Genomic DNA, 107,564 nt, shown 5'->3' with positions numbered 1-107,564 from the left:
TTCATCTTTGCCTCATTATACACTTTATACTCAGCAGCAAAGAATCATGTAATATGCATTCTTATTCTAATAATTGAAAAATAGTTACCCCCAATGGATTTAGGGGGTTATAACCTAAAATCCATCCTTTTCCGAAAGATGATATTATTGGAGATTACATTATGATGATAAGATCACTTTTAAAATTACACACCGGGAAACTACAAAGAAAACACGTAATGAGATAGTTGCAAACTGGCTTAACCCGATACAAGGTCGCCAGCTCTCACGCATCCGGCGCGACACTGACGCTTACTGACTGCCACGCTCAAGCAAGAAATCTCACGGCAAATCTATATTATTCCATTATAAACCTAAAATTAGCTATATCAAGAGCGTTGGGGTAGTTTGCCAACCCTACAGACTATTTACAAGGTAATGCGTGCGCAGACTTGTCTCGAACTGAAATCTCACGCCAGTAATCTGACCAAAATTGGCGACTCTTCTGATAACTACTGTCAAGTCACCTGTGAATCATTAACCTCTCACTCTCTTATTTCAGGGCGAAGCAGTTCGCTCTCTAGGGAACGTCTATAAAGCAGTCATTGAGACCCTGTACTTTCTATAATTACTTTTATATTAACTGACTGATTGGATGATGGATGAATTGGTGGACTCACGTTTATACAGTCAGGTTTAAAACTCGGTTTATGTAACGTGGGGCGCACGCGGCGACTTCTGAAGGATTTACTGCGCATGCTCAGTACTCTCTGGCCCGAGTTTAAATCTCCTACTTCGCCGTTTTTACCAAGCGGTGCAACGTCAGTGGGGCCGAGTCAGCTAGATGGTTTAAATTTACAATTGTGAATTATTGTATAAAAGTTTACTTAAATTTGATAGTTTATGAACACAAGTTATGGCCGGCAGTGCTCGAGGTATGATATCTCAGTTCGTATTCATAAATTATAAGTTATAGTCCCTCTTTTTCCTACTCTCGTGGCTGCCACGTTTCCCGCTCGTAACTCGGTCGATGAAAGCAGTTCGGTATCTGGTTCCTCTGAATATAAACTATGAAATTATAAGACAACGCTATTGTTTGACACAGTATTTGCATAATTAAAGAGAGAGGTTATTAAAGTTTTTCCCGGTGCCGAAGGGGACTTGATATGTTTTTATTTCTAAAGACTAGTAATGGGTTTAAATAGTGCATTCATAACTGAATTACGCCATTATTTGGTGTCTGGTGATTATTTGGTGACTAGTGTTGGCGAAATTTGTAGGTTAGACTGAATTTACTTTTTAAGTGACTCCAGGTGAACCCGGGTTCTGTCTAAATCAGGACATTTTATATCGGTGCTGCAAAGCTAACACGCTAAGGGGATATTTAGCAAAACCAGACGTTACTATCCAGTCACGGCATAAATACCCTTTGTAAATAAAAGTTGCTTGTTAACAGCAGCTGTAGTTTACAGACATGACATAAGGCGACAAAAGGACAGCAGGGGGCATAGGGGTTATAAAAACTTGGTGTGCAACTTATCTAGAGATCAGGCCGGAAGGGAAATTGGAAATCAATTAAAATACAATAAAATGAATCGGAACAGTACAATAAATATGTATTTGAAGAGTACTTTCTGTCTTATGTGAGTATAAGCATTTGGTGTATAACCTCTAGAAAATCATCCCATTGTACAAAAATGTTGCATATATTCCTTTGAAATCACAACATTCTGTTCGTGTCATTTATTTGTGTATTTGTTACATGTGGCCCTTTTTTCTTGCCGTTTCACAGAGGCATTATTCTCATGATAATGCTTCACCTCATCAGATATTTGACATATAACTGGGAGCTGTGAAACCTACAGGAGATCAGCCGTGGGTGTCTTCTGTCCTCTTTCTGTAAAGCTTAATTCCTGGAGGACCACAGCCTAATGAATTTGGGAATAGCAAATAACAGTATTAGCATGTTTTTATCAGAAGACGTGTAGCAGCTGTACTGCTGTGTATTGGAGAATTACTGCATTTTATAACGGGGATAAACAGGACGGACGATTAGTAGCTATATGATGACGAAGAGAAATGAATGGCCAGTAACTCTTCAGGTACCCGGAAATGGAAGTTTCAGTGTGAGCTCAGCCATTGAAAACGTTTTGAGGTTTTTTTTTTGGACCAGTATTTGGATTGATATAGAGGTTTCTGCAGATCCTATGGGACTAAGGGCGTGAGGTCAGAGGCCAATGTCACCCCTCATCTGGCTGTGGATCATGGGCATTCCTACAACCATATCGACCACTGCATTCCATCACCTTCTTTGTGTGACATCACAATTTACCGAACAGGCGACTGACATGGCTGCCGCCCCCACCCCCCTTGTCTCCCAGGCGATGACTTTGACGAGTGTGACGAGCCAGGGGGCACGAGGTGGTGCGAATGGATGAGGGACGATGACAATTCGGGCAGGTATGGCTCACAGCTCAGTGCCAGGGAGAGGCGTGACGGGGACCTTAATCTCCTTCGCTGGCGTGTTAAATTTTCCCGCTGGCTGCGTGGATTAACCTCTGACACTTGTCCATTCTGTTTAAGAGCGTCAATTAGCAGTGTTAGCTTAGCTTAATTGCCGGTCTCGATTTAGTGAGGGTTCTTGGCGCAAGTTTGATTGAGAAATAATTATTTTTGGTTGATTTGCATCCCGAAGCAAGTAGAAAACGAAAGGGTGAGTGTTCAGGCATGTTTTGGGGTGTAATTTGCTCAATTTTGTTGCTGCTGGCTTAGTGGTATATCGTTTTAGGATACAAAAAAGTATCAAATTGTTTATTTTCATTGATTGACTTGAACATCTTATCTGTGAATAAAACAGCATAATCTGCAGCATGGGTATTGCATCTATTTGTACATATAAATATTTATAATTAAATTATTCAACATTTATTAATTTTATTGGTGACTTCTGTTTATGTTAATTCTTTTTTTTTATTTATGCCTAAATAGGACCTAAAATATTGTGGCACTCCCTTTATGTCCTAACAAATTGTCCTAACATCTATATAAATACTTCCCCAGTTTAATTGTCCCTCAGAGTGAGCTAGAGGGTGACTTCTTTGAAGACGAATGGCTTGCGCCCAAACAGGTGAGGTAGCCGTTTACCTGCCTGCGGGAGTGTGTGAGCCAAAACGGGGTCTGCAGGTCTTTCATCCTGGTCTCAGATAGTCCACGTGCCAGCCGGGTTCTCGTCTTACGAAACCGTCGAGCCGCTGGGATCCAAAATGTCAGACGAGGGTGACAACGGAGGGTGTCGGGTCCAGTGCAGGTCACGGGGGCTGCAGCGATGCCTTTGCGTGCTTGCTGCACTGTGGCTCCTGCCTATTTTTGGCTGGCCGGGCGTCTCGGCCTAATTAAACAGCCAGGTGGGCGGACAGAAAGACCGCTGGTCATGCCGGTTCCAGCAGAGAGGCGTGCAGGTCAGTCGACGGCCCATTGGTGTCCTGCGGCTCAGCGACAGCTCAGCATTACTGCCGTGTCGTTTCCGTTTGCTGCTGCTGTTTGCATTTTTTTTTTTTTTTTTACTTTCTCTTGTATGGTGCCGCCCTGGGCATCGGTGGTAGACGCGAGACACGTAGGGGTGGGGGCCCCCTACATACAGGCTCCCGTCTGCAAACCCGTGACAGGTTGTTCCTCCACGGGGGAATCGGCCCCGATTCAGATGCCAGAAGAATCTCGGCGCTTCCCCCTCGGCCAATGACGAGCCGTGTAGACGGAGCCCGCCAGGTTCTGCGTGACAAATGCTGTGTTAACCTCTTCGTTGCCGCATGGACATTGGCGTGTAATCAACACAGTATACGTGGCAAGCTACACTTAACATGAGGAGGGTTGTATATAGCGTGTTCCATACTCCCTTCCTGTAGGAAGGAATCCTGTGGTAGGAATTGCTTAGGCCTTCAGACTCCAAACATGGCTCTTCTCCTTTAATAATGATTGCTTTACCTTCTCAGGCCTACCCTGTCACAACATTACGGAAATCAAGGAAATCACAAATATATTCATATTGTTTTCAATCTATTGGAAAAAAAAATTCAATTACATATATATGGTTCTGGCAATTAATGCTTAATGAATTGAGCCATACATCAGTCATCTCAACAATTAACATGCTATCGGGAAGCCTTAAGACACACAGAAGACAGGGCATTATGGGATGCCATGTCTGGTTGCCTGGAGACCGTGTTGTCATGGGGGTAATAAACCTCATTTGAATGTATGCAGGTGTGTTGACTTTGAGTTTGGCTTACTGAGTGTGTTATTTATATATGGTACACATGGGAAGCTTTCATTCTGCAAGAATTTTGTGGCTGGTCCGGCATGCGACTTTTCCTACAGGGCATGCTCTTTCCATAGACCCTCTCCGACATGCAGGACGAAGAGCTGGATGATGACCTTCTGCACAGTGACAACGATAGCCCAAGGTGAGGGGTTTGGCTCTGAATGCCAGGCCTGTCACCCATAAATGGCTGTTGGATTTTCCCCACTGCCATCCATAACAGGGTGGCTGATAATTATCTCGCCCTGATCCCGGTGATGGCAACTTACAATCTGGTAACCTTAGGTTTCGGATGAATTGCTACTACTAAGCTGGCAAAGGGTGGATTTGTACTGATTTTCGCTTATCTGACAGATAAAAGGTGCAGTAACCAGTTGTCAGCAGTCTGGGATCTCCAGTGCTTTAACTGGATAACCATTATGGATAGAAAGCTGGATTTTTGCTTATCGGCTCTGCTTCCTTGGAATATTTCAGTGCTTGTGTATGAGTGTTGTGTATATTTGCTTGCGGTTTGTGTCATCCCATAGTCCTGGTGTCACTGCCGGCCTGGACTCGACATTTGACCCCAACTCGCAGACCTCGACCAAAGTAGGACGACCCGGGGGTGATGAGGGCCCGGGTGTCGTCAGGGAGGACGACCGGGCCGGCACCCCTACTGATGGGGGGGTCAGCGCTGAAGATGTGGTGGACATCGGAATTGGTGGCTCATTGGACAATGAATTTCAAGTACGTCCTCTCCATTGTATAGCCAGAGATAATGCGTACCCCCCCCCCACACGCACACCCCCTGCTTTGGTTTGGGACGGATTTCAAATCTATTTCTGTCCCCGGGGAGCTGGGGGAGGGGCAGGGGAATTAGATCCATTATCTCTGTCTGCCAGCATGTTTATCTGTTTCCTGACAAAGTTCGTGTTGACAGCTTGTTTGGCGGTAGGTAATTCTCTGTCCGTGCAGTGCTGTGACCTTGTGGGGGTGCTTTGTGTCGTGGTGATGCGCTGCCAGTTGGCAGAGGTGGCTGATGGGATGCTCTTTCTGAGGGTTTCAGAGAGGGATCTGATAATCTGCTGCTTAGAGAACATTATTGACCTTTTAAAACATACCTGTAGGGTTTGAATGCCGTGGAAGGGATTGATCCTTCTTGTCTGTTTATTCCTTTATTTTTTTCTTTTGTGTTGTTGACCTTGTAGGAAACTGAAGAAAGAGATTGACCTATAGGTGTAAGAAGGGTGACTGCTGTGCTCTCTGTGACCTTATTATTTAGCAAAATTGTGCTTTTCCTTCTTGTCTTTTGGCCTTACTGTCAGTGCCGTGCTATGGCGCATAAACGTAATTCCTAGAACTCCATTCCTGTTTGCGTGTACAGGGTGAGGCGGGATGCTGCTGCGAATTTCCAGGGCTTTCCCACTTTCATTTGCTGATGGTTAGGTCTGCCGAATGAAACCTTTAAAGGGGATTTAGCCGTGTTTTCCCACGGGATCGATGTGCAGTGTCATGTCTTTGTCTTTAAGTTGATACTGATTAAATGGGTGTATTATCTCTCTGTCATGTGGGCCACCGGATTGCTCTTCGTAATGTGAAATCTTTATTCTTAACTTGATGTTGAAGCTTTTCCAAATATTTTTTGCAATACGTCTTGATAACTTTAGGGAAAGTGAATATCGAAAGAGATTCACTTGGTTTTCAGTTTTTATGCCCTCTGATACAGCTGGATGTTCTTAAGATGGCTTTATGAATTGACAGAACATCAGGGTTTGAACCTATAAACTTTAAACTTTAAGTAAATACTAGTGTTGTCATTTTAGAAGCTTTTTTACAAGTTACTCTGTGCCACTTGTCTTAAATCACTTCAACATCTTATGAATGTAAATAGTTTGATAATCTGAATTACCCTTCAATTACATTTGCTTTTCGAAATGCTGTTCAGAACATTGTCACTGTTTAAGTTGAAAGCCATTTGGCAACCCTTGTTTATTTTTGGGTTTCCAGGTGGATGATGGTTTTTCTGGAGTTATCAGGAGTGTGCCAATAGCCGTCAAGGTCCAAGAGACTGTAGAGGATGAGGCTGACAGAGGGGAGACTTCAGAAGCGGTTAGCGAGGAGGAAGAGGTGTGTTTAGGGAAGTGAACTCTGCCTTCCTGAACTGGCTTCTCATTAGGGTCTGACAGTATCGTTCTTGCAGACTGAAACCGCCGCTGTGTCCTTGAGTGAGGCACTTAACCAGCTTTAAAGGGTGCTTTAATCGCCACAGAAAGAATGCCATTCAGTCCCATTAAATTCGAGAGACGAATGACATTTCTGCGACCCAAATATCTGTAAAACTAGGCAACTCCTCTAATGATCTAGATGAATAAAAAGCACTGCAGCCTACCTGGGAATTTTTTTTTTGATTTTGGGATCAACTAAGTAAATAGCTTTGATATCTCCTTTTAAGTAAATAATCCATCCATCCACCTTCCAAGCTCCTGAGCAGAGTCATGGGGTTAGTAAATAATGGGTAACAGAAATAAGTAAACGTCTCTAGTCTGTAAGGCCCGATAAAATAGTGGACAATCTCAGAGTGTTTCTCGTACTTGAGCTGGTTTCAGACTGCATTTTTCTGTGGCAGAATGAAAGGTGGATAGAGGAGCTCAAGGGGAAGCCAGAGCTGTCGGAGGAGGAGGATGAAGAGGAAGACCAGGAATCCCATCGGCTCCGCTTCAAGACGGAACGAAAAGACGCTTCCGCAGTTCCTCTCTCAGCCGTGGCAGACAAACGGAGGAACATTCCGGAAACCTTAGGTATACCAGCTCTCCTCAAGAAATAACACTTTCTTTGTGCCACAATTTGTTGTATGTGAGAATGCGTGTTCCGTTATTTTAAGAAACGACAAGAAGGCAAACTGGAAACTGGTCAATAACTAGACATGACTAATGAGTAATGCTGTCAGGGTAAAGGTAACAGTCATGGTTACGTGTTATGTATAATAAAAGTGCAAAATAATATCTCATGAAAGTGTATAAAGTACTCTTTTGATGTACGGAGTGACTCATGATCTGTGGATACACTAGTTCTGATTTGTGTAATACAAAGCCGTTTTAAAGTATTGCTTTTTTGTCTTTAATCATCAGTTGAGAGCGCAAAGTGTTAATGTTAGTTTGTTTCAAAACAGAAGGAACTGTCTGGACACTTGTGAAAGAAAACTCCAGAACATCTCCTGCATTTCAAATCGTATAAGGGCTAACGGGGGAAAAAAAACATTTAACAAGCCAATTGACATTTCAGCTAAAGTTACAAATGCAATTTCCATTGTGTCGACATTTGGTGACCTTATGTGACAGCTTATTTCCAGCGGAGGAGACCTCCCTTTCTCACTGATTGAAGATGTCGTCCGAAACCATGCTGTTATGGAGCGCGGTGAAATTAATCTTGACACTCAGCGCGGAGAGAGTAATTGGTGGTTCAGGGGTACCACGGTGTGCAGAAAGGATTTGTTTATGTTTGGAGCAAAAAAATGGAAAAAGACTTTTTTTTTATGATATAGACCCACCCCCCCACCCCCCTTACTCCACGAAGGGGTAGGGTGTTAATGTTTCAGTTAAAATATTTTTATTCTTTATTTTCCCAGGTCAGACTGTCTTGTTAAATGGTCTTCACTGCCCTCTGTAGCACGCTGTGCCCCCCCTTACGCCTTTACTTGACCTGCCCCTCCCCCCCACAGAGCTTTCAGAGGAGGCTGCAGCCGCCCTGTATTTCCAGGCGACAGCGCGGACACGCGGCAGGCTCGGTGGGAGGGGGAGAGGAGGCAGGACTGGCTGCTGTACGGCCAGGCTGCAGGATGTCGGTCACAGAGGACAGGTGACGGCCTTCCTGGACGTCCAGTGTCTGCTGCTCTTTTACTGTTACACTCCAGGCAGGTTAACGGGGGCAGTCAGCGCTTACAAGCGTGCTAGCGTTAGCGATGGTGGGCAGCTGGTATTAGCATTTGTAAGTTCACACACTGATAGTGTTAGCGCGATTATCCAGAGCTGCTGTTAGCATTAGTGAGGTCGTCTACCATCAGCGTTAGCGAGGTCATCCACCGTTAGTATTAACAAGGTCACCCGCCATTGTTGTTACTTGGATTATCCATCGTTACCGAAGTCATACACCATTAGCGTTAGCACTCTGAGTTTAACCTTTCACTACGGCCCTCCTCAGGATGCACAACCTGGGACTGTCTGCCGTCATCAAACGGAAATAATTCAATATTCGCCCTTTTTAATAGGTAGCAGGGATGAAAGCATAATCCTTGCTGATATTTACCTTTGATATTAGCTGCCCTGTGCCTACAATCCTGCCAAGCTTGTGACATGCTGTGAATTTATGCATGTTTATCTGTCTCCCTCTGTACTGTGCCTGGCGGTGTGGCCCCTGTTTGCTTTGCAAAATGTCAATTAAGCAGCCTATTTTGACGCTCGCACCCATGTTGATACATGGATTATACTAAATAACTTGGCCGTGGTCCATTCAGAAAGCTGTAAGTTGGATTTAATTCACACTTTACTTAGGACTTAGTGTAATATACTTTTAAAAAGGGAAAATAAAAAATTTCTCTATTGGACCATGTAATCGCTTCGTTTAGCTCATTGGGATGCTCTTGGGATGTCTTTTGAGTTCAGACTATCCCTTTTAAAGCCTTTTCAGGTCATATTCTGTCTATTGTGAACTTGCAGTAATTTAGGATAACAGAACCGAATAATGAAATTTGTGCGAGTTAATCTCTGAGAAGATACAGCCTGGAATATAAACACCTGTCTAATTGAATTTAAAAGTCCCTGATTCTCGTTATCGCGCCTGACTTAATTACCCACCGAACAGGACAGGAGCCGAGTGTAATTATCCACAGCCGTCATGCGCCTCCCACATAAAGCACCAGGTGCTTTTTTTTTTCTCTACAATGCGAAAAAACCGGCACTTAAATGAAATGGCATATTATTCCATTAACTGCAGACAGCCTAGACACTGGCGTGAGCTTGGACAGTTACCAGCGGCAGCCCTGGATTGCTTTATCCTCATTTTGATAGCAGGGGGCATAGTGGTTAAGGTGCTAAATTTAATGAAGGGGTAATTCCAAGTTTAATTCCCAGATATTATGATTGAGCGAACACTTGTTTTCTCTGGAAGGCATTTTTTTTTTTTTTTAGATTAGCTCTGCTATACAAATGAAACTCTTGTTAACAATGTTAACTAGTTATGAGCTGTGTAATGTGCTGGGACACAAACATGCCCACGTATGCTCTGGCCTCTCTGGGATCCTATATCCCGGCCAACAACGATCAGGTGATCGTTGTAGGTGTTGCGGGGCGACCCCACGTCCGCGGTATGTTGGCGTCGGCCTTGTCTCACCGCAAACAGTAATGCACCTAGACAGCTGAGGAAGAAGCCAGCGGGAGGTGAAGCCCCAATCGACATCTCCTTAACTGGGGGGGGGGGGGGCTTGGGTGGACTATTCACAGGTCCTAGGTGCTGTCCGTGACCCTGAATTTTCTCTAAACTCACTCCAGGAGGTCCCCCCCCCCCAGACAATCCAGTATTCCATCCCCGTCTGCCTGAGTACTGAATTGAAAGTTCCAGTTGAATCCAGTATCGATGGCGCTGTTTTACTTTCGGCTAATGTGTTAACGAGGTTAACGATTTTCACTTGGATTAATTCACCTGCCAGGCTGATTCTATTCTTGAGTTTTGCTTGTTTCATACTCATCAGGGGGAGGGTGACACCCCCCCCCCCCCCTTTATATTTTCGAGGGTTATTCATGTCTGCCATTAAGGACCCAGTGCCTATATGCGTTCCTGTCTGTGGGGTGGGGGATGCCTTAGTTCAGATGCCATCGTGCCCCCAGGCTCCAGCCGAGATTAATGGAGGACGGGGGAGGGGGGCATGTCCCCCCGATTTTATTTGGTTGCAGATGAATTTCTAGATTATTACTTTAGGCTGTATGTCATTAGCGTATAAATGTGTTAATACAAAAAATGAAGTCCTAGGAATAGTAGAAGACATAATTAAGGGTGTCCTTTAATTTAGCGGGCCAGAAACTTTGATGTAGCACGGGGAAACTCGGTTGTCAAGGATGCCAAGCCTTCTGCCCCCCCCCCCCCCCCCCCCCTTTGGCTGGCTTCCTCTTCCTGTGAGATTTAATGGTGTCATGAACGGGGCTCTGTGCATTTTTGGCCTTTTTTTGTGGCCCTGTCCTGTCTGTTGTAACCACACTTGCCACTTCTATTCTGCGTGAAATTGGGTTGTGTGTGTGTGCGTGTGTCAGCACGTGTAGACACATGCTTGTGCCTTATGCTGGTGTGCCTTCCTTTTCGCGGGGCCCAGCGTGGTCACGCATCGGTGTCCCCGTGCTGGTGTGGCTGCGAGATGGCCCGCTTTCCGCCTGGTTACCAGCCTCTCCCCTCCTATTGTGTTGCCCTTGGTACCCGCTGTGCCTCCCAAAGGCTCTCAGTGAGCTGCAGCTGCTCCCCGCGGCCCCCCCCCACCCCCCCCACATAGGCCAAGCCAAAGAGAGGCTGCCTGTCTGTGGGAAAAATGTTTTCATAGCAATTAGCTGGCGGCCCTGGCTAAACACGGCAGGGGAATCTGTCAACACTGATAGGAGGCAGCGCAACTGGGGATGTTTGATAGGGGAATACGATGCCGGCGGGTGCAGCTCTGTGTGCAGGCATACGTGCACATCCAGCATCACGTGGAGCAACCAGGCCGGTAAACATTGTGGCTGTCCTGGGGGTCTGGCCAGCTGATGTTTCCTTAGGGCGGAGTGAAGTGGGATGGTGAGTCAGCGTCCATCGCAAGAACATCAGTACCTCATTTAAAAGTGCCTCCAGACCCACTGGGTGGGGGTGGTCGGTTTGCCAGACTGAAGACTGGTGATGTGGGGGGGTGGACATGACCATTGTGGCCACAGCGGCTGGGTAAAGTCTTCACCCCGCCAGTGACATTCACCCAAATGCAGTTGCTGTGCTTCCCTGCCGGTTAATGACGGGCATCAGGTGCAGCTGATTGACGGGGGCCAGCAGAGAGCCCTTGATTTATGCAAATCATGCCCCAAGCTTTCGGGGGGGGGGGATAATAGGTCTCCATTCAGGGGATCGAAATGAGGCCTGTGCTGAGTCTGGTGGTTGAAGTGACAGCAACGGTGATGACTCCTTCCTTTCCGGCTGAAGCGGGGGTGGGGGCTCCTTCCGAGCCCGCCGCATTCCCCGAACGCCCCTGCACAGCTCGCTAATCGCTAACTGCTAGTCGCCCGAGCGTCATAATCACAGAGGAGCGGGGAGAGCCGTCGTCCTATTGGATTGGCTGGGCAGAGGAGGGCTAATGTGCGCAGACACATACAGCTCCTGGCTGTCAGGCACCATCCGCCTGCCGCGGCGATGCCACCATCTCCGGCGAAGGTGACAAAAGCGGCCCGTACTTCCTGTTGCCAGCAGGCATCTGGTTAGCCATGATTACCATACATTATCATACAGTCGCGTTTAATGGCACGCAGAGGTGCCCAGCTGCCTTGCCGCTATATTGAATATTTTCTGACGCGTTCCACTGGTAATACTTCTTGACGTTTTAAAACTTAATTTGGGGGGGGGGGGGGTGTACCTCTCAGTGACACATGGGCAGAACTGCATAGCCACATCTGACTGGCCCCTGTCTCCCTGCAGGCTGCTCTTGATCGGGTGGGAGGTGAGGACACTTTAATCCTCGAAATGGTGGCTGTCCAAGGAATATGGAAATGGCAACCAGGTTTTTTTTATTATGCTTAATGCTGTTCAGGTTTGTTTAATGAGAACCAGTACAGACCGTGCGGTTATTGCATTCGTTCTCCCTCCAAACCTGTGGCTGAGGTCCATTCTTTCCTGCCCATGTGCTCCGTTAAGTGACTCCGAGGCCTGGATGCCGTTGGACCTAACGGTGAACAAAATCAATTTCGGCCAAGAACAAGGATTAGAGGTGATAGCATCGGGCACTTAGCAGCGAGCGGGGCTATGTGCGAGCCCAATGGGCGCGCATACGAGGCGGCGAGAGCAGGTCAATTTCGTGATGCGGATGGATATTTAGGGGGATAAAGGGCAGAACAAAATGGTTTCTCGCTCCTTGAAGGGATTATGGGGGCATTATCTTATTTGCCTTTCAGAAGGTAGGTGGAATTGGTTTCCATGGAGGTGGGTGTCATGCGCGGCGAGCTGGCCCTCGTGTACGGCAGGCCGAAGGAGGCCGGCGGTACGTGTGGTGTTGGCGCCAGCCCACGGCATGTAGGGAGGGGGAAGGGGGCCTCTCCGCCAGCGCTCTGCGGGCACGTTTGCCGTTTTGTGTTGGAGCACAACAAAAGAGGGCATTTGCAAGCCAGGCCAAGAAGGCACGAGGTGCATGCTGGGAAGTTCTGGGGACAAGTGGTATTAAAATTGTGTACCAGATGTGACTTTGTATGAAATTGCTTTCTGCCTTTTTTTAATCTTTTACTGCAGTGAATTCCTAAAATCCTGAGTTTTTGCGGCCAGCAGCAGGAGGTATAGAGGGGAAATGTAGGGGTCCTTTTAATAGACCCTTAGATCCTTTGCTAGTTTCTTAAGTCATGTCGCTGTATAAATGAATGTGATCTCCTTCTGGATAAACATATAAATCAGATGAAGTGTTGGAAGTGTGTATATTGAGCCTTGGGTGGGCAGTATGGATTTCTGTTTTCGGGGTGTGATTTAAAGTCCCGCTGAGAGGAGCAGGTGAGAATCGATATGGGGGGGGGTAGTGCGCCTCATAATTTTCTAAGATGGTTGAGGCCTTATCAGGCACTAGAATGCATTTTAAACAATTTTTGAGCATGGGAGTAATATTACCCTCCCCCTTTGTCTTTTTCACAGGGAGCCCTCTCTCTCCGCCCACCCCGCCCCCCCGGCTCCTTCAGTCTGGCTGCCTCTCAGGCCCGTGGTTCATGGAGGAGCCCCTCACCAATTCAAGATACCTCCTTAAGTCACAGTCAGGCAGCCACCTCCCAACCCCCCAAAAAGCTGCAGTCAGGTTTCTCCTATCAGAAATACTTTGGCTACATGTTCAACTCTAGTGTGTTATAGAAGTGAGGCACTTAATTATCGATGCACCACTCTATCGGTGCCCTGCCGTGCCAAAATTTTCGTCTTCACTCTTTCGAAGAGGCTGCGCTAACAGCACGGGGAAATGTTCGATTTAGAAAAAAGGAAAAACTGCCAACACCCCTCATTTAAAACGAGGGAAAAAGAATCTCACGCTGCTATAGCTAACAAGGTTGGCTCTCTGCGGCTCAGCAGATTCCCCGCTCTCCGGGTGGGCCAAGATGCACCGCACCTCATCCCAGTGGCACCACCTGGTCTCTTCCAAGCAGCTGTTCCCACCGTCAGGGCTGACCTGCCCACCGCAGAGCGCACGCCTCGGGAAACAGGTACTGTGAGCTCCGCCCTCTGCCCTTCACTGGGGATTTGGTGTCCCGTTGCCATGGCAGCGTTAATGGAGAATTCTGACGTTCGTAGTTCTAGAATGTAGAACGTGTCCCCCTTTTAGAGTCCTGCTGCATTTCCTGCTTAGTGTACGCTTCAGCTAGCACCAGTGCATTTTCTTCTTCCCCCCATTTGTAGATCATGGTGACTTTTTCCTGTACCCACAGGCTAGACTGCCCTCTAGTGTCCCCCCCCCCCCCCCCCCACAAGTGCCCTTCGCTTGAGCTATGTTTTAATAGATCACCCATTATTTGAGTCAGATGCTCTCCACATTACTCATCAATTCTATGACTTCTATGCCTATTCAGTCAAATGACTATTTTTGTTTGGGTTATCTTAAGAGATTTCATGTCTCTACACATGGGCATTAAATATACCTTGTTTTACATCTCGCCGAGGCTGACTAAATGCTTCGCTTAAGCTGTATGCTTGTACATGTGGGTGAGGGCACAACCTCTGTTAGTGTGGTAGCTGTGCTGAATGGCCACATTGATGTATCAACTGGTTGGTTAATCTTTACTGATTAAGTGACTCGTTGTTACCTTTACGCCTTGTGTCTGTTCTTGGTTGTTAGGGTTTCATAAATCTGCTGCCACGCCCGCCGATCCGAAACCGCACCACCCGGCTAGTGCCTCAGCCCTGCCCTCTTATGGTACTTCCTGTTTAGCATTCATTTCCAGTATGGTACTTCCTGTTCCAGTCAAACCCACCCTCCCCCCACATGGCGCCCCATATCCCCACATACATATGATTGAACAAGGTACCCCACACCAAGAAAGTGACCATTCCCTACTAGCAACCCCACAGGCTACAGAGAGACAAACTATAGCCCAACTCTGGCTGCACACTGCCCCCATCAGGCCCCGAATGAAAAGCGCAGGTACCCTGCCGTTATAGTTATTAGATGTGTACGAAAGAACCTCATTAGTCTTTACAGTAACAGAATTTTAATCTACATTTAATTGAAATTAAAGAAATTCTTTGCTGATTAAAAGCTTATTTTAATCCTAATATTGGCATTATCTTAATGATATGGGGCAGGAGCAGACGGTGACCATAGCAACAGGTTAGTGCAGCATTCTGCTACGCTACAGGAGCTGCTAATGCCGTCGGAGCTTCTATCTGCGTTCGAAAGGTCACAGACCTGGAGCAGTTTGCAGTGTTTCACAGTGTCTACAGTCTCACCCAGTGCTGCCGTCTTTTAACCCCTCCCAAACACCTGGCTCCAGCCCCCACTATCTCACAGTACCCCTCTGCAGCAAGCCCAGACCCCCATCCGGCAAGCATATGGGAGCGTGTGCCAGGCCAGCCTCCCAGCCCCGCCTCCCCCCGCAGCACAAGTGCGGCCGTTCGCCAGGCAGCCGCCAAGCACGCAGGAGGTGCCCGTGTGCACTGCCAAGGCAGAGTGCAAGCCTGGTGTGCACCCGGGGAGGGGGGCGCCAGCTGACCTTTCTCAGAAATCTGGCCCTGAGGTTAGTACCCCGCCCCCGTCACCCTTCTCTGCCACTGGAAACGGGACATGGTTGTGTGGTGCCGCTGTTTCCGCTGAAGATCCGTACCCACAGTTTCATTAAGCACAGTAGGGAGCGTAGCAGCTAAACCTCTTTAACTGAACTTTTTAGCACAGACCTAAGGTGACTAATTGAAATCTTAGGGCTGTAGGAGGTGGTGTAACCTTGCGGGGGGGGGGAGGGAAGTGTATGGGGGTAGGGGTTTGAAATGTTAGGAGGCCGGGCTTGTTGTGTTTTGTGCGCGATGCCCTGAGGTGTGATTGCATCCAGCAAAGCAGGCACTGCTGCCTCCCCTGGTCACAGGGGCAGAGGGGCCGCCGGGCCTGAATCCCCCCAAGGTCAGGGGGGTTTAGCCAGGGGCTGTTCATTACACTCGATTATCAGGCCCCAGATGAGATGGTGGTCTGACAGTGCGCTTACAGAAATCAATACATCTGCTCAGAGTTCTTTCACAGCCCCTTCCCACCAATCGATGCAGCAGCCAATCAGAGGTCGGAATCATCCCTCCACCCCCCCCTCCCAGCTCAAATGGTGGCTGTTTGCTTTCTCTCTTTCTTTATCCATTTGATCTTCAAACAGTAAAAGTGACCCCTTTATTTCCCATGCTGAAAGAAACGTATAATCCTAATTGGCCGACGTTCTTTATTGACAGGGTCTTTAGCAAATGGATTGTTAGTTTTTTTTTTTTTTTTTTTTTAAATGAATCACTTAATGTCCACCTGGTTGCTTATATTTTGGTTTTTGCGAAACAACACAGTGAAATGTATGAAATTGTGCAATTTGTCAAAAATTCAGGCCGTGATGTCAGGATGTCGCTGTGGTCACCAGAGTGTGCTGTACGGGATATTACTACCCCACCGAGAGGCTGTGTGTTGTGGGTAAGCATGTGTGTTTCCAGGGGTCTGGCGAGGAAGAGGAAGCCAGGAGGTATGGGCAAAAGCTGGAGGAACAGAGGTGCCTTCGGGAGAGGCTGTTACAGCACAAGGAGCTGCGGAGGCGGCAGCAGGCTGAAATGCGCAAGAAGGAGCTCCTGCAGCAGCTGGCTAGAGCACCCCCTGCAGGCTGTGAACCACAAGTGCGCCCTCTTATGGTACATAGCCTGCCAGCTGCAGCCCCGAGCAGTGTCCGGCACCTGGGCCCACCCACCAGCGCCCCCTTCAGACTAAATGCGGCCCAGCAAGTTTCTTCAGGAATGCCCGTCTCTCCAGAGCAGCAGTTGTGTGTGACAATCTCCCTGCCGAGTCAGTGGCGATCTCCGCGCGGACCTGGCCCCCGCTGGACTCAGAGATACAGTCCACCCCCCGACCAGAGGGCCGGACTGAAACGGATCGTGACGCGGCAAGGCGTCAGCCACCCTCTCAAAGTCAGGGTGGTCCAGCTCCTTGAAGTACAGGTGTGCTTCCCAGCTTCTGTTTTACTTACTTTGGGTGTGAAAGATAAAAAAAAAAAGAAATGTGGGCACATGCAGGAGGTGAGGTTGCAAGAGAGAAAGGCAGGTTTGGGCCAGCTCTGTAAGCTTCAGCTCCGCAGCGTTGCTGCAGGCTACTGTCTTTGGGACGTCCCCCCTCCCCAGCACTTCAGCTGCTCTAACTCCTTCACCAACAGGGAGGGATGTTTGACCCACATGTTAAATGGCTCAGAGAAACTTTTTCTACAGCAGAGTGAGAACCTTGGTGGATGCAAGCAGCCGTTGCCGGACAATGTGGTGCTGCGGTGAGGGGTGCTGTCAATAAAGATAACAGTGTCAGTCTTAATGGGGGGGGGTCCTACCCAGAATCATCGCCTCCATCGCTGGAATCAATGGCCGCCCTTTTGACAGAGATCCATCTGTGAAAGGCTGATCCACCCGAAAGCCCGCGGGCCATTGTTCTGCTGTCACTTTCTGTGCCCTGACAATGTTATCTGTCCCTCACCCCCCCTCCCCACACACACACACACACACACACTAACCCCCACCCTCCCAGCTTTCCCCGTCCAATCTCTTTCAGGTGTGCAGACGTCGATGTCTCTGAGACGCACGTTAATCTTTAATTTGGATCAGGCCGTTGTGGGACGGGAAGGGGGGTGAGGATCGGTGATACCCGCGTACAAAAACATCGCTGGGCCCTGAATTTCATCACCGATAAGGGAAATTAATTATATTTCCCTCATCAGGAATAATGGGCGAGGCACAAAGGGCGCTGCTCGCAAAGGCGGGCCTCCTTTGTCTCCGCTGCAGAGCCCCGCATGGCGCCCGCCTGGGTAACTGGGAGCTGCCCCGTCCGCTGGACCAGCAATTAATCAGTTTCCACTGGAGTGAGCGCAGGGCGGCGGTATCACCATTTGCTGAGCCCTGAAGTATGGAGATGAGATGCACCGTATCAGATCTTTGGAAGACCTTGGGAGTAGGCCGGGGGGGGGGGGGGGGGAATTGTCCTAATTGTTATTGAGAAGACAGCAAGGAGCCATGGCGTTGGGTTCCCTGGCAAACCGGTCGGTGAATACAGGGCCGCCTGCCATAGGTGCGCGGCTCGCTCCTGGCGTCCGCCGCGTCCTGACAGCACGTGCAGGTCGCTCCATTTGTCCGGCGTGACGGCAGGGCCGAGCGAGGCAGTGCGCACCACAGCGCTCGTTTGTTTACGCCAACGAGGTTCTCATTAAGGCTGCGCCGGGAGAGGTTTCGCGGCGGGGAGGCACATATGTGGTGCGGGAAGGTCATGTGCACGTGTCGGGAGTGTGGGCTGCAGGGGGGGGCAGGGGGGGCTCTCAACTGCTTGAAGTTTTGTGCTGAATTGCTCATTTTGTGTCTTCTGCGGGATGGTAGTGAGGAAGGAGGGACAAAGCCTGGTGCTGCCCACTTAGCGGCCGCTAACTACCGGCTCACAGCACAAAGCTCACCAATGAGAGGAACGTCTGTGTGATGTTTGCTGACATCTCAGCATTTATGTAGATGCAATAATAATTCTGCATAATCATTTATGTACCTCATGAAATGACCCATTATTTAAATGTTTGGATTTCATAATTTTGGTTACTGCTGTTGGGTTCGCTGGGAATTTGTTAAACCGACTTCAACTTGTGTGTGGTGTGGTTCTCCCTGCCAGGCAGCAGGGGGCGATGGCAACTCCCGCCCCAGAAAGCAGACTTCTCAAGAGAGGAATGTTACCCTGAGGAGGTCCATCCAGCCGGAGCTCACGACACCTGGGGGAAGAGATGGCGAGGGAGCCCCCCCAACAAACTGGGTCAGTGCCAGGTCAGGCCCAATTTGCTGTGGGTCCTGGCCCAATTCACACCTACTGAGTACATGCAGCTTGCTCTGACACGCTCCCTCTGAAAGAAGCACTTAGGGCCAATTTAGGCCTGCGTTCCTCTGATTTGCAGGTGCGACCTTTCGATAAGGTAAACGTGTTAGATGAGGACATCAGGGTTGTGTGGGGCTGGTTATCACAGCCGAGAGGAGGGCTGTGAGGGAATGTGCACATGGCTGTACGAGAGTAGCCACGGCAACGTGTGGTGCATGCGGCTCGCTGACAGCGGCGGCAGACGGCAGAAGGGCAAACTAAATTGGCCGTCTGGCCCCACTCCTCGCGCTCACTGCGGGCTGCCCTGCCAGGCCACGGCGGGGGCCAGATGGGCACGGCGGCATGCGGGCGGGACTCCTGTCCACTGGAGGCCTGGGCTGCAGGCCGCCCCGGTCAGTTGAAGGGCTTCCTCCGTCAGCTGCCGACGTCCGACTAAAAAGCCTGCTGATATCAGTCCGAGCCGTCGAGGTGGGATGCCGCAGCCGGCCCTCCCCCTGGGCGTTCGGATGGCTCCCCGACCTGGAAGGCTGATAGTATCAGCGCAATTTGCTGTGAAGCCAGCTAAACCACCTCTCCTATGCTGCCTGTCAGGATTATAAAAGCACTTTTGGAGGACCGTGTGTGAATGTGTGTGCGCACTGGTTTGTGTGGGTTTCCCGTTTACCATGCTTTTGAAAGTTTTTCCTCATTGTATGTGTACACTATATGGACAAAAGTATTGGACACCTGGCCATTACACACACAGGAACTTTTATGACACCCCGTTCTAAATCCATGGGCATCAATATGGAGTTGGTTCCCCCTTTGCCACGATAACAGCTGCCAATCTTCTGTGAAGGCTTTCCACAAGATTATGTAGTGTGTCTTTGGGATTTTTTGTCCATTCATCCAGAAGAGCATTTGTGAAGTCAGGCACCGATGTTGGACGTGAAGCCCTGGCTTGTAGTCTCCCTTTTAGGTCATCCCAAAGGTGTTTGATGGGTTTGAGGTCCGGGATCTGTGCAGGCCAGTTACGTTCTTCTACCCCAAACTCACCCAACCATGTCTTTTATGGACCTTGCTTTGTGCATTGGGACACAGTCATGCTGGAACATTTGGTTTGCCACGTTTGGAGAGCAACACTGATGTAAAACCAAAGAGATGCTGATTTACTGTGCACACGGTGTTCATCATGAATTATAATGAGCAATTAGCATTCTTCTTGCGTAAAATTCCATTAAGAATCCATGTCATTCAGCTTTTTTAAGTAGGAGGTTGCAAATTTTCCAGTTCTAAATTTTCAGGAATCATCGCAATGTGTGATACTACTAAATGAACGATATAGAGAATGTACCCTTTTTTCCTTCAGATAATCCATCCGCAGAATACCAGTATCTCCAGGCATCATGACCAATCAGATGGTGGTGATGTAACCAACTTGGTTTGGTCACGCTTTTGGCCCTTGTTCCATTAAGCACAGTCATGTCAACGTGGTTACAGCTTGGGAACGGCTTGCGTACTTTACAACAGGAAACCACCAGTTCACAGTACGGGTCACTTCTTGATGCCAGTGAAAAAGTGAAAAAGCACAGAATTGTCCAAAATGTCTTGGAAATCATAAAGACATGGTTGGGTGAGTTTGGTGTAGAACTTCAGTGGCCTGCACAGAGCCCTGACCTCAACCCCGTCCAACATCAGTGTCTGACCGCATAAATGCTCTTCTGGATGAATAGGCGAAAATTCCCACAGACACACTCCAAAATCCTGTGGAAAGCCTTCACAGAAGAGTGGCAGCTGTTACAGCAGCAAAGAGGGGACCAACTCCATATTGATGCCTATGGATTTAGAATGGGATGTATAAAAATTCCAGTGGATGTAATGGCCAGGTGTCCCAATACTTTTGTCCATATAGTGTACAACTCACATCACATTTGCAGATTTGTTCTTATTGATATTTTGTCAGTTTTTTAATTTTAGATTTTACACTTTAGTAATTAGTGTGTAAACTGCTTATCAATAGAGTAATAATGGACCTTAATAATTTTGACCTTTTCTGGTTAAACATTAAGATAATGAGGATATTTACATCTGACATTTGATGGTTTCTCTTGTCATTTATTTGTATAACTGGCTGTTTTGCTGGAACTCAGCTTTAACGCTGGACACCTCCCACCCCTAGGATTTGAACTAAAAACTTTCTGGTTGTAGTTCCACCTGCAGCTGCCTTATGTAATTACCAATGAAGCAGTATTATTTTGGACCTAAACACCTATTTAAGAGGTGGCAGGTCAGCTTAAGGCCATGGCTGAGGGTACAGGTACAGCCGATCAGATTGCTTAGTCTGCATCCCCTCAGATATGTCACTTAATGGGCTGATGGGTATTGGGCACCGGCTTTGATACCTTAGCTGTGTGTTAATTTGTGCCTTCCTTGATCTCATGTCCTCACCTGCCTGTATCTCATGTGCATCTGTCTGTTCCCATGGCAGATTGAACCTGGAGAGGACAGAGGAAACCAAACGTGAGTGATGAAGCTCCAACCAAAGAATTACTTGTCCTTATTTAGATTAATCTTCAACTTATTGTTAGTTTTTGATTTGAAGTATCTAAAAATGTTCAGCTCTAAAAGCAGTTAATCTGAATGCCCACTTTGCGGGTCGGTTGATCACGGAGCCGTGTTGTTTGTGAAAGCTGGCCCCCTCACCACGTCATTCCAGGGCTCAGGGGTCTGGGGCGTGGAGCGCATGCGTCGAAGCTACCACTAGGGGGCACTCCAGTCTTGTGGTCCGCATCAATTGTTGAAGACCCACAAATAAAGATGCGCATATTTGGAACTGTGCAAAGATAGCAAAGGCTGGTGACCCGGACCACGCGGGATGGCGATCTGTTACATATTCAGTTTGCAATCGTACCAGATCATGTGATCTTCATGTTTTTTGTGTTCATTGCATGTTTGTGTTTGCAGCCGTTTGCTGCTCAGTTCAGTTCCCTGTTGGAACTGGAAGTCTTGACTGGAAAGTTATAAAAATATTTTTAGCTACTAATGGTTCTTTTTTTGTTACGTATAAATATACCACATTCTATTGCCTGTTTAAAATACGAAATATTTCATGACGTGTCTTGGGTCTATTAAAATGTCTGACGTCGCTGTTGCTCTTGAGGGTTTCAGATACAGTCACAAAGGAACCAATGTTGTTTGCACCGTCTTTATATCGTAATGAATTCTGATGGGTGGGTTTGCATGCTGACTGTGGATTTTAATATGGAACTCTACCACGTTCCCGTTCCTTCACACGGCCCCACGCAAGGTGCGGATCATGTGTTCTTTGATCCCTGAAAGTGAGTCTTAATTTCCAATGTAAAACGGGTCGGACAGGACTGGAGACTAACCCAAATGATCGTCGCGATATTAGAGTTACCAGCAGCAGCGCTAGCGCATTTTGACCCCAGTAGTTTACCTATTACTGCGTAATGAATACTGGTTGGCCTTTTGATTGTCTGTTATTGATCGAGGACCCCTGCAGATTCCATCCATTTTGTCGCGGTAAGCTTTCCCTCGGTCTGGGAAAACAAACGAGGCCGCTTTCCTGTTGATAAAGGGCCGATACGGTATGGATTTTTTTCACGCGTTGATTAAGGTAATGACATTGCCCATTCTCTTGCATAATGGGAAAAGAGCTGACACGTAAGCGCCTGCTCAGTTCAGCGTGGCATTCATCGAGGCGCGCACAATGCCAGGGCACTCGGGACTAGGCTTCAGTAATTGGGCATAAATTGTGACGTTCAGTAACCTATCACAAAAACACCACTCGAAGGCATAACGCATGGAGATATACTAAGCAGTATTGCCTATCGGTGTGTAAGAATTAAGGTTCAATACCGAACGCATTACATTGATCAGCTATGGTGACGCAGAATAGTTGCACTAATCGTATAGGGTTTCCGTTAGCCCTCCATTGAAAGTTATTTATCTCACATCTCAGTGCATGCATCTCAGTAGTCTACAGTCGTCTCTAAACGATTCCTGAGATTAACTTATGAATGACTCTGGACGAACAGTTCGCCGAGTCCGGGACATGCTTATCAGATCATTCGCTGTAGAAATACGGACATATCTTATAGTGGTGTAATTCTTCAGTATTCAACATTTTTGTTACATTTACAATTTGTATAATCCATGATTACGTTTTCGAAGATCTATCGCCAATAAAGGTGCGTCTTGGTTGCCAGGACAGCCCTTTATTTAATGACGAGTTAAATTCTTGGACATTCTTTAACAACAAGGACTGAGAAATCACTATGGCATTTGAAGATGTTCGCGCCCCGTGCGCATTTAAATTACTGGTTTCTAATTGCATTTGATCCGGTTAATGTACTCGTTATTAACCGATATACTCTAGCTTTAGCCGAATAACTATTTTGATTGCGATAAAAATAACATTTTATGCATTAGGTAACGACATTTTAGCCAATTTTTTTCTTTAACGGGGGCACTCATATGCGAACGACAAAATCAGAGATGTTCGAATCTTTCCTTCGGATTGCAAAATGTAAATCAGGTAGACGGGGTAATCTGATGGCTGTCGAACACAGTAATTCGCTTTTTTGTTCGAATACAACATGCCGATATTTCGTCTGTATCTATCATAACTACAAAAAGTATTTAGATGCTGTTATTCCTCTAGTGGTGACGTTATTAGTTTTTAATAATAGTAGTATTTTTCATTTTATAGTTATTACGTTCTAAGGCTGTTGAATCAGGCTTTTTTTCTTAATGGAAACGTACACTAACTCGCTTGCGTACTGGGAGGTGCTATGTCAGAGCTTGGGCTGTGTGTACTAAAGGATTCATTTTGTTTCCTAGCGACTGACCACATGCACTTTTGTCAGTGAACATTTCCGGCAATAGAAAGCGCACTGTGCCTCTTAAGCGCTCACGCCTCTGATTATGCATAGGTGTGTGTGCGCGTGCGAACGCGGACTACATGCATATCTGTTCAATAATATGTCAGCTTGCCTTTAATACTCTTCCATAGTCACTGCGTTTCACGGTTTTCAGTATGTCATTTTTGAGTGAATAGCGCCGCCTTGTGGCGGAAAGCTGTGTCTTCACTTTTGAAAGCTTATCTAGTACAAAGCTGCGTTGAGGATGGAGTCTATCTAGGGAAACCCAATGGAGAAGAGAGGGGACGCACAGAACGAAATGCTAGTTTATTACAGGACAAACAAATCCTCCATCTGTCTGTCCATTTTCCGTAGCCAGTAATTTAGTACAGGCTGACCGTGATCCTGGAGGCTATTCTGAGTAGCGCAAAGCGGGGGACACCTTTGATGGGGTGTAAATGTGTACATTGAAGCCACTATTATGTTGACTAGAAATGTAATTCTAACATGTTCTTTGGAAGCCACAAAACAAATTCACAGTTACGCCATTTTGTTCTCTGCAGGCCTGATTTTGTAAATGCAGGGTGAGGGAAAGTGTGGGGGACCAACTTGAAATGAGTGTTACCTGCCTTTGCCACTTATTTACTCAGGTCTCATTTTTTGACTCTCTCAACTCCACTCACCACAGAAACCTGAAATTTCCGAAATGTTTGCAGTGGACCAGACAGCTCACGTTTGGGAATGTCTTGTTTGGCTTCTAATCCGCAAGACTCCAAACTCTCGAAAGATTAACAGGCCTATTCTCCAGGTCCTGAGGAATGTAGTTGTACTGCGGTGCCTTTTGTACCTGCGAGAGTCCGAGGTCACAGCTGCTCTTAGCTCCCGAGTTTCCTACATGTTTCAGCTTTGCAGTGTCAACGGAATGCAGTATCCTTGAAAGATGTGGATGGAATTCCACTTCTTGTCGTAACACAGTATTCACAGGCCATGACTTTCTTGTTCCATTAAGTAATTAAAGTTTTTCTGTTCTTTTTACAGCCTGTCCAGATCATTCATCAGTATTTAGCCACCTGTCTTTGTCTCGAGTGCATTGATTGGATGCTAGGGCAGCGCTATAGAAACAGGGCTTTACTGGAGGATGTTAAGTGGCCAGATTGATGATCTCTCATGATGGTGACATCTTATTGGCTGTCTGAGGAAACCTTACAAATTCTGTCTCTGCTAACTGTGTATTTGCACATTTATCCTAATTGTCTCTTGCTGGTGTGTATTTGTGATGGGCAGGGAGAGAGAATATCTGACTCAGGGGAGGTCCAGTAAGGCTAACAGAAGCTAGCACAAGCTAGCAGCTCAATGGCGGAAGCCTTGAAGCTATATTGTGATTAAATTTCTGCTCTACTTGTTGGCACCTGGAGACTGGGTGGTTTACGCAGCAGCTGGCCTGCATGTTTCCCTTCTCCCAGGCTGCTCTGGATGGGCGGCAAGTAAGTTCGGCTGGGATCTCCCCGCAATGACGATGCATCTCAGGCCAGATGAGGTCGGTGAACCTATGATCATCTTCATCCATTTGGCAGGGGGCACTCACAGAGAGGTGTGCAGAAGTACCCCCTCTCCTCTCCTCCTCAATGGATTCAGTGGATTTTGTTCTCATGAGATTGTGATGATACGCCCGGCTGTTGTGGCACCAGGAGGCATTAGAAAACGTTCTAGGCTTACCAAACAAAAACACATTTGCTTAACCACGCAGTGTGAGGTTAGCAACCAGAAGCACACAGGCTTGTCGAAGTGCAGCTGCCATTCTTCAGCCCTTCAGCACTCAGTGAAGTTGCATGCTTTGGACATTTTGCAAAATTGCATCAGGATAACCGTCTTATAACTGCTATACATTGTCTTTTCTGAAGGTGTATTATAGTTGATACTATGTGGTTTTTCATACATATTTGTGTAGCTGTGAGATCATGTGACTGATGTTCACACTACAATGATATAAAGACCATGTGAACAGGATGATGTGAGCTGTTCTGGGCTTGGAGAAGAGCTCCAGCACTTATATGTGATGGCATTAATACATTTATCTATCAAAATATCACAATATCAAAACAATTTAATCCTTGAGCAGGGTTAAATAATTAAACCGACTGAACTTAACTTACTCCCTTTGGTTATCAGTGTTGCCAACTTTGGTCAGCTGGCTGGTGCAAGATTTTCAATTCGAGACAAATCTGCACACTCATTTACATGTATATAACAGTTTAATAACCTTGTAAATAGCCTATAGGGTTTGCAGCCTACCCCAGCGCTTTTGATGTAGCTATTTTTAGGTTTATAATTGAATAATATAGATTTGCCGTAAGATTTCTTGCTTGAGCGTGAGAGTCTGAAAGCGTGAGTGTCACGCCAGTTGCGTGAGAGTGGGGAAACCCTGTGTTATGGCCCTGTTGGAAAATGTGTCCGCTATTAACTAAATAACGAAATACAATCACCGGGGCTGGATTTCTGCAAAATAATACTTAGCCGAACTTGACCACAAGATGGCACTGCTGTATCATCGAGTCCACAATGTCAAGAGAACAGAAATTTATTTTTGAACTGCATTAATAACGACAAATACCGTTATGAATTAATCCAGTTGGCAGGAACTCCAAAGCGTGGAGGACCCAGCAGCGCCCCTTTTGCGTTTGACATGTAACTTCTATTGAACCAAGAGACGCCATAAAGCCATGTCCACCCACGTGAACGTCCTTGGATTGTGGGTGAGGTCACGTGCATTGACGTTACCTTTTGAATGACTGACGACTTCGATTGCCTAAAAGTAAATGTATGTTATGTAAGATATGATTCTTTAAAAAAAAGTTATCGATATTTACTATTTCCTTATCCAACAAAAAGAAGTATGTCCATTGTAGTTTCAGTTCACTTTTGCTAGATATATGTAAAGGAGAGCTCAGCTGAAAGAAACGATACAAAAGCATCATGATTTAAATATGTTTCACTTTCAGTGGCAGTACAACCTGGAAACATTTGAAGATTCAGTCACAACTAAATGCAGCAGTTACATTCAGTCATATCAGCATATTTAACAGAAAGATGAGAACACTGAATGTTTTCTCACTTTGAAATTATCACACACTTCATAAACTTTACAAATTAACACGACAGTTAAACAGCGTGCGGCCTCATTATGATCAACGTAAGTGTGAATCTTACAGGTTTCACGTATATTAATTTTTCTCCGTATTAAACATTAAAAATATCTGCTTGTGTCCTACTCTTACAGCAGTTGTTTATTTTTCATGTAAGCATTGTCGAAAAAAAATACACAAAACGCAGTGGATACTGACCAATTTTGGCATTTGAACAAGTAGCTTACGTCATAGTAACAATAACCTAATTAAAAAAAATCCTAGACTTGATATTTTGCAGCAGTTAGAGTTTAAATAAAATATGTTACACTGTTTTCAAGACATGGTTAAGTAATAAACTATTTTACAATTCTGTAAAAAAATATAATTTATTTTCCCTCCCACTTCGAGAAGAACGTTAATTTCCCACAATAAAACAGGCAAGTGCACAAATCCGTGGGACATTGTGTCTGTAATGTCTGTTTTTTTTTAAGTTCACAAAAATAAATTCTGCGCAAACACTCGATTAGTCCGTATGATTCCAGCGACAGTTCATTTAATTTTGACAGTTCGATAATAAATTACTCAAAATAAGTTTTAATCTCTTACAGGTCCGTTTATTCTTTTAAAGATGGTGAGTTTAAATGTTAAATAAATATCCGGGAATTACTCCGGGCTTTTGGCCTTTCTGTGTATATATTTTTGTTGTCCGACGTCACGGTATTTCTTATTTCAGCTGGAGTTTATTGGCAACCCTAAAGGATGTAAAGAGTGGCTGCCCAGCACCCACGTTCCTATTTGGTACAGCAGCTTTGAGAACCAGTGAATGCCGTCCGATTTCAGGACATCGTTTGTCGTTGCGCCACCTATCGGAAATAGAAATGAGACGAATCTGTAACTCCACCTGACGGGTGCGAAAGCCCAGTGAGCCCATGCATGGTCCTCTATTACCGCGTAGCACGAAGCTAGTACTTGATCGACCACGATGGTGCCTTGTTCTGTAACCGGAGCGAACGAGCTTCTGTGCTCCTCCGTATAAATCCTCTGAACGGTGACTGCCTTCAGCTGGGCTTGTAGGTCATCCACTACCCAAACCATTTGTCCTGGTTTTACGCTGCTAGCAAAAGTGGCTCTCATGCCGCCGAACAAATCGGTCCTGTTGTCGAGGACGAACAGGAGATGAGCCGCCGTGAGGGTGAGTCTCCTCGTGGGTTTCTGCGTTTCGATCACATAGAAAACTCTCGACGTGTTCACGTCCTGGTCCATGAACATAATGAAGTCGCTATAGACGAGGTTCCCTTGACTGTCAGCTGACAAGACCTTGTCGCCGACCCTCAGATCCCTGATAGGCTTTTGACGTCCGTCTTCGAGTGAGACGAAGGCCGTCCCCGGGAAACACCCGCCAGATTTAGCTGCAACCGAGTTTTCTGTAAACAGAACACTGGCACTTTTAACTTAGCAAAAATGAGAGCGTGATAACAGAATAGCAGAACTTCTTTTCCACATAGGCCTAAATATGAAATAGTACATTTAATTAGTACATAACTAAATGAAACGTAGATTTCACGTACTTTTAGTCATCAAAAATGTCAAATATGCACATTTAGGGCTATATTATTGTAGGCCTACGTATACAATTTAGAGAAATACTTTAAAGTAGGTTACTAATGTATGCTAATTCTTAATTTGCATATTATTAAAGAGATACACGAATAAGATAACTATACCACTGAAGGTAACTTAACAAAGCCAGTTCTGTTATCTTAGCCTCTCGACCAGTTAAAATAAAATGGGCGTGAGTCAGTGTCTTGGAAAGCCTGACTTAGCGCTACTAATTAGAAACCAATTCGGATTCATCTTGGTGCTTCTGCGTTTCCCAGCTGCTATGCCCTTATTTGCTCAGGTGCAGAAACCCCCCATGCGCTAATTCACGCACGTACTCCCAGGCAACCGGGCAGTTGTAGTGCATATTTGCACAGCGGAGCCGACTTTGCAAGGCAACGAAGTCCTGCGTTTGAATTGCAAATTAAGCCCTAAATACTTAGAGCTGCTTGTCACTAACGCCCTGTTATTCCTGCTAACATTATCCGCTACGTTGTCGGTCCAGGTTTTCAGAGCGAGCTGCATTGTGCTCCGGCGTTTGGGAGCACAGGCCTACGTTCGGTAAACAGAAATCAAAATTTCCCTTTTTCACTTAAGCCTTTAATCATAATGCAAGTTCTTGGCCGTGAAGTCAATTGAAAACCAAATTTCGCTCTGGTCCAATATGTCATTGTCTTATTCTTTTCAGGAACAGGTCCCAGAACTGACGAGCTTTACGATGTTGTTCTTAAGGATCTCAGGATGAATTTGAAATGTATACATTATAGGCTTGACTGCAAATAGAACGCGCCGACCAACTTAGGATGCAAATTTTCCAGAAGTCGTATATGTATATCGTAATTATAAGCACTATAAATTAACCAAAGCGCCAATTTTGCATCGATAAGAGTTCTGTGTCAATGATTCATTTCTTGACTGCCGCATTTACAAATAAGCAAGCCAAATAGTGGCATTTTATTGGGGACGTTATTTTTAACTGCAATAATAATGGAACTTGGTGACAAACGATGAAGAAATGGTTCTTCATACATATTTTGGTACCGTCTCCGTTTATCTGTCATATTTAAGTGAACGCTTAATAAAATAAGCTGTGCAAAGTTTATCTATTTGTAGCTGTCCTATATGACAGTAAGAATACCGTGATATTCACCACGGAAAGCGATGCCGTTCTGTGAAATGGGCTACAGTACACCTAAAGCAAGAACATAACTGAATGTATGATGATTATAGCAATTAAAATGCAACCTGTGTGACTTTTCTTAAATGTGGACGGTTTTAATTAGTAAACACTAATGAGCACTTCGGGTTAAACGGACAAACACGCATAATCCAGTTGCGAGGATAACTCCATGCTCCGCACCAAAGCCTTCGTAGAAATATTTGTGGAAACACAGGATATGCACCCACGCAAACTCGGAACTTCCATTGTGTTTTATTATCCCAAAGACTGTAAACATTGGTAAAGTCAACGCCCTCACCTGCTTTGACCGAGCAATGAATGTGGGCTTTTGATTCATAATAAACCCAATCAAATCCAGCCTCCACCGCGAGCCTGGAGAGGGTTCCGTACTTGCTTTTGTCTCTGTCAGAGGTCGTTATATCCACGGCTCTTCCCTCGTAATGTAGGGACTCGTCAAAGTGATTCCCGTCCTCGTCCCAGCCTTCTGTCACACGAAGCTTGACTCCCGGCCACTGATTCATGACCGAAATAGCCAACGAATTCAGCTTATCCTTGCACCTCTGAGAAGAGAGAGGGAGAGCCTTTAAAAATGAACGTGCAAATGATATTGATCTTAAATATAACATTTGTTCATTGCGACCCTGTATAATACAGGCTATATTAGATAAGCGGTTTGGAAGATGGGCGGATGAATGGATGTATAAATATTTACACCGCAATGCAATGGCCAAGTCCCGAGTTTCAGCGGGAATATAAGCGATATTTCGAAAACTATACATAACCCAAGTAATTGTTTTGTTTGGAATGGTCCTGGATGAAAACAATGCAGTTTTATTTTTTAAATTTACAAAATTAACACCCTTACAGATAGCCTACCTTGTCTTTAAGTGCAGAACAGTTTTGAAATCTTGACTGCAGCCATTGATTTCGTCAGTTTGATCGACAAGTCGAATGACCTGAAGCTTGCAGTCTAACGCAGGGGTGTCAAACTGCAGTCCTGGGGGGCCGGAACCCTGTGTAGCTTAGTTCTTTCCCTGTTCCACTACAAATTATTTAGCTTATGATCTCTGTGGTAATTAGCACAAGGAGTTGAATCAGGTGTGTTAAATGAGGGTAAACCAAAATTTGCGCAGGACTCCGGCCCTCCAGGACCAGAGTTTGACACCCCTGGCTTAATGTATCGATCAATTACATTTTAAGATATTTTTCTAACGTTAAAGTGCACGGATGATTTGCTGTTTATAAGACATCAAAACCCGTGTCCACAAATCAGAATGAAACGATTAGCCATTTAAAACCGGATAGTAATTCAAGAAACATTACATATTTTGCATTTTATCAGCACTTATGCCATTGAACGTGGGCCCATTGTACAAACACCTTCGTGCACCACCTCCACCAGTTCTAAAGAGCCGAGGAGACGACGCTAAAGCCACGATCGCAATAAAACCTAAAACATCTGTATGCATTTACAGATGACCTGTCAGAGACATTGTAAAATATTAGGAACAAACGATGCAGATAATCGTTGCATGTGGCGCGCAGGGATAAGAAACGTCTTCAGTCTCGTTCAGAAAGAACCGCCAAAACCATGTATTAATTCGCTGGATCAGGTGCCGCAAATCAAGACGTATTCTGCCCGCCTACCTTGAAGCTCAGCGGGGCTCTTTTTAGGGCTTTGTACCCAGATAAATTTGTTCGACAACCGCTTACTACCGCCTCCTAACCTCTTCACAGATTAACTGGCGCTGGAAACACTTAACAGGTACCTGACATAATAACACATTCAAGATGAACTCGTTAAATTTCCCCCTTGATTTGCAAGGCTTTCATACTACATAGTGTAGCTTATAATGATTTTCAGTCTGTCGCTGCTGTGAAGTGGAACTTAAAAATAATACATTCGATCTTATATTTTACTCAGCATTTTAGTTGAGTAAATATCTTAGGTAGTACCATGTAGTTTTACCCATTTTAAAATACTTCACTTAAAACTGGGACAGTTTAACTATAGTTTCAATACGTAATGAAAAATGAGTCGCGGGAAACTGATCGCCATAAGCCTGAAAAGATACAGAGGAAGACAGACTTGTCCCAGAGTGACCGTTTCCAATCAAAGCTACATTCACCTTCATAGAACTACCCATCCATCCATGGCGGTACGACAGGACACACTCGGCCGAATTGCTAATACAATTTCCACCTGTCCCGAGCGATAAAGGACCAAAAACCGAAGTGTTTTCCTTTGTACATACCATAGCCTTGAACGACGATGACCGCAGGTTACTAGCCTAAAGAGGTTCGTTCAGTCATTGTCTTATAAAAGATAACGTGTCCGCGATCCTGCATATCCAGGCATTTAAAATCAACTCAATTACCATACGGACATATAAAACAGAGAAAGAAAAAGGCTTCTTAACTATATCATCTAGTGAAGCGGAAGATTACAGATTCACACTTTCTCGTGCACTTACAGTGTATAATGGGACCCTATTAACCTCAACGGGCATCAGCGCTTAAAATACCAGAGACGTGAAACACGATAGTAAGATCTGGCGCATGTCTTATACTAACCAGAAGTCACAGATTTCTTTCCCAACAACCTTAAATGCACCTTCTCTTACAAGCGGATCACCACATTTTCACCTGTAGACAAAGGATTCATGTTTGTATCTAGTTCCAGAGTCCATCACCATCCAATGTAATGGTCTACAGAACATCCCTTCTTAGAAACGTCGATATTTCCCTAATGAACACAGCTGAGAATGGGTGTATCCTGCCGCGTGCCGCAGTTAACCTCTGACGTCCAGACTCCTGTAGGATACCGGCGTGTTTTATTCCCGTCTATATTTAGATGTCATGTGATTGACATAGAGTAACAGAACGAGAGTGGACTAAATTTAGAAGATGAGTGTGTATACAATGTGCGTCCATGCATACTTAAACTTACCCACTGAAAACCCAATTTAACTTAAGCAGCATAAATTTGGAATACATATTTGAGATGCGACTTCATGTTTTTTAATGGATTAATTGTTTGTGCCGGGTGATTTCCGATATATTTATGAATCCTCTTTCAACTGCTACTATGGAAGTTCTTACAACACAAAGCACAGAAAATGGATAGTGGATTTAAACTTTGGAGATCATTTAAAGGTTGGTTAGAGGTACGATCCAAGGAATAGATTCGAGTTCGCCAACGTACCTGTGTCATCAGTCTGTCCGCACTCGTGTTCTCTTCATCCTTGAAGATAATGTCAGGATTGTAGTTAGGAGTCAGCTCCTTAAACCTATCGGAGTTCCTTGTGATCTTGCCCTCGTATCTGCCACTGGCCCCCAGCGTCTTCTCAGCGACGTTAGGGATGAACTGTTTGTATGCCAGAGGGGTCAGCTTCTTCGGGTGTCTCCTGTTTTTGCCGAATCCCCTGCCCGGTCCGCACGCCAACCCGGAGGACGCAAAGGAGAGGCAGACGAAAGCCGCCAGCATAAACCTCATTAACGTCTGCATTTCGTCAGCTGACTGAAATAATTCATAAGCCGTCGCACATGTAGCCGGCAGTATTCGGGCTCACTGGTGCGCTCTGTCCCGTATACCCTCCAGCGCTGCGTTTTTCCTCCGGCTCTGGTATTTATCCAGTGATTCGCACCGATGCAGGTGTGTAAACGGCAGCGTCTGCTTTGCTGATAACTAAAGGCATCGGAGCAGAGTGTCTGCAGCACGCGATGAAAAAAGAAACGACTTGTGGACGCAATTCTAAGCGGGCTGCAACCGCTAGTGAGGAGAGTCTGGCTTTAATACTGTGTATTATAGCTGTGATCTATGGCGGGGAAGACAGCTGATTGGCTCAACCAGACAACCCCCTCTGATGTTTAAATCTTTAGATTTTTTTTGTTTTTCACCTGAAGGCTGGATTTGAAGGGAGGGGCTGAATTCAATGGAAAATATCAGTCATGCATTCAGAAAAGCATGATAGAACTTAAATATACAATTTTCGGACACTGTCTGTCCTATAAAATGTGTGTATATACATATTCTTTGTGTCTCTACACTGGAGTATTCCGTAAAAAACGAGTGCATACGATTTGCCTACATGTGGTCAAATTGACTTTTACATTGACTTAATTGCCTAAGACGTATTTAAAACTTGTCGATTAAGCAGGCCAGTAAAATGACATTTTTAGTGCACAAGAAAATCATACTGAAACATTTATTCTCAAAGAAGTGGTTATAAACAATTACAATGTATCAACCTAAAACACGTAAATCAATCAAATGTTTTTCTTTTATATTATGTGCAGCAGGTGGCACTTGGAACAGCTATGGCGATGCAAACGTAACGGCATAAAATGTGGCGGATCAATATTTTGCATATATTGATAATCACAACAAACATTTTCAGAATAATACTCTGAAGGAAAGGCCGCATCGCGTTTATCGTGCTTATTGAACATAGTCTATCAAGTGGTTTATTTAAAATAAGCCTACTAAATTGCAAATATATTTTGAACATATTAGTATTCAGAACCCACAATAATTTGACAGTTATTTAGACATGCTTCGCTGGGCTGCTGTGCACACAGAACTGCCAATAACCGAAAGAAACCTGTCATGTTAAATGCGCGAACGAGGTCGTTCAGAAAGGTTTTCCACCTGTCCGAGGACTAACTGGATAATCAGTTAGTGAAAATATATGGATGTATGTTTTAGCCTGGGGCAGTTAGAGGGAACTTTGTAATCTGTAGAAATATTCTGGGTGACTGCGGCAAATAATTTACTGGAGAAAGTACACCGAAGGTTCCAGATTCTTCGATTTAGCTTCCCAGTTGCATTACCGCAAATGAAATGGCATTAAAATATGAGAAGACCATACGACCAATTACGGCAAATGCCTGGTCGTGTATCACAAACATCATATCACAATATATTCACCAGAATAAACTGCCAATCATTTAAATGCACAAGCAGTGCCTGGCTGTCAGCACAACGAAGACTCCGTCAGACTGCCCCCCCCCGCGCAGCCTCGTGGCTTCCCGGCGGGTCCACGCGCAGCGCCTGGACCCCAGTTTTCTTTTGTACTGTGAAATTTATATGAGTGTGGAAGTGTCCGAAAAAAAGGGTATTAAATGTAAATTAGCGTTATTAAGTTCTTCCACTTCTTTCTGTTTTGCTAATATTTCGTAGCGTTAACTTTGGCTTCCTGTGGGGAAATTACTTTTCTGCAGTGGAGCTGATTAGCCTACATGCTATGGCAGCTCCATGATGCCAGATTAGCATATCAGCACTTGCATTCGATTAGCTGTCGTCCTGTGAAGGTCAGACACGCTGGTCTGCTGCTTCCTCGCCTGTCACTTTACAGCGTCATTGGCGCTATGCATTGGAATATGTACGGCAGCAAAATTGGGTGTCCACCGGTGCTTTGCAGATGCGTAGGCGTGTGGAGGTTCCTCCCACTAACTGGCATCCCTAAATTGCCCATAATGGCTGACTTTGAGTGTGCCCAGTGATGGACTGGCGTCCTGTGCAGGGTGTACCGCGCCTTGTGCCCTACGATATAGGTCCCAAATACTCCACTCATCCCTACATGGGATGAGCAGGCGTAAGATGAATTGATATTTAACTGTTACATAAACTCTATTTTTAGAATACAAAGCACAGTGCTTTCATATGACTGACTGTCACCTGTCAGTAGATATCATGCTATTTTGTCTAACAGTAGCCTGAATGAGTTTTAACCAGTGACCTCAGACGATGAATCGGCCTGTGAAAGTTCCCCGAAACTTCACCTGGAGAAGTGGTTCCTGGTCTATAAATGTCGATGGTTCCAACCAACAAACCTTGCAGGAATGTCAGAGCTTGCACACCTGACAGTGTATTAGTCATAGCAATTAAGGCATCATGTAACAGTCATGATCTTCATGCATCAATAAGTTAGAAGATCTGTTAAATTCTTTGGTGTGGGATACCTTCCACTTTTCTGATAGTGACTGAAACAATTGAAAGTTTTCTTCAATTTTTTTTTTGTGTCACTTCAATAGAATATACTTTGCCACCATCATCCCTTCCTTGCATTAAATAAAATGGCCACACTGACATTGGGGTGGTATGGAAGGAGATGGCTTTCAGGTTCTGCTGGCCATATGGCAGATCTTGTTGGATGGCTGGCAGGAAATGCCGGCTCTCTGTAACACTACAAGGTCACCCTTCCATGCCATGTTGCTGTCGGTCATAGAGATCTCCGTCAAGCCTCAACCTAACTACTGCCACCCCAACTGATTTCAGAAGGCAAGATATAGCCAGCAAAACTGACCAAAATAAGCATCTCCTATGGTTTGAAAAGGAGAATGTAGCTACCCGTGAAGAGCCAGCAGGGGCTGGGGGTTGTTAGAAAATTCGTCTTTTAACTGAAATGTTACACTGAAGTTCTAATTCTGACATTAAATCAACACTCCAGATTCTAGAATCTGTAGACACTTAAGCTTCCTCACGGAGAATATTTAGTTAATTATGTGAGTGATCGCTTGGGATAAAAGTGTGAGGTGAGTGACTAGGAAAGCTGGCTGATGGAATCACTCTTTCATGCTCCTGCATCCTGGACCCTGAGTTGGAGATCTACTCATGAAAGGAGAAAAGAGCGGCTCTTTGTAGGCCAAGGTGTGGCTGAGTGAAACTGACACGCAGACAATCATATCCAGCCTTATTTAACAGCGTGAGTGAAAAGTGTCCTTGACTTACATTGATGCTTAAACATTCGTCATAGCAATCTTTTTATTGTAAAATTAAGTAACTGGAAACGGCAAAAAAAAATTAATAAATCACTAAACCCCCCCAAAACAAACCAGATCTTTTGTACATCGACTGACAGTTTTTTACAATTAGTAGCTTAATTTTGCTCAAACCACAGGAAACTATCCCTCAGAATTTTATTACTTGTTAATTAGAATCAAAGCCACATCCATCAGTACTATAGAAGCACCCTGCTTCATGTCTCAGATGCCACTGGCCTTGCAAGCGTCACTAAGACATTATTATTACTGCCATTAAAGCGGCTTTTTGTGGCCGCAAGAGTGTCTGGTCCTCTTTTACTGACCTGCATTCTGTTCTTCTTATGTGACTGACGTCAGACCCACCTGTTCCCACGGTTACAGAGCAAATCGGTCGGTGGTTACTCTCTTCGATGAACTTTGACCTCAGAGGAAAGCACTCCATTCCATGTGTCTTGTGGTGATTGTAGTCTGAATCGCACCTCGAACTCCCCCTTCCCGAGGGCCCACGGGGTGCTCTGGCTGATGAATTCGGAGCAGAGAGGAGGGGATGTAAAGGGAACAGGGTAGTAGTGTTTAACGGTTGAGCAGAAGCCTTAAAGCATCTTTTCTTCAGCTCAAGGGGAGCAGAAGAACTTTCTGCAACCAGCGAGTTTATGCTGCACACTAGTGAAGCAACCACGCGAGGCTCTAACCTGCGTCGGAGGGCACGGTGACCTTTGAACTGTTGCTCCTGTGAGATGATACACTGCTTCCCTGTCTGAGAAGGAGGGGGGGGAGGGGGGTCATGTGCTGTACTTTCCCAGGTCAGCGCTGGAATAGCGTGCGCTTGATGGCTTACAGGACGCCCAGGAAACAGTTAGATGTTCCAGGGCAATTAGACGTCCTTCTAGACTTTGTACGTTAACCTTATACTGATCAGAGGTCAGTGTTATGGCAGAATAATTGTCATCATAAATTTTAGGCGGGGTATGGCATACACAATTATCATCTTTGAAGACGCTTCATTTGTGTCCTCAGCCTCACTTCAGTGACACACATTATTTAATCCATCCATCCTCTTCTTTCTATCTAAATACATGGTTGTGGTGCATCTGGAGCTCATCCCAGGCACCACAGGGCACGAGTCATTGCATGATGCAGCTACCATTTTCATTAAAAAATACACAGCATATGATTTTACAATTTACCCACAGTCGTATATTACTCAGAAGAACCAGGACGTGAGAATAGGGTCAGTGTCAGGCCTCGCGTGCTTCTCCTGTCCCGTGCAGGTGCAGCAGACTCACTCTTCAGCTCTGAAGACTTCCAGATTTTTGTGGCGTGAGGTACAGTCAAGAATTTTCTAGAAATTTGGACCTAACACACATACATAAAAAAAGATGCTTAGGACAAAGAATTACCAGTGAAAGAAATTAAATTAGTACAGAGGCTATACCACATGTTAAGAGGCTTTCTTGAAAAAGTCTTGAGGATTAAAATCCATCCATCCATCCATTTTCCAATCCGCTTATCCTATTGGGTCGCGGGGGGTCCGGAGCCTATCCCAGAAGCAATGGGCACGAGGCTGGGAACAACCCTGGATGGGGGGCCAGCCCATCGCAGGGCACACTCACACACCATTCACTCACACATACACACTGATGGGCAATTTTGCAACTCCAATTAGCCTCAGCATGTTTTTGGACTGTGGGGGGAAACCGGAGTACCCGGAGGAAACCCCACGACGACATGGGGAGAACATGCAAACTCCACACACATGTGACCCAGGCGGAGATTCGAACCCAGGTACCAGAGGTGTGAGGCAACAGTGCTAACCACTGCACCACCATGCCGCCCCGAGGATTAAAATATTTTTTTTAAATATTTTTTTTCTAGCATAACTCTAAGTTGTATAGTAGGTAAATATTATGCATGCTCACATGCGGATTTGTGAACCCGCGCACCTTTACCACCCGCTCACCTTTACCACCCGCTCACCTTTACCACCCGCACATCTTTACCACCTACTCACCTGTAACACTCGCTCACCTTTACCACCCGCGCACCTTTACCACCCTCTCACCTTTACCACTTGTGCACCTTTACCACCCTCTCACCTTTACCACTTGTGCACCTTTACCACCTGCGCACCTTTACCACCCGCTTTACTTTACCACCCGCTCACCTTTACCACCCGCACACCTTTACCACTCGCGCACCTTTACCACCTGCTCATTTGCCCTGAGCCATAATTCCCAGCAAGTCACACTTGCTGCCTACAGTATATTCCTTCAATGGAATGATGAGGCTTATGATTATAATGTAATAATTCTGCTGTGGTAATATTTTTCACCACTTGGACCACTTCATGTTCTCACAATGTTGCTTTAAAAATACAAAACATGCTGTCAGAATTAACCAGATTCTCCTGTCCAAGATAAGGGGCCAACTGCTCATTGTGGGTCTCTAAAGAAAATCATCTTCCTCTGAATAGTAACACAAGCCGATGAACATCACCCATCATAATGGAAAACTCCGCTTTTTAAAATGCAACACACTCGCGGAATTGAAAGCCAAACCCGTCATCCAGCATGACAAGCAAACGGTAATCCAGAAAAACTGCCCAGTCACTGATTGTGAAGTGCATTTAATAAACCTTAATAGTAAAATGGACACCATTAATCTTGGCATGAAGGGAACCATTACATTCAGATATCCCTTTAACTCAATAAAAGGATATGCAATCCATTTTTCTTCAGGATTAGATGATGACTTCATCCCACACATTCTGAACAGCGCAATGCAATGAAAGATTGAATGATCAAAATGAAAAAGCAGAGGACCAATTTGTTAAATGAAACTTTCCTCATGTGAGTCTTGGTTCAGACCTGCAGTCTTAGCCTTAATCTTTATGTCTGCCATTGAAGTTTCTTTTGAAAGTTAGACAGGCACAGAAGAACCAAAATAGTGACTGAACTGTGGTCATACACATTAGCATTTATCTTTCCACTCATCCATCCATACATCTACCCACCCATCCATACATCTTTCAAACCGCTTATCTAGGACATGTTTGCGGTAATTGTCATTTGTAAGGAAAAACAACACTGTATTGCATAAACAGCTTTGGGAAATGGATGGATGGATGGGTTAGTGGATTTCTTGCCCTGTGTCAGACTGGTGACATGTGCAGAAATCTCCCCAGCCTCGAGCCCTTTCCAGACCCCCCGCAACCCACTACTGGATGATCAACTGGAAAATCAATGGATGGATGGGTGGGTGGATGTGTTTATTAAATTTTTTTCCAAAGGCAAACCTGTCGCAGTCAGCAGTCTGTGGACAAAAGCAGCAGGTGTAGCTGAAAGAGTTACAGGAGGCCGGAGGGGTCAGTTTAAACGTCAGCCCTACCGAGGAAGAGGTGTTCAGCAACGCTGTACATAGCGCGAGAGCCCTGACACCAGGCCACAGGAAGGACCAGCTATAGCTTTTCTGAATAGTTGTTTGACAGCTTTATACTGTGATGACTACTTTATTCCTCAACCTTCACATCTGCTCCAGAATGGACCATTAGAATCTTCAAAGTCCAGTTCCCAATAAAACAATTCCCCGTCTGGCCCTTAGTACTGCAGAACCGTGAGTGTCCCTGAGTATCATCATGGTAGAAAAACGCCAATGCTTGCAATTAACCCACTTCGAGTGGGATGAACTGAAACACTTTACGATGTTTTTTTTTTTTTTTTTAATTATCCTGAGCAGTTGCAATGAGTTCATGCTGCAAAAATGCAATACCCGTCACGAATAAACATGTCTTGTAGCGTTGGGAACAATAGTGAATTTCTGGTGTTGAATTCAACAACAACAAAACAACAAATGTATTTTTGTATAGCGCGTTATCACAACATTACATTGTCTCAAAGCGCTTTACAGCATCCGCACCCAAGTGAGTTAGCCATAGGAGATAGTGGAAAGGAAAAACTCCCTAGAAGGAAGAAACCTTGCGAGGGACCAGACTCAAAGGGGGAGCCCATCCTCCAGGGGCCGGCAGGGAGAGTCAAATAGGAGAGATGGTTAAGTGCCAAGTCACACTGTCCCAATCATAAGATTTGAGAAATAACTGGAGAGCAGGGAGGTGATGACAAGCCAGTGCTGAGTCTTCCAATCGCCAGGCAACTAATTCTTATCTTTCTATGGAGGGTTGTGTGATTATGGTCTGTAGCAACATATCCCTCGTGCAGATAACAAAGATATGCATGTTCTCAGACAATGAAGCGTGTGGAGAAGGAACCAGCCGTGTGTCCAAAATGGCTGCAGATTTTGGAGGATGAATGATGCACGCAGTCAAGTAGCACCAGCTTGTGGTTAGATTACAAGGGGTGCATGGAAAACTGGTATACACCATCTCAGATACACCAGCTTTAAAGAATAACTTAGTCCTATAGCCATGAGTTCTTTAAACAAACTACAAGGGTTTTTAATTGTTTTTACAATCAAAAGCACTGATAACGTTCCAACCTGTATACAAAACGGCATAAAACGTCTAGCGTCGTTGTAACTCCACTACAGTTATTTGTATATTGTCCTGTTCTCATGAAAGAAGGTCTTCAATAGTTTTTGGTGAGCTAAAATCGACACGGTCCGCATTTTGTAGATGCTTCTAAAGTGGCCGTGGTCGGACGTCGGTAATCGGCGGTGCTCGGCTTCGGGTGTTAGATGTGCGTATCTTTCAATCGGAGCTCGTCGCTGCAATCACGGCGGCATTGTTAGTCATGCTGTGGAAAAGGTCTCTGTCAGGGAGTATGATGAATCACCTGGGCTTGGGTTTTTTTTTTTTTTTTTTTTTTTAAAAGAGCCCAGATCCAATCGGCTTTTCCATCCACACAAAAAACAAAGAAAAAACCTTGCCGCTTCTTTCATGTCCGATGCTTTTCAGCGTAACGCTGCGTTTTAAAACTTCTCTGCACGAATCTCGCAAAGCAAACATCTTGCGGAGGAGCCGCTCCCGGCCGGCGGAGGTGATGACGGGCGTGTGCAGCCCTGTTTTGTTTGGGGCTTAAGGAAAACAGAAAGGGCCACGACTGGACCCTGGGCCCTGTTAAGTAGCGGGGGGCTCCTTGCTGTCGCAGAAGGCTCGCCATGCGCTCGGAGACGCGCTCCTTGTGGTCCGAGGCACCCAAAGGGGCTTTAGGTATACACAGTCATCCCTTTAACAAGAGACCGGAGGAATGGCAAAAATTACCTGTCGGAAAAGCTGTAGCCCGTGTAGACCCCGCCAGAAAACAAGCTTAAATTGGTTTGTACTTAGGAAAAAATAAAAAGTGAAATGCACAATATTTAATAGTGTAATGTTTATGTGGTGCTGTCAGTTTTTTTTTACTAACCGTGTGATTCATTTTTTATATTAATACCGGTTTAATCAGAATTCAGAACAATTTAACTTTATGTACAATTAATATATTGGCGATTGCTGCCGATTGTTTTAAATTTCGGCTTAAAGGTGTACATTTTGCACCATTATCATCTACCCAAAGTAGCCTATTAGTCTTCATTCTTTGTACCATTGACACTAGTCTTGTTATTTACCCGACAGACCTAAACTTAACAGAACTCCGTGATCCAGTATAAATATAGGTTCGTCAGCCCGTCTTCCAAGCGCTTATCCGGAGCGGAGTAGCGGGGGCCTGGATAATATCTCAGGCAGCACAGCGCAGGAGGCAGGTATAGATCATGTACAGAACGGGAGCTACTATACACTATTTAAAATGTTCGCCGTTTGTAATTGATTTGTGTTTAAAGTACCACTGACAATCAAGGTGCCGCCTGCTACAGATAGAAGGTGTAACTGCAGCTTAATAAACTGTTTTAAAGTTGCCCCGCATCATTACAGGATGAGGTGGTAAATTACGTATAAACGTATTGATAATAAATTTGACCTCATACGCATGTGCCGTAATACTTTGTGTTCGGCAGGATTCATTCAGTCGTTTCCACACAGTAAAAGGATGGGAAGGTGACAGCATCTGTCGTGTAAAGTGATTTTTAAAGTGAGTTTATTTTGATTGGACCTGTCAGTTTTGGTGTTGCACCCTCCCACTCATTGCTAACCAAGACTAAACAGAGCTGTCCTGAGTGACAGGACGTAATCGTCCTGCCCCTATATACTTCAGAGCATTTTCGACCGGTACTTAGTCCCTCTACAAGATGAGGCTTTTGACATAAATCGTTGCTGCCAAATCCCCTAAGAGATGCCTGTAATTTGGAAATTATGCTCTTTATTTCACGGTCGTAAAATTAACCCGTGAAAGAGCGTGATTGCAGTGTGCCTAGTGATTAACTGCACTCGGGGCGCGTATGGAAGCGTCCGTCCAAAATGCGCAAAGACACTGAAATCAAGAAAATGCGTCGCGAGAATTCTAGTACGTTTTATGTAAAGCCTTCATTGTGAGATTTACAGGGACATATTCACGAAATTGGAATAGGATGAAATAAAAAATATTTCCCATATATAAAAAATACGGTTAAATACAAAATATGCCAGAGGTAATTTGAGTATTGCATGAACGTCAGCCGTTTTGGTACAAAGCACTGATAACAATCCGGCCTCCAATAGGGTGAATGGTTTTTACAGGACATACATCTACTGGGAGAAAAGGCAACAGACCATCCAATCAATATGAAAAAGATCACTGCTCTAGACGTCAAATGCCATGACTTATTGCTAAAATTAACTGGTGGTTTACTGGTGTTCCTGCAATGTCACTGCTGCTAATTACAGCTGGTAAATGTCCTGATGGATGCAGTGCTTCACAAAGTGAGCTGTGGCCTATAGCTTAATGCATTTCAGGAGACGCAGTCTTCATTAAGGTTCTAATTTCAGTCAGTACAATGTGCAGACCTGCTGGTATTATTCTGAAAAGTGACCTCTTTCTGGAAAGTGTCTGTTTCTCAGTGTCTGTGGGGGCGGTCAGCGCTGTTAGCGGCTTTCTGCTGCTCCCCCTGAGATCAGGCTTTGCGTTCAGCCTTGTCAGGACCTGAGGGGTGTGTCTGAATATAGACAGGGTTTTTTTTTTAGGTCACCCCCTCCTCACAGCTCACATCTCCAGAAAGGCTCCGTGATGTTAATCTGGTGCTTCTCTCTGAACAAAGTGCATTGACAGACACTCTGATCCAAATGGTCATTTCTCCAATCACTCTTTTAAATTGTCAGATGTTTCTGAAGGGATTCAACTGAATACTTTAACTCTTTTGCATAACAGTAGGATCCTTCCCAGAACTTGAAGCTGCCTTTGGGGGTTATGTTTATGACCTTCTTTCCTTCATCCATCCCTCTATGTATCTCTCCATCTATGCAGAGCAGATTTGAGTATGGATGGTAGGGACATATAGCAATATTGTGGGAGTACTGTATGTGTTTAGGGGTTTGGGGCTGATTTGGTCTTTACCAATGCTGAAACCAAACCTACGCCCATCCATCCATCCATCCATCCATAACCACAGATCCAGTACAGGGTCCCAGTGAGCCATAAATGTATCCCGCTTTTGCTACGAGCAATTCAGAGACGCCTGTTCACCTAACTATGTTTTTGAACCTCAGAAAGAGAATGGTACAAACATGGAGAGAAATTCCTGACTCCACATGCAAAGTGCAGGGGTGAGAATCAAACCCCACCCCCTCCACCCCTTGAGGTGTGAGGCAGCCGGGTTGCACTCCTGCACCTTCTAGAAAGGCCCCCTATGGGAGGCGTACACCTCGAATCAGCGGCAATTATGGACGATGTATAGCCATAATCAGCGCTAATAACGGCATATGTTGTTAAAATCAGCAGTAATTACAGGAGATGTATAGTTAACATCAGCAGTAATCACAGGAGTTGTCTGGAAAATGAGAGCTAATCAGGCGGCTTTGAGCCCAACTCTAAATCCGTTAAAGACGCGGCTCTTTAGTGCCCAGCAGCTCAGAGGTGAGGCCTTCCTCTCTGCGGCGATCCCTATTGGCTGATACAATGTGATAATGGCGTCTGGTGAATATTCTACAAATCTTCCCCATCAGCCTTCAGTTTCTGGCCTGGGGGCTCTTCACAATGAAGCCTCACTAACTTAACGACTTAATACAGCATTAAGGGCCACTTTGTAAAAAGAAAGAAAAAAAAAAATGAGGTATTGGCTAAAACCATTTGGCAGCATTGTAGACTGTCTACCAAGAAAAGCTTAATCATTTAAACTCCGTTTAGTCTCCTTTTCCCTCCATCTGCTACCGAATCAGCAAATTAAGCCGAGTTAGAGTAGTTTTCTTGGATGCCAAGATGAATTGTAAGTGATATGTCTTATACCCACTAATGTTGGCGTGGATGAGAAAGTAAAGTCCCTTAAACTTCTTAAAAGGAAGTTAATGGTGACCTGCGGTGATCACGTGACAACATTTAGCCAATTAAATTAGACTGCTGAGGTGGAGAGAAAAATGCATATTCTGTTCCATATATAAGTATGATGGAATGAAACTGTGCCGTTTCTTTTGGATCTTTGCAGTCTTATATATCACAGACCAATGCCAAGAAAACAATGTAATTATTTTATTGAAAGCATAGTTGATGAGGAAGAAAACTGAGCTGTGCAGCAAAGATGACAGTCAGTAATTGGGAATGAATCCACAGTCTTTAATTTTACCACAATGGGTTTTGAGGTGAGGCAACTCGGATACTGTCCATTCATATTTATCCAGAAGACGGTGATGTAATGTGTTACATCTGATGTCTGTAAGAGTGAGCGAGTCGGTGAAAGTGCCGTGATCACACTGAGAGTCGCACGTAAGTGCTGTCAGACATGATGAGATGAACTACCGTCGCTGAATCCTCTTGATAGACGTGATGTATTTGTACTGACATCACCAGCAGTGGAAGATGATGCTGCTAAATCTGTCCATCGCACTCATAATGGGCCCCTGAGCAAGGCCCTTAACCCCCATTTGCTCCAGGGGGCTGCACACTGACTGACCCAGTGCTGTGACCCTCAAGCTTTCTCACTTTTACATGTATCTGTTTGTTTCGTGGAGAGCAAGATGGGATATGCAGAAACTCATTTTCCCCGTCTGAGTGAGTAAAGTATCTCCTATTCTATTCTATTTTATTCTATTCTATTCTATTCTATTTTATTTTATTTTATTCTGTTCTATTCTATTCTATTCTATTCTATTCTATTCTATTGTAATAAATCCATTGGTTGGAGAGGTACATGGTATTTGGGAGCTCACGATCCACCTACAGCCTGGCTTTGGGATGAGTTCCTTTAATTTTTCTCAAAATAAAGCAACCATTCCTCCATCTCTGCTGCTCTCTAGCGTTGGACAGACACAGAAATACAGTTTCCACTAAAATGTTTTAATTCTCCAATAAAATATAAAGCCAGTAATTAATGACTAACAATTATTAATAATAGTAAAAATACCAGTGTTTCCTTTGATAATTTTCGTTGCTTTATTGCTTCATCAGACCCCGACCCCCTTTCTTGCTAAGTAATACAGAGCTGTTTTCTACCCTCTTTCGGCTGATTTATGACTCTAACCTTCTGTCTGACCCTAGAATTCTAGTAAAAGCAATGAAACATCTTTGTAGTATACCTGAGACTGCTGGAAGGACCTCACTCATCATATCACTCCTCCAGTTTTCTGGAAGGATCCGCAGCCTCGCTCATAATATCACTCCGCCAGTTTGCTCGAAGGAAGGATCCGCAGCCTCACTCATCATATCACTCCACCAGTTTGCTGGAAGGATCCGCAGCCTCGCTCGTCATATCACTCCGCCAGTTTTCTGGGAGGACCCGCAGCCTCGCTCGTCATATCACTCCGTCAGTTTGCTGGGAGGACCTGCAGCCTCGCTCGTCATATCACTCCACCAGTTTGCTGGGAGGACCCGCAGCCTCGCTCGTCATATCACTCCGTCAGTTTGCTGGGAGGACCCGCAGCCTCGCTCGTCATATCACTCCATCAGTTTGCTGGGAGGACCCGCAGCCTCGCTCGTCATATCACTCCGTCAGTTTTCTGGGAGGACCCGCATCCTCGCTCGTCATATCACTCCGCCAATTTTCTGGGAGGACCTGCAGCCTCGCTCGTCATATCACTCCACCAGTTTGCTGGGAGGACCCGCAGCCTCGCTCGTCATATCACTCCGTCAGTTTGCTGGGAGGACCCGCAGCCTCGCTCGTCATATCACTCCGTCAGTTTTCTGGGAGGACCTGCAGCCTCGCTCGTCATATCACTCCGCCAGTTTGTTAGAAGGACCCGCATCCTCGCTCGTCATATCACTCCGCCAGTTTGCTGGGAGGACCTGCAGCCTCGCTCGTCATATCACTCCGTCAGTTTTCTGGGAGGACCCACATCTTCGCTCGTCATATCACTCTGCCAGTTTGTTAGAAGGACCCGCAGCCTCGCTCGTCAGATCACTCCGCCAGTTTGCTGGGAGGACCCGCAGCCTCGCTCGTCATATCACTCCATCAGTTTGCTGGGAGGACCCGCAGCCTCGCTCGTCATATCACTCCGTCAGTTTTCTGGGAGGACCCGCATCCTCGCTCGTCATATCACTCCGCCAATTTTCTGGGAGGACCCGCAGCCTCGCTCGTCATATCACTCCGTCAGTTTGCTGGGAGGACCCGCAGCCTCGCTCGCCATATCACTCCGCCAGTTTGCTAGAAGGATCCGCAGCCTCGCTCGTCATATCACTCCACCAGTTTGCTGGAAGGATCCGCAGCCTCGCTTGTCATATCACTCCGCCAGTTTGCTGGAAGGATCCGCAGCCTCGTTCGTCATATCACTCCACCAGTTTGCTGGGAGGACCCGCAGCCTCGCTCGTCATATCACTCCACCAATTTGCTGGGAGGACCCGCAGCCTCGCTCGTCATATCACTCCACCAGTTTGCTGGAAGGATCCGCAGCCTCGCTCGTCATATCACTCCGCCAGTTTGCTGGGAGGACCCGCAGCCTCGCTCGTCATATCACTCTGCCAGTTTGCTGGGAGGACCGCAGCCTCGCTCGTCATATCACTCCGCCAGTTTGTTAGAAGGACCCGCATCCTCGCTCGTCATATCACTCCGTCAGTTTGCTGGGAGGACCTGCAGCCTCGCTCGTCATATCACTCCACCAATTTGCTGGAAGGACCCGCAGCCTCACTCGTCATATCACTCTGCCAGTTTGCTAGAAGGACCCGCAGCCTCGCGCATCATATCACTCTGCCAATTTGCTGGAATCGACCCGCAGCCTCGCTCGTCATATCACTCTGCCAGTTTGCTGGAAGGACCCGCAGCCTCACTCGTCATATCACTCTGCCAGTTTGCTGGGAGGACCGCAGCCTCGCTCGTCACATCACTCCGCCAGTTTGCATCTCTATTCCAGCTTCCTGTATCCACTGTCCTCTAAAAGTCCATAAAATCGACACGGTGCTGGGTGACGCAAGCCAAAGCTGGGAATATCCTTCCACTGTCCCGCAGCCGTTGATGCTGGGATCGTTTAAAATAACCACCTCCTCACCTCTGTGAATCAGCAAGGACACGCCCATGCTCAACCGCCTCTCCTGATGCATCTGCCATAATGCATTATTGTATCTATGAAAAATAATACGACCATTAATCACACTACTAGCCATCAGGCACACCATGACATGTTTTGACTTTCAGACACTGTACTTGTTCACTCTCCTTGTCTCTCTTTTATAAATTGCTAAATTCACACATGGCTCTGTGTGTGGGGGATTGGCATCTTCTCCTCTAGGGTTCACCCCATAATCTGAATCTATTGTGTGTATAGATAGCACTACAGAAGACATTACTTCCCTTCATAAACTCCATGAACGTCCAGAAAGGGTCTCCATTGACATTCCCAGGAAAATCATCCCTATTTGAGATCATTTGTTTTAACTAGACCGGCTTCAGTGAATGAATTTCTGTAATGTCCAGGTACTTCCCTACATCAGGCTTGGTTATTAGGGTTTATTGAAGAGCGTGATACTTCAGTGGTTCCATCCTCTTCCTCACACTGGAGTCCTGTACGGGCCTGAATTTAAAGACCGAGCCCAGCCTGTACCTGAGACCCTGAGACGGAACTGGACCCGGCCCGATTAGTACTAGCAGATCTAAAACGTGAACCGGAAATTATGGAAATATTAGTCATAATTGTAAACTGAGAGATTTGCGAGCTTTTGCTGTATTTCTTCCATCGCAGGTGGATTGTTGCTACGGAGCTGGTAGGCCAGAAGGAGGGGGGGGGGGGTGATTATTAGGGGTGGTATGGAAAGTGCAAATGAGCAAATGACCTCGCAAGTGCAAAAAGGGATTTGCACATTTAAAAAATCATGCATAAAAATGAACCCGGACCCGAGCCTGGAGTTGAAAATAAAAGACCAAGCCGTACCCGGCCCAAAACCTGATACTTAGTCAGGACCTGTGGGGCTTGGGCCGGGTCACAGACCTCTACTCCACACATCTGTGGAGAACTGGCTGGAGATTTGCTGGACAAGTGGGTGGCATAGAATATTATAACACTATGTGTGATCCTACAGCCCCCCCCCCACACACACTGATTTCTCAGTTAGGGTACATATATGAACAGTGTATGCTTGACAGGTGAAATCCAATGTCATCCCAAATTTGTTGTGAGACAAAGTGTTCTTCATCTATAGTATGTGTGTGTGTGTGGTCCAGGTATACATTAAATTGTTGGTACCAAATGTCCAACATTTCAAGGTATGAGTACAGGACTGTGTGTGTGTGTGTGTGTGTGTGTGTGTGTGCTGGTATGAGTGAAATCCCAGGAAACCCTTAGCCCTGCAGGGATGAATATCATCAGTTATTCCTCCACAAAGCATGGGACTGTCTGTCCTACTTGTGGGTGCATTATTTCGGCTTCGAGGGACATTGCAAGACCCCCAAGAAAAAAATAAAATACAATAGTGCGACCTGCCTACAGGCTCCAACACAGAACCAAGCCTTGCTTACATTATTCACGAGGCCAATAGTTCGGCGCAGTGTTTCCCAAGCTGGTCCTCGGTGACCCACAGATCATCCAGGTTTTTGCTCCCTCACAACTCCCTGCCAGACACTCAACATTTTTCCTCCCTCCCAGTACCCTACTGCGAGTTGGGAGGGAGCAAAAACATGGACTATCTGTGGACCCCCGATGATTGGGTTGGGAAACACTGCTTTAGTGTCCTTGTGGGCCTGGCTGGCTAATTTGGATCTAGGTCAACAAATGCTATCTTACTCCTTTTAAAACAGGTCATGTCTGTCCCCTGGAAGCCATTCCACTAGTCAGAAACAAGGTACCTGGAAACGGATCCATGCAAAAACACCTTGTGGGGAGGCTTTGATGTTAAATAACATGAAGGGGCTCTCATTCCTGAAAAGAAGAGCATGTTTCCCAGAACAGCAACATCATGGTGGACTTCACAAGATACCTGTATCAGTCCTTTTCCCAGAGTTATAATATGTACACAGATGTGGAGACGTTTAACAACTTGGCAAATGCCAGATCAATATGCATCCTCTTTAATGTTGTTTTCTGCAGCAAAAAATGGCCTCAGTTGGTTACGAGGAACTACGATGTTCTATCAAGGTGTTTGGTGCAGGTACCATCCATCTTCCAGTGACTTATCCAATACAAGATTATGGGAGGGTCCAGAGTCTGCCATAGGGCACAGGGCAGGAGGACATTCTGGATGGATGCCAGTCCATCACAGGGTACAGGGCAGGAGGACACTCTGGATGGAGTGATTCTCCACCAGCTGGATTAGTAAAGAAATGCATCTGAAAAGCTGTCAGAAATCACAAAGGGTGATGTTGTCAGACCAACCTCCATAATGCAACAAACATCTTCATTCTGATCATATATGGCTTGGCAGGTTCATATCAACACCTTCCAGCTTCAGAAGAAACTGGGGTCATTATTCTCCCAGGGAAGAGACATTTTCCATAATTTATTGTTTTTAAATACTATCCTTGGTTATTAATAGATTTGTTAGATGACAGCAACAGGTAGATTCAATGTCTTCATAGTCCAGGTTAAAACGGATGCAGCTAAGGGTAGCCTGGAGTTCTGGCTGGCTTGTGCAATCTTGTTTATTATTCAGCCAATTAGGTGTCAGCCAATCAGAAAGGGCATTGTTTGAACTCTAAACTTATTAATGAACTGAAGATATGTCACAGAGTTTTTGTTACTATTAAGGGTAAAACTGAATCAGGACCAGGCAATTCAGTAAGAACACATCTGGTGTTTCAGGTTCTAAATTGTCTAAAAGACCGACATCTAGGCGGGTACCAAAAATGATATAGAATCACATAAACACACACAGTCATACATAAGGAATATTGCAAATGAAGTAATGCAGCATTATCTATGGAATACACGCATAATACCAAGTGAATGGAGGCTGATGAAAGATAAAAGTATTTAAAGGCAAGCTTTTCTAAATGAGTGTTTCCTAATCCAACCAAAGTAGTTTCCCGTGAGAAAACGGTGTCCTGGATAACTCCCAGAGCGTCTCTCTGGGTAAAGCGGCATTTTGAAACCACATATAACCTTACCCTGCCGCTGAACATTATTACAAAGGTCAACAGGATTCATTGTTAAATGGAGCTATAATAGTTTTGCAATCCATTTGAAATTATCAGTGCCGCTCTTTGAATGATAGTGATGCAACATGTCCTAGAATCTGCTTAACAGACAGAGCTTAAGGTGTTTATTCAAGAATTTTCAATTCTTTTTTTTTTTTACCCAGGTAGGTGTGTCTGAATGCAGGAGGTATTGTGCTATTGTTGTGTGGGATTCTGTACGTATTTCAGCTGGAATCTCTATCAAAGTATTAAAGACATACGCTGAATTGCCTTTCAGATGTGCAGATGGATCTCCGATTGGTCAGTGTCTATGTGATATTTACGTGTCCCCTGCCAAGGTGACCCGTCCTCAGTGGCATCTGGAGTGACAGGTGGAATGATGCGGCGTGGAGACAAGAGGAGCAGAAAGACAAAACAAAGACAAAAAAAAAATCACTAGAACCTGAGTTCGGCAGATCATTACCATGGCAACCCCCCATCCCAGTCCTCAGACTGGAGTTCAGCGGTGCTCTACCCAAAGTCGTGATGTGTTTCATTATATTGCTGCCAGACACAAATGTTTCATTGAGGATGCGATCAGTTGGTGTTCCTATGCATTTATATGTTGATGAGATGTTGCTGTGATCTGTCATTCCGGGCATTTGTTTGGTGGGCCGACGAGTATATTACCAACACCCCTCCCCTCCCTCTCTTCCATTTGGCAAAATGTATCGCTTGGTAAAATCTACCGTGGGGAACGTGGTGGACCACAAAATCTAGGGCCGATTTTTAATCCTAGCCCAACCTTGTCTCTGAGGATGTCAGGCACACTGTGGGATGACGTCCACACCACATATGCTTTCCTTTCCGCCAATCAGGTGGAGTCCTTCCAAAAAAAAAAGATGTCATCTTCAGGTCAAAGGTCACTGTGTGAAGTGCTACAGTGGGCAGACTGATGGGAATGTGTCATAAAAGTCACACAACACTTCCAGGTTTTCCAGGGGTGCTAAATGGGAACGTTTGTGTTTGAGCCAAACTTTTGGGGTGATTTACTCAGCTGGTATAGAGGCTAAATTATACACTGAGTGAGCCAAGGCTGCGATAGGGCGTCTTGTGTATCCTCTCTAACTCTGTACCAGAGGCAGGGTGAGAATTATTCTGGTTGGGATGGCAGACAAAACCAGATAAGTTAGGGTAACTTCATCCCTGTTGAGTTCCTGTTGTTAAACCTACTCAGGGATGAGGATAAACAGTAACAGAAATGTCACGGAGAAAGAGAAATGTTGGCTGAATTTGAATTCAGGGTATAGCTGGGGAACAAATGAGCATGGATAGGTCAGGATTACTGCGTCAAGAAGGAACAGAGACTACTTAAAGTTAGTTATGAAGTGGAAACAGGTGGTGCGAATCAGGATTAGCAAACCAGTCACCTGACTCCCTGCTGTAACAGCAACACCACCTTCCTAGAAAAATTTGTAAAATTTCACTTACAAACCACAGGAGCCAGTGGAGCTAGGAAATATTAAAAACAGTCCAGGACGTCTGACTAAAAAAAGACAGACTGTCAGTCTAAGTACACTCAGCTGTCTCTTTATCATGAGGAAACCAATTATTGTCAAAAAAATAGGTTTGGAAAGGTGGGGTAACGCTATTTCCAGCCACCATGGGCCCCGAAGGCCCCTTCCAGGAAGCGTAAGAGAAGAGTTAGCTTTGGCTGCTAACAGCAATATCCTGAGACCTTTATAGGAGTCTTTCCTCAGCTGTGAAACCTGAGCCGCAAAATGTATTTTTCACTGCTGTGAAAAACGTTATGAAGGTTAAACTCTTCCTTCTGCGTGAAAAGGTATGAGCCAGCTTCCATCTCCTGACCAGCTCCGCGGGGAGGTTCTCAAACCATGGTGCTCTATGTAATCGGGAAATTTTATAAATGGACGCTCGTTTGTGTTTCAGTGTGTGTGCTGCCAGGCCCTGCCGTGGTCGTCCATCAACACCGAGCTGACAGATCACATGACCCGGCTGCCCAGGCCATGCGAAGCACGCCTGACCGCTGGTCTGTGTCGAGTCTTGTCACGGTTTCACGTTGTGGGTTGGCGGGGCTTGTAAAAACACACTGAAACCACCGAAGGAAAACAAAGTTTACGGCAAGGAACCCCCAGCCCCCCCTTAGCAAACGACGGGACGAGTGGTTTTTCTTCTGACTGACAGCTCTACTCAGCCGATGCGGTGATGTAACACCGCAGGCTAACAAAGGCCGTGAAAGTCTTTACTCTTCAACTGGTCACACAAGCGTGACCGACACAAACAGGCACGGCCCGAACATTGGCTTCGGACCCGCTGAAGAGGAACAATATGAGGAATGTGGAGACTAATATTTGTACCTGACCTCCAAGAAATCATTTATGATGGAGTTTGCTAGAAAAAATACTGTGTCAAAGCCTAAAGTGAACCAGATTAGGCAGATTACCCAGTTTAGCTTATTTAGGCTTTTTAACATACATAAGGATCATTCCCATTGTAGTAGCTTTATTCTGAAGGCTGCATCTACAAATTGATTCCAATTTTCTGTTCCAATTCATGGCATATTTTTCACATAACAATTCAGTGACAATTATTGTCGATTCCGTTATCTCAAAGATCCAAAGAAATCCAACCCAGATGACACCCCCGGGGTTGCAGGTTTAAATGCAACCTCTGGTGTCTTCATGTTCTGTATCATGTGGAATTTTGGTTGCAGTCAAGCTAACTCCATCCATCCATTCTCTGTAACCGTTTATCCTATTCAGGGACATGGGGGTCCCGAGACAATCCCAGAGGCTGTGGATGCAAGGCAGGGAGCAACTTCACACATCATTCACACCTACAAATGATTTAACTCCAATTAACCTCAGCATGTTTTTGGGCTGTGGGGGGGGGGGGGGGGGACCGGAGCACCTGGACGAAACATGCAGACTCCACACATGGGGCCATAGCAGAGACTCAAACCCTGATCCCAGAGGTGTGAAACGACAGAGCTAACCACTGCACCAGCTCCAGTTAGATTAACTAACGGCTCTAAATTGCTCCTGTTCTTTCTGTGTGCACTGTGAAGGCATGGCATCACCGCAAAAGCAGCTACATCCTGTTTTGACCATGCAGGGGTGTTCGCCACCACTCAAACCATGCATTTCTGGGTGTTAGCTACAGGTTGGGCCCTCTATTGGCCACTATATTTAATATTAATTAAATAAGTTCCATATTTTGGAGGCGCTGAAGCAACATGTCTTGTTCACTAGCCAGCTGGCCCAGAAATGATTTTATTTAGTGGGGTCCTAGACACAGCAAACCCACCCCTACTTAAGAACATAAGAAATTTACAAAACGGGAGGAGGCCTTTCATCCAGCTCATTTGGGGAGAACTTAACTAACAGCACAGACCTGTTAAAATCTTATCTAAGTCTGATTTAAAGGAACCCAGGGTTTTAGCTTGCGCTACAGGAACAGGAGAATATAAGCAGTTAGAAGGTAGATAGATTTAACTAGAGCTTTAATAGTGGACTTTGTCTTTATAACTACACATAGTTTCAATCTGTATTATATAAGTTTTATTTTATTTTTTTCATTTGCCTTGTAACTGCATTCTTGCTTATTCCTTCCTAAATCATTCTAACAGTCGCAAAGTCAGAAGAGCGATTCAGGATGCATTTCACCGCATGCTGCACCTGTGCAGTGCAACTAAGGATGTGACAAATAAAGAGTGTCGAATCTTAGCGCGCGCAGTGTATTGCAGTCCTAACGGAGCAGTTAGTGGCTGAGCGCGGTGAAATATAAGGTGAGGTCAAGGCAAAAGTCAGCTCTATCTCACGCACATGATCAAATTTGGCGGCCTCATTAATTATTAATGCATGTGTGCGAATGGCCTGCCTGCTGCAGTTCAAAACACACCAAGCTGGGCTGGACCTGCCCAAACCTCACAGACTGTTGTGTCTGCTCGCTCCCTCCCGGTGGCCCGGAGCCAAATGGTCCTGAAAATGTGAAGACAAACAGGCCACACCCATGTACCGGCTTTGCTGCGTCTTTCCACCTCCACAGGGTGCTTCCCGCCTGTGCCTACCTGCCTCCTGAGAGATATGGCGCACGTGGGATGTTCTTTACATTTTTTTCCCCTGAACCGTACTGATCTGTAAGTACTTTGGGCAACGGTGGTATAAAGCCCGTACGTCTGAACAGAAAGTGACGACACCCTCATTGCTCAAGCTAGCAGTTTGAACTTTAAACACACCGGAAGCTATGAAATCATTGTTATTACAGTGCAAGGCATGTTTTCTGTACTCTATGTGCAAGCCCTCTCTGTTTCCTGAATCATCTATTTGCTTACATATTCCATCGACAAACAATCCAGCACTAACAATAAATGTGCTTAGCTCATAGTGAGCGCTTGGCTTATACCTTTATCCAAAGACCGTTAAATTAGTTTTTCATCTATAAGATGCATATTTTATTAGATACATTGAATTTTTAGCACTGAGCTCGAGAATACAGTCTGAAAAATCAGCAAAATGTAAGGTTGCAAGCAAATTACTACTTTTCCTTGCCTTTGTAAGATCAGAGAAACATAGGTCAAGTATTACATATACTGTATAATGTTTTGGAAGTAGTTGAAATTAATGTATATTTACAGGGACATGCTACGTCGCATCAGTTTATTTGGCCGATTTGTCTTGTACAAGACGAAAGTAGGTCACAGTGATTTATAATGCAGTGACTGAACCTTTCACAGTTAAGATGTTGTACATCATTTAGATGACCAATTTGTTGCCTGCTCTGCCATAGATCATCTTGGTGTTCAGAAAGAGACGACTCCCCAATGATCTACCAATGTACTGTCTCTCTGTACTGTCTTGAACTCATTTTCATGCCATCCTAATCTAGGAAGCAAAAATGTGCGTTTGATAAAAATCCTGGACGAACTGAAGAATGCACTTAGCAGGATGGAGATAATAGCAAATTCTATGAAAATCTTAGAAAACTGCACTCTGAATATTCATGAGCATTAATTAGCAACACCACTTAAGAACACGGGGGAAGATGGTCAACACACCTCACGTCACAACAGATCCTCCAAAATGCAGCCCACCCAAGACCTGTCTACCTTTAGGTTTCCCATTCACCACCAATGTGTAATTCATTACTTGTGAATTTTACACCTGCAAGTATTTTTCAGTGTGAGCCCTTCAAATTACCATAGCTACCAACCTCAAGTCAATTCTTTTATGGCAACATTTTACTTGACGGAGCACAAATAATATAGTATTATACTATTACTTAAGTATTAATAAACCACAAACTAAGTCTTGGTTACATACTGATCTAATGTTAATTCATCATTAATGAATCGTGATGCGTGTTTTATCTCAAGCAGTTACTATATTTGTTACTATATTTGTTAACTCTGAAAACCTTTGTGAGCTCCTAAGGAGCTACTAAAGGAACAAGCAATAAATAACACACGTGAAATACTGATCTCGTATTTGTTTTTTATTAATGAATAATGATGCATCTTATCTGAAGCAGCAACTATATTTGTTCACGATCTGGTCATAATTTATACTTCAGTAGAAACTGAGTTATTACTAAGTATTTGAGCCCCGTCAAGTAAACTGTTACCCTTTTTACAAACATGAGGATACTGTTGTACATTATAAATGTTTTTTAATTTGTCTGCTGATGGCTTTTGCACTGCAATTAGGAAATAATTGCACTGCGAATACATTTACTACGGACTGATGTTGAATATTCTGTATCATTGACGTGGGTCAGCCACGTGACATTATTCTCCAAGGATGAACCACAAAGAGCATCACGTGAAATGTTGCTCCCGCAAGGAATTGTGGGATAGCATTATCTCAGCAAGGAAGTTCCAACATACCCTGTGCTAAAGGAGATAAGATAGGATCCACTGAAGCACCTTAGCATTTTAGGGAATTCTAACAGCTTATTATGGCTGCTACTTAGATATTTCCGGGTCATTTTACTCAGTTAAGACTATTCGCCAACATCCCAGAACTAGCAATTGTAACATGGGTGGGCGAATAACACATTGTGGCACACCTGGCTGTAAATCCGAGGGGTGGGGCTGGCAGGTAGATCAAACCCCCTTTTAAAATATTTAAAGTGTGTGGAGGAAGAATCAGACTGAGTTACATATTTGTAAAAACTGTAAAATGTGACTCTAAAGCTTTGCATAAATAACTTGTCATTCGCCCCCCACCCCCCAGTTGAAATGGTCTAGAACCCCCAGTGACTGAAGCGTCTGACCTCCAAGCAGCTCATGAAGTCTGGAAGATGCTTCCCAGGCTGATCGGGTGCACCTGTTTGTCTCGGTCTCCGATCTGGATGTAAAATATAATGAACATATTAATATATAAAGACCAATTAGACTGTTGTCTGGCGCGCGGGCCCAGCTGCACTCATAATCATTTTATTTCCGCGGCTGATTTAAGCGGTATTTGAATAGTGTTTACGCTCGGTGTCTGAGCGTTTTGTGGTATTATTTATGTTTTTATGCAAACTTCTAAAACTTAAGTGGTTAGTAAAAAGTAAGAAGCTTTTATTCTGGCGTGATCACGGACTTTTTAAAAACGGCGGCTGAAAATACACCGGCTAGAGAAAGCCGCCGTTTTATTTGGAGATTCCCTCGCTCCAAATCACCTCATCGCTTTCAGCATTTTCCATTTTTAATTTCTTTCCTTTGGATGAGTCGCTGCGCGTTGCATTTTCTGTATATGATTTCAGTCAAGTAAAGGCAAAGACAACACCGAAAGAGGCAATAGCAAATAAGATGTTTTTAAACAATCATACTGCTGGAAACCAATTGCTCAGCCAGCTTCTCCCTTCCGCCGATTGCTAATGAAAGCGCCGACGGCATCGCAGGGCTGAATGCCAGCGCCTCCCGCAAAAGATTAATCACAAACCGGCGATCGATAACTTCTCAAGTGCTAATGTGGGCTGCCAGCTTTAATGATACTTGCAGCCATTTCACATTTCTACCACGTCCAAGATTTATAGAAAATCCATTGTTGTGACCAAAGCATGAGGTAATGTACCACTTAGCAAATGAAGTAAAAACCGAAGTCTACAATTAAAATTTATGATGAGCGTTTAATTTAGGAAAACCGCTTCTATTAATTTGAATCTCCTCGTGTTTCAGGAGTGAGCAGAGACCCCATGCCCACCCGGTCGGCATGACGGGGTCCTGGTGAATCAGCGCAAGATCACGGCTGAGGACCTGAGATTCTGAATAACCGTCTGTGCTTAGGCATGGTTTCCACTTCTTCCTTTTGTTTTCAGCTGTAATGTCACATATAAAATCAAGCACCTAGCCATGCAGTCAGGTTTTCAAAAAATTGTGAAAGAAATGGGTTGTTCTGAAGAGCTCAGTGAATTCAAGCATGGTAATGTGCCTGACCTTACTCAGTGCTCTTCTGGACGAATGGGCAAACATTTCCCACAGACATAATCCAAAATCCGGTGGAAAGCCTTCCTAGAAGAGTGGCAGCTGTTATAGCTGCAAAGGGGGGACCGACTCCATATTGATGCCTATGGATTTAGAGTGGTATGTATAAAAATTCCTGTGGATGTAATGGCCAGGTGTCCCAATACAATTGTCTTAGTGTAGAATATCCATCCATCCATCCCTTCCTTCCAATTGCTTATTGGAAACAGGGTTTTCATTTGATCGGGGGAAGCAAATTTCACATGCGACATGGGTCTGGATCCACATCCTGCAGCCCTATATCTGTGGGAGTCCACTGTGTCTAAAATGCATTTTTCTATACATTTTTTTCTGTGCAATGAAACAAGTGTAAATTTCTACAGCCATTGAAATGACCCCTTAGACAGAAATATGTGGCTATTGCTGTAATGTTACAGTGGCATAATCACGGACAGAGAGCTTTTTGTGAGGAACGGCATCGAGAGGAACTGCTGGGTAACGATTAATGGAATTAAACACACAATGTCATTGTTATGCATCCTAAATGAGCGGCTCAGATTACCTCGTCAGGCCGTAAATCCCAACGTCACCGCGATCCCACTCTCCTAACCCTTCCTCCAAACGGAACAATGCTGGCACACAGTTTCGGACGGTGGATCTGGGCTGAAAGGGACCTTCTCATCTGCGGGTGCCGCGTTCTTCCATGACGACAGAACAAAAGTAATGGATTGGATGCCTGCTACTCGGCGTCGATGACAGAATCCCTGGCGAGTCGCGTTCAAAGGTTCTGATGCACCTGATCGTGGCCACTAACACTGGAAACTGGCGCTGAAAGATTTTTAGGGCTTGATAATGCAATTAAGGCTGTTATCTGGGTACTGATAAGAGCTAGAGGGCATTATCAACAAGAGCCCCAAACCACAAACTAAACCGCTTCCCCTCAGCAGAGATCTTGTCACTCAGCGATCAACGCAGACACAGGATCACATTTTACTGAGGTGGGGATAGTTGTTACTTAGTTACTCAAATCATAGTGTGTTGTTGCCACCCACACAGAATGATTGGTCAATTAGCGATACGGATTTTGTTAAAAACCAGGTTTAAAATAATGATCCCTCTTGTGATCTAGAATGATTCCCCCTGGCGGTTATTTTTAATGTTGCGTTTCTTGTTCACATTTGATGACACATACTTAAACCAGCTTCTTAACCAGTTAAATGGGTGACATTTCGCCAAGTGCCCACTGCAGAATTAGCATCTTCCCTGAACGTGATGGAGGGTTATGTAATTTTTAGTCTATTAGCCCAGTGAAAGCAGACCCCGTGGTTAGAGGGAATTGGGGGGGGGGGGGGGTGCTGACTCATCTGAGGGTTTGCAGTAAAAATCCCACCCTCCCTGCCAACACATTACCTTAAAAGCACCGGGAGCTGAGGAATGCAGACTTTCATTACACAGCCATTGAGAACAAATGGGTTACAGACGGGGACACTTCCATTGGAGACGGCGTGACTGACGGTGACGTGCACCGGACGTCACGGAAGCTTCAGGAGTTACTGGACTCCAGCATTAACCAAGTGGCTCATGGGAGTTTTACTTGCACAAAAATGTTCTGAGGGCAGAAGGAACAATGATTGGTTCGGAGAGATAACCAATCCGATTGTAGAGGAGGTGGGTCCAACCAACTAGAGGAGGCGGGACCAAGACATCTGATTGGTTCGTCCCAACTCCTCATCAGTTTTATTGGTTACCTCCCTCTACCAATCAATTATTCTGCCCCGAGAACATTCTTGTGCAAGTAAAACTACCATAGGCTAATCCAGCAGTATGGAGGAAGGACATGGACTGCTCTACTTATAAGTCGTCTCCAGGAAATCAGTATTAAATCCAAAACAGGGAGCTGGGTTAGGACACAGGCTCCGCTGGTGTTTAAACGCTCTGCAGTGAGTTGTTTGGTAACCGTGGCGATGAACCGTCTTCCCAGTACTCAGGGTGGTTATGGGGGCCGAGTGTGAGGGACACTGGTGTCTCCCTTTTAAATGCCACTTGTGTTATTCTCCGCTCACACGTCACGTTTCCCGGTGCCGGTGCTCGCAGTTACAGTGCTGCCCTTCTACACCGATCCTCTCCAGTCATAAAAGCCATTAACCCCCCTCCCAACGTGACACATTTCCATAGGCTCCCCAGTTCTCCATATGTCTGCGGCTCTGAGGCCACCCCCTGACCCTTCGCGTTTTCCCCCTGCGGAAAAAAGAACTGTCAGAGAGCGCAAGTCGGACTGATTAATGGAGGGAGATGCACCTGTCAGGATCCGCCGAGGCGCTATATAATTCCGTCGCACTGGAGAGAAGCAACAAGAATGAAGTGCATGAGACAAAAGCAAATTACAGATGGAATTTCATTTTTTTTATAGCTCATTTGAAAACTCCTGGGCTGAGAAAGTCTCTTGTGTTAGAGTATAATGATGGTGAATGTGCTTTAGTGATTTAAATGGGAATATTGACAATACCTGTGTCTATGTCCGGAAGGTCATGAGTTCAAATCCTATGGCTGGTAGAGTATTTATATCACCATTGGCCAATTGAACAACGCCCTTAAACCCAGGGGCATCGCTAGAAATTTTGTATGCATATCATATTGGTCCCTCAACCCAGACCAATCCAATTTATGTTCCAAATTTTTTAGGCCCCCTGTCACTCCCCCTACCTTTATGGCGCCCCTGCTTAAACCCGATTGCTCCAGGGTTGCTGGATGCTGGATGTCACCTTGAACAAAAACTGTCTACTAAATAAACATATGTAAGTATAAAGGATTGGTATGATCAGTAGGTCACCGGTTCGAATCCCAGGGTCAGAAGAGTGATGTCACCATTGAGACCTTCAGCAAGACCCTTAAGCCACAATTGCTCCAAGGACTGGCTGACTCTGGGTTCTCAGAAAACACGTCGCTTTGCGCAAAAGTGTCCGTTACACAAATAAAACGTGAATGTAATTTTGAGGCTCATTTTACGTGTAAAATCTCTGTGCTCCATGGAAAATACATTGGTAAGTTCACCAAAGCGGCCTTGCGCAAACTGCACATCGCGTCTACTCAGATAGGCTTGGTCACCTGTGTAAATATGGTCATTCTCCCCGTCCCGCTTATCTCGCTTATCTGTCTCAGTGGCACCCAACCTACTTCAGTGTCTCCTTTTGGGTGACACGCCCCCAGCTGCAAGACCAGACGGCTGGTTGGGCAATAAAGATTTATCAGTGGCTCCACTGACTGATTGATTGGTTACACAGGTGCTTTACAGACTGATCTAGACCAGTCGGCTGTGGGGGCTGTAAGGGATGGTTTTGCAAGCCGATCTAGGCCAGGATGGAAGTGTTAGGGCTGGTTGATACTCAGTGCTTGCAACATGCATTATTTGTGCAGCTACGCATGGAATTAGCACTACTCGTACGTGAGATGCAGTACCACCAAAAATCTTGGGGGCAGTGTGGTTAACTTTTGTCACTGGACTCTTACTATGATAGCTGGCATTTGCATACTGCATGATGTTATGATGCAGCATAAGGTATTTTCATAAGCAATGTTGTTTTGCAGTTAAAAATCTCGGTGATAAAACTTGCTGAGCAAGGCCGGGTTTAAGCTTTGCCCAAACATCGATACTCCGTCATAGGAGACAATGCAGTTTTAATGATTGTTTCTTTTTAGATATATCTAATATATGTTAGGGGTGACATGGTGGTGCAATGGTTAGCACTATTGCCTGACACCTCTGGGACCCGGGTTCAAGTCTCCGCCTGGGTCACATGTGTGCGGAGTTTGCATGTTCTCCCCATGTCGTTGTGGGGTTTCCTCCAGGTACTGCGGTTTCCCCCCACAGTCCAAAAACATGCTGAGGCTAATTGGAGTTGCTAAATTGCCCATAGGTGTGCATGTGTGAGGGACTGGTGTGTGAGGCTGGCCCCCCATCCTGGATTGTTCCCTGCCTCGTGACCATTGCTTCCGGGATAGGCTCCGGACCCCCCACAACCCAGTAGGAAAAAGTTTGGAAAATGGATGGATAGTATATGTTAAAAAAATAGTTTCGTTACCGTTACTTTTCCATGAGCTCTGCATGGGCTCTCCAAGCCAATGATTTCTCACACTGCCTCCTAGTGGACATAACTTTAAATCCTCCATGAGCAGAAAAAACCCAAGTCAGCAATAACAATCTAGAGGAGGTGCTGGTCAGAGAGACCCAAGCTGATTTCAAGGTGCCATGTTCCACCCATATGGGTCATGTCCACTGTCAGGGACATGTTGGCATTGTGCATGGTGGCTTAGGGGCTGGGGAACGGGGGGGGGGGGTAAAGATCACAGGGGCAATAAGTTTAATCTGTTGAAGGACAGGCATAGTGAGACTTTGAGAAGTGGCTTTCAGTCCTTGTCAGTCAGCATAAAAAGAGAGGTGGTTCAGGTAGGTCACATGACTCTGCCTAGTCACATGACTTTGCCTAGTCACATGACTCTGCCTGGGCTTAGTATATTGTGCATAGTACATAGACCACAGTTTGACCCTTCCAGGTTTTCTTGCTTAGCAAAACTTATGTTTAATTTTTCCATACGTTTTCAGGCACGTTTGACTTCTGCGGGATGACAAGGTTGCTGAAAAGTTGTAGTTTATCTCACCGGCATTGTGCAGAATCAGTCAGATAGAGTCTTCACCTGCCTCAGCTATGTGAGTAACGTAGGTCTCCCTTCTGTTATGGTGCCGACGTGAAGCACACAGGAAGCTGCATTAAAGTGGACACGTCATGCTCCCTTACTCTGACAGCGGCCTGCATTTATAACACTCCGCTCGTGCCTTTTTATCCTCCGGAGTGTTTAATTTGAGAGAATAAGCTTTCTTTGTGGCTACAGTTCCTTTGAAGCCGACCCAAAAATGTGAAGAATGCATACAAACGCGTTAGAAGACAAAAAGAAAAGAGATTCAGGCGCTGCGCTTTATCTGTTGTTTGGCGCTGCTACGGGTAGGTGACATTCTGCAGTAGTATCCTCTGCAGCATAGCAGGTGATGGGCAAATCCATTGGTCCCATGTCAGTCCAGTCAATCATCGGACTCCGAGATAGAGGAGAAACACAGCCCTGTTTTTTAACCGAATCCTTCCCCTCGGGGTCCTAAAGAATGCAGCTGCAGGGCACGTAGACCCAAACAGGACACGGCTGCGATCTCACATCTCACTGCTTGATAGATTCTAAAGGCAAGACATTCCGGTCGACTGCCAAGACATACACTTGCAGTCACTGTTTCACAGGTGAGTTTCTGTCAGTCTGATGAAAGAGAGCAAGGTGCTCGATTCACAGCTCCTGAATGGAAGATGGCTCAAGTCCATTATCGGACCGGCCACTGACGCAAGAGGTTGCCAGGCCGATTGAAGAAAGGTCTTTGTTCAGAGTGTCGGTGTTTGCTGGAGGAAGATGTCGTCCGATGAGGTGATGCTAACTGGCTGAGGCTTTCAGATAGATGTGCAGTGCCGTGAGAACTGCCATTTTTGCCGGACATCCTTCTGTCAAACATTGAACATGTAACAGTCTTCATGTCAAGCTTCCCTGAAGTTCATAAGTCATGGTCAAGCAAGCGAGTGTAAGTTCTTAATCATTCTTCTGCTTGTCCCGGTTGGTTTATATTGAGAATAAGTCACTTTTGGGTGGTCAGTCTCGGTTCAGAGAGTTCGTTCTTGCAGTGTAGCCGCTTCAGCGCCCCCTGCTGACAGCCAGCTGTACAAGCATCAGAGTATAAATATTCTTAAGGACTGTCTAACCCTTTTCGCAATGCTTAAGCAACCCAAAATCAGCCCCACTACCTGGATGCACCTTGTTGCACATAATATGGCAGGTCCTGCCGGCCCAATAATACAACCTTGTCTTCTTGGGGTGTTTCTCAATACCAAGAACGCGAAGACCGTACCTTTGGTCTTGACAAGACCGGTCTTGCTAACTTGGCTCCCAAGAATGAACTTGGGCCGCAGTGAATCATGGGATTGGTCTCATTTGACGAGGATACAACCAATGCATCCTTGATATCGGGGGCGGGCCGAGACTGACAACCGGGGAATTTCACCATCCTCTGAACTTCTGATCGTAATATTGAAACTGATCTTTGGCAGTGAAAGATGACGTAAAACGGGTATATGAGAGCACACGTGCAGTCAGGTATGCATATTGAGAAAGAGCCTTAGTGTCCCTTTCTGCCTCCCTCCCATTCTCACTTCCAGTTCGGCGGTATGCTCTTATTCAGGCACCGTACCCTGTACACGTCCCCACAAGCCTCCCGAGGCCCCCTCTCCTTTTCTCTTAAGTCGCCGGCTCTTTACACAAAAATGTTTGTCTTTTTTTTTTTTTTTTTTTTTTTTTTTTAAATACCACGCTCAGGTAAAGGTTCAGAGAGACGAAAGTTAAACAGAAAGCTTTTTTAAAATGGTATTTATGGAGGAGGATGAAAAAGGCAAACAGTGTCGAAGGCAGGCTCCGAAATCCGCTCTGATGACAGGTGTAAGAAAGCGGCCTTTTATGCGGCGCTGAGCTCACCCCTCTGCGTCTTTTAATGCGACTGTTTGCTTATAATGCGAGCGAGGGCCAGACTTGGGCCCGGTCGACACGTTCACGTAATTATGTCAGGAAGATGTCAAACTCAATCCCTACGGGGGGTGGGGTGTCAGGCATGTGCCTGCAAGATTTTTCTCCTTCCCTCCCCAGTAATTCCTTAATTAATTCAGTCCTTTCAAAGTTATTGACATTTTTCATGGATTTGAGGGCTATAGCTGTTTGTCAGCGGATTTAAGTAAAATGCCGCATTTCATTGCTGCATTGTGCCGGCATTTCCATAAGCTTAACACATAAGTTCTGCATTAATTGCGACAGATATTGCAAACACAGTGGAGTGGCTCGGAATGAAAGTCCAGACTGACAGTCTCAATATAGAATCACCAACAGACTGTCTAGCACCAAGGTTGAGTGATCAGTTGTCTAAACTGATGTAAACAGTGTCTGAGACAGCAATCTTCTCACTGCTGCGACAATCCCACATCGTTGCTGTCCTACAGGGTCATTTGTTTGCCTTGACCTCAAAGTCAATCTCACCAAAGGAGCTCAAACGAAGAGTCAGAATGAGGCAATGCTGTAGGCTTTGCCTTGCACAGCAAACAACAATCACCCTTTTCAGCTAATGGAATGTGGGCCGTAGTGTGGTCACTGTCTCGAAGAGTTATGTTTCTCGTGGATAATGAAGGTGTGGTTTTACTTGCTTTTGTCCATTTTCAAAATCGACACCATCGACGTGTCTTTGCCGCGTTTTAAAAACAGTCTTCTTGTTTTGGCATGAGGTGAGAGCGCGTGACTTTTCTCGTTGACGCCATCCATAACTTCTCGAGTGAGAGAAACCTGAACAAGCTTTCAGGAAAATACACCTTTGGTCACAAACAGGCACCTGCTGGACGTGTCTCGGCAGACAGGTTCTACGTCAAGGCACAGGTGGACATGTGTCTCCAGTACGGTCCGGAACATATCTCAGCCATTAGTAGAATTGACTAATGACATCCAGAAGATTTATTTTTTTTCCACTGGTGAAGACAGATTATCCATCTTGTTGATGGCTATTAAGAGTCAGCTACCCATCTGTGGTAGATGGGAACACTTGTCATGTGATCATTATGTCTGGTTGTCTGTCTCCTGGATGCGCAGTGTTTTGTCTGAAGATTACTGAAGACTGTGGAGCTCATTCTCTACAGATAACTCTATTGTAGGGGAATCAGGGGCATCACCTTGAACTTGGTTGGTACAATGTAAACGTAGACCTTAAATTTGCTTGAGAGTTTACTTCGGTTTACATTTCTGCTGAAAGCAGTAAAGGTGGCGCGGAGATCTGCAAGGCCGCGAGCGAGCGAGCGTGTGTTTGCTCAGCTTAGGTAACAATGGAATCAGAGTCTCTATGTCATCAGGCAGAAAAGTATTTTATGGGTTTAAAGACATGCGCAGATACACAAACAGGGATCAGAGGAAAACGTTTTATGGTGGCGGACGAACGTTGAGTGATGTCCTAAAATAAAGCCATGAAAGAGAATAGCAGCGTGATTTTAATTCTGTTGGGGGAAAAAAAAATGTGCACCGTTCATAAACCTGCCAAAGCTTGTTCAGAAAATCCAGAAAAATGTTTTCTGCTGAGGATTTTGACTTTTAAAGGTCCCTTTTGAAAATGAATGACAACAAAAACCTTTATTCACACTGAAAGGACAATGGAGACCTCATGCATTCTTTCCTAACTCCTGTAACACTGCCGAATCTTGATGCGAGTTTAGCATTTTCTGTGCAATCGGTTTATTGGCCATTAAATCGGTGGCCTTTCAGCACAATGTAAGAGCAGCACCCACCCCGGAAGTGTCATGGAAAATAGTCTTTGAAAAGGTCACATTCGGGGCAAAGAAGGGAAAAGATATGAAGTTTAGCAGAGAAATTGTACAGAAGCTAAATGTCATGGACCTCAATACAAAGTTTCAGCCCATGCCAGAGGGTTGAATGCGCTGATACTGTGGTCCTCTCATTTATTCAGGTTCCAGTGCACCAGGATCCTGAACTTTTATTATGGTACAGTTCGAAGTTCCTGGAGCCGTAGGGTTCTGAAGCTCCAGCACTCCAAGGTTCCGAACTTGTAATATGGTAGGGTTCTATATGCCCAGTGTTCCACGGTTCTCAGTTGATGTTTAATCATTATTGAAAATGCTTTGCTTCAGTTATGTTTGTGTTAGTGTACAATGATAGACATTATACTGGATCATCCATCCATCTTCCAACTGATTATCAAGTGTATGGTCACCATGAACCTGGACTTTACTCCAGAAGGGAAACAGACAGAGAACATCCTATATCGCCTACTGCTGTATGGGACACAGGTGCTCGCACAAGTATGAGAAACTTTGAGAATCCAAATCGGCTGAAATAGGAAACTGGAAACGTGGAGGGATCCCATGTGACGTCGGCAGAACATCCTGACTTCAAACTCTGGCTGAGCCCCAGCGCTGCCCTATACAGACTCAGTTCAAGTTCATTAGCTGTTGCTCCAAGACACAAAACCAGGATACAAGTGCATGTTTAACACCACTTAGAATATCGTATAAAAGTATCCCAGCTGAACAATTTCTCATCATAACCTCAACGTAGGGGACTGAAAAAAATCACCCTGAAGGTTTTTATTGTGATTTTATTGCTACCAAACATACTTTTATAGGCTGATTAATCTGTCTACATTGACTCTTCTTTGCAGGAGCCAGAATCTGGTTTATGGACAGTAAATCATGGGCTGAAAAAAAGCATAAGGACTCGACTCTGAAGTATGGCGGCAGATCTAGGCTTAGCACCCAAGACTACTGCCATACGGTGTGGAGCATCCATGTGTGCGATCACTCATTTTCACGTAGTACAGCATAGCAATGATAAATAAGTTACGAATTTCAATTAAGCGTGTAGGAGCATAGGAATAGGAAATCATTCTAGCAATTTCTCCAGAACAAGATCGCACGCTGCCACAGTGTTATGCCAGCATGACAGGCCTTCAGCGGAATTGCTTTGAGGGATATTGGCCCAAGAGTACAGCTAGATGTGGTAGGGAAAACTAGCTAGTGATTTTCTAATTTTGTGCAGTTCTAGATTGGCAAGAACCCTGGATTAAGTCATCTGATGCCCTGGCTGACGACTTGGCCTGTTCAGACTGGAAGAGCTGTAATTAAAATGACAGTATGTCAGGCTGTTGGTTTCTATTGGCATTAATTCGTTTGGCAGAGAGCCCTGTGCAGTTAGGGCTCTATTTCATAAAACCTTTTCATTTATCTGTTTATAAAACCTTAGAATTGTTTATTCTTACCGCATCGAAGGTTATAATGCTAATTGTGATACTTTATCCAGCAATTGTAGAAGCACATGGGGATTCTTTCGTTTCGCCTCCCGTCTTGCGCTCCTTCGAGACGTGGAGGAGAATGAAGCCTGGAGTCACCGCACAGGGTCAACCATTTGTACGACGCTCAAGGAGAGAGTTTTAAAGGCCTTGCTTGAGTAGCCAATGGGTAACTGCAAAGCTAGTGAACCTACTACAGCAGGAGTCTCCAACTCCGGTCCCGGAGAGCTACCGTCCAGTAGGTTTTCTATCCTACCCGGCTTCTGATGAGCCTCACCTGTTCTCAGGTAAATGCCATGTAAACAGCTCCATTGCACAGACCACAGACGTGCTCCCAGAAAGTCTGGGGTTGCTTGCTTAATTTTCTAACAATATTGTAATTTTGTCCACTGACAAGCAATATTTAACATCTCTGCATATATCTTCCACACAGACATTTTCTTTTTTATTAAGTTTCATAATTTTTTGACTGACTCATTCAGTTCTGTTCTCACCATTTTGCTATTAATTGCGATTGTAGTCATTTGTCCCAAAGGGAAGCTAAACATGAATGTTTGGTGTTTTACTGTATTACAAAGGTGTTACTAATTTAAAAGCACCCAGTGAGGCTGCTTGTCAATGAACTTTTTAACTCAGAACAGCTCTTCTGGTACTACAACTCAGGTTTCAATTTATTACTGTTTGAAATGGATGTTTTACTTAAAACCACTGATCGTTTCTAATGTGATATATATATATATATATATATATATATATATATATATATATTTTGTGAACAAAATAATTTAGTGATTTTGCTATAAAACCAATACAGTATTGCAATATTGTTATTGAGTTAACCACGCATCTCAAGACATTCTGAAAGCGCCGTATGTCATGTAACAGAGACACACATTGCTGTTCTGCATGAACACTGAAGTCCTGTCTTTGGCCGAGAAGGTACACAGGCATAGGCTAAGCTTAGGGTACTGATGGAGTCCAGTCCTTTCGTCAGACCACCATGACCAGTTAACATTTGCCATCATCCCAGGATCCAACAGAGGTATGGACAACTCATGCTGTATGAGCTTCTGACGGCTCCCTCAGCTTCTAGGGAGCCCTTTGGTTTGTGTTTATGCTGCTCGTACACAGAACAAGGCAGGCTTAATGGGAGGAGCCCTGACCGGTCCTCCGAGAAGGACAGAGGATGACAATGCAGGCGGGGGCGGGAAGGGAGGCCAAGTCGACCTGCACTGAACGCAGTGCCAGTGTATGAAGGCACAACAGGCCAGGAAACTGAAATGGTTGCACTGGGAGATGGTCTCATACCTCACTGTAAGGACCAGTTCCTTGATATCATGAGGGGCAAAATATATAGTTTGGTCGCTGTTCCAGCATTAACTGTGCCTTAAATCACCCATGTTGGTGTAAATTCCAGGGCCCAATGCACAGGTAGTAAGGCCCTGCTGTAATACCAGGATAAACAAAGCAAACAAGGATACTTACTTTCTTTAGTATTTGGTTCTTTGTCTCTTTGCAATTGGGATTTGGAAAGGGGCCTAATGTTTGCATGTAAAGCAGGTAGATGTGATTTTCTTTTCTATAATGACACCTTGGGATAAGCAATACGGGCTTCTCTTAGAGCAGGTTAGTGACCACTGCTCCATTCACTGGCCTGGTCAGTCGGCCACTGGAATATTTCCTGGGTAAATTGCAGTGTTCAAGTCAGTCAATTGCAACGTACTCTGGTGTTTCCGCACTGGCAGGTTGATTTATAGAAGGTTGCTTTATGCATATTTTAAAGGGGAAAGCCACAAGAATTGAACATGCTGCAATTTTAACGTTAAAACAATTTTATATACCAGGAATTTTTCCAAAGCTGTTCTCATCGCATTCATCTTTTCAACCGCTGCATCACATGCCGTTTAGCTTTTTCGGGACATTTTCGATTGTTCTCACCTTTAATCTTGTATCATTCAGCCAGGCAGACAATTTGATCTGCGTTCAGCACATGATATGTATGTCTCCGACACAAAAGACGGGCGGGGAGGAAAAAAAGAAAAGAAAAAAAAAACACGCGACTGCCCACTTGTGTGACGAGCTTTTCACTTCCCGTCGACTGTGCATGATCTGCAGAGGGAACACGGTTCAGGGTTAAGATGGTTATCCAGCGGTCGGCACTATCGATTAGCGCTAAGGAGGATATCTGCGATGTCTGATGGGAGATCAAAGGCGGGGAACGGGTCCAGATCGTTGGCGGGCAGGTGTGCCAGAGAAGGAACACCAACTACTGCAAGAGTAATTAGGGGATTTTGCTCAGGACTGGTATGCTAAAGAAAGCAAGAATGCAAAGTTGGATTATTTTAGGAAATTCAGACCTCGCGGAAGAACACCGGTAATCATCAGAAACCGCGGGGCACCTTCTAAGGTTTCACTTTCAAAACGAGAACGACACCTGACAGCTCCTAGCGCTGTTCGTTGCTGTCTGGTGTGAAACATCAGCCGACCAAATCAACACAAACAAAACCAATGAGATTAAACCAGCCTGAGGGTCAGCTCTGCACATCTGAACTTACCGTCTGCTGACAGCTGTCCATCATCCAGGTCAAACTGTTACCATTTATCAACAGAAAACATCCTCGTACTGGAAAGTAAGGCAGAGGAAGTGCCTGTTTGTTTGAAGCAATCAAGGGCCGTGAGGATCAATGAAATTCAGAGTGACGTTAAATTAAGAGGGACGGTGAAATTTAGCCCTCACAATCTACTTTTTGTTCTGTTGGAAACTAGCATTTTCTAAAAATATACACTGACGTCACAGAGCTTGATCAGTAAGCAGCATCATTTTGGCGTGGGTAAAAAAGCATCAGAACATCACCTTCGACCATGTCCTGTGATGTATGATGTGCATGTCCTGCTGTCTGGCTTCGTGATAAATGCCCTCATTTATGATAATATGTTCCTTATAGCATGTTGGGCTGTTTGTACATCTCGTGGTCATTTTAGGAAGGAGTCGTATATCATCCTTGCCATTGAGTCTTATTTAATAACTAACAAACTCACGTCATTTGTGGGCTATAACACAGAAGCAGAGTTGGGTAATTCAAGTCCAGAGAGTAAAAGTCCAGTCCGGGATTTTGTTTCAACCAACCAGTTGAGTACTCTGTGACTGTCACTCTTTTTGTTCAACTGGTTGGTTGAAACAAAATCTTGGTCTGGACTTCTATTCTCTGGACATCAATTACCTAACTCTGAATGGAGGGACGGCATCCTCAGATATGAAGTCATGTGATGCGTTCATTCACTTTGCCTTTTTCTGATTTTCTATTGCATTGTGCTTTTCTTTGTTTGACTATGTAGTGCATTGTAGTCCTGTCCAAGATGTCTGTTTTTTCCCCCTTCTGTGTTTTCCTGGTGCTGAAGCCATTTTCATTCCTCCCCTTTCTTCTATGAAACCCATTTCCATGCCTGCACCCAAAGTCCCTGTTCTGTCCATGTGTCACGTGCTTCCTGTCACTGTTCCACCCTGGGAATGGCTATCAAACTGTTTGCTAAAGCCAGTAAGCATGGTCACATTCGCGTGGCTTGTGGGTGACAATGAGATGAAACAGGGGACATTAATGTCACTGGTGCTGGGTTCACTGCAACGAGTATAGGAGAAGTGGATTCATAGTTGTATAAAAGTATATACAAATATTTCAGGTCTAATAAAAACCCTGGTCAATGTAACTCCTTATCGGCTGCAGATCTTCAGTTACCTGTTAGCACTTTGATGTTTTGTTGCCTGTTTTCCTGGATGAGCAACTTGGCTGAAAATATAGTTTAGGAGGCTTCTTGAACTCTACAGTTGACCTGAAGCTCTAGGTTAATATCTCAGGATTTTTATTCATCCATCTTCTAAGCATTTATCCTTGACAGGAGTGTTTCCCAATGCAGTCCTCGGGGGCCTGGGCGGGAGCAAAAACATGGACCGGATTGGGGGGGGTCACCGAGGATCGGATTGGGAAACACTACACTACAGGATTGTCTGGAGCCCAACCCTGGAACCGCAGGATGTGGGACAACCTGGACGAGGTGCCAGTGCATTACAGGACACACACAATCACTCACTACGGACAATTTACAGATATCAGTCATCATAACCACGTGTTTTTGGACTTTCCAGAAGATCGCTCAACAGGGCAAAAACATGCAAACTCCACACACAGACCACGACTCCCAATGAGCCGCCACACCACCCTATATGCAAGTATTTTATTTTAGAAATATCTTAGATGAAATAGGAACTCGTGTGAATATTTTGCATTCCCGTTTTGTAAACGAAGGCTTTTCACAGTGTGTGGCTCTTGAACTTTTTGTGATCCCACAGCAAAAGACCTAACACAAGGCAGGGTGCTGTGATTGTCACCTAAGCATGTCGGAAAAGGCATCTGTTGATAAGGAGTAAGCAACCACTGCAACCCTCCCCTTCCTGCACAAACGTGAAAGTGGGCGGCGGTCTTCCCTGCCATCTCAGAAGCACGCACCGAAAAAGATCAAAGCCTGCGCCTGGATCGAGCCGCAATTCACGCCATTCCCCTTGAGCCGCATCTCTCTGGCATGAAGCCTCAGCGGGATGAAGCTTCCTTAGCCTTCTGTAGCACGAACAGCAAGGATATCAGCTGAGAGATCTGATTGGCCACCCTGCGCTCGGCACACACTCATTGTTTTCCCCGGCTCGCATCTGTGCAGTCGGCTATTGCTGATGTTGAAGTCTGATTGGCTGCTCTCCAATCTCAGGGGTGGGCTGCACAGTTGAACTCAACTTACCGAAACATTGACACTAGAGGTTATCATCACAGATCTAACACCACGGTGTCTCCCGTCACCTTGGATCAGTAGATCTCGTACCTCTTTGTGGATAACAGAACAGTTCTACAACTCACACCTTTCCCCCATTTTCCCTAGGTTTGTTGGATAAATAGCAACAACTTTGCAGGGGTCTATAACTGCTGTGACCAAGACCATTGAGTATTTCGAAGAAACTAGCACTGGTGAAGACCAAACAAAGCCAGGCAGGGCAAAAGTAACCCCAGAAATCAGAATATGATCATTTGAGTCACAGGTTTGCAATTAACTTCACCTGAAATGCAAGCCCAGCTAAACGCTATTAGAAGTACAGATGTTTAATCATCATCAGCTGTTTGGGGGGATGATGCACTGAAAGAATGGTTACAAAATCTCAAAACTGTGCAGTAACTATCTGGCAAGGAAGAAAAGTGAATGGTAACTCAAACTATTGACCTGGCCTAACTTGGCTCCATACTTAAATCCTACTGAACCTGTAATGGGGGGGGGGTGATGTGTAGCTCAGTAGGTTGGGATGCTGTAAACAGATGTTCAAAGCCGGTTCAAATCCCAGACCCAGCAGAGTGATTTTGCTGTTGGGCACTGCTATTGTGAGTGTTATGGCGATAGAGAGAACACTGCTTTGGTATTCCTTATAATTTTTTTTTTGTATTTTGTAATGTCAGTTGTTTACAAGAACAACACCACATCTGATGTAAAAGGGAACAAGGTACTTCCCAGCAAGAGTACTCAGACGTCTGACTAGTACTGTACAACTCCAGAGTGTCATCACATCTCAAGCGTCTCCCAGCGGGTATCACCTGCGTGGAGACGGAGATCAGTCAAGAGGGGGAAGCTGTGATGAAGGCAACCGGCAATGAGACACAGAAAGACAGACGGCAGTGGTGGAGGCTGCATATCTCACACGAGTTTAAGTATCATTTAAGAGCCCAGGGTCAGGGAGCAGAAAAAGGGACACTGCTCATCTCTCCTGCAGGGTGGGGGGACAGGAGGGCAGTAGAGAAGGTGTGTGTGTGTGTGTGTGTGGGGGGGGTGCATTTAGTCCCGTTAAAGAGTCACCAGATGTCAGGCCGCAATGATTAGGGCATCCTAGCTGAGGCCGCCGGTCTCTGTGTTGGAGACAGAAAGCAGAGAGCTGGCGGATGGGGCGGGGGGGGGGGGGGGGGGGAGAGGGGGGGGGGTAGGGCAATAAAGCTGGGGCGCAGGGTTGGTCTGGCCGGGCTGGCGGGGGGGTGGGTGGGGGCGCTGTGCGTCGTCTGGGGCACGGGGAGGCCCCTGCAAAACACCGCAATAAAAAAAAAAGCAAGCATTCGTGCACTCAGGCTATTTTCAAGACCAGGCCTTCAAAAAGAGGTATTTCGGGACTAGAACTGGCCCCATACAATCAAACTTTACTTTAAAGATTTATGTCCAGGAAGTCATTGTGCCACTTTTGAAGTACTTTCCCCCTGTACTACATATATTGTTTTCCAAATTACTTAACTGGGAGGCCAGCTATTGACTTCAGTGTCAGAAACGACAAAACACTCTGATAAAACGCAACATTTGTTGGTTCAAATGAAGCGGATGCTTCATAACTTTTTACTGTGTGCAGAACAAACCCGTCAGTCACCCCAAGCGGTTAAACTCCTCTCCTGTATTTATAGACCATCAACTGATACTTATATTTAAAAACTTTGACTGAACACAACATCGGCTACTCTCAGAGTGAATCCTGTCTTAAGTAAACACAGGATTGCAAACATGGGTCTCGTTTTTGTACGGCAAATATGTTTGTATTAACCAAATGAAAGACAAAAAAAAATGAGTTTAAAGAACACGTTTGATGTGATACTTTTATTTGTATTCAGCCCACATCATTTTCTTGAGAAAACTTCCAAGATTACCAACAGGGTAGGGTACTAACACAGAAATGTAAATTTGGGCCTACATTCCATCCATTCATCCATCCATCCATTCATCCATCCATCTGCTTATCCTCTCAGAGTCACAAACCTTGCCATACTATTTTGGAAATGCATGGCAGGTGGTAAATGTAAATATAAGTATTGTGCAAAATGCCTGCTTAAATGGCCGCTTCCATCCATGGTGAATTAATATTTTTCCACACCTGCATAAACAGATATTTACTTAAACCATTAGTATTCAACACTTTGTATAGTATTGGTTTTAACAATTAAAAACGTTATTGGACCCCTCCACACCAACCAATCCATAAGCAATAAAGGTGAGTACAAAAAGCTCGGATCATGATGAATATTAAGGGGAGTCTCATTACGCAAGGGGGGGTGGGGGTTATTATTCTGTAATTTAATCGCACCACCAGCCATGAAACCAAAGTTTCTGTAAGTAAAAGCCAGTCTTCAGGTCAGAGCCTTGCCATTCCTGAAATAAATTAAATTCACATAACATAAAAACGGACGTGCGTTTTCATTGACGAAATAAAGTGTAGTGCATAAACTGAGATTTATAACAACACATTAAAGTCGTTATTATCGTTTCGTTCACTTACCTGGGGAAGATTAAAATCCCTGCTGGGAAACAGTGACAGAAAACAAAGGCTGTGTCCCATAGCATTATCGGGAGGTGGGCAATTGTGAGGTAGAAACAAGCGACTTAAAACACTGATGTCAGTCCGAAGTATTGAGCGATTAGGACAGGGCGCTTTTCACGGTCAGGGATCCGCGCAGAAACTCGCTCTGCCGCCTACCTGTAATGCAGAGACGTGTAGCTAACACTGAACAGCACTTCCTCCCTACAAATTTATGGATGGATGATCAGTAGCAAGAAACGGTTTCAGCAAAATGAAAGAGTTCAAAGCCATAAAAAGACAGAGGCAGGGTCCAGCTTCCTCCGATTTTGGCCATTATTTTATTACGGCACCCCCAACCTCCCCCGACACAAATTAGTTGCAGAAAACGTGCCCGGACCGTAAACTACAGTACATGCTAATTTTTATGTATGTTTGCCAAGACAGACATAAACCAGGGACGTTTCAAACTGTGACACAGGATAGAAGTGGATTAAACGGAAATCTTTGTTCCGACCTTATTGTGCCGTCGTCTTTATGGACGATCTGAATCGGGGCTCCAGCCCTCGCTGCCAATTAACGGTATGGGCGAGGGAGTGGGACTTACCGGGCAGGTTCACGGTGATTAGACTGCTTTTTTGAAGTTTTTTTCTGGCGAATTTGGTCGTTTTAAATCGAGCGGGCTCAGGGATGTATTACTGGAACAATCTGCTCCCACGTAGTCTGACTTTGAGCCGGCTGTCCCAAGCAGGTGACGACGATCTGGTGCCGGTATAGGATTAGGGCAGAAGGCAGGGGAAAGTCCTGGTCTGAAGGCCAGTCTATCGCACGGTACATATCACCACGTACAAACACACACTGCATATCGTTTAGATATGCTAATTTACCGAACGGTGTGCTGGACTGTGCAAAAAACGGAGTAGCCGCGGAAGCAGGTGACATGGGGTAAACGTGCAAACAAAATAATCTATCCGTGTTCCCTAAACCACATGGCGATGATCTTAGATTAAATCCCAGAATGCTCTGATCACGAGAAGAGGAATAAACTGCACGGGGTTTTGGTCCAAAATAAATGTGATGTACTTTACATATTATTCAGGTGTTTTTTTAATCATTGAAATGACACTGATTACTGCTTTTTATTCTATTTTTCTTCTCTTTTGAACAGCACCAAATGCAAAGCGTTCCTTGCGGTGTTGTAATACTGCATCTCTGCAGGTTAAGTGTCTTGGTGACAAGGCCAGTAACTCAACCACATCACTGTGTCCTTCACCTGCCTCGCACATGTCAGATCTGTCTCTATCTCAGAAACTCACTATAGTCAATTATGGCTGGCTGCCCCCGAAAACGGCCACCCAGAGCAGGTAAGGATGATAGTATATGGTGAGGTAAGGTTGTGCGGTCTATATGCCTTCTCTCGGCATTCTTTTAGTGACATCTCTTTCCCTGGTAGCTGGTGACTGTAAATAAGCCCTCCCAGGGTGAAAATTGTTGCAGGTTCAGATTACACCAAATATAGCTCTAGCATCGATTAATTAATTTGGATTAAGCTGCTTCAGTAATCTAGTTATATAAATCTAATCTATTTATATGAATAATATAACATAATATTTATGTTCCACTTTCAATTCAGACTGATACCCTTAACCTATTCCAGCGTTAATCTTTACAAAGGCTATGCATATTGTACCATATGTCAAACGCTGTTGGAAATATGACTTTGAATTGTTTTTAGAACCACATTTTAAAACCAGTACATATTTATTAAAAGATTTAATTATAAATACGCATTGATCCTATGGCAGAAATCAAATTCTCACAACGTCTTTAAATTAAACTGCCAAGTATTAAACGGAGGCGCCACCTTGTGGTGCGAAAATGGTAATAAGAATACGAATTTATAGTGCTCGTTACCCATGTACTACACAGCACATTTTTCCCCCGCACTTCCGCGTAACTTCCAAGTTTTACCGCCGATAATTGTGCTCACAATCAGCAAGCTGGTGTGCAGATATTCGTATTCGAATGAAAAGTACCGAGTCTGGATTAGGCACTAAAAATGGTTCAGGAACTGCCCTCCGGGGAACTACAATCGGGACGAGTTCCTGCTGTGGAGGCACGACACAAGTTAATTGTTTCTGGAAATAGGTTCAGGAGTTGTGTGAAAGTGCCTATGGACCACGGAACGAGGTCGGGGTGGGTTCGTTTGGAGAATCATTGATGAACAATCACAAAACAATGACATGAAATGTAATTCAAACCGATAAAAACTTTCAGTAAAACCTCTGATGCGAGCATAATTCGTTCCGGAAACGTGCTCGTAATCCAAAGCACTCGTATAAAAAAGCGAATTTCCCATTACAAATAGTGGAAACTCAGATGATTCGTTCCACAACCCAAAAATATTCATATAAAATCATTAATATAAAATATAAAGTAAAAATACATAAAACAAATTAACCCTGCACTTTACATTTGAAAAGAACCGTGGATGGTGTGAGGGAGACGAGCGAGAGGAGAAGAGAAGGGTTTATTTTGTAAGACGACTTTCCACTATAACGGAATCACTGCTATCTGTTACCTCATTGGAATCTTTTTCTTTTTGTGCGACTTTAACAAGGAACCTATCCCAATGACAGCCGCTTTTGCCTCCTTTGCAATTTCGCGGAAATGTGGACATTGCATTGTCCTTCAATAAATGCATCGCTCGTACTGTTGTGCCCGTAGTTCGGATGGTGCTTTTCTGCTAAATTTTGACGATACGAGTGAGGCGCGCCGACTGAGACCGAGCATGGGAGACGATTACTACAGTCCCCGCATCGGCTCAGTCGTGATCACGTGTTGCTTGACAGACAAAGCGTATACCTAAAACTCGTATTGCAAGACCTCGCTCGTTTATGAAGTTAAAATCTATTAAAAATTTTTGCTCGTCTTGCAAAAACACTCGCAAAACCAAGTTACTCGCAATCCGAGGTTTGACTGTATTATAAAAAAACCTGAATTTTAAATTTTTTTTACATGGCATTTTCTATCAGAGTTTTTCAGAGGCAAACAAACAAATAGATATCACTTTACCCCCCCCCCCCCCCCCGCCCCCCCACACACACACACACACACACTTAATCGGATCGGTTCCACGGTCCATGTTTTTGATTAGATTATTTTTTGGGTACAGTGAGGAAAACTATAGATATGAGTGATTTGAACAAGACTATTGTAACCAGCATAAACAGGTTACAGGTTTAACAGTAAGTAAAATAGCAGTAAGTAAAGGTATTGGGTAGTAATTCGACTTTTTCCAGATATACCATTCAGAGATAGTCATTGGACTAACAGCAAGCCAAAATGGACGAGCGGATACTGAAAACAAATGGATGGATGGGATGGATACATTGTGAACACAGTGAATAGATTACTGCCCTCTGGTGTTGAGGAAATTTCACAAACTCCAAGGAATGTCACTTATAAGGGCCAAATAAGAGCAGCATTTACAGTGCATTGGTAAGGAAGAGGGTACTGGCAGTATCACATCGATCACACAGTGCAATAATTTATGTCTGTTTTAGTCATTTCTCAGTCAGAGCCCAGCACACAGTTTGCTGCCCATGTGCCAAATGAAATCCGCCGTGCAAATGCCATGCACACCTCCGTATATGGATTCTGGAAGCTTGCAACGCCCTTGCATTCCAGTGTACCTGTACTCGTACTTGTGCAAATTTCAAATTAGTTTATAATCTGTTTTATTGCCCTAGTTAAAAAACAGCATTCACGTCAGTGTTTGCAGAAGGCTTGCGAATCTTTGTTGGTTACCGATTGACAGTTCTGTGTACATCTGCAATGTTTACATATTTTTTATTATAATTTTATTATTTTTGTTTCTTATTTTTATTTGTATTGTACTCTACAATGTTCCTTAGTACTTCTTTTGTGTCCTTATTTCCTATCCTGGTCTTAACTCATTTCTCTTCTGTACTGCTGACTCTAAGAACTTCGCACAGAAATTCCCAAGTACCCGTACTGTTTGTGCGTGTGCAAATGTACGTGTGCAAATGTGCGTGTGCAAATGGCAAATAAATCTCTTGCATTTTGAATATACGCTTCTATGTTATTTTTCAGTTATGTTTGACTAGTTGCTTAATGCACTCATTGAATTTTGCGTATATACTTCTATGTGGAACATAATCTGAACTTCTATGTGGAACATAATCTGATTGTTCTGGGTAGGGGGGGCCCAAAATCTTCAGTGGCACCCCTGAAGGAAATACTACGGTAAAACTGTATTTTTTTCGGCATTTTACCTCGTTTTCTTTTGTTTCTCATCGGAGTTGTATGATGCATATCTGTCAGAGAGGACACAGTTAATATCAGTAACAGCATCTCTAGCACCACCAGGCTGAGAAGAGAAACTCCTCAGTCCACTACTGTTCACACTGCTGACCCACAGCTGCACTTGCGCAGCTCAAACCACATCATCAGGTTCGCTGATGGCACAGCTGTGGTGGACCTCATCGGGCACGGTGAAGAGTCAGCGCACAGACGGGAGGTTCTTCAGCTGACTGTGTGGTGCAGTGAGAACGATCTGTCCCTGAATGTGGACAAATCTAAAGAAATGAATGTCGACTTCAGATACACTCGCTGTGCCCACAGCCATTCGGCATCAATGGCTGCACGGTACAGACAGGTAAGAACCGCAGGTTTCTCAGATAACTTCATCTGGAATTGAAATGGCCTCCTGCATTGTACACGACTCCTCACACCTCTCACACAGGCTTCACGCTGCTCCCATCTGGCAGATGCCATTGCGGTATTAAAACCCCAATCAGTCAGACAGTGTGAGAGCTTTTTTCCCACAAGCCATCAGAGTCCTCAACACACTGTCTGCCCCCCACCCCTCACCCCCCCCCCCCCCCCCCCCCCCACACTTGAACTGTGAACTGAACTCTACTTTGTACTTTTGCACTTTACACATCATGCTGTTGCATGCACAAAACACACAGCTATATGTATGTAAACGGTCTCGGTTGCTGTTTTTTATTCACTGTAAAAAAAAAAGAAAGTTAAGACAACTTAAAATTTCAAGGCAACTTACTACATTAGATTTTTCAGTTTTGAGGGCAACTCAAAGGTTTTTAAGAAAACCACCTATTATCTTTCATATCTATAAAAACTTAAACTGTTTAGTTGTACATATACTAAGAATTGCTAACGACAAAAGTTCTTCCAATCTTTTGTCTTTTCTTAAGATTTATCTTTCATATGTGTAAAGACTTAAAAATTGGAGTTTGGCATCCTAAGGCTTCACCCACTGCAGTGCCCAGGGACACAAATACAGTGCCTGTCATGGGTTTGAACTGGCAACTGGCAATTTTTGGGTCGGAGGCATAGAGGTTTAACCCACTTGAGCTCCATGCTGCCCCCTCTGGACACTGACGCTGCCAAAACTCTGAAGAGTTATAAAACTGTAAATAGTGTTTTCGTGTTTGCACCTTATTCGGCGTATGTTCCATACACCTGAACATGTGGCTGTGTGAGCTAAGCTTCTCTACTCATACACTAAAGGTCACCAGTTCAAGCCCATGTGTGCGGTGTGGGGTGGCGGGGGGGGGGGGGGGGGGGGGCTTGAGTAAGGCCTGTGACCCCCCTCCCTCAGCTCCCTAGGCACCACAACAGCTGTCCTTCAAAGTCAAGTTTGATGTCATTCTCCACAAGGATCCTCAACATGTGTCAGCTATTGTTATTACTATCATGTTTAAAATAAACATGCTAATTGAGCTGTTTTGTTATCTTCATTTATAATATAATAATTAGTTGTCACAGCAATAGGTGGTTTTCTTCTAAACTTAAAAATTCGAGTCCACAAAACTCAAAAATGTAGTGCAGTAAGTTCCCTTGAAATTTTAGGTTGTCTTAAACGTTTTTCGTTATTCAGCGATAGCTTGCTGAGTGGTTGACCACAAGCACCGGCGCTGGAAGTTATGGAGAAGTAGAAAAAGAGATGCAGCGGAGCAAAAATTCGAGCTGATGGAATTGTTTTTTGTACCCCAATTACTTTTAAATGCATGCGAGTTATCTAAATTAAATATAAATAATAGGCTGTGCTCCGTTTTGATCGTGATCGCCACCTCACCCCCCAAAAACAACTATCAAAACGACGTATCCTACATTGTTCTGGCGTGGCGGTGTAGTTTCGTACGAAATTATGCGTGAAGTTCAACCAACGAACGTTTTGCTCCCACGTACGCCTAGCTCCATATTTAGCATTAAGGTCCCTGTTCCTTCACCATTATTACGAGCCGTTATTCCACATCTTCCTCAAATGTTTGGTACTATAGAGAGATATCACATACATTTAAATCACGTGGTTATTTAAAAGAAACGTCCTGAAAAACACTCCAGTGAACTTCAAGAGACGTGATTCAAGTACGGATGTAGTAAATGTAATTGGGGTACAACAACAGTTTCAGTAATTATCCAGTTTGTTGGACATTTAATATATTGTAATGCAATTGCACACGCACTCCCGCCATTTCTACGCTGACAAGCTTTTTATTTACGTATAGCCTATCTAGGCTAAAGGGGGCAAGTGCCCATATTTCCAAGTGTGCTGTTTTACTGTGACACGTCCTTATATTAACACGTTTTTGAAGTGTCCTTAAATTAAGTTAGTTTACAGCTTCCTTTCCCATCTTTTAAAACCCATTGCTTTATATGGGCTGATGTTGACTGTGATCGCACCTTCAAAGGACCCCTAACTCCTCCCCTGGGTGGTGTTGATGGACGTTTAAATTGGTCCACTGTGTTTATGTGCTTAGAGCTGCGCGATCTATTTGTTTTGCTCGCTTGCACCCCGTTGAGTATGGATAGCCCACTACACTCCTGCAACGTAAATGTGTCGATTCTGCATTAATCGGTTACGGCTGTAATTCAACATAACATGGCCTTTGCGGAGGCCAATGCCCCAAAACCTTCACTAACAAATACAGTTTCTGTTAGGGTATGTTCACGCTAGGGAAGAAAAAAAAAAACGCAATGAAAATCGCGAAGCGTTGTGTGATTTTTTTCGCATGCGTTAAGTTTCTTTTATAAACTGTCCACGTTCTTGTGCGTCTAAATGCGTTTTTAATATTGCGCTGTATTGGCCGTTTCTATGACAACTGAATGGTTGTCTCTAGTGTTTGTAAATGAAAGGAGTGAGTCGAAAACGCAAACACTTTGGTATTTTCATTGTCAACAATGGGAGTGCGCAACGCAGAGAAACGCGTGCAGCAATGCACTGCAACGCAGCGCATAGTGGGAACAACATGCATGTTTTCTATGCAATAAATTATTGTTCAGAATATTCAAATCGTGTCAAATAATATACAACAGGTTTTTAAATCGTTTGGCTTTATTATTGAAATGTGGCGTTCGTTCAAGTATAATAATGTGATCAGTGAATACCCCACACCTCCCGTGCATCGGGCAACATAGTCTCCCTGCGAGATTCAACGAAGATAATCCGGTATCGTTGTTATGTGCAATGCGGTTAAGTGGCGTCTCTCCGTTGCCCATACAAGTATCGTCAATCAAATGTGTCCGTGCGTCTTATGCTGGACTTCGAATCAAGGGGCACCTTTTGTCCTATACTGTCCGAAGGGGCTGATTTGTTTTCACAATAGTTATATACTATATATAGGTATAACAATACTATGGTTATGCATATTCATATTGTTTATACATTGTTATGCATTTCCATTAGTAATTCATCATCATCATCATCATCATCATCATCATCATCATCATCATCATCATAACCCTTTTTATTAAAGGGTTTTCTCACCCTTTTTATCTTTATTAGGCATATACAACGTGTACGAAATATAAGTAAATAACTCAAGGTGCCGTTATGAACTATACAAAATGCAACATACAAAAATAGACATTTTACATGTAAAATTTTCCGGTAGAATTTGCAAGCATGACACAACTTGTCAGCTACTGATATTAAGAAAAGATCATCTGTCGACAGATTTACCAAGATGTTTTCATTGCACAGCCTTGCGCTCGCATGACCGTGGGCTGGTATCACTGGCATAATCCAATAAACCCTCTGATGAACAGTTTCAATAGTCACACAGAAAACCTCCGTCGTCATCAATTAAGTCAGCCAGTCCGTTTTTTTTTTTGTTAAAATCAACCTCGTTGAATCGCCCACACTTTTCTTATCTATTTTTTGTTTTTCAACATCTTCTGACGTCTTTCTTACTTCGTTTCCACTTCATGCGCCTGTTCTGAAACCATACTTTGACCTGCAGAGAGAAATTCCTCATATATGTATATATACCCCGAAATAAATAAATAGATTCTGTCTAAGATCTGTTCGTGGTGTTATTTCAAACCAGATCATAGACGTGTAACGAATTTATTTTGTCTAATCAAAGACCTAACCGGAATATACATATTTTAAGGAGACAATTAATGTCTACGAATTAATAGGCCTATTATGTTTGAATAAATCATCTCGAAATCTCTCCGTTTTAAGAATTTCTTAAACGTTTGTTTTCTATGTCACATGAAATGTATCTATAATTAAAAAAAAAATCCAGATTGTATTACTGTATTTCATTATTGCAACAATGGTTCCTTCTTATTTTGAAAAGCAACATTTAATACCTTTAACTTTGTCCTTATTCTAAGAAAGATGACAAAAAACATTACTTATAAATAAATCAAATTATTAAAAAAGTCGCCTAGATAAAAACGTAGTTCGTTAATCGAACACCACTCGGCCAAGTTTTTTTTCCCCAGAGATCGTTTGGAAGGGCACAATGACCGATCAAAGGTAACTGATTTTGCTTGGATACATTTACCTGTGTTTCTGTAAGCATCAAAGACGCGGCCAGTTCATATCGTTCCGGTCTGGAGAGATATTTATTAAGTCGGAAGTGATTTTCCAGCTCCGAGAGCTGCTGTCTCGTGAAAATCGTTCTTGTTCTTCTGCATTTCCCAAGTAAAGGAGATTGTGCCCTATCTGGAAAAGAAGCATGGGGACATCCTGTTTTCCCATCCTATAGCTTTGAAATTTCAACGTAAAAACAAGCGTGACTGAAAAACTAATGTCTCCTTTTAATATAACAAAAACATAACTAAGAACTATATATGACATGATGTGTTTACTCTGTTCATTTAAATCTAAAAAAAAAAAATATGCGAGTCTCACATAGACACTCTGTGGGGTAAGAAAGTAGGGGAATTGTCATTTTCAGTTCTAAAAACCCATAACCAACCAATTATTACATTGCGTGTGCATTACATTAAGTTGTATTGTTTTGAGTGTGAGCCTTAAAAATTTCACTTTGTGCAGAGTTTTTCACATCATTGTCAGTGAGTCGAATAACATTTCCATATAATCGAGTCGGGTGAAAAGTATACATTTCCCCCAACTAGATGTCCTTTTGAAAACATCTTTCAAGATGTGTAAAGTAACAAAAAGCCATTGTCTTGTACGCAGTTTAGGATGTTTTAATTTTCACACCTCACTGCCACTTTCAAAGTGTCCATTATCTGTCCCTTGAATTTCTCTTCCTCTCGTTGAACAACATATATTCATCTCTCTTTTTTTCTAATTGGTAAACAGGCCACAGTCGAGTCCATATTATAAAAGCAATACCACTGATATAGGTTCTACTAATTTCTGTTAAACGTAGTTGCCGTACAAACTGGATGCTTGCAGTAAAGCACTCTGCACAAATGTACAATTGCGCGTGTATTCATAAAAATTATGGGTTTGATATATGACTCCAAATGCAGATGGTCAACACAGAGAACTATACCTGCTTTAATGATATAGATTGTAATGAATCCACCAATATAATGGAACGGCAAAGTGAATTCAAAGAAAATGTTAAGGTTTACTTACATGTCAAACCTTTTATTCTGGGAACAATCGTCTCTGCCGCGGAAAAACGGAGCCAGTGGTCCAGCTGAAAAACTTTCCGAAGGAAACGTGACAGGTTTGCTTTGGCGATGCCGGTGGGCGACTTGCGGAAAGGTGTACGATTGCAGGACAGGGAGATAACCGTAAGAAGCCTCTGAATGGGTGTAGATCTGGTGGCTGTAGAGATACGGGGGGAAAGGCCCGCCGAACTGGGTGTATGTAATCCAAGGATTGGGTACTGCGTACTTAAACACCCTGGTTTTGAGAGGGAGACGCAAGAGGAAATCCTCAGTGGAGTCGTTTTGCAGAAGCTACTGGTGCTGCCATTAGATTCGAAAGTGGACCGATGTCCAGAAGCAGAAAGGGGACGTTTCGGGTTAGGCGCCTTCGATGGTTCGGTCGCCAGGAGCGCGTCGATGTGGAAGGTTTTGGATTTCTCCATCTGAGTAGCGGTCTCGTCGCGATGACAATGCCGCGACGCCTGACTAACTGGTCAGTCGCCTTCTCAGTTTAAGAAAACCGGATATTTGTTGGCCAAATTTTGCAAGCAAGACTTGAATTTCACTTTCAAGCTGCAGAGGCGATTGGTTGCGCGACTTCAGTGATGCTCAATTGGTTTGTAGTTTAACTGTTTGTTTTACTAAGGGGTGTGGAGGCGACCATAGCGGCCGTAATCATATACGAGAAAACTCAGTATGACTAACTACAAAACTGGCATGACGTACATAAGTGTATGATTTATGCAATATTTTACATTGCAATGGTGCTGTCATATACTCATATAGTCATGTACTCATATACTCCCACACATATATTGAGATTTTTATGCTACAATACTCATTTTTCTTGTTTCTATTAACATGTATATATACATATTTATTTATTTATTTATTTATTTATTTATTTATCAATCAATCAATATAACCTACATTACATTTATACTTTATTTTCTGCATATTGTACAGTTCTTGATCATATTGTATATATTGTATTTTATTTTCTATTGTTTAATATTACTGCTATTTCTTAAGGACTTAATGCATTCTACTTACTTCTCTTGCACTGTCCACTTTGCTGCTGTAAAATGCAAATTTCCCACCTGTGGGACTAATAAAGGTTATCTTATCTTATCTTATCTTATCTTATCTTATCTTATCTTATCTTATCTTATATATACTTCCAGTATCATAACTATAAAATTCCAGTATTATTAGCCTACTATAGCCTATAAGGTCGTTTAATTTTCCCTGGCATCTGCTGGTGGATATTTAGACATATACAATTTCGATTAGCCTACAATTTTGAGTTGTGTGAGAATAGACCTACATATCGGCCTACATGTGTACGTACAAAAGCTTCTACTTGGTTTATTGGCAAACACACACAACAAATACAACCACACGCATAAATTAGCAGGCAATAAAAAGTAACATTACGTATGATAATAAAATAATGAATAACATATATTTTAAGAGCTCCTAGCCTATGTTATTCACCCTGAGCTTGTTTTGGGAAAGTGTGTAATCCATGTAGTCTGTAGTGGAAAGGAATGAGGTCCAATATTGGGGGTGGGGGGGGGGCATTACTTAAACAGCAGAAGATTTACCAACTCAACTGATGAGCAACCTCTTTGGGTGTAGGAGATATAAATACAAATTCCAAACAGAGATGAGCTGGAATTGAAATCCACAACCCAGGAGCCATGATACACAGATTGAACACTGCACCACATCAGTGACGTGTGATGATTTGCATGGAAAACCCGCACAATAAAGGTAGAACATGCAAACTCCACGCACTTTTCACCAAAGACATGCTGTTAGATGAATTGGCATCTCTACAGTGCTTATAGTGTATGGTTGCGTGTGTGTCCCTGTAATGGAATGGGGTTTTGTATAAACTAAAAACCAGTATAGGAGAAAAAAAAGGTTTACATTATGACAAACTAAGCAAAGTTTTTAGGAGACCACCAATAGATGCAATGCAAAAGCTGAGTGAGATCATGGCTACGCGGAACATAAAGGAAGTCAAACTCTCAAAGTCACACATAATCCCTTCTAACAGGGAAGAAGAGGACAGCTAGAGAACCTCAATCTAAGGTTTTGAAGAAAATTTGACCAAAATTAGATGTCCTGAATACTGAAGACACATTAAAGAGTTCCTTCATCCCTCTGTCAGTCAGTTAGCAGCCAATGTTTTTGTAAGATCTTTCCAGTACCTAGGGGACAAAACAGCCTTATTTCCAGTGTTCAGTCTTCCCTGATTTACTGGCCTTTGTTAATGCATAGACCAAATGTTTACGATTAAGAGGATAATAAAAGTGTCAGGATAATAAAATGAAACTTAACCGAGAGCCTGACAAGGAACAAACTATTGTGAAAATTAAGTGGCGTAAACGAAATGTGTTGCTATTGTTTGGTTTTAAAGCTTAAATTATGCACATTTATACAGCGTTCATTTTGCATCACTGACATTCTTAATGTCCAAAGTGTGCATTATGTTTGCATTGAGGCTCGCTTTTCTAATGGCATTTGTTACATGCAGACGTTCAAACTAAGTTTAAATTGAACTGCAACGTAACATTCAATTGTTTCCGACTACATCACGTCTTCAAGGTACAATTTGTCCTCGGTCCAGCCGTGATTATTTCTTGAATCGTGACTCTACATCTTTACGTATCTACTGAGTTTCTGCATCTGACACATTCCCTGGAAGGAAGAAACGTTGACCGAAACTGGTTCCTCCGCAATGACTTATTTTAGCGAATGACAATGCGGCAAGAACGTTTCCGTCCAATTAGAATTGAATTAGCCATAGTAGGAGGCGGGACTTCCGCGTCGCCGTGTTGTGTTTCTGGAAAAAGAAGGGGAAAAGGGAGAGATTTCGTTTTTGTGTTACAGCGTTTCATATTCCCCCTGTTTGCAGTGTGTGGTTTCCGTTGATAATTTCCCCACTTTCAGGTAAAGAAGCGTACGCTCGTATGTCGGAATAATGACAGGATAGATTATCCAGCAGCGCTAGATTGTTAGCAAGTTCGCTAATCTGTAAAGATGAAAATAAAGAGAAGCGATCAGTGTTAATAAAGGGCTGGAACTTGTATGGCTGGCTAAACACGGGCTGGAGAGGATCGCCGCTGGTGTGTGGAGAAGTAACCGAACATCCTCCGTCAGCTAGATGGTATAAGCCGCTTACGAGCGGGGAGGCTGTGCTGAGTCATTTTTGCTAGCTACATGGGAGAAACTGAAAGTGTTTTCACTGCAGTCAGCTGGTCAGTACGTTTTGGAAGGTTTGGTATGTTGATGGTCGAAGACTAACAGGCAGTGAGCAAAGCCGAACCCCATTCAAAGTGACTGGTGAAGTTTCCTCAGTAACACCGAGCGGCAGGTGAAAACATCGCTAGTTTAGGTATCTGCCTCATTCATCCGGCTAAGAGCTGTGATGCCGTATCTACTTTAATTAGCAGTGATACGTAATCAGATATTGACAGTCATGTCATTGTTATGTAGCATTTGAATTGCTCCTTCTAGTTATGCTTTCCCCGAAATGATGGTAAGTAGGCGTTACTAGTCGCTCGTGACACTGGAACCTACTCGGGATAACTAGCATGTTGACCAGGGTTATATTCACGGTGCGCGTACTGCCGGTGACTGAACTATCATAAGACACGTGGGGGGGGGGGGGAGGTTCATTTTATTATGGTTTCAATTATAAGGTGCAGTAGTTTCAATTAAGGTACGGGATTTGTGAAGGGAAAGCAGTGATGACGGGTGAAGCTCACATACGGTGTCGTTTGGAGGAAGTCACTCACCAAGTTGGATGCTTGACAGGCTCGTTAAGAATCTGGTTAACATTAAGAAAATACTCAGGCGATTAGTCAAGTGATTGCAATAACGACCCCCTCATATTGATGACAGCAGGTCAAATATTCTTTTTTTAGATAATCTTCATGCATCCATCAGTCTTGTAACTACTTATTTTTGACGGTTTTGTAGGTGTTTACATGTTACACCTGTATATATCTTAGTTTTAATTCTGGTTACCAACCGGCAGTTTGACTCCTCTTATTTAGTGCCGTAGTCATCATTCACACCTCAAGAAAGATTTTAAGTTTGAGAAGAGGGGACATTCTTGGGCTCGGTGTCAGTGAGTAACAGGATTGTCATTTTGTTGTCCTCATTGTTTTCGGTTTATTGTAAAACTGACGGTCATCATTCTCTTTCAGCTACAGTTCAGGTAGCATCGCGACGCCAACAGCTTGTTAAATGAAAACTTAAACCATGTTCAGTTTTGAGGGAGATTTCAGGACAAGACCCAAAGTGTCTCTCGGTGGAGCCAGCAAAAAGGTATGTTGTCATCCATTTCATTTTAATTAAATGGTTTTTAGTGCTCCGTTGAAGACTTTTGCCCAAAGATGCGCATACATTAAAGAAAGTTTCTCCTGTTTGTATCGTGAGACTTAACTTTTGTATTACTATGCCACATTTACTTTTCTCAGCACACATCAAAACTAGAAATTACAAGTAGCAGGTTATTCATTTTGTATTGTCTTGGGTGATTTTTTTTAAACCAACTGCTTTCTTTTCGAAAAGCCAGCTTAAATGAAAAGTGAATCGTGATAAAACATTTAAAGATGTAACACTCGTTTTGATATTTTCCTGGACTTGATGTGGCTGTTTTCCTTAAAGGAAGAGAAGGCTTCCCTTCTGCATCGCACACAGGAGGAACGGAAAAAGCGAGAGGTACGCAGCTCCTGCATCGTAAATGAGGTCTAGCTGTGATCCGTTTAGCGCAGACAGTGCAGAGCGGCGTCATGGCCCTTCTGTCTTAAGGACAGCACTCGTATAGTGGGATAGGACAGCGTTTCTCAACCCAGTTCTCGGGGACCGCCTGGGAATCCACAATTCTGCTCCCTCCCAGCTCCCAGCCAATGAAGAACACCAAATACCTGGGCAAATGTTTTGGGAGCAGGGAGGGAGAACTGGGTTGAGGAACACCGGTATAGGAAGACGGTACACGGATCACCCACGTTAATCCTTTGTTTGGCTTGGGTTGATTTTTGACAGGTGGTTCGAGTACTGAATGAGTCGGTGAAATGTAGCAGACGAATTTGTCGCTGACTGCTTGTTTTTCCTCTCCAGGATGAAAGGCGAAGGCTGAGAAATGCGATAATTATTCAGTCATATGTCCGAGGATATAAGGATAGGAAGCAGCAGGTGTGTAACATGCATTTTTTTTTCTGTTTGGTGATTCAGGCTTGGTCTGGCTAGATTGTGTATTTAGATCAGTGTTTCCCAGTCTGGTCCTCAGAGACCCACAACTGGTCCATGTTTCTGCTCCCTCCCGTCTCCCGTAGGGAGACTGTCTGTGGATCTCCAAGGAGCAGATTATGAAACATTGATTTAGAGCAAAATTTATAGTATTTAAATTATTTTTTAAATGCAGGGAGAGTCCAGGTCTGGGTCTGAACTAGTTTACTTGTATGTCCTTGCATTTTTGAATAGTACTAGGTAGGGCTGGGCGATAAGAATGATTTTAGTTTTAAAGGATAAGAAAAGAACGCATTTCCATCCAATCGTTTGGCCGTCTGCTAAGAAGGTATCACATCACCTTCGCTCAGCAAACGCAGTTAGTGGAGCAGAGTTCCTGCTGCTGTTTTGCTAAAATGTAGGAGCTGAGTGCTCCCTCAGAGGAAGTGAGTGTGGCTGAAGAACGTATTTCACCTCTTGAAACATTGCCAACCAGTAGAACATAGTAGAACATACAGAATGCGGGTGTTTGCCATCAGCAGCACCAGCAGCGAGGGTTTCCACTTTCAATCTGACCTCCCATGTTGGTTAACAGTAAAACAAGACGCTGCATTTTATTTTTCAACACAAGATGGGTGGGAAAACCCCCATTGCCTGTAATGAACAGCGAGGCTGTCAGGGAAAACACCCAGTGACAAATCACACTGTCTGCATTTTCTAGTGTTATGTCCCAACAATAAAAAGTCTATTTCTGTATGATTTTTGTTACCTTCTTTAATATTCTGAATCTGTTTAAGGACAAAGGAATTGTAAACAAATCCGGAAGTAAAGAAACGTTAATTGTATTGTTTTAATAATTCATATTTGCTGAGATTAAAAAAAATTATCGTGATACAATATTTCGCCATATCACCCAGTCCTTGTACTAGTATTATAGTCAGTAATTTCACCATATCGAAGCTCTTTGAGACTTATATTTTCAAACAGTGCTGCGTGTAACGCACGTGTGTGTATATTCACGGCTTGCTGCTGCTCTCGTCCTCAGTACGCCATTCAGAGGAGTGAGTTCGATCATTCAGTCTCAGTCTGCCAAGCTCAGTCTTCGGGGGGCGTCCCTGTCAGTGACGGAGGCAGCCTCAGCCTTTTAGTGCGGCAGCTTCTCTTCTTCTATCGGCAGAGCGAAGACGCGCACCGATTGGTAAGGCTCAACTGAACTTTCTATCCGCACTCAGTTCTCCTTCCATTGTGCCAGCTAGAGAGAGGAATCCTTGTTCTTAACGCTGTCAAGATCATGGGTCGAAGTCTTTGTGTCTCTAAGTAATTATTTGCCAGCTATCTCCGGAACAGCGATTCTCAACCTGTTCTGAAATCGTGAGGCAGAGTTGGAAATGTAAGCATTTTAAAACCAGCAAGCTCCTGTGCTGATCCACGATCAGATTTCCCAGCCCCAATCCTAAAATTAATGTATATAAACTGGTCTTGGTGCTGCAAATGCTTAGCGCACAACTAATGAGCATTCAGCCAACCCAAGAAGCTGGACCACAGATGCTTTAAAATTCACTGGCAACTCCAGTCAGATTTGTGCGATAGGCATTGATTGGTGTTGATTGCACTGTGTGCTTGACCGTAATGTTAATTTTAGCCTATAGTTTGATATAGGGTCGCGACTGAACTGCCATGGTAAAAATTGGATCGTGGTGGAAAAAGGTGGAGAACCTGTGCTGTAGAACATCGTGCTCTGCAGTAATTGAGTATAATGAATCTAATTGTCTTGTAAGGGTTAGAGAGGAACAAGACATCCATCCATCCATTTTCCAAACCGCTTATCTTACTGGGTCGTGGGGGGGTCCGGAGCCCATCCCGGAAGCAATGGGCACGAGGCAGGGAACAACCCAGGATGGGGGGCCAGCCCATCGCAGGGCACACTCACACACCATTCACTCACACATGCACACCTACGGGCAATTTAGCAAGTCCAATTAGCCTCAGCATGTTTTTGGACTGTGGGGGGGGGGGGGAACCGGAGTACCCCGAGGAAACCCCACGACGACATGGGGAGAACATGCAAACTCCGCACACATGTGACCCAGGTGGAGACTTGAACCCAGGTCACAGAGATGTGAGGCAACAGTGCTAACCACTGCACCACCATGCCGCCCCCAGGAACAAAACATCCATCCATCCATTTTCCAAACTGCTTATCCTACTGGGTCGCGGGGGGTCCGGAGCCTATCCCGGAAGCAATGGGCACGAGGCAGGGAACAAAACATCTCTGCATTTATTAATTTAGCAGGCACATTTGTCCAGTGCAACGTACAGGGGTCACCCTGTCCCTGCACCAATGAAGGGGTTAAGTTCTTTCTCAAGTCAGACAATCCCAGAAGCAGTTGGGGGTCCTTGCTTGATGGTGAAATCACTCTGGCAGTCTTGGGATTTGACCTGGCAACCTTCTGACCAAGGGCACAGCATCTTAACTTATATTTTGTTGTCAAACCCCACCTCCCTTGCAGATATGGATGTCCCAGTGCCTGGTAAAAGCCAACACCCAATTTGTGAAGCTTCTATTGGGACCTGAGAAGCACACGTGCATCTTTCAGATTAAGAGGATTCTGGGATTGTGCTGCAGGTGAGAGAAAGTCTGGCCCCAGTCTCCAAAAAGCGTTGAAAAACAGGATGCAATAACAAGCTCCATTTTGATTTGCTGGCATGATGAAAACAGCCACCAGTAAGACCACCAGCGGGAGCAGTGTCGACGGGAATTACTTTTTTTTCAACTTACCTTTCCCTCTCTCCCCTGCCAGGCTTTTGCAGAGCTGCAGACAAGAGAATCTGAATGTCACAGCGCCAATGAGAATGCTGGAGATTTTCTCCTCGGAGATGACCTATTTGCCCGTTCTCCAAGATGCTAATTGTGTAGCATCTCTAATCGAGCAGATTTTGCACTATATGGTACAGAAAGGTAACACAACCTCTGCTGGATTGCGCCGTGTTGATGGTTCACGTTGGATTCATCTCTCGCTCCTGCATGCTCATATTTCGTTAGGTGCCAGTCAGTCAAGGTGGACTCTTGTAATTAAGATGGTTATATTGGCTAACGTGGTTGCAATTTGGTTTCTATACAATTCTTTTCATCAACCCTGAATATGAATTGGCCCTTTTCTGTGGTGGGTGCCCCCAAAGTCTGGCCTGCAGGAAAGGGGGCATGGTGTCTCTCAGCCCTGGTTTGATGTTGTTTTGCGGGGGGCGGGGGGGGTATTGAGGTAAAGATATTTTTGGGGGGTCATGGAAATAGTGCAGTAGTCTGTCTGTTGGCAGCGCTGTTCTTCACTCAGGAAAAACTGAAAGGCTGTACCCAGAGATGAGGAGCCTCCTTTTCAGTTAGCTGTCCGTACAACCGGCACCCCACAGGTTTGTAGGTGATAGCATCATATTTTCAAGGAACTCAGAGTACTGCGAATACGTCTAATTTTATCCCCCTACCCCAGGAGAATTTTTCTGTTATTGTTGAGATCCTGCGTAATTCCAACGAGTTTCTCTAGCGTAATACACAGCCAGTTTTGCTACATTGCGACTAAGGCATTCCTGAAAAGCCTCGCTTTTAATAAAATCGCAAACTAAAATACACATTTCCAATACGAAAGATCTGGCTCGGGGAATGCGACTCCAAAACTTAGTAACTTACACCAAACTAAAAATAAATAATAAAAACAATGGTACAAGTGGTCAATAATATAATTATATGCATTTTTTATAAGAAATAATAATACAGTAATAAAATTATCCTATAACCCTATAAGACATCTCCTATGGGTCTTTTGAGCCCCATAATAATGGCCTAGTAACCACTTCTATTGAACGTGCCTAACTTGTCAATTGCCGACAGTCGGGAGTAGTGAGTCACAGTCACCAATTGGATGGACGTGCACACAGCACAAATCCTGCAGATTACGGTATGCAGAGGGCCACTGAAGGCAGCATGGCTACAGACAGTCTATGAAAAGCAAATTTAAGTGAATTAAAAAGGATGCTGTGTGTTAGAATTCGATCTGTGCAATGTGTGGATGCACAATTCACTGAAAAGAATTGGTTCACTGAAAAGAACCGGTTCAAAAGAACAACTCGTTCACTAATCAGACATCACTGTCGTACACTTGGATATCATGCAAGTAGTGTTTCTCGCTAAGACCATATTGTGTTGCAAATACAAATGCAATTCCGCGTTGTGTTGGACTTAAATTTTAATATATCAGACATGTTAAAATCAGTCCGTGGTGTGATATCACACATTGTAGCAGGACTGACTGTAGTACTATAATTGTCATTCATGTTATGCTAATAATAAAGGATAGCTAATCCTATTCCCTGGACATGCTCTGAGATAGCTGGCACCTATTGTAGCCTCCTGATGCTAACCATAGGATCCTTGGTCTTAGCGGTAAACTAATGCCTGTAAAACGAGCACCTCTAGGGGGAGCCACCTCGGTGCCCAGCTCTGTCGCCATGTGCCCTTCATGACCACGCTGCCCTTTCCGTCTGCACGCTTTTCAGGTTACTACAGGTCGCTGTACATCCTGGTGAACCACAAGCTTCCATCCAGCCTGGACTACAGCGACTCCCCATCTGTCCCGCTGGCCGGCACCCTGCTGGAACACACGCTCAAACCCTTGCACTTTACCTACTCCTCCTGCACGGCAGGCGCAAGGTCAGTTTGTCCCAGTGGGCGGCGCCCATGAGGTTATGTAATGTATTTGTTTTCAGTTAATTTTTAACACGATGAAAGAGATACTTGGTATATCTTGTCGACTAATCTAAGGGGTGTATTTTGACTTAAATAATTTCAGGACAAACGATCATGCATATGATTAATGTATCATAGAAGATAAATAATGTCAACTGGTGCTGCTTATAATCACTTCCCTTGTTTTCTTCCTCCTTCTTCCTCCTCCTTTGCCCCTTCCGCTGTCTCCCCCACCCCACCCCCCCACCAAAGACAGCACGTGTTTTCTGTCTTCACCGAGGAGTTGTTGACGGGCCCTTTTACGGAGCAGATGTTTCACTTTTTCATTCCGGCACTGGCCGATCCCCGGCATGCCTTCCCGTTCGAGGGCTTCCTGGCCTCCCTCCGGAGCACGTTGGGCACCTCCGAGGTTGCCAAGATGCAGGCGCCCTGGCTCTTCTACTTTGTGCTGGCTGTTGGCGAGGAGAACATAGGTAAGGCAGCCATGCCACTAGAGGGTGCTGGAGAGTGTCAGCAACTTAATGTGCATCTCTAACTGAAATGTGGCCTTCAGTTACATTGAATAATCACTCAGTACAAACCTTGTTTATGAATCAGCAATTGAGTGGAGTTAGTAGCTAAATTATTTAAATTACAGCTTAACGTCACGTGTTTTAAACAAAACGCTTTGCGTAAGTTAGCATTATATAGCTAGCAGTATAGACTACTAATTGGTAGCTGTACGCTATTAGAATAACAAATGGTGGAATGATCGATTTAGTGCTGCATAATTAGCTAAATTAGTAGAGTTGTAGCTGGTCTTTGAAACCGTTAGCACTGCTTGGCTGTGATTTTCCACTGTCTAGTCCTGCGTGAGTTCTTTGTTAGTAAATCATAGGCGTGCTTCCTTGCGGATTTTGTACCTCGCGGGTATAGTGCCTCGCGGGTATGTGTTAGCCCTATGGGTATTTGACTCGCCGCGCCGATTCTGTGCTGCAGGCCGTCTGTCAGAGGAGGGGCTTCTGCTCTACCTGCAGGCCCTGCAGTCGCTGTTGCCTCTGCTTCCCGTGTCGGAGACCAATGTCCGACAGGAGGTCACCAGCGACTCAGAGGATGAAGATGACATTGGTGTGACGGGGCCAACTGCAGAGGTGAGCCATGTGTGTAGTGATGAACTGATGGGAAGGGAAGGTAGCAGTGCTAGGAGTACAGCTAATCCCTTAGCAACGTAGCTCTGGCCCATGAGCAGCTAATTCCTTAGTGACGTAGCTCTGCCCCATGACCAGCTAAACCCTTAGCAACGTAGCTGTGGCCCATGAGCAGCTAATCCCTTAGCAACGTAGCTATGGCCCATGAGCAGCTAATTCCTTAACTGCGCAGCTGTGGCCCATGAGCAGCTAAACCCTTAGCGACCGTAGCTCTGGCCCGTGAGCAGCTAAACCCTTAGCGACGTAGCTCTGGCCCGTGAGCAGCTAAACCCTTAGCGACGTAGCTCTGGCCCATGAGCAGCTAATCCCTTAGCGACGTAGCTGTGGCCCATGAGCAGCTAAACCCTTAGCGACGTAGCTCTGGCCTGTGAGCAGCTAATTCCTTAGCGACGTAGCTCTGCCCCATGACCAGCTAAACCCTTAGCGACTTAGCTCTGGCCCATGTGTAGCTAATCCCTTAGCGATGTAGCTGTGGCCCATGAGCAGCTAATTCCTTAACGGCGTAGCTCTGGCCCATGAACAGCTAATTCCTTAACGGCGTAGCTCTGGCCCATGAGCAGCTAATTCCTTAGTGACGTAGTTCTGCCCCATGCCCAGCTAAACCCTTAGCGACGTAGCTCTGCCCCATGACCAGCTAAACCCTTAGCTACGTAGCTCTGGTCCATGAGCGGCTAAACTCTTAGCATTGTGGCTTTGCTCTCTGAGCTGGTTAACCCTTAGAGACATAGCTATGCGGCATTAGCGGCTAATCCCTTAGCGATGCAGCTCTGCTCCGTGAGCGGCTAAACCCTTAGCGACAGGACCCGGCACTGTTTCGGCTGCAGGAGGACGGGCGCGTGTCGGTGCAGCTGATCACAGAGGAGTGCATCCGCAAGCTAGACTCGAAGCAGCAGACCAACGCCCTCCTCAGCTTGGTGTGGAGGGACTCCGCCAGCGAGGAGGTTTTCACCATGATGGCTTCTGTCTGCCACACACTCATGGTGCAGCACCGACTCATGGTGCCCCGAGTCAGGTGAGCGGCTTCAGCCCTTTTTGGTTTATTTCCATGTCAATTGATCCATTCGTATTTATCTACTTGATTATACTACACATATTTAAAATGATGTATTTCATGTGTTTTGCTGTAGGGTTTGAAGTATTCCTGATTTTGGTTTGGCGTGACGTAGTGGGCTTGTAATGGTGGCTCTATCTGCTTACCAACCTGAAAGGAGAGCTTTTTGGTTCTGTTTGCCCATCAGCTCATTTTATTTCCTGCTGGGAGTAGTCTATCCCATTCATCCTCAAACTGGTTATCCTTTGTCAGGGTCACGGAGAGGTTAGAGCCTGTCCCAGGCAGCACAGGGCACAGGACAGAGGTACAAAGTGGACATGGTGCCAGTCTATCGCAAAGGATTTTGTGATTGTTGTAATTGAAGTTTCTTTTATGGTCACGTTTTGTCGGGTTCCTCCTCTCACTCTGTGTTTTGTCACGTAAATGTTGCTTCTCCTGGTTTGGGAGCTTTGTCTGTCTCCCCAGCTGTAAAGTGCTCCACTCCCTCAGAAACATACAGGCTTCGATAGTCATTTCGGTACTGTCACAATATGAAAACAAGGAGAACACATGTCATTGTAGAACCTTCTAGAACATTACCAGCCACCCTCCCTTCTGCAATCTGACACGTATTCGTTTGCCTGCCAGTGTTGTGTGGGTGATCAACTTCACACCAAAGGAGGACGATACAGGAGATGGCGCTAGTGGCCTGTTTCTCTGAGAGATATGGGGGGGGGGGGGCATCTTTGGAACTCTGTGACTTGAAACACAAGCGGCCTTGTGTTACTTAGTCGCTGTGGACATGCAGCCTGGTCCTGGAGTCGTTGTGTGGAAGCTGATTGCCCCTAATTGCCACCACATCCCCCCGCAGTTTTATTTTGCATTTCCGTAGAAGTGTCGAAGCATACAACCATTTCGGGGGTTGCCCCTCGCTGCCGATGATGCGGACCTTTCCCGTCGTGCAGGCGTCGTTAACCTAGATGTGCTTGGCAGGAAGCCAGTGCCAGCTTTACGACCCCAGTCCGCATCACCCTCCAGCCTCCCTAGTGATGGACAGATACCCCGGCTCCATGCAGCGTAAAGGGCTATCGAGTTGCCCCTTTTCCTACTTTGCATGAGGAATTTGACACCTTTTTAACAAGGTGCCCCTTGTTGGTCTCTCCTGCACGTCCCAGATCAGCGGGTTTCCATCAAAGCTGTACTTGCTGAAGGGGTGGGGCTTCACGTTGCTGATCAACCCTTGGTCCTAATTTAGTGGAATCACTAACGGCAGATTGATTAGATTACAGAACGTTGGGTTGCACTTGATTAGAATGTGATTGGTTCAGTAACAGGTTACCTCCTGTGCATACTGGTCCATGCCGACTTTTTCGTTAAATAGTACCGACGTCTTCAAGCTTCAAGCTCCTGTTTCCCTGTCCTGCCTCTCCAGGCTCCTCTACAGCTTGGCCTTCAACGGCAGGTTCCTGAGGCACCTGTGGCATCTGATAACATCTATGACAACCAAGATGATCACTGGGTAGGACCTAAACCTCTCCATAACCTCTGCCTCCCTTTGCCTGTCTAACCCTTTTTTGATGTTTGATGTGAGTATGGCCAGGAATGCCAGAACCCATGCGGTGGCCTCTAGTGCGCAATCCCCTGGCATGTCCTTGACATCCTTATCTTGTTCCCCTTTCTGCTGGGTATGGTCCAACTGTAGATCCTAATTAGCCATGCAGTTTTCTTCAGGTGTGCCTGTCCTTAACAAAGTTGAAGTATAGCTGTCTATAGATGCTTCAGATTTTGCTGGGGGTGTATCTGCTCTTGCCCGTCTCACCGTCCTCCTCCTGCTCCTCTTCATCTTCATCTCAGGTCCATGGTGCCCCTGCTACAGGTCATCTCGCGGGGTTCGCCCATGTCCCTGGAGGACTCCAACCGCATCATCCCGCTCTTCTACTTGTTCAGCTCGCTCTTCAGCCACCTGCTTATCTCCGTGCACGACAGCGAGTTCTTCGGCTATTCCGCTGAAGGTGACCGGCTCTATCATTTGAGGAAACCGCCACTGTCCGCATCATCGGAAGACGTCGCCGCTTGTGAACGTTGTTGAATTCGGGGGCTGTGGTCCTGGTGTTCTTTTTCATGCTTTTTTTTTTTTAAAGATGGAACATCAGCTGCCCAAAAAAAAATTATTGGTCCCAAGAAACACCTGCTATAGCCAAGCTAACTGATATCAATAATATATTCTGATAAGCTGCCTTGCTAGTGCCTTTTTTAGTTGAGTTAGCATATCAGCTTGTTAGAGGATGTGTCATAAATACACATATGCAAGAAAAAGAGCTCATTAAGAGATCAAGAAGAGAAGCCTTTGTTTTTTTTCGGGGGTTGTTACCAGGTATGGCCTGAAGGGGGCACTGTGGAGTAGGTGGCTATTAAAGAGTATGAGAATGGGGATTTGACCCAAGTTATGCTCCCTATCCTAGACGCCGCCCCTGCGGGCCTGAGCCGGCCATCAGTGATGCCGTTTGCTCCGGTGGAGCTGGTGTCACTGTCTCGCTGCCTCAGAGACGCCTGCCTGGGCATCATCAAACTGGCCTACCCGGACACCAAGCCCGAGCACCGCGAGGAGTACGTGGCGGCCTTCCGCAGCGTGGGTGTGCGCACCAGCGCCACCGTGCAGCAGCGCATACAGGCCGAGCAGAAGCGCTGGGTGCAGCTCTTCAAGGTGAGCTGAGGTGCCCTCTAGGCCCGACCGCATGAAGGTTCACCTGGTATGGAAATCTTTGTCTTCATCACGTCCCATCCCAATGTGGTTCTGTGCAAGTCAGCACACATAAGTGTGTTTAATCCATATTTAATCCATTCTAGCTCAGGAAATGTGAATTTCAGGTGTAGTGATATTTTATTGATTTCCATGGGGGGAATTTCTCCTTGCATCTGTTCCATCTTGCTCTACATGAGACACATATGCAGGTGAGAACAAGCTTGGGGGGGGTCACAGTAAAGGGTCAGCCATCTGCGGCGCCCCAGCGCTGGGGGTTAAGGCCTTTCTTAAGGGACCTCTGACATGTGACTATTCTGCTGAGGCCAGGCTTAAATTTGATCGCCATCTCAGAGGCTTGGCCTACTGAGCCACGTACTAGGGCGATTGGGGTTGTTGACATATGGAGATTATTCGTTTTTACCCCCTGAGTATTTTTCCGAAGTTGCGCTTCACCACATCGCAGTGTTGGTGCTTCTTCACGTTTTGGACAGATGGCTTTGCAGGTGCTCCCCGTGGTCCAGGTGTTTTCGCAAAGCGCTGAGGCGATGGTCGTGTAAAGGAGCCCGAGCGCATTTCCAAAGCGCTTTGGGAGCCTGTCAGCATAAAGCAGCCAAGAGAACCATCTGTGTTGGAAGGAGACACTTTGCAGATGTTTGTGTTTCACTTACACGCTTGTTTATTAAACCGTGTGCCAGCTCTATTGCATTGTGTTTTCGAACTTGAATTTCATTGCGTTTCCTGAGGTTCAGATGTGTTGAAGCAGCACTGTTAGAATTTTTGTGTGATTGCAGTATGTCGTCGGGGGAGGAAATATAGTGTGTGATGCCTTTGCATACCCGTGAGAGGGTGAGGATGAATGATGTTTCTAGAAGGTATGTCAGTGAGAGGGACATGGCTGAGTTAAAGATTGATTCCTACACTAACCTTTAGGTGATGTGTTTAACACTGGTATCCAGAAGTACGTTTGATGGAAGCAGAGGTGGAAATTTCAGGTCCAGAAAGTAAAAATCCAGACCAAGATTTTGTTTCAACCAACCAACCAGTTCAGTACTCTGTGCGATCTCAGCCGCTTTCTGGCTGCTTGCGCCGTGATGAGCTTTACGCCTGAGGAGGTGGGGTTTTGAAGGCCTATAGATAAGCCGTTAAAGTAGGAGCTGCTCGCGTCCTTTTGGCGGAGTCGAGCTTTTCCTCAGAGCTCTGTCAGGATGCGCGTCTATTAGGTCAGCTGACTTGGCACCTGGTCGTAAAATGGCCCTAGATGAATCCTCAGGCACCACTGATGGTGGGAGATTAACACCACCTTCTGAAGAAAATAACATTAAATAAGGGTTTCATATCTTAAAAATCTCAAAAATTACCAGGAGAAATTCTTGAAGTGGGTGACTCATACAAATACACGATACTGTGGGTCTCCTTGGTCTCCATCTGTCTCTTGAAGGAGGTATTCCTTTAAGGAGGGTGACATGTTGAAATGGCTTTTCAGGTCATCACCAACCTGGTGAAGATGGTGAAGGCAAGGGACACCAGGAGGCCATTCTGCCCCGCGGGCCACTGGCTCTCCGAGGAGGTCAACATCCGAGCCGACAAGGTACCCAATCCTTGCACCCCAGGGTCAGTCCAGAGGATTGTATCTCTGTGTGGTGCTCTGTGCTCCCATCTGTTATGCAGTTTTGCTCTCCTCCTCATTGCAGCTACGGCCGCCATGTCGCTACATGAACAACGAGCTTCAAGAAACAATAACTGAAAAGAAAGTGTCATAAGCAGCATTAATGAAATGTTAGCATTCCGGGTTTGCAGGCATGGCAGGGGGCCCCGTAGATAGGAGCTGAACTTCTGGTTGCTGACTCCAGGGGTCGCTCTACAGCAGTCGTGTAAATTCGTAGACGCTCACAGACGGTCAAATTTTCTGAAGTGCTGCAGGTAGGGAGGTAAGAGACTGCTGATTGGCTGATTCTCCGCCCGCAGGTCACCCAACTGTATGTTCCATCCGCCCGGCACGTGTGGAGAGCCCGCCGGATGGGCCGGATCGGACCGCTGCAGTCTACGCTTGATGGTAAGAGACAGATATTACTCTTACGTCTTTGATGTAGTTATGCATATCAAAAAGTGAGCAAGACTGTTTTGGTGATCAGTAGGTTCTTATCTGAATTAAAATAACCTGGCTGGATAAGGTTTCCTCCTTCATGTGCACTGAGGTAAATTCAGGAGCGCCCTCTACTGGTTTGGAGTCATTGATGTCAGTATGGGGGCAGTGGGAGAGCAGGTCCGTCACCTTGGCTGCCTTGTGTCAGCAGCACTCTGTCCCTCCATCTTGTGTTTTAGAAATGATAGTTTGATTGAAGGGGGTTTGAAATGTAGAAGGTTATTCAGCGCGATGAGGTTACACACGTGGCAGGTTATTCGGCGCGATGAGGTTACGCACGTGGCAGGTTATTCGGCGCGATGAGGTTACGCACGTGGCGGGTTATTCGGCGCGATGAGGTTACGCACGTGGCAGGTTATTCGGCGCGATGAGGTTACGCACGTGGCAGGTTATTCGGCGCGATGAGGTTACGCACGTGGCAGGTTATTCGGCGCGATGAGGTTACGCACGTGGCAGGTTATTCGGCGCGATGAGGTTACGCACGTGGCAGGTTATTCGGCGCGATGAGGTTACGCACGTGGCAGGTTATTCGGCGCGATGAGGTTACACATGTGGTTTTTGCATAAATGTGGACTGTCCTGCAGGGAGCTGGGAAGGAGCCAAAACACGGACCGTCTGGACTGGATTGAGAGACAATGATTTAGTCCGTTAGGAGAGCAGGAGTGGTGGGGAGGGAGGGGTTGTCATACTGTGTGTGAGTGGGGAGGGGGACAGGTGACTTTTTATATGTGAGAGAGATACAGTGTTTATATCCTGAAGAGATTATGCAGGAATGTGTGAGTGCAGTAGAATCGTATGTATTACTGTGTGTACAGTTCCTCAAGGGAACATGTTGGGGTAATCCGTCATTAGTAACGTGTCTGTCTCTGTGCACAGTGGGCTTGGAGCCCCCACAGCTCTCGGTGTGTGAGGAGAGGCAGCTGGCCATCCTCACCGAGCTGCCATTCGTCGTCCCCTTCGAGGAGCGGGTCAAGGTAACCCCGCCCCCAGCCCACCTCCAGCCAATCACCGCCCGCTAACAACTTCGAGCCTATTAATCTACCATGCGTCTTTTTTTTGTCAGATCTTCCAGCGACTGATCTATGCAGACAAACGGGAAGTCCAGGGCGACGGGCCCTTCCCAGATGGAATCAATGTCACCATCCGGCGGAACTACATTTATGAGGATGCTTATGACAAGCTGTCTCCGGAGAATGGTACGGGAGGAGACTGGTCAAAATGGAGATGCATGAATGGCATGCGTGACATTGCCGGATTTCATGGATGCCATTGTGGCTCTCGGTCCTTATAATAGCTGCTGTATTTCTCCTGTTTTTTTTGTTTTTTTTTTTTGCGTGCCATATTATTGCTATTAATTGAGTTTCAACCTGAAATTATTCTGGTCAGTCACACAAGCTTGTAAACACGACCGCACCAGCGCCACCTTGAGGCCACGGCTTCCACTGATTCCTCTGACCGCCCCCCGCAGAGCCGGACCTCAAGAAACGCATCCGGGTTCATCTGCTCAACACCCACGGGCTGGACGAGGCTGGCATCGACGGGGGCGGCATATTCCGCGAGTTCCTCAACGAGCTGCTCAAGTCGGGCTTCAACCCCAACCAGGGCTTCTTCAAGACCACCAACGAGGGCCTCCTGTACCCCAGCCCCAGTGCAGAGATGCTGGTCGGAGACTCCTTCACCAGGCACTACTACTTCCTGGGCCGCATCCTGGGCAAGGTGAGGTCTGCTCATTTCGAAATCCGTTTGGACTGGACTAGGGGTATAAAAGGGCTGAAAAAAGACTATAATTCATACTGGGGCAAAACCTTATCTTTAGCCAATGATATGTTTTGAAATGGTGATTGACAGGGGAGAGGGCAATCTGGGGCCAATCAGCTTTTCAGCCCCTGTGGCTTCTTCGTCGTGTAACCCCTGGATTGGACTACGACCAGAAATGCTGCCAGGTTGGGCTGCTGCACTTGCGCCCCGGTACCTGATCTAAATCCCGTCCATGTTCTAGCTGGTTATCTAGTACAGGGTGAGCAGGGGGGCTGGAGTCTATCCCAGGCAGTACCAGGCACAAGGCAGGGGTAGATCCTGATCAGAATGCCAGTCTGTCTGTGGGCACACACTCTGGGCAATTCAGAGATGCCAGTTATCCTAACTGCATGTCTTAGCGCTGTGGGAGGGAACCAGAGGAATGCAACACAGTGAGAACATGGAAGCATTCAAACCCCCAACCCTGGAGGCCTGCAGCTACTAACTGAGTCTCTGTGCCGCCCTCCAATCTAAATAGTTTTAGTTAATGCATTTAGATATGATTTACTGTAATAGTGAAATATAATTTTTGGCTGTGGGGTGTTTCATTAGAGACCTGTGTGTGTGTGTGTGTGTGTGTGTGTGTGTGTGTGTGTGTGTGTGTGTGTGTGTGTGTGTGTGTGTGTGTGTGTGGTAGGCGCTCTACGAGAACATGCTGGTGGAGCTGCCCTTTGCCAGCTTCTTCCTGTCCAAGCTGCTGGGCACCAGCGCAGAGGTAGACATCCACCACCTGGCCTCGCTGGACCCGGAGATGTACCGGAACCTGCTCTTCCTAAAGAGCTATGAGGAGGATGTGGAGGAGCTGGGCCTCAACTTCACTGTGGTCAACAATGACCTGGGGGAGGCACAGGTAAGGGGGGGGGGGGGGGGTGGTTAGGAGCAGAGAGGCAGCTGACCTACACGCATGGACTCGCGCTAATATATAAAACAGCCCTGCCGTTTTTTCTTTTGACGCTTAATGAGTATTCTGAGGTTTTAAAAGCAGGTTTCTCATTTCCTACTGAGCACAGGCTGTTGGGTGGTGTTGAGTAGGATGCCCACCGGATGGTCAGAATCCTTATGTGCTTTTGTCCCCCCCCCCAGGTCGTCGAACTGAAGCCAGGAGGCAAGGACATCCCAGTCACCAGCGGAAACCGCATCGCATACATCCACCTAGTGGCCGACTACCGGCTCAACAAGCAGATCCGACCGCACTGCCTGGCCTTTCGCCAGGGCCTCGCCAATGTGGTCAACCTAGAATGGCTGCGCATGTTTGACCAGCAGGAGTTCCAGGTAAGGCCCAGCCACCGCCCCCCAGGGGGGCATCAGGGTAGCTGCTGCTATAGGACATATCTAGACCAGTGTTTCCCAACGGTCCTCAGGGATCCATAGCCGGTCCATGTTTTTGTTCCTTCCGAGCTCTCTGTCAGGCAGTTTCTGAGGACTGGATTGTGAAACATTGATCTAGAGGTTGAATGTAAAATCACTGTAGTAAAGATGAATGTTAAACCATAGTGCAATCAAAATTTAAATAGACTAATTACAGTTCAGAGGCTGCAATCCTCTTTGCCAATTAGATCTCCAGTATCCACGACGACATCCGGACACTCCTAGCATGTGTGTATATAGGCTCGTGTTAGTACTTAAAATTAACTGGAAACTTAAAAAAATATATATGATCAAGGATTAAATTATTTTTTTAATTATGTTCTAGTCACAGTTGACTACAAATCAGAATGAAAAACTTCTAGGATATGTTATTTGTTTGGATAATAAATTATGTTCAGTACTAATTTTAGTTTTATTTTGTGAATGACTGGATTAAGAGAATATACACCGTTTATGCAAGTGAATCTGCGATCAAATGTTTCAGTTTTCCACGAATCTTTAAAGAGTTAAATCAATAAATGTGGAAAAATTGACTTTGAGTGGTATAAATGCAGAAGCCTTTTCATAATTACAGGTGTTCCCTGATCAGCACAAAATTCACTTAACCATGACTTGAAACCACAGACTGCAGTAAGCAGAATTTAACACTGATGCTCTTTGCGCCGTGTCTAGGTGTTGATATCCGGTGCTCACATCCCCATCTGCCTCGACGACCTGAAGAAGTTCACAAACTACTCGGGTGAGACTTGGTCCCGGTGGACGGGCTCAGGCAGCGGCTGTTTGGGGTCGGACAGAGCACTAACGAGAACGTGTTGTATTTCGCCAGGTGGGTACTCCGCTACCCACCCCGTCATTAAGATCTTCTGGGAGGTGGTGGAGAGCTTCACGGACGAGGAGAAGCGCAAGCTGTTGAGGTTCGTCACCAGCTGCTCTAGGCCGCCGCTCCTCGGATTCAAGGTGAGCACGCGCCTTCCACTTCTACCAGCAGGGGGCAGCATGGGCGCCCCGGCTGAAAACGCAGTGTGAAATTATCATGCTGACCTAACACCGGGTCAGAAGCCTGGTCCATCAAGTCTTCTTTGTCTATCATTTCATTTCATGCAAATACCTGATGACTTCAAGGAAGTTCTGGAGAGTTCCAGGGACACATTTAGGGTGTTTTTTATTTGTAATTGCTGTTGGAACAGGTGCCCCAGGCAGGTGAACATATGCAAAGCTATGTGTTAGTCTTTTGTGTCATTTTCCATATACGTTAACGCATCTGCCATTGTGGGGTAGAATCAGGCATGTAGTAGAACACAGTGCAGGCTTGTAACCGGGGGGGTTTGCTGACCCATTTTTCTGTCCACCTCCCGCCCCCCCCCCCCACAGGAGCTGTATCCAGCCTTCTGCATCCACAATGGGGGTAACGACCTGGAGCGCCTTCCGACGTCCAGCACCTGCATGAACCTACTGAAGCTGCCCGAGTTCTGTGACCCACAGCAGATGCGTAACAAGCTCCTATACGCCATAGAGTCTTCGGCAGGCTTTGAGCTCAGCTGAGTGGCGCCCCCTGGAGACAAGGGTGGGAATGAAAGGAAAGGCCGTGGGGGGCATTTTACATAACCTGCCCTGGAAAGGGTGGTGGTGGGGGGGGAGGGGGCTGGCCAGGTGGGGTCCAGTCTGGTCATTTCAAATGCACTTGGCGGGGGGGGGGGGGGGGGCTGTCTTGGGTTTTAATGTTTTCATTTTTACTCAACCTTACTTGTGTTTAATACGAACATCGACGGCTGAACCATTGCTGCTCTCACGAATATGAAAGAAAGGTGAAGAGGAAGGAAGTGGGCTGACAAGGCTTTGGGGGGGGGGGGGGGGTCGTAGCGAATCGGACAGCGCGTTCACCAAAGACACACCTGCGCCCACCAGGCGGTGCTGCGACACGGCAATAAAACGAGAGGGGTGGCAGGTTGGCGAGTGCCACCGTCCGCGCCTGTGCCAGGCTTCTCAAGAGGATGCCAGACTGTTAAATCCTGTCCATCTTCAC

At 45.1% G+C, this 107,564-nt stretch overlaps 3 protein-coding genes, 1 long non-coding RNA gene and 1 pseudogene across 7 annotated transcripts; 2 read left to right on the top strand and 3 right to left on the bottom strand.

The window, feature by feature from the left end:
- The first annotated feature begins 713 nt into the window (after positions 1–713).
- Positions 714–58,089, top strand: LOC125740757 (RNA-binding protein 33-like). 2 transcript variants are annotated; one of them, XM_049012380.1, is made up of 16 exons: positions 714–914; positions 2,361–2,439; positions 3,040–3,106; positions 4,372–4,439; positions 4,822–5,020; positions 6,281–6,400; positions 6,900–7,071; positions 7,992–8,128; positions 13,160–13,316; positions 13,580–13,713; positions 14,343–14,420; positions 14,998–15,240; positions 16,178–16,672; positions 18,363–18,500; positions 21,028–21,059; positions 57,825–58,089. In XM_049012380.1, the coding sequence occupies exons 1-16, from the start codon at positions 896–898 to the stop codon at positions 57,874–57,876; spliced, it is 2,190 nt and encodes a 729-aa protein (XP_048868337.1). In that variant the 5' UTR covers positions 714–895; the 3' UTR covers positions 57,877–58,089. The 2 variants fall into 2 exon arrangements, with proteins under 2 accessions (XP_048868337.1, XP_048868336.1); XM_049012379.1 differs by lacking the exon at positions 57,825–58,089 and adding an exon at positions 21,256–21,582.
- On the bottom strand, positions 25,985–33,085 carry LOC125740758 (sonic hedgehog protein A-like). Of its 2 annotated transcripts, XM_049012382.1 has the most exons (4): positions 32,532–33,085; positions 29,625–29,886; positions 27,496–27,971; positions 25,985–27,410 (listed from the first exon to the last, which is right to left on the bottom strand). In XM_049012382.1, the coding sequence occupies exons 1-4, from the start codon at positions 32,832–32,834 to the stop codon at positions 27,384–27,386; spliced, it is 1,068 nt and encodes a 355-aa protein (XP_048868339.1). In that variant the 5' UTR covers positions 32,835–33,085; the 3' UTR covers positions 25,985–27,383. The 2 variants fall into 2 exon arrangements, with proteins under 2 accessions (XP_048868339.1, XP_048868338.1); XM_049012381.1 differs by having other exon boundaries at positions 25,985–27,971.
- Positions 58,090–75,076: 16,987 nt separating the features above from the next.
- LOC125740597 (uncharacterized) lies at positions 75,077–76,141 on the bottom strand. The gene is made up of 3 exons (XR_007397674.1): positions 75,981–76,141; positions 75,356–75,553; positions 75,077–75,228 (listed from the first exon to the last, which is right to left on the bottom strand). It is a non-coding gene; the product is annotated as an uncharacterized LOC125740597 (long non-coding RNA).
- A 6,601-nt stretch (positions 76,142–82,742) lies between these two features.
- LOC125740291 (motor neuron and pancreas homeobox protein 1-like) lies at positions 82,743–85,794 on the bottom strand (annotated as a pseudogene).
- A 2,316-nt stretch (positions 85,795–88,110) lies between these two features.
- On the top strand, positions 88,111–107,169 carry ube3c (ubiquitin protein ligase E3C). 2 transcript variants are annotated; one of them, XM_049011796.1, is made up of 24 exons: positions 88,111–88,249; positions 89,512–89,632; positions 89,975–90,028; positions 90,428–90,502; positions 91,581–91,733; positions 93,046–93,161; positions 93,337–93,494; positions 95,084–95,237; positions 95,526–95,746; positions 96,252–96,403; positions 97,285–97,472; positions 98,923–99,009; positions 99,345–99,502; positions 99,953–100,194; positions 101,717–101,821; positions 102,199–102,286; positions 103,253–103,350; positions 103,440–103,572; positions 103,845–104,092; positions 104,811–105,023; positions 105,257–105,445; positions 106,214–106,280; positions 106,368–106,498; positions 106,913–107,169. In XM_049011796.1, exons 2-24 carry the CDS (start codon positions 89,567–89,569, stop codon positions 107,081–107,083), a joined length of 3,267 nt encoding a protein of 1,088 aa, XP_048867753.1. In that variant the 5' UTR covers positions 88,111–88,249; positions 89,512–89,566; the 3' UTR covers positions 107,084–107,169. The 2 variants fall into 2 exon arrangements, with proteins under 2 accessions (XP_048867753.1, XP_048867754.1); XM_049011797.1 differs by lacking the exon at positions 88,111–88,249 and adding an exon at positions 88,260–89,432.
- Positions 107,170–107,564: the final 395 nt, after the last annotated feature.

This window comes from Brienomyrus brachyistius, chromosome 4 (assembly GCF_023856365.1).
Source record: "Brienomyrus brachyistius isolate T26 chromosome 4, BBRACH_0.4, whole genome shotgun sequence".
Lineage (NCBI taxonomy): Eukaryota > Metazoa > Chordata > Actinopteri > Osteoglossiformes > Mormyridae > Brienomyrus > Brienomyrus brachyistius.
This window is presented reverse-complemented; position numbering and strand designations above follow the sequence as displayed.

Excerpts from the sequence above, each read along its gene's own strand:
- LOC125740757 (XM_049012379.1), top strand. Across the intron at positions 4,440-4,821 it reads AGTGACAACGATAGCCCAAG|TCCTGGTGTCACTGCCGGCC; the intron begins GTGAGGGGTTTG and ends GTCATCCCATAG. Across the intron at positions 16,673-18,362 it reads TCCAGCTCCTTGAAGTACAG|GCAGCAGGGGGCGATGGCAA; the intron begins GTGTGCTTCCCA and ends TCTCCCTGCCAG.
- ube3c (XM_049011796.1), top strand. The coding sequence starts at position 89,567 with ATGTTCAGTTTTGAGGGAGATTTCAGGACAAGACCCAAAGTGTCTCTC. Across the intron at positions 95,747-96,251 it reads TGTTGGCGAGGAGAACATAG|GCCGTCTGTCAGAGGAGGGG; the intron begins GTAAGGCAGCCA and ends TCTGTGCTGCAG. Across the intron at positions 99,503-99,952 it reads CTTCGGCTATTCCGCTGAAG|ACGCCGCCCCTGCGGGCCTG; the intron begins GTGACCGGCTCT and ends TCCCTATCCTAG.
- LOC125740758 (XM_049012381.1), bottom strand. The coding sequence starts at position 32,834 with ATGCAGACGTTAATGAGGTTTATGCTGGCGGCTTTCGTCTGCCTCTCC. Across the intron at positions 29,887-32,531 it reads CGGACAGACTGATGACACAG|AGGTGCAAGGATAAGCTGAA; the intron begins GTACGTTGGCGA and ends CTCTCTTCTCAG. Across the intron at positions 27,972-29,624 it reads TCATTGCTCGGTCAAAGCAG|AAAACTCGGTTGCAGCTAAA; the intron begins GTGAGGGCGTTG and ends TTCTGTTTACAG.